General features: G+C 39.9%; 4 protein-coding genes across 6 annotated transcripts; 1 reads left to right on the top strand and 3 right to left on the bottom strand.

Moving 5' to 3' along the window:
• Nucleotides 1-17,249: 17,249 nt before the first annotated feature.
• Nucleotides 17,250-28,627, bottom strand: SERPINB11 (serpin family B member 11; the record flags this gene model as incomplete). 2 transcript variants are annotated; one of them, XM_084889080.1, is made up of 8 exons in its annotated part: nt 17,250-17,654; nt 19,198-19,353; nt 20,018-20,160; nt 21,794-21,911; nt 23,245-23,373; nt 24,434-24,493; nt 26,115-26,299; nt 28,522-28,627. In XM_084889080.1, the coding sequence occupies 8 exons, from the start codon at nt 28,625-28,627 to the stop codon at nt 17,250-17,252; spliced, it is 1,302 nt and encodes a 433-aa protein (XP_084745206.1). The 2 variants fall into 2 exon arrangements, with proteins under 2 accessions (XP_084745206.1, XP_084745207.1); XM_084889081.1 differs by lacking the exons at nt 20,018-20,160; nt 21,794-21,911; nt 28,522-28,627 and having other exon boundaries at nt 26,115-26,282.
• A 16,917-nt stretch (nt 28,628-45,544) lies between these two features.
• SERPINB3 (serpin family B member 3) lies at nt 45,545-51,865 on the top strand (the record flags this gene model as incomplete). Its single annotated transcript, XM_084889082.1, has 7 exons — nt 45,545-45,709; nt 46,294-46,350; nt 47,607-47,735; nt 48,054-48,171; nt 49,293-49,435; nt 49,747-49,902; nt 51,461-51,865. 7 exons carry the CDS (start codon nt 45,545-45,547, stop codon nt 51,863-51,865), a joined length of 1,173 nt encoding a protein of 390 aa, XP_084745208.1.
• A 16,886-nt stretch (nt 51,866-68,751) lies between these two features.
• SERPINB13 (serpin family B member 13) lies at nt 68,752-79,163 on the bottom strand (the record flags this gene model as incomplete). Its single annotated transcript, XM_084887292.1, has 7 exons — nt 68,752-69,156; nt 71,202-71,357; nt 71,563-71,705; nt 73,262-73,379; nt 73,752-73,880; nt 78,441-78,497; nt 79,005-79,163. The coding sequence occupies 7 exons, from the start codon at nt 79,161-79,163 to the stop codon at nt 68,752-68,754; spliced, it is 1,167 nt and encodes a 388-aa protein (XP_084743418.1).
• Nucleotides 79,164-93,288: 14,125 nt separating this feature from the next.
• On the bottom strand, nt 93,289-107,124 carry SERPINB12 (serpin family B member 12; the record flags this gene model as incomplete). 2 transcript variants are annotated; one of them, XM_084887286.1, is made up of 7 exons in its annotated part: nt 93,289-93,693; nt 95,514-95,681; nt 98,058-98,200; nt 101,836-101,953; nt 103,246-103,386; nt 103,998-104,132; nt 106,942-107,124. In XM_084887286.1, the coding sequence occupies 7 exons, from the start codon at nt 107,107-107,109 to the stop codon at nt 93,289-93,291; spliced, it is 1,278 nt and encodes a 425-aa protein (XP_084743412.1). The 2 variants fall into 2 exon arrangements, with proteins under 2 accessions (XP_084743412.1, XP_084743413.1); XM_084887287.1 differs by having other exon boundaries at nt 104,058-104,132; nt 106,942-107,109.
• Between the last annotated feature and the right edge of the window lie 37,055 nt (nt 107,125-144,179).

Raw genomic sequence — 144,179 nt, 5'->3', positions numbered from 1 at the left:
ATATATTATTTCTTCTGCTGCTCTTATGTTTAGAACTTCTTTTCTCTGAGATTCGGTACCCAATTATCCATGCCTTCTACTAGTTTGGTTTGTTTCATTTTTGTTTCCCTGTATAATTTTTTGCTATGAAGTGAAAATCTATATATGTAATTATAACAATAATTAATTATTCTACTATTATTTCTTTATTTTTTATATATTTTATTGATTTTTTTACAGAGAGAGAGAGAGAGAGAGAGAGAGAGAGAGAGAGAGCTAGAAACATTGATGAGAGAGAAACATCGACCAGCTGCCTCCTGCACACCCCCCACCGGAGATGTGCCCACAACTAAGATACATGCCCTTGACAGGAATCGAACCTGGGACCTTTAGTCCACAGGCCGACGCTCTATCCACTGAGCCAAACCAGTTTTGGCTATTATTATTATTTCTTTAAATTCTTTCTCCCAAATGTGTATGATTCCCATTCATCACAAGTTCAATTTTAACCATGTAAATTTCTTAGCTATGTTCTGTTCCATTAATCTGTCTACTTTTTTATTATTTAAAACTGTTTAACAATACTATATTTCAGCATTTGATAGAACAAGTCCCTCAAAATTGCTTCTTATTAAGCAGACTGTTGAACCTCAGAGGGAAAGCAGAAAGGTGAGTGGGAAGAGATTAACCAATGAACTTCATGCATATATGCATAACCAATGGAAACAGATGGTCTGAGGGCCTGGGGGTGGGGACAGGAGTGGGCTGGAAGAGGTTAATGGAGGGAAAAGAAAAACTGAAGTAATACTTCCAACAATAAAGATTTTTAAAAAACTGCTTCTTGTTTTCAAAACATTCTTGATTTTTTTAAATTTAATTTTCCACAGGAGTTTTAGACTTATTCTTCAAGAAAAACATCCCAATACAAAGTGATATTAATTTCTGTGATTTAAAAGCATACTGAGTCACATGTCACTTTAAGGAGAATAGCTTCGGTGCTCTAGTAAAACACTTCTTTGAAGCAATACTAGGATCTGATTCCTTGGAACAAGGCAATCATGGCCTGGGTGGAGCAGGAAACTATGTACAGATGTAGACACAAATAGGGGCAGCCAGACTCAAGCAAGCACAGATCTGACTTTAAGAAAGGGCCAAACCAATCACTCAAAACTTACTTGAATATGAATCAGAAAGAAGACAAATTTGGCTTTGAAACCTCAAACATAGAGGACTTGAAACATACAAGCAAGGAAAGAATAGAGATGTAGCAGCTTCTTAGATTAGGTAACCAAGGTTGTAAGTAATTGAGAAAAATTCATCTAAGCATATTCAATCAGCCAAGCCTCAGAGTTTGAGTCTTGGGAAAATGTCTTTTACGCTGAAAGTTGGGTAAGTTTCACTCTGGAACCTGCCTTCAGTTTTGTTCTAAGCATATAAATGGCATGAAGAGTTTCTGTTTTCATAACTTAGGACGTACTACTCAATTGTAATTGTATTATAACGCAATTCTCTATAGTGACCCATTTAGAAACACAGGTCAAACTTGTTCTTTTCTGGCTTCCATGGCCTGGAATATGCTCCCAAGTCATGGAATTTTCAAAGCATGGCATGGTGAGATGTTAGCATTTAAGCCATCAAACATTAATCCTTAATTTAGTATGTTAGTGAGCATATATTCAAAGGACATGATCTTTAACATAGGAAAATAGCTACAGTAATTTTTGCCTACAGTCAGTAATTTTTACTCCACTTAGCCAAACTAGCAACTCACCTACATTATGGTTCATTAGCCCTAATCTTCTTTCCTGACTTTCTGTTTTTTTAAATATTCTTCATAAATGCTTTATATTCCCAAAACACCTTAAAATCAGCTGCTTAATTTTGACTAGCAATTGTCCTTTAGGTCAAGCACTGGATGAATTTAGCTTCTGACTGTGACTGCAACTGGATTATTTTAAAACTAGAGGCCCAGTGCATGAAATTCATGTATGGGTAGGGTCCCTAGAGGCTGCAACTTAGCACCCGCCTGCCATGTACCACACTACCCCCTGGTGGTCAGTGCATGTCTAACTCCCAGTAGGTTGAACTGCCCATGGGGACAATTTGCATATTAGCCTTTTATTACATAGAATAATAAAAGCTTATTTTATTTAAAGTGGATTTTTCACAAATTTAAAGTGAATTCTTTTCCAATTTTTTAAATATTAAAAGTTAGACAAGCACAACCATAAAATCATTTTAGGTTGCAACTGTTTAAATTTTTAAGTAATAACACTATTGAACAGTTTATTCTAGTGAGAAAATTTCTTTCTGAGAGGTTTCTCAGTTTTTTCTACTTGTTAGAACACTATTTATGCTTGTTTGAAAATGAATAAGTAGCAGGAAAGTTTGAAGCACAAAGCTGAATGAAGGTGACAAATTTTCAGCAACTCTGTGAAGAATCTCAGAAAAAAATTAGGTCAACATTTTGAGAAAGAAAAGTAGAAGTTTATGCATTATTGGTTAGATTGCTCAGTCTCTTTCTAAAGCACGATTTTTACCCATAATTTCATTCCTTTTCACAAACAATTAAAAAGTGAGTCTGTGACTAACCACATTAGACCACAATTGCTGGACCCTCCCCGCTCCATTGTTTTTCTGATGCTATCTAAAAATAAGGATATGACCTAACCTCCAACAAATCTTAGCAACCTGTTAATTCACAAGTATCTGCTTATATTATAGCAAAAGTGTAATTCAATGTTTAATTAAAAATTTCCTCTTGTTGTATTTATATAACTCTTGTTTTGACCAAATACATGATAAATGAGAAATAAATATCTATCTAGAATATGTTGTGTTGAATGTAGTGAAATATGTCATCACACGAAATAACTTTTTTTTTTGCACATGAAAAGGCAAAGACTAATAAAACCCGTATTTGACATGTCTATTTAAAAAGTCTCAGTGTTCATAGCACTTAGTTGTAAAGAGGGGGGGGAAATGCTCAAAACCACAGACCAAGTGAGTGTTAGGTGTATCAACAAAACTCTGGCGTTCTGACACTTAGTTTCCTGCACTTGCCAGTGTCCACCGATGTTTTCCTCTGAAGTGGATAAAAATCAGGCAGAGCTTATACCATGTCCTCTTAGTCTCCTTGCTGGCTTTTCCTGTTCCACTTACGCTCTAAATTTTGGTCCCTTTACTCTCTTTACTATTACTCTGAGTTCTCACTCTTTCCATCACTTCTAAGACCATCCACCAAATTTGTATCTCCAAATATAATATTTCCTTTAATTTTATGTTCCAAAGCCTACTTGATATTTCAAGACCATCTCCAGCTTCTCACCTTCACCTCTGCCCTCATGATCTTTCCCTAAACCTGCTTTTTCTCTCCAGACTTCCCCATATCACTAAATGGAACTTCCATCAGCCCAATTGTCCAAGTATGCATTTTTTAAAATAGGTTTTTGTATTGATTTCAGAAAGAGGAAGGGAAAGGAAGAAAGAAATAGGAACATCAATGATGAGAGAGAATCGTTGATTTGCCTCCTGCATACACACACACACACACACACACACACGACTGAGCCCACAACTCTGGGCATGTGCCTTGACCAGGAATTGAACAGTGACCTTCTAGTTCATGGTAGATGCTCATCCTTTGAACCACACCAGCCAGGCTCTGTCCAAGTATAAAATTTGAGAGTAATCTTTGACTTCTCCATTTCCCCCATACTTATGCAATCCATTGCCAAATTCTTCTGATTCCTCCTCCAAACCACATCTCAGAACTGTCCATTTACCATCTCTCAATTGTTGCAATGATTTCCTCCCTCCTGATTCCTATAATGGGTTGAATTATACTCGCCTCAAAAATATGTATTTAACTCTTACTCTCTAGTACACATGAATATGACCTTACTTGTATCTACTTATCTATTGAATGGTTGTCTGTCCTTTACACTCTATATTTCATAAAGGCAATGCCTGTATCTTTTCATGCCACTAAGATCACCTCTATTCTGGTAGAGTAGATACTAAAAATAGTTCTTTAATAAGTGAAATTACAGAGATGAAAGGGGACAAAAGGACCTCCTTTTGTTGGTGGTATTATGAGAAGTGGCATGTCCCATGTTGAGTTATCTGAATTCCAGCAACTTTGTGTTAAAGTTAAATTTATAGAATCTTGACAAAATAAATTATATTCCATAGTTATATACTAATCCAATTAAGTCAATATGACATTTGAAATTAAAATGCCATTATAAGAAAGAAAGCCCTCCTCTTTGATATTTTATCTACTGGAGAACAAGGTGAATTTTTGCTTGCATGTGCTTACTACCAGGTGCACCGGCTGAGACAGCCACAATACGCAGTTCAAAGTCTGCCAAGGAAAATCATGCAAATCAGATCCTTGGCACATGAATGGGATCCTTAGCATATATGATTTCTTCTTAAGGAGTAGGCTACCAGGTATCCTAGACCTGATATACACACTGATGTACATAACATTCTATAAGTCAGACTCAATAATAGAGGCATATCTTGGGCAGATGAGATCTAAATCAGGATACAAAAACTATGTTCCCAGAGAGAAGCGGAAAACATCACAATCTTACTTCAGAGGAAAATTCCATGGACATTTTGGCATTGTGAACAAAGACAAAGAAGAGTGTTGACTATAATAGAACTTAATTTAATAAAGTTGTCCATTCAAATCCATCTTTTCGCCACTCATCAATTCAACATTCATCCACTCATTAATTCAACAGACTTTTACCAAGGGTAGACAAAGTGCTGGGTCCTATGCCATATTGGAAGGATACTATGGTTAAGGAAGATACAGTCTCTTCATTCAATGGGCCCCTAGTTTGAGCTAGGAGTCAGTTTATGAGCAATTACAAGGCATGGTGAAATGTGCCACAGAGGGAGCAGAGAAATTTAGACCCATCAGATAAGTTGGAACTAGTCAGCAAGAGCCACACAGACAAGCTTTCAGGGGAAAGAGAACCCGGTGGTCCTTCAAATGACCAACAGAGCTGGTGGTCAAAGGCAGGAAAAAGAGAAATCAAAAAGTCAAAATGGGGAAAAATAAGAAAAGAGAAAAGCTATGTAATAAAAAGGAAATCAGGATTTGAAAATAATCAGTTGTGGAAGAAAAAAATGAGTATTCCCAGAGAGCATAATAACTCTCATTTTATAAGAATCAGAAAATCCAGAATCTAAATTTTTAAGTTGCAGGTGACTAACTCAGTTTCCTAGGCAAGCAAGATCACTAACTCTTTTTTTTCTTAATAATTTAGTACATCTTGAATTTTATTTATTTTACTTTTTTATTAAATTTACTGGGGTAACATTGTTGGGTAGAAACTTTCAAAATAGTGATTCATACTAATGTGGGAAGAGGTAGAGAATTTGAGAAAAAGAAGGCTTGTAATTCACTAGAATGCCCGTCACAAAGAAATGAAAATCTTTGTAACTTTCTCTCTCTCTCTCTCTCTCTCTCTCTCTCTCTCTCTCTCTCTCTCTCTCTCTCTCTCTCCACACACACACACACACACACACACACACACACACACACACACATCCCCCTTGGACTCTGCCAGCAAAATCTAGAATGTAGGACAAGAGTCTGGGAGGAAAATACAGTGCCAGGCTTAACTTCCCTAAATAATTAATGCCTTCTAATCTTACAGAATGTCCTTCCCAGCTCCTCAAGAAATGTCCAGGGTGGAGGCAGGAGCCTCTCATTATCTTCCACCCTGACTCCAACTGGGACAGAGGGGAAGCTGGGCCCACTACATCATGGAAGAATGAAAGGCTGCATGGCTCGAAATACCCTTAACAGACCAGCAGATAAGCTTAGTTATAACTCAGTGATGTTACTGGATCCCTCCATGGGTTCTGCAGGTGAGTTTAGGGACAAACCACTCACAGTATGCTACACACACACACACACACACACACACACACACACACACACACAATACATTCCTGCCCTGGCTGCTGGGTGGCTCAGTTAGTTGTAGCACCCTCTGTGCAACAAAACATTGTGGCTTTGATCCCAGTCATATCACCTATGGGAGGCAGACAACCAATCAATGTTTCTCCTTTCTCTATCATTCTTTTCTCTCTAAAAATTAATTTTAACAAATATTCATTCCTAATCAGCTGGTAGAAACATCCCACTCAGTCACAGCATAATGGTTTTATGGGACCTACTACACAGTGGAGTTCATACTTGAGACTGAAGCAGGTACCAACATGTGTGAGAAAATACCTCTATCTATACTTTGCATCCCCTATGATGCACTCCCATTGCATAACATCCCTGTGCACTGATGTTTTAAAAAAAAAAGCATCCCTCTGCTTTTCAACTTCAAAGGTTCATATGTAAATCACTAACTTTTATCTTACTAAATACTGCTATTATTTGTGTCCACCTTGGGTGATAGGTAATAACATATTGATAAGCCTTATAATAACCTTATAGAGAGAACTTGAAACTTTTTTTATTTCTGAAGTGATACAATTCATTCCAATAGTTGAATAAGGATTGTAAAAGTTTTTCAAAATGCAGATCTATTGAGTATTGTTTGCCTCTCTTACTCACCTTTCAAAGTGATGTTATTGCAAGTGAGTTTTCTTAGCTCAGCTTCAAACTCCAGTGTCTGCCATTAAAACAAGCTAATTATATACCAAAGGGACCAATAGGAAGACTCTAGCATCATTCTCATTTTATCCTTAATTGTCATTTCTACTCATGCCTCCTCCAAACCAAAAATTTCTCATCACTTCTCATAGAAAAAGAAAATTGAAAACAAGTGGAAAAAATGAGAAGAAAAGAGGCAGTAAAAAAGAGGGGGGTTCTATATATGTCAGAAGAAGTAGGGGGAAAAACTGAAAGCTTCTAACTATGGGTTGAAACAGCATCTTCAATCCAACACCTTAGTTTAAACACCTAGGGCACTCAGAAATTAAGACATTTTCCCCACACCATCACCAGGAATCCATGACCTAAAAGTAAATTAGAACATTGGACTGCAATGTGATGACTGTGATGGCTTAAAGATTATCAGAAAGTACTTTAGGAAGGTGGAAGGGTTACAGAAAGCTTTTTAGTTGACATGATGCTCAAACTCCTCTGGAGGAAGGAAGGGCACAATTCAGGGAGGTAGAGTGGGCTGGAAGGAGGGCTCAGGTTAGAGATTCACAGGACTGCCATTGTCCTCACTGGGTCTCTCTCTTTTTGAAAGAAAATAGTTGTATTGATTTCAGACAGGAAGAGAGAGGGAAATAGAAATAGAAACATCTATGATGAGAGATAATTATTGATCGGCTGCCTCCTGCACGCCCCCTACTGGGGATGGAGCCCAGAACCCAGGCATGTGCCCTTGACTGGAATGGAATCTCAGACCCTTCAGTCTGAAGGCTGACATTCTATTCACAAACTTACTAGGGCACTGGTTTCTCTCTGATTGCCCAACGACAAGCATTAATCCTGACAACTGTCTTCTCTCCTCAGAGAATCATCTAAGACCACAGGGCTGGTGCCCGCAAATGTCATTTGTGAAGCTATTATCTCTTTGCTGGTTTTCTAGTCAGCATTACCTGTGGCAACACAACCAAGTTCAGACAGGAACACATAATCTGATCAGTTCTTAAAGAATAAGAGAGCAAATTCTTGTTTGCTAGACAGCAAACCCAAACGCATAGTCTTCAATCATTAATCATGAATAAAACTGTGCACTTCCCTGCGGTGAAACTTCATTTCTCATTCCACCCTACCCACATCTCTAAGGCACCTTTCAGACAAATGAGAGACTTTACACCTTTTTCTAAGAAAACCTTTTAGAGTCGTTTTTACTTAATCCCTTCAGATGAATCAATGTAATTTTTTTTTAATTTGGATAAATAGAACCTTCTCTACTCATGTGTTAGCATTGAACAGCCTGGATCAAAATCTTTCAGACAAAGCTGTGATTAAACGCAAGGTTTCCTGTTGTTACCATTTTTTCTCCTAATGACCACAGATATTAGGGCCCCACAAACAGAAATAGTCCTCCTCCCTCTCCTCTGTGTCACACCTTATGAGAGGTTCTCATTAGAAGCCCACTCTCTAGTTCACTATTATTAGTACAAAAACATAAGCAGAGATATCCAGGCTATGAATTATTGTAAAAAAAAAAAAAAAAAAAAAAAAAGACAGTTACAGCATGGAGATATTCCAAAGCTCAGCCACACACTGCTTTTCATTTTTTAGAGAACCTTTGATTCTGAATATGCTTACCAACTTCTCAAATTGCCTAATATTACTAAACAACGACAACAAACTCAGGCTTCTCACCATTGCCACTAAAGTTGCCAAATATCATTGATAATAATGGAAATATAATCAATAAGGAGTATTTCCTGCCAGCAGAATTTTGGGGGATCTATTACATTACATTGTGGTCTCTAGCTTTTGTTCTTGGCTTGGGAGTTGACATGTAACTTGTCACTAGGGTTCTAGATTGTTTACTGTAAAAAAATAGAAAATATTAGCTTGTAAATATTCATTTCATTCATTCATACATGTCTATTCAGCATTGCTGTGACTCCCTGGGATAAAAATACCAGACATAAGCATTAAATATATTCAGTGCAAGTTATTTTTTATAAGAATCAGGATTTGTTCAGCAATCAGTAGGCATATTTCACATAAGGTAAAGAATAATGCTTTCTTATCCAACATGTTGGCCAACATTATAAATGCTACCTTCCGGTGATCTCAAAGATCACTTTACAACAACTGTGTAGACAACAGAGATTGGATTCGGGAGCTTATGATACCTTCAAGGAAGTGCAGGAATCTATGGTTTTACTAAGCAAGGAGATGTCTTTCTGTCAAGATCCCAAGATCTCACCCAAGAGCTTCGAGGATAAAAAGGTGCAGAGGCTGAAGGGAAGGTGGGGGTCGTATCCATGCATTAGAGGAAAAGCTGTAATTGAAGGCAGATGAATGCTCCCTCAGACAGCTCCAGGGACTGTCCATTAATTTTAGGGATCCTGGTAATTCTTAGAAGCCTAGAATGCATAAGAATTGCCCAGCATGTGTAAGAATGCCACTTACCTCCTCCCACTGCACTTCGGAGGCCTTCACTGCTGACTCCAGTTCCTCCTGCCTCCTCTCTCCTAAGACTCCTCACCCCTCCCATCTCACCTCTGTCAAGGTTCAGGGAAAATGTCCCAGATGTCCCATTGGCTCAACCCCAAGGGAGAGGTTGGTAACAGCATCAGTGACAATAATTTATGAGAAGTCCCTCCCCTGTCCCAGACTGTACTCAGAGGGAAATCAGAGAAGAGATATCAGATGGGCTTCCTTGTCCACCTAAGGAAGGCTCATGGCATCTCCCTGCTCAGCTGGAAGCAGAGAGCAGGGCCATGGTGCATGTTATTCATCCAACTCCTCATTCATGAAGAAGCAAACCCAATAACCCACAGAAGCAAAACATTTGAAAGACTCTCCTTTCACATTCTGATCTACACTGTATGTACCTGGACATAGGGAAAATTACAAGTTAAGAGTCAGGAATCAGAGCTAGCAGCATAGAACACAGGGAAAAGGTAAACATGAGAGTGATCCAGAGTCAAGATGAGCCAAGCAGCAGGTAAAAAACTTAGCCAATCCTGTGCTCCACCCAGGACAGAGGTTTTATCCACTCCCAAGACAGTCATTATCTAGGGTTCAAATGGTGTCCCTGAAAGATTGAGTGACTCAAGTCCAGATCTCATGATAAGCTTGCCACATAGTGATAGGTTTGTCAATAACACATGGCAATGCGCAACTCTGGAGAAAGGCTGACAGCCCACATACGCAGCAGAGACCATCGACTCCGAATCAAACATCAGGATGGGTCTTCCAGAAAGTGAACTTCTGCTGGCAGAACTCAGAAGATGTGGCGTAGTTGGGAAAACTCCATCTTCTCATCTTGTACCTGGATGACTTTTGGCAAGCTGATCAGCCTCTCTATGTCTTGCTTTCCTCATTTGAAAAAATGGAGAGAATTATAATGAAGCTATGGTTGAAAGGATCATAGGTAACATGTATAATGTACTTAGTGTATACAGTTGATCCTTGAACATTGAAGGAATTAGGAGCACTGATGCAATGTACTCAAATATCCACATATAACTTTTGCCTCCCTAAAAACTTAACTACTAATAATTCACTTGCAAATATCCATCAATCACATGAGCTGTGACCTTGAGGCAGTAAGTGATGGAGTCCCTACGCTCTACACCTAGACATGAGAAAAGTGGACAAAAGTAGAGGGAAAATGATGAGGCAGCAAGACCAACCCAGAGTGGCTTTCTATTATTCTCCTCCGTCACTGCAGATTGGTGGCATCATGGAACCTAGAAATTCATTTAAATATAAGAGCAGGGAACCCCTGAAAGGGGGGATTTCCTGAGGTGGCAAGCCATCTCTTTAGAGTCAGTAGTTGCCTGACAACAAATGGTGCTGAAAACTAAAAGTACTAGAAGTTATACCAAGCTATACATCGTTGGCAACGTTTTAGAAGAGTGAATTTCCAAAGTGGTTTTGTCAAAAATGGATGGGATCCCTGGCCACCGAGTGTCCTGAACCAACCTCAAGGCTTTGGAAAACAACAAATATGACAAGACAAAAGCAAAACAAACATATCAAAACAGACATGACTGCATGGAAATGAGTTCTCCCCAATAGACCCGTCCATGATTTGAATCTCATATTCCGCCCTGACATTTGCACTGCTAACTTAGAAAATAGAATTATCGACAGTATCTATAAAGGGATCCAAAAACTAAAGTATGTGCAAGACCTCTTCATAGAAGATTGAAGAATATAATTGAGAAAAGTAAAAGAAAACTTAAATGGTAGGATATATCATGTCTATGTGTTGAAAAACTAAATGTTGTAAATATGTCAATTCCCTCAAATTTTCCATAGGTTTGCTTTTGTTATTCTAAACACAGTTCTTTTATTTGTATGTATTTGTAAAATGACAGGCTGATTCTAAAATTTACATTAAAATAAAGAGGACAATCTTGAAGTATAAAACCAAAGTTGCAACCTCACAATAGCAGGTGACAAATTTTAAAGCTACAGTAATTAAATGAATGATAGGAGTGCCAGGATAGACAAAGAGACCAATAGTACAGAAGAAAGAAGCCATGAACTTATCAACCAATTTGATCTTCACTTAAAATAAAAAATGCCATTAAATAGAGGATGAAGAGGGAGAGAGGTGTCTTTTCAACAAATGGCTCTGAACCAACTGAATATCCATACTTTTCTTTAAAAATGAAGTTTAAGGGATACTTCACAGCATGTGCAAAAACAAATTCCAGATGAATTGCAGGTATTATTGATAACTAACACCAAAATTTTTAGAAGATAGAATATATTTGCTAACTTGGCATAGACAAAAATTTCTTGAACTGCTCACAGAAAGCATGGGTTAAGAAGATCAGTAAATTGACTTAATTAAAATTAAGAACTTCTGATTATCAAAGGGACACCTTCAAGAGAGAGAAAAGACATGCCACCAAATGGTAGAAAATATTTGCAATAAGTATTTGTGACAAAGATCAGTCATCTTAAATTAATAAAGTAGTCCTACAAATCAGTAATAAGAGAAAAGACAACCCAATAGAAATATGTGCAAGAGATTTGAACAGGAAATTTTCATGCATTGCTGGTGGAAGTATACATTGGAAAACCCACTTTGGGATAATAGTTTTTGGCACTATCTACTAAAGCTGATCTTAAGTCTGTGCTGAAGCTGTTTTAGTCCTCTCAGCACATACTCCACAGAAATGTGTACCAAATTAACCACAGATTCTGCTCCTCTCATGGTTCCCACTCTGCATATTTAGTGTCACATTCTGCAAATTCAAAGAGCCTAATCTCTTTCAAATTCAGGTATATGCAAGTGAAAGTTTGACATTCAAGGATATTGTCTAGAGATTCTATTGAGAAACCTGAGCGATGTCTTTGTTTTACATGTATGGTCTTTTCTCATGAAGGCGGGTGCATAGAAAGTCTGGAAGGTGGATGTGAGGAATCAAGGGGGAAAGTACCCCCTCAACTATTAATCTTAAATTATCACCTGCCATCTAGTGATAGGATGGGGAACTACAACAATATATCTACAACCTCTAAATTAATGAGTCAGCTAAAAAAATGTTTAAGGATTACAGGATTTTAAGAGGAGCTGTAGCAGAAGCAGTCTCTAAATTGAAACTAACCTCTCCTCCAAAGTCCACAAAGGTGCTGAGTAACATATAGCAATAGCACAGAGGGAAAAGCATAGACTCAAATCTTGGCTCTACAACTAACAGTGTGACATTAGACATGTTACTGACATTCTAGGTCAGAGTGACCAGATGACATCTATACAGTTATGGGGATCAAATTTATAAAATACTTAAAATGGTTCCTGGCATGTAGTAATCCTATATAATAAAGAGGTAATATGCAAATTAACCCTCACATCCTCACAAGATGGCTGTCTATGACCAGGCCTGCAGGGGGTTAGTGAGGGATGACCAAACAACTGAACAAGCAGCTGAGTGGGGCAACCAAGCCAGCAGAGGGGGCAGTTAGAGGCAACTAGGCCAGCAGAGGAGGGCAATTGGAGGTGACATGGCTGGCAGAGGGGGCAGTTGGGGGCTATTAGGCCAGCATTGAGGGAGAAGTTGGGGGCAACCTGGCTGGCAGCAGGGGCAAGTTAGGGGCAACCAGGCCAGCGGGGGAGCAGTTAGGGGTGATCAGGCTGGCATGCAGAGTCAGTGAGGGATAATCAGGCCAGTAGGGGAAGAGGGGGTTTTCACCAGGCAGGCAGGTGAACAATTAGGAGCCAGAGGTCCAGGCTTGTGAGAGGGATGTTTCCCAAGGGGTCCTGGTTTGGAGAGGGTACAGGCTGGGCTGAGGGGATCCCCAATGCACGAATTTCATGCACCAGGCCTTTAGTACTTCAATAAATGGTAGTTGTCATTGATGTCAATCTCATGGTTTTCCCACAGCACAGATATATCTTATATACATCTCATGTTATTGTCTCACCCACTAGGAGGAGCTCATGACATACCGATTGACACATAGGTTGTAAAAGCTGCATAAAATTTAACTGAATAACTGGACAAATCAGTTACATTATTTAATACAATGAGGTTTAACTCTTGACCGTCCATACCAATTTTACTTGATTTGAATGGTGTCCTAACAAACCATCAACCATTAAAAATCTCAACTCCCTGTTATCAACTCAGACAGGCTGAAATTCCCCTGGCACTTGTGACAATTGTTGCAGTGAGTCAGCTGATCATAGTGTTCATTGACTTCCGTAAACTGTAACTTAGATGTTCTGAGGAACCCAGCTCAACACAAGGTGTACCGTAAACCATCTAAAGTATGTGGGAGTATACAGGCTCTTTCATCTCCTTTATCAGAAAAGACCATGTAGAAACAAAACATTTGTCCACAGTGCAGCCTGGGACCATTTTAATTTAATTATAGAACAATCCTATTAGAATTATCTGCTGAACTCTACTGTTGGTCAAGTTCATTGCATTATATCAAACTTATCTAATTTATTTATTTTTTAAATATATTTTTATTCATTTCAGAGAGGAATGGAGAGGGAGAGAAAGACAGAATCATCCATGATGAGAGAGAGTCATTGATCAGCTGCCTTTACACTCGCCATACTGGGGATCGAGCCCACACTGGGCATGTGCCCTGACAGGGAATTGAACTGAGAACTTCTGGTTCATAGGTCAACGCTCAACCACTGAGCCATGCTGGCCAGGCAAGCCTATTTTATTTAAACTGATGGTCTTCACTTTCAAACTCCAGAACATAATAGGCACTCAAAATATTGAAGCATTAAAGGGATGAATTCCTTAATTCATTCAACTGATATTTAATGACTATTTACTATGTTCTAGGCATTGTTTGCACTGGGTCAACAACACACAAAAAGTTTTTTTTAAAAACCCTGACCTCATCAACTTCATATAATAATGGGAAGAAATTCTCAATACACAAAATAAATAAATAAAATGTGTATATAATTAGAGCAACCAGTGCTAATGAGAAAAGTAAGACAGGGAAGAGTCATGCAAAAATTCAGGCATGCATGAAGAGGTGTTGAGGAAGCCCACAGGAGCCTATTTGCATCCTAAAAAAATTTATGCTCAGGAGGAAATTCAGAGTGTCCACGACCCAAGGACAGCGATTCACTTTTGGAGACAAAGGGCAACTGTGCAAGCAACCTACCTGGGTGCTTGAGCCTAAGTCCCAGGGTGAAAAGCCCCCATGGGACAGTTTGAGTAGCCTCTCCTTGAACAAGGCCAGAGACCTGCTTGGAAACTATGGGATGGGATAGCCAATATCCATAGATGGGAGAGTTTTCCTATTCCAGTTTCCACTTCAAGCACTGAAATGCCTCATGGGCCCTTTGGGCAGGAACAGCAGTTCTAGGAACTCAGGGAGTCCTGGCCTAATGCAGTTCTGGACGTAGTACCAACAGATGACGGCACCTTTGTGGACTTGTTGGTGAAGTCATAGGCTTTCCTACAGCTCTGTGGCACTAGAGGGAAGGGGGTAGATTCCACACTAAGCCAACCATGAACTGGGGAAAAGCGGGGAATCCCAAACAGGATTTGGGGAACCAGGGAAGTGAGGCATGAGACTTTGAAGGACCCACAATATTCAATGAGATTCAATAAAGAGACTTAGTTTCATGTAATCTGAGAGACACAGGGTATACAAAAATCATACAAAGATTTAATTAACAGAAGGCAGTATTTAAAAAAAAATAAATCTGTAGATTGCATATGGAATTTGGAAACCCTGCCAAATCCCAGTCTGGTAAATGTCAGCCAACAGCTTTATTATGTCTTAACAAAGGATCTTTTCAACATGATGCTGAAGGTGCTTGGGGACCAGACTGGGAAATTCTTGGCATAAATGTCAGAGCTGTTGTGGCTGACTCTGACTCATGTCCATATTACTGGACAATTCCATCACCCAATTAAGCATTCCAGTGGCGCCTTTCACTGTCACACCTAAATTGTCAAAGATGCTATCAACGTGTAACCAAAATAAACCATGAGCTGGCTGTGAAACTGCCTCAGTCCTACAAAAGTGATTATTGACAGGGAAAATGCTCTTTTGTGATTTAATCCATGCAGTTTATAATGCCTCTTTCCCATCACGAAGATGGCCATTTGGAAACCCAAGTGATAATTGTCCCCTTGACCAGGAGTTCAACCAGCAGGCAGGCCGGCCAACTGCCCATGTCCCCTCCCTCCCCTTGGCCAGGTTGGCTTACTTCACACATGCACAAATTCATGCACCAGGCCTCTAATATATATATATATTAGAGGATTATTATACGTTCAGAGAGCATAATAATCTGGCCACTCAGTATGTGTGTGTGTGTGTGCATGGAGGGGAAGTGTTGTGTCCCTCAGCCAAGTCTGCACCCTCTCTAATCTGGGAACCCTTGAAGGATGTCCAACTGCCCGTTTAGGCCCTATCCCTAAGTGGGATCAGGTCTAAACAGGCAGTCGGACATACCTTCACAATCCAGGACTGCTGGCTCCAAACTGCTCAACTGCCTGCCTACCTAATTGCCCTTAACCACTTATGATTTCCAGCCTGATTACCCCCTAACCATTCCCTTGCCAGTCTGATTGATGCCTACCTGCTCTCCTGCTGCCCCGATTGCCCCTAACTGCCCTCCCATGCCCACCTGGTCACCCTTAACTGCCCTCCTGGTCACCCTTAACTGCCCTCCCCTGCCAGCCTGGTTGCCTCTAACTGTCCTCCCCTGCAGGCCTGGTTGCCCCCAACTTCCTCCCCTGTTGGCCCAGTAGCCCCTAACTACCTTCCCTTGCTAGCCTGATTGCCCCTAACTGCCTTCCCCTACAGGCCTGGTCCCCCCAACTGCCCTCTCCTGCAGGCCTGGTCCCCCCAACTATCCTCCTCTGCAGGCCTGGTCACCCCTAACTGCCCTCCCTCCAGGCCTGATCACCCCCAACTGCCCACCCTTTCAGGCCTGGTCCCTCTCAACTGCCCTCCTATGCTGGCTTGATCACTCACAACTGCCATTCCCTGCCAGCCATCTTGTGGTGGCCATTTTATTGTCCACATGGGGGTGGCCATCTTGTGTGTTAGAATGATGGTAAATTTACATATTACTCTTTTATTTTATATATATATATATATATATATATATATATATATGATATAAAACATGGTGCTGGAACTTAGGAAATGAACAATGAAAGGACCAGAATCTTTTATTTATTTCTTTTTTAAATATATTTTATTGATTTTTCACAGAGAGGAAGAGAGAGGGATAGATAGTTAGAAACATCGATGCGAGAGAATCAGCGATCAGCTGCCTCTTGCACACCCCCTACTGGGGATGTGCCCGCAACCAAGGTACAGGCCCTTAACCGGAATCGAACCCGGGACCTGTCAGTCCGCAGGCTGATGCTCTATCCACTGAGCCAAACCAGTCCTGGCAGGACCAGAATCTTTTAAAGTCATCACTCTGGGGTAGCAAATCTGGTGTTTGGCTGGAGGTATATGTATCTTTTGGAGTCTGGCTATGCTGAGCTGAATGCCTCACTGAGCTCTGCTTTCTCTATTGATACAAAGAGGAAACACGTGCCATCAGCAGAAAGAGATCAAAAGAGAGTCTATTATTCAATTTAGGGTCTGACAAAAATTTGGCCAAAAGTTCCAGTAAAATGGCTTCAAATAACATAAGGCATTTCATGTATTTATTATAGTCAATATAGAAGTTTGAACTAAAATTCAGGATGTTACATTTACAAATGCAAGGAAAATGACAATATTTTAAAATCCAACCAAAATGGGAACCCTTTGATTGGTTTTCAAGAGGTGGAGTGGTCACTTATTCAAGAACTCACTGATATACACAAGTCAAGAAAATGTAATTGTTTAAAATTTCCCTCGATGACTTGATTATGTCACCAGACAGTACTAAAATGAGGCCCCAAAGAGAAGAGAGCCAGAAAGCCATTTTTCTGTAAATATACATTCTTCCATGGTTATTATAACCTTAGGGTTCAGTAACTCATGGAATAAGTTAGGAGAGATCCTAGACCCATTTTTCAGACAAGCAAACTTGGGCACAAAGGTGTGATAGGTGAGAACTGCTCTGAGTCATGGGTTTATCCCTGTACCTCCTTTGTGACTCTGAGCCTTGCTCAACCCCATTTGCTTAGGGAGAGGCAAGTTTGCCACAGAAAAGAATGGTGTCGGTGCCAGTGTGCCTTATAAAGAACAGGAAAGGATGGTTTGCCATGAACTGAACTCGGATGGGGAGTCGTTTAATGACGAAGTTGTCCCCAGTGGCTGCTGCTGCCTCTGTGCCCTCTTCATTGACATCCACATATGACTTGTGGATGACCTTTGATACATACAGCCCCTTGGCTGGTGACATTCCAGACAGATCAGCTTTACTCTGGTGGAAGACATCTGTCATCCCGAGAGATTTTAGCAGGGAATTCAGCTCATACTTGATTTCCAGTTTGAATCGGGGCAAATGGACTTCGACATCCCTTTCCTTCATGTTGGAGGAGCTGGTCCATTTGTGAAATGTCTTCACATTCAGCCTCTTCTCTATCTAAGAGAAAACATAGATGGATCCACAGGAGCCAAGCACACATCTCCACAATAATTGCTGTCTGTTTTATAATTCTCAGAGTGAATTACTCAATTCCACTGACTTCTCTTCTACCTTTAAACTGTGCTCAAGTTTTACCTGAGAAAGAAAAGAATCCTGCATTTATCCACATCTTCCATTTTCTATTGTCTACTTCTCATCGATATTTCATAATTAAACTTATCCAATGTGTGTTAATGTGCAGGCTTTACCTAAACTCTAATGCCTCTGCAATTGTGTTCTCATTTCCTGGAAGAACTCAAGTACTTCTTGGTTCTCATATCTGAAACATTTAGTAGCAATCTCCATTATGAACTCGTTTGTCACTTGGCTTCTGTGACATGGGGACCGCTTGTTCCACTCCACTTTAATCTCCTCCTGTCCCCACTCTTAAAGTTGACCTCTGGGTGCCTACACTTAACAAGTCAATTCCCACATCCCTGCTCAGATTTCCCAAAGCAGCCTCACAACTCTGACTTATTCTCCACCCAGTTCCAGACGTTTTTGTAAACTCTTTACACTTCTGACCTTGGACGTTTGAAACTCTCTACAGACCTCCCCACAGCTCTAAACTAGCATGTCAAACCCCATCATTCCTCTGCTACAAGAGTTGAAGACTTTTGGGTCACCTCACCATCCCCACAATATCAGATCAGTGGTTTCGCTTTCTATCTTTTCCTTTTGTCTTTTTGTACCCTGATCCAAGTTACCACAACTTCATGACACAAAGTCATCTCATTGCTTCATGCTTCTAAGGCCTTTGCAGGTGCTCTTTGCTCTGATTAGAACAGCACCCATGTATGTACAAGAGCTACTGCAAGGGCCCAGAAGCTCAACTGGTCTCCTAGGCAACAGTCATGCTGGCAGAGCACTGGACAGTCCCAGCAAAGCTGGGAGGAGCTGTGGTCACTCCATAGCAGTGTCTTGCCTGCTCTATGCCAGGCAACTCTGATAGCAGCGAGGAAGAGGGGTCAAACTCAACCTCGGCCCAACATCTTGACCTCTTCTCAGTGGCTGTGGCTCTCATTTCCCCTCAAAAGCAAGATGCTATACATGGTGGTCGGCCCACAAAAGCATGCAATTTTTGTATCAGCAATACTGCTCCTGAGAGGAAGATGACTTCATTAGATGTCCACAGCCTAGGAGCCCAACCTGCACTATAATTTCATTATGACGGTGTTTCTTCAGTGTCAAATGATCAATATGTGTGTGCAGCATGGCCCTTTTGCTACCAGATATATGCCTTTTTAAATATAACACCAGGTTGTTTTCCCTAAATACATTATCCTGAAGGCAGGGGCCAGGAATCCCTCCTTTCCTCTCACAGTCCTTGAGCCAATGCTGCTAAAGCAGCTCTTGGTCAAATTAGTGCTGGCCGCACTGATATTGTGGGATACACAAAGTGTGGAAGGTGTGTGTGTGTGTGTGTGTGTATTGTGTGTGTGTGTGTGTGTGGTGTATGTGCATGAGAGCTTTTTCTGCTGTCAGCATTCCTGTAACATACCTGTTCTAGAGTCACCCTGCCCGTGGGAAGCAGGATGATCATGCTTAGTTTGTCCTGCACGTAGGGCAGCTCAAGCACTTGCATCTGCGGCTCCTTTATGAAGGCCAGTTTAAACCTTCCCGCTTGATACATCATTTCCACAATTACGCTCTTGCCCTATGTTTTTGAAAGATTGTAATTAGACAATAATTAAACATGTGCGTGCACATGCATGTGCACTGATTTTCTTGCATTACAAATCTCTACACTAACATTCTAAACACATGGGTAAAATATCAACTACAAAACATACATTTATTGCTTTCCTTTGAAAAGATTATGATTTTATATTTCAATATAAGTCCTGGTGAGAGCCAAATTGTTTGAATAATGAAAATAGTAATAAAAACAATAATATAGATGTTTCCCCAAAAAAGCCAGGGTTTCCTGATAAAATGAGTTATATAGGAAAATGATATCATGGGATCATTTCCTTTTTATTTCAATTGGCTATTTTTTAGCAGAAAAATAATAGTTGTGTTGTGCTCCTAGAGCAAATAGCCATAGCATATATGGAGAGAACACTCAGGTAGGAGAACAGCCAGGAAAGAACAGGCTTTCTCTTCTTCCGGGACACCCCAATGTCCAGAGCCTCCACTCAGGTGCCTCTGAGAAAGGTTATTGTCACTTCATAGGGAAAATGAAAATAAAATTCATAGACTACACAGTTAAAAGTACTAAAGAGATCTAGACGAGTATTTCCACTAAAACTTCCTAACCTGTCCATAAAAGTTATTGCAGTCTCCAAAATGTACCATCGATCTGAAAATGAAACACGTACCTCACTTAGCTGAAAAGGGGTTTTAATTGTCTCTCTTTCCTGAAATTTATTTTGCCATTGTCCTTTGAAATATATGGCATTCACCAGGACCATCACAGAAGAAGGGTCAATTGTGTTCTTTCCAAAAAGGTTTGTGATTTTTCCTTTTAATAAGAAAAAGAATAGATAATAGATTTGGATTTAAACTTATTGATAATAGTTAGTCACAATAGCTAACATTAGTGATATATATATAAATATGCATATTATATTTTAAATTGATAAATATATAAATTAATTATTAAATAAAAGCAATACTCTAAATAAATACCCAGCATTTATTAGTGGATCCCTAATGAACACCCATGGCAGATAACACCAATCAATCTATTCATTTATTCTAAAGATATTTTAAGAGACTTCTGTGTGCCAGGCACTGTTCTAGGCACAAAACTGAGCCTAGAACACTAAACTAAACAAACAAAAATGCCTATTATCCTTAACATCCTAGTGATTCTACTGTGAGCTTTTTCAGGTAACTTTAGTTTAAGTTTCAGACTCTTTCTCACCACAGAGTTCCCAGGCAGCCACTAGCAGTGGACCAGAGCTGGCATGTGAGATAAAACATATTATCCTCTACTGTTCTAAGTAAGTTAACATGTCAAAAAAAAAATGTGTGGAGTTTTCCATGCATTTTCTAGTAGTATAAAGTCCTAAATTGATACATATTTTAATCTGGTCACCTATAACTGAATTTGAATAACATCCATCAATTGACAAGATACTTTTGAGAGTCACTGCTGTTAAATGATATAATTGACACAAATATGTTAGCAATAAAAGTCAGAGAACTCTTAAGGTCTGGGAATGGGGTGGGTGAGTTTCTGGGAGGAGACAGGAGGATGACCCTGGGAGTGTCCTTCCCAGTAACTAATATTTGCTTTCCTGACCTGGGTGGTGGTACACCAGAGTATTTATCATTGTGATAATTCATTGAGCAGCAAACACATGCATATACTTTTCTAAATATACACATATTTCAATCAAAAAGTTTATTAAAAACTCAAGCTCTAAGGTACATATTAGATAACCAATTGCAATGTGCAAACATTATTTGGATTCTGATTCAAACAAAAAAAAGAGGCAACTGGGGGAATAAGAAAATTCATTAAATATTTGTTAATACTAAATAATTTTTTTAATTTTCTAGGTGTAATAATGGTATAGTGTTCATACTTTTTAAAAGCCTATATTTTTGACAGGCACAAACTGAAACAGAGAGAGAAATAAGATATTGGGATTGGCTCCCAAACAATCTGAAAGAGGTGGGAAAAGGGCATGGCTATACTAAATAATATTGGCTTAAGTAATAAGTATTGCAGCTGAGTGATGGATGAATAAGGATTCCTTCTAGTTTCTCTTTTTTCTTTAATTTTTTCCTTACCTAGATTTTTTTAAAGAAATGAACACATCTTTGATATGAACATTCAAAAAGAAATATTTAACAAGACATATGCAAAATTGTGAAAGGTAGATTTAAATTTAATTAAACTTACTGGCAGAATGTATGACAATACTTCTCTAATGGAGAAACAGTGTTTTTTCATTCTCAGAATCACTTGGCTAGATCATTGAGGACAATGGATATAAGAGATTTTACAAAATATTCCCCCACTTCATCCACTGTTAGTTTGTTGTGTCTATTTCTGGACCTCACCCTGCTTCTTTGTTAACACTGACTCAGGGAGTTTACCAGCACAAATCAAGTTTGGAGACATACATGTGACTTATCCTCACCATTAGTTTTGCTTTCAACCCAAGCATTAATAGTTTGCCTGGTTTCTTCCGTAGACTTTTGAAAATCAACAACTTGAGGCCTGGCTTGATACAGTTTCTCAGAACAACTTAAATATTGCTGTAAAAGAAAGGATAACTGCATAAGAACACAAAAATAATGTAAGGAAAACAAATATCTCCAGTTCGATGTATTCTAAAATCATAACAGACAAAAGCATTTTGTGCATATATGTCGGAAAGGAAGCAGAATCCATACAAAGACATTTAATCAAATCAAAAAAACTTTCCCAAAGAAATGTTCAGGAATTTTTTATTGCTACTTCTGTCACCTCGTGGACATTCTTAGCTTTAAAATGTTCAAAGCAAAATGACAAATTGCAGTAGAGCGTCTATCTTTTCATTCTATCCTAATTTCCTCTTCAAAGGACACAAACAAATGGGAGTTACTGCTCTAATGTTCACATAGGAAAATTGAGAACCAGAGTAATTAAATGGTTTCCTTGTTTGAGGTTTAACAAAAGATTAGGTCTCCACATGGTACATTTCAACCTCCACATGAGCCACCACAAGTAAAATTAATAATAGTATTCTGTGGTGTAGACATTGACATTTTGTTCAACTTTATGTAAAATCACACTGGTCGAACAAAAGCTAAGACACTAAAGCCAGCAGATCACCTCAATTACAGGAGGATGACGTAGCAATGAAAAACAGGAATGTGGATTTGGACAGGGATCAAATTCTGGCTTTGTCACTTAGTTATCTCTGTGACCTTTCTCAACTTGACTTTTCATTATTTGCTTCACAATTGTGGCATTAATGACAATTTTGTATCTACATCTTAGGACTATGTAAGGACTATATAAGATAATGTTTATAATGTATGTAGTAGAGTGATTGACACATAGTAAATACTCAATAAAATTCCATATTCCAATGGTATTGAGAAATAGCATAAATAGTGTTAGAATTTTGTAGAAAAAAAAAAAAAGCTTGGTCTAATCCTCTCATTTTAAATGTAGAAGTGACTTGCTCAAAGTCATATGTCTACAGGAGAACAGAACTCAAATCTCTTGGCTCCCAGTCCAGTGTACTTTCCACTAATTCTTGATACTCTGCCTCTTAGGACTTTTGAAGAAGAGATGAGAAATGGATTTTTGATTTTTTTTATTCTGGCCCATAAGGGTTAATTCTTACCTGCTTTGTTTTGTGCTTCATCCTTAACATTGGTTCTTGGACAACTTTGGTGATATTGCAGAAGTAATTTTTTTTTATGTGATATTTCATAACCTTAAATGGGGGCTTGGTGAAACCATTTCATTGAAACTCTAACGGGTTCAAATTTAATCTCTTAAAGATAAATGTGACTCTTCTCATTTGTGATTTATCTTATGGTGTGAAATTCAGAGGATATCAAGAAAGATGTTGACCACCATCCCAAATGGACATACCTCATAGAATGGCATCGTCTGTGTCCCGTAGAGTCTGTTAGCGATGCTTAGGGTATAGTTAGAGTCTGGCTGGTTGATTTGAGATAATAGGGCTCCAAACTCTGAGTGAATCCTTCCAGTTTGGCTGCACTAAAGAATGTAGTATAAAGTTGCTAGATTAAATTGCTTGATTTATAGAAGAGTTATAAATAACATGAAAACAACAAAGAAAGTTGAAAGCATTTTTCTTCTCTAATTTCCTCTGGCACAATAATCTCAGCTCTCTATGACCCTGGTTACAGAGTGTGTGCAGAACTGTAAGCTATTGCAAAAGCACATGCACTTCCAGCCCCAATGTTTTAATTCAAAACTCAAATTATCATAAATAAAGAGATCCTAATTGGGTATTTAGGGCAATAATCTAAGTTTTCTGTGCATTTTTTTCTGCCTTTGTACCTATAGAATCATTTTTCTTTTCTCTCACACTCCTTTCAATATCTCCATATCTGTGACCACTTATTAGAATTCTTCAGCACTCCCTGAACTGACCTTCCACGCCCATCTGTCCCTCACAGGAGGAATCTGGTTAAGCATGCAGCTTTGATGCATCGGAATTCATGGACAGTAGAGGGGTTATGCCTATATTCCCTAAAGCAAAGATTCCCTAACAATAAATTAGGTTCTGTGAGAAAAGTATTTTGTGAATCTATACACATTTATATGCTTTCTGTTGGTCACAATCAACACACAACTATTGCCATGTGAGAGTTCTCTATAAATTTCATTTCTAAAGAAACCATCTTACTGGAAGGAACTAAGAGCAGGTGGGCTGGGCAGCATCAAGCCCTGTTTTCCTGGTGTATAATTATGTGACAAAGCCTCCGTGTCTTTTCTCAATCCCCTCACTAGTCTGAAAAATGAAACACTGCACATGGCAGGCTCCACATGGCACACAGTTTGTAAAAGAACAGAAAAGTTTGGGAAAGGATGACAGTAAGTCATCTGATAAAATCTGGGGTCTTTATTATTGTCATCATTATCATTATATTAACTCTGTAGACTGTAGCAATTATCGGGAAGATTGAAGGAAGATACTAAGAAGGACATTGTAAGCCTCCTTAAGGAACAAGAAGGGGCTCTGCTACTCAACCCCTGCACCGTTATCTCTTGGTGCTCTCACAAAGAGCGCTTGGCAGCTCAGCAGTCATACCTTAGCTGAGTCTTTAAACTCTGGCTTTAATGATTCTGCAATATGATTAAAGTGAAGCACCTAGAAGATGAAAGAAGAATCAATTGGCATCAAAAGCAGCATATAGTCTATAAAGGTTAACAGTTACAAGCACCTGTTTTTCCATTTCAGATAAAGGCCAATGCAATAACTAACATTTAAAGATGTTAAATTCCAAGTCCTGAACTAAGCCTTTATATATCTTTATTTAATATATATTTTAATGATTGTTTACAGAGAGGAAGAGAGAGGGTAGAGAGTTAGAAACATCGATGAGACAGAATCATTGATCAGCTGCTTCTTGCACACCCCATACTGGGATTGTGCCCTCAACCAAGGTGCATGCCCTAGACAGGAATCGAACCCGGGACCTTTCAGTCCATAAGCCGATGCTCTGTCCACTGAGCCAAACCGGTTCCGGCTAAGCCTTTACATATCTTAACTCTCACAGCAACTTTACGAGTAGATACTATTATCTCCATTTTTTACTAGAGAAATTGAGCCAAAGAGAGATTGAGTGGCGTGACTGGGACCACTGTTTGTGAGGGCCCAGGATTGAGTTGTCATTCACTAGACTCTTCTCCCCTCTCCTTCCTTTCTCACTCTATTCACTATGACAGAGCCCATCCAGGGCCACGTAAAACATTACATGGTTCTCCAGCACAATACCTATTTTAAATGCAAAAATAAGTCATGAAAGTAGTACATCAAAATATGGGAAAAAAGACAAATAATAATGGAATGTGCAAGTACCCTGGAAGTTGTTAAATGATATTCTTCTAGGCTTTTCACATCAATAAACTATATACATAATGAAAAATCACTGTATATTGGCCTGTGTAACCTGAAAAGTCACCCTTTCTCTCTTAGCCTCTGTTTCCTCAACAATGAAATAGGGATAACAATAGCTACTTGCCACACAGGGTTATTATGACATTCAAATACATTAATGAATTTTTTAAAAAAAACTCAATAATTCTTAAAGTAATATTAAATTGTACTATAAGCTGAAACCGGTTTGGCTCAGTGGATAGAGGTCGGCCTGCGGACTGACAGGTCCCGGGTTCGATTCCGGTCAAGGGCATGTACCTTGGTTGCAGGCACATCCCCAGTAAGGGGATGTGCAGGAGACAGCTGATCAATGTCTCTCTTTCATCGATGTTTCTAACTCACTCTCTCTCTCTCTCTCTCTCTCTCTCTCTCTCTCTCTCTCTCTCTCTCTTCTCTCTCTCTCTCTCTCTCTCTCTCTCTCTCTCTCTCTCTCTCTCTCTCTTTCTTCCTCTCTGTAAAAATTAATAAAATATATTTTAAAAAATTATACTATAAATTAAACTTCTAGAGAGCAAGAATAGTATTGTATATGTGCTTTCTCTGTTATGTTTAAATCATTGAAGGGAAGAACTCTAAAAGTAATTGTGGAAATGTATGTGTGAAATCACTGGTGGTGAGGAAGAGACTGTGTATACATGTATTGCATTATTGTCATTGTGATGCTTTACATTATTTAAGCTATTATCCACTTTAAAGAAATATGATTTGTCCAAGTGTGTTCTTTCACAAGATGGAAGTTTTCTTGGTATAAAGATGTAAGGAATTTGGCTGACCCCTAGGGGGCACAGGTAAAACTTCCAAACTCTGGGGACATCTTTGGTGCATTCCATACCTTTCCCATCTGTTCTGCACTGTTTCCTCTGGCACCAAGGAGTATCATACTTAGTGCATAAAGCAAACTCAGTGGGGAAAAGAAGATATTATCTTCAGCATGGTTATTGTTCAGCTCTTTGAAAACATCAAGGCAAAATTCAACATTTGTTGTGCTGAGAGAATCCATTTTAGGACCAGCACTACCTGAGAACAGAAGGGAAAACAGCTCAGAATATTATTTGGAGATATAGATAATACATTGAGTTTAGTTATTACATTTCATGAATTAAACAGCCTGAGCACATTGCTTCAGAAAGTAGAAAATGCTAGAGAGGGGAATTCACAATAGTTTTAGGTTCTAATGAATAGAAGATTTACTATTCTTTTCAACCAATGCTTCAAAGCTAGCTTTTGTTCACATCTAAAAGTGATCTGTGATTGTTCTGGTGCAAAAGAGCAGAAGGAATTCGATCTTTGTGCTCTGAATTTTCATGTTTAATGACACTCCCCACCTTGGAATTTGTACAGAAAAATTCTTGAGCTACATAGACTCAGCTAAATGAGGTGCTTTCCCACTAGACTGTCCACTGTCACAAGGAGAGAACACTTGCATCCTGGTCATTCATGAGTAAACAAGGTGAGAATCAATAAGACAAACTCAGGCAACCTTCTCTGCTCATTTCCTCCATGAAAGTAAAGCAATACTAGCAAATATGTCATGCCATAAGAAGGTACCCAAAGCCCTCAGCCCTGGGCCTCAGCCATGATATAATGAAAATGGGGGACTGGAAGAAGAAAATCTGAGAGAAATATATAATTCTGGAATATGTGTTATCTAAGGACAATGGTTTGTTAGGAAGAAAGAGTTTGCTTTATTTAATTCCATAAACACTTATTGAGCAATCCTAACTATAAGGAATTGTAGATTCAAAACTTATTGAGCACAGTTCTTGCCCTTCGGGAAATGACATTCTCCAAAAACCTCCATTGCCATCAAACACTTTCTTCCTTTAAACTCTAGGTCATTGTTTTTTCTTGGTTCACCACCTGCCTCACTGGGCCACTCCTTTATGGCCTCATTTGCATAATCTCAAATTTTAGTCTTCTCCTCCATTTACACTCAGACAGGTGATCTCACCCAATTTTAAGCATTAATTGTCACTGATATGCTTTCAGCTACCAAACTGATATTGCCCCTGAATTCTAGATTCATGTGTCTAACTACCTACTCAACATCTCTTCTTGAGTGTCTTATCTGAATCTCAAATTTAACATATCCAACAGCAAACTCGTGACTTCCTGAACCTCTCTGTAGCCTACACCCCTAGCAGCCATCTTGATCTTTGTAAATGGCAGTTCCATTTCTTCATTTGCTCAGACTAAAAACTGTGGGATCATCCTTAAAAACTTTCTCATTCACATAACATTCCATCTATCAAAAAATCCTGTTTTCTCTGTCTTCAGAAATACTCACTATCTACCAACTTCTCACACTCTCCAGCTACCACCCTAGTCAAAGCTATCATCATTTCCCTCATGGATTATTGATCTCCCAATTCATTTTCCTACTTTAATCCTGACCCTCCTCCATTATATTTTCTAAAGATAGAGTGATGTTTTTAAATAACAGTTGGTTATGTACTAACAGCAGAACTGCTTATGGCCTTTGGTCAAAAACCCTAGTGGCTTCCCTTTCTCTCAGAGCAGAGACCAGACTCCTTCATGACCTGGCCCCTACAGCTCTCAGTCTCATCTGCTACCAGCCTTCCCACCAGCTCTCTCTATTCTTTCTAGTCATAACACCACCCTGCAGTCCTTAACATACCAAGCAGATTCCACCTCAAGGCTTTTGCATGTTCTATTCCTCTGCTAGGATGCTCTTTCAAAAATTACCCAAATGGCTCATTTCAGCAGTTTCTCTCTCTGCTTAGATAACATCATCAATAAGGCTTTCACTGGCCACATTTCTCCAGTTATCTTTCAATCCATTACCATTGCCCTATATATTATATATGCATAGTGTACTTATTTGTTTGCCTTATATATTACATATATATATTTATAAAATATAAATAAACTATATATACATGCATATATTATAGTGTATGTTATATATTATACATGTATTTATTGTCTGAAACCCCCTCTCTCTAGAGTACAACCTCCATTAATACAAAGACTTTGTTTTTTTATGCTTTATTTCAGTACCTAGTTCCTGGCTAGCCACTCACTAAACATCTATGGAAGGAAGAAATTTTAATCAAATTAACACTAGGATATACAGGTATGATAAGGTGTCAACAAAGCCACACTTGATTAAAGAATAAGCTGCCCCTCATTTGGTTCACTGCAACCTGTCCAAATGCCATATTTTGCTACTCTGATCTGTTCCCCTTTGACAATAAAGCACAGCTGGAGCTCTTTACCTTTGTTGCTTTCTGGTGGTGAAGTGGACAGTTTGGTAGGAGAGATTGAAGCTGTGTCCCTGAAGAGGAAATATAAAGCCTTCACTTTTTGCCCCTCCCTTTCCATTTGTGTCCTTAGTGATTCAGCTCTACACTTGCTGGGAGGTAAGTTCAACCCTTAGAGGAAGGCTCCTTAAATGTCATCAGAGCTGCTTTGAATCCCTGAGATTCTCAGGATGGCCAGTGTTTTCTGGAGAAGCGCCCAGTTCTTGAACATTCTCTGCTCTGCTAAAGGGGAAACATTGGCAAGCTAACCTCTATTCAAGAAAATAAGCCAGCTGTCTAGGAAGTGTAACATGTACTCATTCAAGTTGGTGGTAGCATATTCCACATCCCAGGGATTGCTTATGTCCACATGCAAGCACAGAGCTACTCAAATGGGAAAGATCCTGGCCATGATGGATGCCTCCTGGCCCAAGGCACATTCGTCCCTAGGTCTTTTGTGCCCTCCTCCAAGAAGCATAGGTTTTTACTTGGAGCTTCAGCAATCTGCTGACAGGTAATTCCTGTCCCATAAAAAGAACAGAAGAATGAGCTCCAGCAGGATTTATTCTGTGGTTTCAGTTTAAAAGCTTGGTAGAAGCAACAAGCCAACCGTATTTAAAGTGAGTTCAGAAGTATGTTTCAAGCCTATGTAAAAGAGATTATAGATTAGGGTTAGGGATGAAAGCTGGAAACAAAACAAAAAAAAATGTCTGTGGTATGCAGGAGCCATAATCAGCACTATGCGACAAGCCCAGCTTACCAAAGACCATTCTTGTCCACATTACCCATAGCCTAGCCTCCTGGCTTGATTCCACTGCCCAAAGGTAAGCTCTGATGGCTGAGTGCACTGCACTTAGGTTATAAAAAAGCCTTCAGTGCCAGTGACTTCTCTCTTCATCCTCAGCATGCAAGGTGCCCTCCCTAGTCTATTAGACATGAGAACTAGAAAGGTTAGGTTTAAAATGATGACACTAATAGACACTATGCCCATAAAAATAGCTGTATGCAACCAACCACAGAACAAAAAGGAGTCCAAAATATATCCAGTCTTTCTGTGCTCAAAGCAAGGGTTTTCTGATGTGAGCCAATTCCAGCCAGAGGTTTCCTTAGCTTGGAAACCTCATATCCATGTTTAAGGCCAATCCTGCACCTCTTCATCTGTTTTCATCTCCCTTAAGGACAAATTTTTAAAAAAGATTGATTTTCTTAGCTTCTTTGCTAATTAAGAAGGGCTAATCAAAGGAGGTATTTTTCATCCTTGTTCTATACTGTACTCCTATTATTTTCCCTATCAGAGGGGAAGATCTTGGGCTCATATTTTTTATTATATTTTTATTGATTTCAGAGAGTAAGGAAGAGGGAGAGAGAAATAGAAACATCAATGATAAGAGAGTATCATTGATTGACTGCCTCCCACAACCCAGGCATGTGCCCTTGACCAGAATAGAACCCAGGACCCTTCAGTCTGCAGGCAGACACTCTATCCATTGAGCCTCACCAGCTAGGGATCTTGGGCTTATTTGGTTTTTCTTTCCAGGTGGAAGGACATTCATTATAGAGCACTGTTTGCCTCTCTTTACTCTCTTATTCACTCCTAGTGTTTTAGTCATAGACAAAGTCTTGCAGGCATGTAATTTACTTTGAAAATTATCTCAGGAAATAGAAAAAGAAGAAATAGGAAAAGTTATGCAATAGTCATTAGAAGTTGGCCACAGGTATCTGATCCCATAGACCTCCAAAAGAACCTTATAAACAGTATCTTGAAACTGCCCTCTCAGTGGAAGATTGAGGGAAGCCTTTGTCTATTGGCTTTCATCCCATTGGCTTTCATCCCGTTGACCTATCGATATGAACTCAGGTATGCGTATCAAGCATGTGCAACCCACACCAAGGAATCAGAAAAACTCTGGAGCTGGAAATGAGATGTGAGGGGAGGTGCTGTCAAGTTGAAATGCACAAAATTATTTAGAGCTTGTGCAGAACTGGTAGTCTTGCTAGCAGCTAGATTAGGAGGTGGGGTGACAGAATTTGAAGTGTCTCAGAAGAGGTGGCCAACACATCTCATCCATAGCCTGCTGATGGTTCTGGAAGAAGAGCTTCCCTTCAGTTCCTGATACGGGTGCTAGCTGTCCAATGGAAGTGCACATTCTGGTCTATTCTTTTTGCCCTAGGTTTTCCAGGGCAGCTCCCTCCGCTGACAGTCCAGTAATCTCTGTGACTAGGTTGGATGTATGTCTAACTCTAAGAACCAGAATTAGAAAACCCATTGTAGGCTCATATCTAACCTTGTTTCAACCTATCTTTATCTGTCATAAATATTTTTATCTCCATCCACCTGAATTCACTTTCTCTCATAATTTTTCAGGATTTGAGTGAGGTAACAAGTGTTCTTTGCCAAGACCGGTTTGGCTCAGTGGATAGAGCGTCGGCCTGAGGACTGAAAGGTCCCGGGTTCAATTCCGGTCAAGGGCATGTATTATACCTTGGTTGCGGGCACATCCCCAGTAGGGGGTGTACAAGAGGCTGCTGGTCGATGTTTCTCTCTCATTGACGTTTCTAACTCTCTATCCCTCTCAATTCCTCTCTGTGTAAAATCAATAAAATATATATATTTTTAAAAATAAAAAATAAGTGTTTTTTACTGTGTCTCATAGCCTAGGATAGTGAGCATGGGTTGGAGAGTGGAGTGCAAGCTGGATTTCTGCCCCCAGCTAGTCCCTAAGCTCACCCATGTCACCACTAGCACCATCTGTACTTGCTGGATTTCATCAGAAGTTAAGGTAGAAGAAAAACCTGGAGGTAACTAGGAGAACCAGGAGAGCATAAGTGAAGCCATTGCATAAATGGTGTCCTAAGACATTGTGTTAATAGTGTTCTGTATTTTATCAGGCAGCCCCACCTATTTGGCATTTTCTTGAGAGTCTGTGGTAAATATATATATTTACTGAGATTTGTTTGAATTAGATACAAAATTAAGAAAGGTCCACAGGCAGCTTGAGGTGAAGGTGAAGCTGGCTACTAAGTTTTTGCAATGAAGGGGAAAATAAAATAGCCACCAAATGGTTGTTGTTAGAGGAAAGAGAGAGAACAATTGATGGGGAAAAGTATTCAAGAGACGTAAGGGGTAAGACATATTGTGGGAGGAAAAACTAACTTTACACAATGACATATGGCCCTTCCCAAACACAAGAGCAGAGAAGGATGAATATGCATTTAAATAAATTTTCACATATAACTGTTAAAAGTTTTGTCTAGACTGTTGATTCCTCATGGACAGGGACTATGTTTTTGCTAAATTCCCAATATGTAGTAAGCACTCAATAACCACGTGTTAAACTAAACTGGCCATCTTTTTATTGAGAGGAAGGGAAAGTGATGCAGTTCAGGTTGGGGTAAGGGAAGAGATGAAGGTTTGGAATTGGCCATTTGGAAAACTGGAGGGTAGCCTGGTCAGGAACACACCAAAGGCTTCCTCACTGACTGCCAGTTGAGGAGGATCCACACATGATCAATAATATAAAGTAAGAATGATATTCCAACAAGTAATTTTGCTATGGTTTGTACCTCCTAGGCTTCCCAAATCCTAGGGATGCAATCCCCACAACCAGCTTGCAAAACATCCATTTTCTGATAGGATGTTTTCAAAAATGGTGGGACTTTTTTTCAATGAATCCCTATTTTCCATTCATTTTCCATAACAGATAGCAATTGTTTCAAAAGAAGTCATGCCATGTGAAAATCAAGAGTTTTGAAAACAACACTTAGAAAACTTTGTATTTAGTTAACACTTGACAAAGACCCAGTTGTAGCAAAATGGAGTGTGAAGAACAGAGCCAAGAAAAATAATCAGCTATATTACTGTTTTATTTTCCAGGAGGCACAGAAAGTGCCTTTTAACCATAATAAGCAACCCTAAGGATTACAAAGATGAATACTTCAAGCCTTGGATAGGTCTCAGTACTTTGGTCTGTCCACTTGGAGTATTTCCTCAAGTAAGTCAAAAGGAATTTACTGAAACTTGTCTTTGAAAAATTCTATATGTCTCATCAAAAGCCACAATTAAGAAACAAGGTGAGCCGCAGGTTAGGGAGAATATTCACAATGCACATACCTGCAAAGGTGTTTATATATAGACTACACAAAGAACTACATACAACCCTACAAGATAGAGATAAATAAATGGACAAAACCTGGCTAGTGTTGCTCAGCAGTTAAAGCATCAACCCAACCACCAGTCTCAGGTTCAATTCTCAGTCAATAGCATGTACCTGGGTTGCAGGTTAAATCCCTGGCCTCAGTTGGGGGTTGTGCTGGAGACAACCAATCAATGTGTCTCTCTCACATCAATGTTTTTCTCTCCCTCTCCTCCCCCTGTGTCCCTTCCAACCTCTCTAAAAAGCAATGGGGAAAAATATCCTCAGGTGAGGATTAAAAAATAATAATAATTAAATAAATAAATAAATGGACAAAATATTTGTACAGGCACTTCACTGAAGATTATGTATGAATGGCCAGCAAGAACATAACAAGGTGCTCAGCAGGATTAGTCATCAGAGAAATGCAAATTAAAACACAAAGACATACCACATCACATCCACTAGAATGAGTAAATAAGAAAGATTGACTACACTAAGTGTTGATCAATGTAAGGAGCAACCAGGCCTCTCCTACACTGCTGGTGGGAATATAACCACTGGGGCAAGTGCCAGCCTCTTAAAAAGTTAAATATACAATTAACCTGTGACCTAACCAGTTCTCTGAAAAGTATTTATCCAAGAGAAATGAAAACATATTTCCACAATAAGCCTTGTACAAGAATGTTGATAGTAGTTTTACACATAAGATGTCCATCAGGAGGAGAAAGTGTAAACAAACTATGATGCATCTATACATCGGAACAAGACACAGCATTAAAAATGAACAAACCTCTAATACACATGACAACACTGGGTTGATCTGCAAAGCATCATGCTGAATCAATGAAGACAGGCCAAAAAATAAATAAGACCAATAACTACACAGGCAAGTACATATGGTAACAAAAATGGAAGCAGTGGTTATTTCTCTTGGAGAAAGCAACTTTCTGGAGTGTTCCATTTCTTGATAGGTTATGGGTTAAGTGAGTACACACATTGGTAAAACTGATTAAATTGACTGATAGCATTTTGCTATATGTAAATTATACATCAATAGTATTGTTTTATTTTAAATTAAACTTTCTATTTTGAGATAATTGTAGGTTCACTCACATGCAGTTGTAAGAAGCAAAACAGATAGATCCTAAGTATCCTTTGCTGAGTTTCTTATAATGATAATAACTTGCAAAACTATAGTAACATGTCGCAGCCAGAATATCGACATTATCAAAATCAAGATTATCACCAAAAGGGTTCCTTATGTTTTTCTTTTAAAACCACACTCACTACTCCTTAGTCTCATCCTTAAACCCTGGCAATTACGCTGTTCCCCATTTTGATAGTTTTGTCATTTTAGTAGTATCATATAAACAGAATTGCATAGTACATAATCTTTTGGGATTACAATTTTTCACTCAGATTCTCTCTCTGGAGTTTCACCAAGTTTCTATGTTTATCAATAGTTCATTTCTTTTTTATTTCTGAGCAGCGCCCATGGTGTGAATGTATCACCATTATGCTTAACCATTCACCAGCTGAAGAACATCTGGGTTGTTCACAATTTGGAGATATTACAAATAAAGCTGCTATAATTATTTATGTACAAGCTTTTTTCATTTCTCTGGGTAAATGGTCAGTTTGGGTGTCATATAGTAATTTCATGTGCAGTTTACTATTTGGGGTTTTGTGTGTGTGTTTTTTAAGAAACTGACAATCTGTTTTTTTAAATGTGGTTGTACCATGCTGGACTCTACCAGCAATGCATAGTGACCTGGTTCTATTCTTATCCTCAACAGCTTTGATGGTGTCACTATTTTTTATTTTAGCCACTCTGATAGGTGTTGAGTGGCATTTTTTATTTCCCTTGCATTTAATGATACATATCGAAGCAAAATCAGCAGCAAGCATAAATGACAATAATATATTTAAAGTGTGAAACATATAAGCAAAATAAACATCTAGCAAAACAAACAGCAGCGTGAGTGTTTTGATAGGTCCGCTGAGTTGTGGCACTACGTGGGGGCCAGCTTCAGGCCTCAGAGATTGTGAGAATCTCATTTCTCAAAGTTCCCTGATACTTTTTTCATCTGCTTATTTGCTATCTATATACACTCTTCTTTGAAATGTCTCTTTATGACTTTGCCCATTTCCTACTTAGATTGCTTATTTTTTTAATGATGAGTTTTGAGAAGTCTTTATTGTCCTAGATACTAGCACCGCATTTGGTTAATGTATCTTTTCTTCTTCTTCACAAGGTGTACACAGAGCAAAAGTTCTTAATTTTGAGGAGTCAAATTTATTGAATTTTCTTTTTCTGGACTGTGTGTTTTTTGTCAAGCCTAAAAACTCTTCACCTAGATCCCAAATATTTTCTCCTGCCTTAACTGCCATCTAAGACCCAATGGCTTCAGTCTTAGAGCTACAGTCTCTCAACTCAGCTGTCCTTCTGCCTATATCTTGAAGAGAGCAGTGGAAGAGTGGGTCCAAAATATAATGGAATGCCCATGGTACCAAACCTTGGTGTCTTTGGAACCCCATTATACCCCGCCTCTGATAGCTACAAGCCTGAATTTTAGAACATTCTCACTGGTTTGGCTAACAAGCTGATCTGCTTTCTGGGTTTCTCAATCTCTCAAAAATTCTTCAGCCCTCTACCCCAGTCTGGCACCACCTTCTCAGTTTCCAGGTTCCTTGAAATCTGCATTCCAGTGTTTGTATTGGTGGGTTAGGGAGCCAAAGTTCAGTTTCCCAAAGAAAGGCTTACCCAGAGAGTACACAGGCTGACAGCTGGGAGTTACTCTACTGTTGCCTTGTTATTTTTAGATTTCCAACCTATGTACTGAGTAGTGCTGAAAGCAGGAAACAGTAAATTTTATTTGCTACTATTATCTGAGGTTTGTGTACATTATTGAGTTTCAATTGGAGAGTTAAAAAAAATTTTTTTTTTCCAGGACTGGGACCCAAGAGAGAGTGTCAGGAGTAGGAAGGAGGGGTATTCAAATCAGAGTGAATGCAGGGTCACCAAGCAGTTTAATTAATGTACTGGTTTTTAGATAGATAAATATAAAATATTTGATATATTCACTTGTAACAATTTTAAAAGATTCAAGTTAGAATAATTGATTTAATCAGTATAAGAATAGCAAAAATTTCTATAGTATACCAGACAAGAAAGGAGTGGAAAAAGAGTTAAGTTCAATGTGGAGGGATCTAAGTGGTGGAATAAAGGGATGGAGGAGGAAAAGGAAGAAGCTTTGAGAACTGGAGGAGAAGGCATTGGTTACCCCACAAGCTCCAGGAGGGTTCCGGGAGTAGGGACCATGCCCCTTAGGTCCTTCCGACTGAGGCCAAATTACTAGTCCTCTTTCCTTGGCAATCTTGAAAAAATCCGTTGGGCCCCCATTTTTTGCAGTTGTATTCAGGCAGTTGAAGCAAATGATTTTCTGGAGTCCTTTCTGGGGTCCTGGTATCTCACCCACCCCATCTCTGAGGCCTGAAGCTGGCCCCCACATAGTGCCACAGCTCAGCTGACCTATCAAAACACTCATGCTGCTGTTAGTTTTGCTAAATGTTTATTTTGCTTATATATGTTTCACACTTTAAATATATTATTGTCATTTATGCTTGCTGCTGATTTTGCTTCGAAGGTCCTTTTTAGTTTCAAGTCTAGGATTCTGGAACCAAGGCCTATTTGGTTATCTGCTTCTCCAAGATTATAGTACCAGCCCACAGCCTCAAGGAAGACAGCCCATAAAGTATTGAATTGAGATTCTATAACCATACCCCTACCCCCTACTATCAGCCCCTCACCCTCACCCTCCCACCTCCATCCCCACCCCTCACAGTAGCACTGTATGAATGTCTGGACACTGCTCTGTTGCCTAACTGGTTTTTTCACCTGAAGAGGCAAACTAGCTTTGAGTTTCCCAATTACACAGCACAATGAATAGAGATAAGGTAATAGTCCCTTAAGTTCATGTTTGCTTAATTTATTAAAGAACAAAGCTTGTAGAATCACTGGAGCTTGCTCCTGGGGTGTAGACTGTGCAAAAAGAGCTAAGGCTTTGAGGTGTGTTATGTTAAAACAATGGTCCCAGATTTCCTAGGCAGCTGCACAGAGACTTCTTGTTGCTGTCTTGCCCATTGAGTTTCATCATATTCTACAACTTAGCCTCTCAAGTTACTTATTCACTCTATTTCATGTGCATTTATTGGCAGATATTGCCAATGAGTGGCTGAGCAACATAAAGGTAGAATCTGTCTCATTTTACTTTTTCTTTTTCATAGAACCTAGGACAAAACTGGAGAAAAATAAACATAAAAACACTCTTTTTAATAACAGCAAATTTCTGACCTGAAACCATGGAGAAGCACAGGTGACACCCTTGAGCTGATCCCTTAACCTGAGGTTCTCTCTCTCTCTCTTTCTCTCTCTCCCTCTTTCTCTCTCTTCATATGTATCCCTCAGGCATGCTGGGTAAAGTTCAGGACTTCTGAGAATCTCATTTCTCAAAGTTCCCTGATACTTTTTCCTGAAGTGCACCATTCAGTAGTAATAAGAACTACAAGGGCCAGGCCAGTCACAACCTCTGGCCCCTGTACAAAAACACAGGGCAAGAAAAAGTAGATTCCTTTAGGATCTGGAATGCTGTACTAATTTTGGTCATGATTAAAGATAATTTAATTTGGTAAAGCATAGTTACTAATAAACTATTCTTAATTCTTTAATTTTTTAGTACATTGACTGACTGATTTTCGTACGTTGATCTAATCTTACATTCCAGAAATAAATCTTAATTGGTCAGGATATACAGTCCCTTTAGCACACTGCTAAATTCAGTTTGCCAGTATTTTATGAGGACTTTTGTATTAACATTTATAAGAGGCATTGGTTTGTAGTTTTCTTTTTATAGTGTCTATCTGGCTTCATAACAGGGTAATGCTGCCTTCATAGAATGAATTACAATAGAAAATGCTCCCTTCTCTTCAATTTTTTGGCAAAGTTTCATAAGGGTTGATGTTAAACTTTTAATCCAATAGAATTCACCAGTGAAGCCATTTGGGCCAGGATTCTTGTTTGTTGGTAGAAATACCACATTCTGGTTCATAATCCGATGAAATGTCATCCAGCCACGTCCTCTCTATAATGAAGTCATTCTCTCTTCCTGGATCCTCCCTCCCTTAATAACTTTCAGAACCTGGGGTGTTTACTCAGTTGGTGTGTGACAAGAAATGGTCAGCCCTTGTTTTAAAGAGAAAAGGCCAGAAATGGATTTTGTCCCTATAGAGCATGTACTAAAGAGTTGCTGTTGCAGCCATTGCCACATGATGTCACCAGAGGTTTGGCCCGGGATGTGCTGAACTTAGCACACAGCTCCACCATGGCCTGGGTCTGGGCCCTGCAAACCTTTTGCTCAAAAACAACTCATAATTTCTTACTTATTAAACCCTGACATATTTTTTATCACATCTAAATAATATAAATAGCTGAAAAGGATACAATTTATGTCCTGTTATTAACATTGCTCTTTTAAAATAAAACTGTTACATCACTCTTTTAAAAGCATCCAGTGGAGTCTGCCTATATGATATCCACTATGATCCTTTTCAAAATGTTTTTCCAGTTTTATTGAGAAATAATTAACCTACATCACTGTATACATTTAAGGCATACAGCATGATGGTTCACTTTACATATATTGTGAATGATATCATCCATTTTTAAAATACATGAACAATCCCTTTTACTTTTGAATATTTTACATCATTCTTTTTTACATGGAAATTATATTTACATTCCACTGCCTTCAAAGAATTTTATTCTAGTTAAATATTTTTAGATTTTAAAATCTCTTACTGATAACTTTGTTATCCATCTCAACATGAAAAGATTTATATAAATTTAAAATATAAAATGTTTGAATTTTTCATGAACATATTGCTCTAAATGTTTAAAAGGTCTCTTGTAGATTGAATTATTGCTACATTTATTGTTAGTATAAATTTGAAAAAATTAATACATTAAAATTTTGACACTAAGCACAAAAGCTAATGTTTTTATTGGAGCAACATCTCTTAATAAGATTAATCATTAAAAAATTTTTCTATGCTTTTCAATATAAGATTAAAATGTATACTGCTAAAAATTCATTGGTTCTTTATCTAACACAGAATCTTGGACTTTGTTTATAGAAGGTTGAACCAGTCTTCATTTTGAGAGATGAAATAAAATGAAAAGTAACTTTCATAGGAGAAAATATTCATGATGAGATTTGATGAAATCAACTTTATGTTTTAATTGATGAATGTATGGAAAATCTGAAATAAATTTCATAGGTTTTATCAAATGTATCTTGAAAATATATAACCCAGTAAAACATGCCAATTAGTATTGCATTTTCTTGTGCCTGCAATAAGTATCAGGAATGACAGAAAAAAATTTCCTCGCGTGTAAATTCATGGGTAGAAAAATCATATTTAGTGTCTAGTAGCTTTTGTAGATATTTTTCTGCTCTGTCTTCAGAAGAACATAATCTCCACAGTCATCTAAGCTTCAAAGATGCTGTGTTGTTACTGAAAATTTGTCTTTACTTTAACCACTGCTGCTTTAGTTTTTATATATTCTTATTCAGAATAAGCCAATCTGTGCTAAAATACTTTCCTCTGATATTCCATTCTTCAGTTTCCAGGATTGCTTATAAAATAAGAAAGCAGGAAGCCCTAAGGCATAGAGCATCTTGATTGACCCAATGAGATTTCCCCTGTTACTCCTGGGCATCTCACTGGTGTGAGATTTGAGGCAGGTGACAAGTTTGCCTTTCTTTTGTGAAATGTGGGAGAATTGAGAAATGTACTACTGTGAACACAGGACATTTTCAGGCAGATAAATTTTGGAGAAGAGAACACATGCCTTTGATATTTAGAAATGTTCATACTACAGAAGAGCTTCTGTGGAAACCTTTAGGATAACTCTAATTTGAAGGCCACTTTTTAGAAGGTATTTAGGTTAGAGCATGTCTCTCTGCTCCCAGATACAGTCAGTTATAGTGATTTCATGACATGCCATCCACTTCAATGGCATCATTCTCTCTTTATCTGTCTCCCTGTCTCTGTCTTCCTTCTATACTGTCTCACAGTCTCTTTTTCTCTCTGTTTCCCTCTCTCTTTCTCTCCTTATTTCCGTCTCTGTGTTTCTTTTCCTCCCTGACTCATTGTTTTTCTCCCCCACCTCCATCTTTTTCTGCCTAATCACACACACACACACACACACACACACACACACACACACACACACACCATCTGACTGGGGGGACTGGGTCAGAAGATGTCCATCATTAAGCACATCTTGCCTTTGGAACTAGTCCTCCTTTAAGGTCTTGGGAAAGGCTATATGCCAATTTCATATATTGTTCTCTTAATCTTTGCCCTTGAAACTAGGACTTTACTTCTATGGTCACTCAACTGTTGCCACCAGAAGTGAGCACCCTCTACCGCACCCTCCCAAAAAACAATGGAGAAAGTAGGGTACAGCTTCTCTGAGCTCATTTCATGAGGTCTAGAGTGGACAAACAACACAGGAGACATTACCTCAGTCACTCCATACCATGCCACAGAATGTTCCACATACTGCAAGCCTCATGGTCTGCCCATGTGCTGCCCCAGGATGATTGGCAGTGCTAACACTGACCATCTTGTCCTCATCACCCTCAATAGATAAACATGAAGAAGTACATTCTGGTGTTCATGGATCTCTCAGTGTCTAGGCTATTCAGGCTTATTCGTGATCATATGGCTACAAATATATATCTTATTTAATAATTAATAGCTGTATGGTTTCTCCTGAAACTGTTTAAAGTGATTAGATTGTCCAATGGGAATGCTGATTAGAGTGGGTGGAATAGTATCTCTCAAAAATGCAGAATCTCAAAGTGTGACCTTATTTGGAAATAAGTCATAGGCATAATTAGTTAAGATCTGGTAGCACTGGATCAGGGTGGCTCCTAATGCAATGACTATTACCCTTGTAAGAAGAGAAAAGACATGCAGAAATGCCATGTGAGATAGAGGCTAAATGCACAAGCCAAGGAACACTAAGAACCTCCAGAAGTTGGAAGACACAAGGAAGGGCTCTCCCGGAGCCTTTAGAGGTAATGTGGGCCTAACCACACCTTGACTTTAGACATCTAACTCCCAGAAGTGTGAGAGAATAAACTTCAGTCATAGTAGTTAAGCTCATCTGTGTACCTTATGACAGCAGTCCTATTTGAGAGTGGAGACAGAGTCCCTACTCACACTTTCCTATCTCTGTTTCTGAACTATCTTAACTACTATGGCAGGAATCTAGTATTTCAGAAATTGTTTTAATACTTTTTAAAAGATAAGTATCATAAGAATATTATAAATCAAAATGGGTATTGACCAAGTATTCAATTTAATGCCCTAAACTTTAAGAACATTTTTTTTTTACATAGAGTACAATTAGTTACCAAGTTTTCTCAAGTAACCCTCACAGCGTAAAGAAGACATCACTGGGACGATTTCAAAAATACAAGTTCCTCTTGTAATAACGGATCATAAATAGTATGTGTGGGAGTAGCTATTATTAGACTTGGGCCACCTGAAGACTCAAGGAAGTGATAACTTCTTCTGCAAGTCTGGGAGATGCAAATTAAGGGCAGGAAAATATAAACTGGTTTAGAGGTAATAAGATGGGAAGTATATGATGACTGAATGGACTCAGAAACTTGGCTTCCCAAAAGTTATGCAACCTTGCAAACCTCCCTTGCCAATAAGCCCCTGCTCTGGCACTGTTCTAACCAGGCTTTTTATTATTCTAAGCTTGAAGAATCTTCTCCCCTAACCAGTTGTCCTGTAAACAGGTACAACAACATTCTTGGTTTAAAAAAAATGAAAGAGAATGTCCCCTATAATTTGCAACTTAACAATGCTGTCAAATCATCATGCCCTTCACAGGGAAGTGAGGTTCAGGATAAACTAGGAAATATTTCTTAACCAACCTGTAAAGACACTAGCAATAGGAGGATGGTTCCTGAAACTTAATTTCCTCTTGAATTTCTTTGGATTCCTGGATTCCTGGAATCAATGGTGTCAGTATACATTCAGAAAATACCCAGAGACATAAGTTGACAAGTATTCATACACAAAACTTCTGAGAATTGCTGAGTCTTCAGTGACACAGGTGTCATTCATAATCTTGTCTATTAGTGGGGTGGGAGGAAAGAGAATGAAATGTCTGCTTATTTGAGTTAACCCAAACTCCATATTTAAGCAAACTGATGGTTCTTATCAATTACTGCCTTTTCCTCAAACCCAACTTCTGTGTGAGGGATCGTGGTGGCTTCGTCTCAGAATTCAGCCTCACAAGTTCCCTGGAAGGCCAATTCATCCTACCTCATCACACTATTTCTTCTTCCATATCCAGGCTGAGCTACTTGTTTCTGTCCTTTGGGAGTCAGGTCAATTTCTTTTTGAGCCCAAATAAAACCATCCTTCTCCTGCTCCAAGATATTTCTGCTCTATCTGATGACAATGGTCTATGATACAACCTTGGCTGAGAACTCTTATTTCTTTTTTATTTTTTTTATTTTTATTAAATTATTATCTGTGTACATATTTTAACATTGCCCCCCCTCCCATGCGTACCCCCCCCTCCCCAGAGTTTTGTGTCCATTGGTTGTACTTATATGCATGTATACAAGTCCTTCGGTTGATCTCTTATCTCCCCCAGATCTCCCTACTCTCCCCGATGTAATTTTACAGTCTGCTTATTGCTTTACTGTCTTTATATCTTACTTTTGGTTTGTCAGTTTATAATGTTCTTTAATATCCATAAATGAGTGAGGCCATGTGGTATTTCTCTTTCATTAACTGGCTTATTTCACTCAGCATGATTGAGAACTCTTATTTCTTATGTTTGTAATTTTTTTTTTCATCCTGAGTCTTATTTCTAGTTGTTTTCTTCTATTACTAGAGACCCAGTGCACAAATTCATGAATAGGTGGGATCTGCTGACCTACCACAATTGGGGCAGATTGGGCCAGGCCAGCTGTGGGGAGGGGCTTCAGGTAGTTGGCCGACTGGTCCTGCCCCTTGGCCAAACTCCTGGTTAAACTCCTGTTTGAACTCCCAGTGGAGGCGACAATTTGCATGTCAGCCTTTTACTATATAGAATTGGACTTATGCCTTAGTTTATCAAAACTTCATGAATATAATAGAATCAGAGGTATGGAAGGGGAGTGGACTGAAAATTCTCAGAGAAAAGGGGAGTGGTGGGTGCAGGAAGAGACTGAACAAAAACTGTGCACCTATGGATGAGGACAATGGGGGGGTGGGGAAAGGGCAGAAGGTGGGGTGGGAACCTGGTGGAGAGGAGCAATGGAGGAGGGAGAAAAAAAAAGAGGAACATTTGTAATAATCTGAACAATAAAGATTTATTTAAAAAAAAAAAAACTTTTCTATCTACAACTCCCTCTCACCCCACTCAGATTTAGGAAGAAAAGAGAACTGTGTATGGGATTTCTTTGAAAAGTGATAAAATCATTCTGGAATTACATTATGGTGGTGGTTGTACAACCTTGTGAACATACTAAAAAAACAGTGACTTGTACATATTTTAAAGATAAACCATATTGTACATGAATTATATCTCAATTAAAAAGTTGGTCCATAGGACAAATATCCCTACCCCTGTGGGATAGGAGCTAGAAGCCTGGAATGCCAGCTCTCTCTCTGGCCACTGCCATGCCTCAGGTACAGTGTACTCTGGGGAAAAGCACCTTGTTTTCAGTTTCCTTCTCTCTCCAGGTCATTCATTTCTACTGAACCCCAGCTGGACAGAGTTGTTTGAGGGATGGGAGTCTTAGGCATGATTTGATTCTCTCTCTGAGCTCAGAGGAGGTCACCCCATTCCAGTCCCCACACATTGTTCATGGTTACCTCTAGATGGAGACCTAAAAAGGTGACTGAAAGCCCTGCCTCCTCTCCTGGTGACTATCAAGCCCATATGAAAGTTCAGGGGCTTAGTATTTGACCCTTGTCTGCCCCTTTGGATTCTGTGTGAAGTTATTTCTTTATTGTGAGTGCTGAAGAAAAGAGTTCTCTTCATTGAAAGACAAGGAAATGCCTTGTTTTAACCCAGAGTCTGCCTACTATAGTGTGGATAGTGGATACACGTACAGTTCCTGAACCAGGTTATCTGTCTGGATATCTCACCTGTGCAGGTCATCACCTATAAAAACCTGGGTTTTCTGTTCAACTGCTCCATGTTTCAGTTCTGTCTTCTGTGAAGTAGGTATAACAAAGAGATCTGCCTCAATAGGTTATTAAAGTCATAAGTGAGCAAATATATATCCCAGCTCATAAACATCAACACGTTTTAATACTATTCTGCCTCAAGGAACACCATGCCCACTAAGAGACTAAGGCTCCGATTTTACCAAAATTAACCATGGCATTCAATGAACCCCATTTTCTCAGTTTTTCTTACAGGCCATTAATTCTATTCTCCAGCTCATGATCTGAAGCTGGCATACTAAAGGGCAGAGTGACAGAGAAGTGTCATGATCCTGGCTGCTCAAAGGATTTGTTTTATTTCATAGTTAGAATGCTGCCATGCAAAATACTGCCATGCAAATGGTCATTTGTATCAATTGTTGATGATTCCTGTCCTCCCCATATTGTTCAACACCTGGTCAGAAGTCAAGCTGTTTTCCTGTTTATGAGGTATAAGCATTAAGGGAAGTGGTAGGATGCACAAGCCCTTTCACAACTTCAATTTGCAAATGTAAGTTTTTGGTTGCTTGGTGTTTGAAGTGGACTGTAAAGACAATTCACTGTCAAGAGTAGAAATACTTTTTAAGTGTTAGTTATGGGTGGTTGTATCTGGAGGAATGTGAGGTATCTTGGATTTTTACTTTATTCTCATTGATATTAGTAAGGCAACTGCATGCATGACCTATGGCCCAATGATGGCTACAACTGCGGTAAAGGGGGAAAAGGTAGAGGAATATGGCAACTTTCCTGTCTTTACCAATAAATATTTTATGCCCTCTGGGGATAAGGGTTGAGAAATCAAATGTTGAATTACTTGAAGTTGCAACTATAGGAAGGCGGGGCAGGAGAGGTATATATTTAGGATCTCACCATTCACCACACATAGACTCACAGGCTCCCTGACCACCTGCTTCCTCCAGGAACACAGGTAAGTGATGCATCTGCTCCCACTTAACAACATGAATCCTTTGGGTAATAATAGCAATTATGTGTTTTCTAACATGCATGCATTGTTTTCTGTATGAGGGGATTTTACTTATTCTGTCAGGGCAAAATTCAAATACTACTTCATCTTGATTTTTCCTTTATCAAATTTATTTCCCAGTAAAGAACAACTCTCTTAGGAGCACTTGTGGAGAGAGGCAACTACATAGCCTTGAAGGAAAAGGCAGAGATGCCTCAGGAGAGCTGGCTGGATGTTATCCACATGGACCATGGTCTTGGCATCTATCATAAAGTTTTTTCTACACAGACCTAGTCCAGCCAGTTGCAAAGGAAAGATAAAGATGTCCTCTTACTTTCTCATAAAACTCTTAAAATAATAATTGTACTTGTCTTCTAATTATGAAATTAATACATGTACTTATAGAAGGCTTGAAAAGTAAAAAAACAAAACAAAACAAAAAAAAAAACAAAAAAACAAGAAACACTTGAGTTGCCAGAATCCTAAAACCCAAATACAAGTTGTTATTTTAAGAAAAATTGATTATACAGTAACCTTCTGTTTGTTAAAGTCATTATATAATGAATCTGCTGCTTTTCCAGGAGTTCCAGATCATACCAACGACACCATGAATTCACTCAGTGAAGCAAATGCCCGCTTTGCATATGATCTGTTTCAATTGTTCAGGAAATCATCAAAGGAAAATATCTTCTATTCCCCACTTAGTATCACATCAGCCTTAGCCATGACTTACTTAGGGGCCCAAAAACACACTGCATCAGAAATCCAGAAGGTAGGTGTCAGCTTTCTTTACTTTGACTAGTTTGGGCTGATCCCTTCGTTGGTGTGTATGCAGATGATCACAGCTGGCTGTCCCGGTAGGTAGCACAGGAGAAGCAAGTATCCACATGACTGGCCAAACTGCTTCCTTATGCCTACACTTCCTCTAGGAGCTGGAATGAACCCCTAACATTGCCCACCAACCAGAGGCTTAAATGGAGAATTATTGGTAGAAGTGATGCATTGACTTAAATCCATGGGAAACATTATCACATGTGTCCTCAGCAATGAATGAATAAGAATTGGTTTCTTTTATTATACAACCCAGCTTGGCTGTGTTTTCTTAAGGAGCAAACTCTTACTAAAGTGTTCTTTTTTCTTTGTTTTGCTTTGGTTTGGATTTTTGGGGGGTTTTTTTGTTTGTTTTTTGTTTTGTTTTTTTTGCTTTATTTTGTTTTGTTTGGGGGGGGGGTGTTAGGTTTACTTTTGTCCTTCCATTCTTTTTGTGTTTTGTTTTTGTTTTTGTTTTTTAATGTCCTCTGCTGTAGACAGATCTTTTGAGTAAAGTTTTCTTGTTCCACTTCCTGTCCCTTCTAGGCTCTTCACTTTAATGAGCTCATAGAGAACACAAAAGGAGGAGCCACAACAGCCCAGGTGAGTCACACAGCAAGCACTTGGGACTAGAAGGAGCATCAAAAATCCAAGAGGGTCCTTGTGAACTGAGAATTTCACATAAACTGTGAAAAGTCCATTTTTAGGAGAAATCTTAGGCAAAATAGACTAGACAAACAGTGTTGTTTTTTATTTCATATTACATACTTATTTAGTTCATATTTTTGTTTTCCTGAGAGGAGATCAGCATTGTGAGTAAGAGCATGGGTACTAGAACCAAAAACCAGCTTCAAATTTCTGCTCTTCTATTCACACATTGTAACTGTGGGCAAAATACAACTGCTCTGAGCTACAATGACCTAATCCTTATAAACTAGGGCAATAAAAGATCTGCCTCTATTCATGATTATATATTCAAAACATTGAAATAGTGCCTGGATTACTGGAACCTTGATAAAAATAATGTGTTATTACTGTTAGGATAATAATAATTCTAGTAATCATAATAACATTGCTAAATCATATAACTTTAATTAACTCACAAATGGATTACAAAAAATAAGCATACATCTAAGTATATTATGGGAAATGATTGTATGAGATATAGGATTTATAGCCTTAAAAGTCCAAAACTCTGAGCTAGCAAGTGGAAGGCTCTGATTCAGGCAAGCCTAGTTTCAAAAATTGGCTCTGTGACATTGTCTACTTAGGGGAGTTGTTTAACTCTCTGAGCCTCTTGTTTTCATTTAAATTAAACTAAAGACTTAGAGACACAGATGTAAAGCCCTGAGGAATGTACCAGGCACACACTGTTCCCACTCTTCAAGTATGATCATTATGAGTAAAAAGCATAAATCACAGCCCATGGGTCTTAGGAATAATACTGCCGAGGAGTATAACAGGGCTTTGTGTCACAGAATATTAAAACATACAAGTTCAACATACTCATGCCATTGGTGGCTGTTAGAAATGACATACAGTCTAGTCCTTAAGGAGCTTAAGTTTAGCTAGAGAGCTAAGCTTAACCACTGAACCAATCAAAAGACAGCCCAATAGTGAAATGGTGCTGCCCCTGTAGTTCACAGGAGAAAAAACTGGAGTATGTTAAAGCAGAAAGAAAAAAATTTCTGCTAGATTCAATGGAAGGATTATGAAGAATATTTGAGGTAAAAATACACCAAATATTAGAGAATAACAACAAAAGTCATCTATGGAGTTGCCAAATGTTACAGACTTAAGTACATGGTTTAGTATTTACATGACAGAGAATTCAGCGAGCTCACTTTTGATGTTTGAAGGTTGAAAAGGCGGGAAACGTGCACGAGCAATTTCAAAAGCTTCTGACTGAGCTAAATAAACCCACTGATGCCTATGAGCTAAGCCTTGCCAACCGGCTCTATGGAGAAAAGAAGTTTCAGTTTCTTCAGGTGAGTTTCACAGGTCTGCCACACCTGTCTCCTGCCTCCTGGGCCCTCTATCCTCAGTGATCAAATTGGGAAAAGTGAGTCACAAGAGATTGGCTGACCCACCTGGGGGTCATTTATTCATGGTATGTCAGTCAGGATTCCTCACCACAGTTCTGTCCACTGGAGTGTCTCTGAGCCTGACAAACCACCAGTAAAGTGTGGGTTTAGGGGTGAGCTGATGTACTATAGTTGGTCATGATAAAACACAATTTAACTTGGGAATGCATAGTTACTGATAAATCACTCCTAATTCCTCCTTTCTTCCGTCCCATATCAAAGGAATACCTGGATAATGTTAAGAAATTCTACCTAGCCAGTGTGGAATCTGCTGATTTTGTAAATGCTGCAGAAGAAAACCGAAAGATGATTAATTCCTGGGTGGAAAGCCAAACGAATGGTACAGTATGAGAGGGTCACCCATGAAAAATCACCCTGAGTCCCCACTGTGCATGAACCTGTGCTAATACTGTATGAGAAACCAGGATAAGGCAGTGAGAAGAGTCAAAAGAGAGTCTGGGGGAGGGCACTGCAGATGGTGGCATGGTCCAAGTAAATGTGGACAGAAACAAGGGGAGCCCAAGAGGAATCATGAAAACGCAGCTGGAGACTGATGTCATCTTTGTGGACCCAACTCTCTGCTCAGACCCCATCTTGGGTTCACATCTTTTACTTTAAATCAGAACCTTAACTTCTGGATTGCGATCCCTAAGAGAAAAGATGAGAAAGGGATCCCTTAACCTTGGTTAACTGGGAAACAACTTTCCTGTAAATCCCCCGTCTTGACACCTGCCTGCCCCACTTGGTCATCCCCACAGCTTCTTCCTTCACCACAGTACAAAGTTCAACAAAGTCTCCATCCTATGAGCCATCTTCTCCCTCCTCACTGCAGTCCAGACTAAACCAACAGCAACTCAAAGTGTGGAATGAAGAGGAGGACACCCCAGGGAATGTCAGCTGATGACATAGAGCTTGTGCTTCAGATTATAGAGCTCGTGACATTGGCTCTACAGAACATCAGGCCCTATTTCCCTGAGTCATGAGCCTAAATTTGAAAGAAAAGAAAACAATAAAAGAAGGAAGGAAGGAAGGAAGGAAGGAAGGAAGGAAGGAAGGAAGGAAGGAAGGAAGGAAAGGGAAGGAAAGGAAAAGAAAGGTGGAGGAAAGAACAGAGGGAGGGAAGGAGGAGAGAAAGTCAGGAGGGAGGGAGGCACAAAGGGAGGAAATGCATTTGTTGAAAGATTAAATAAAATCATTTCATCAGTATTCAGTGTGAGATGACTAAAGTCACCCTAGGAGAACCTAGGCACCTTCCTAATTATAAGAGGTGACTTTTCCATGGGGGTAACTCCATCAGGCTGGTGCTATGAGAAAGGTTGCACCTTGTCAACTATTTGGTCATGGAATCACTAAAGTTGTGACTTGTACGAATAATTAATGATCACTTTAATTTTCAAAGCATCTTCCAGACAAACCACTTGTACCTTTCATGATAGACCTTTGTTTTTCTTTTTTTTACAGAAAAAATCAAGAATCTCTTTCCCGAAGGCTCTCTTGACAGCACCACCATTCTGGTTCTGGTGAATGCTATCTATTTCAAGGGGCAGTGGAATGAAAGATTTGATCCAAAAAGAACTAAGCAGAAGGAATTTTGGCTGAATAAGGTATTGTCTATTATATTCTTATATAATGCAATGTAGCTAGACATAGAATGTTCCATTTCAACACATATTTGATTAATGTACAACTGCATGTAAAGAATAGAATTTCTCACAGCTGCACTTTCTTGTTTTAGTTTTATTTTTTAATTTATTTAGTTAGGAACCCTTAAAGAAACTCTTCTCTCTAATTCATAAATGTCCCAGATTATCTCTTAGAAAGAGAATGTGCTTGCTACTCAATAATATTATTCTTTATTATTTTTTTTTAATTTATGCCTCCGTTGGCATTTGTTTGCCACACTAATTTACTGCAGGATACAAGCAATTTTGTGCAAATGATGGAACAAAGAGATAAGTTCAAGTTCACATCACTGGAGGATATGCAAGCCAAGATGCTTGAAATACCATACAAAGGCAAAGATCTGAGCATGGTGTTGTTGCTGCCAAATGAAATTGATGGTCTTCAGCAGGTAAAACCTTGTATCTCCAATTCTTTCTATTGTCCATTTTCCTTGTAGTACAACTCTTGTGTGGGCTATTTATGGAAGCAGTGCTCACAGCCCATGGGTGATGTCTGAAGGGGTTCAAGAATAGATACTTTGTCTCTTCTCTGCATACAGCCTGAAGGAGAGGTTTTAAGGAGAACCTAGCATTCTGCCTTGTTCCAAAAAATAAATAATATCTTAAGTATCATGTGTGAGTGATATGGAAAAATATATAGAAGTTTTTAGGATCACAGGTCCCATTAACATTCTGATAAAACCATGAATGTCAGTTCAGGAAAAATACTTATACCTTGGCACACACATGGACTATTTTGCAACCATAAGAACCTCAGATATATTCCAGTTTATTCACTTGAAGACCAAAAAAACTAAGACTTTGATGTAGGTGATACATGGAAAAAATATGCAGGTTCACCTATAAACACAAACAAGCAAATTGCAGCACCGTTTTGCATACTGACTCACAGTGGGTTTGTGGACAGTAGACAAATAGATTTATTTTTATTTTTTACTTTTCAGTTTAGAAGTAGTCTATCCCTAAGAGCTCTAAGTCATTTGGACTCTCATTCCTGTGAGAGAGAAAAAAAAGAGAAAATTTCTTCTTAGTATTGTTATAATAATTAAAGATAATGTGTAAAAAATATCAGTAACAATACCTGACATATTGAGGACATTCCAAAAATGGCACCTGCAATTCCTGTATATAATAGTCAAGGATGCTGCTGGAGTTGCAGTGAGCTTACCACAATAAAAATATATACTGTGGCAACACTGGCAGGGGAAGCCCCCAGGAAAGTAGCCTGGTGGGATATGGGATAGCCTTTACTGTTTCTTTCCTCCCACACAGCAGTCCTCCTTATGAGTCTAAATGACATTAGGAGCCCCAATCCTGGAATTTATCCTCTGCTAATTAGTCTAAGCAAGGCAAAAGCTTTTGGACCAAACTGGCTAAAAATAATGAACATTTCAAAACAAGGAACTATGGCGCAGCTTTGAATTGACAGTAGTTTAGCTTAGGGGCTGACGAACAGTAAATACTTTTAAAATATTAATTATGAAAAGATATATACGTTGACTATCAATTTAATGGCAGTATATAACAATTAAAACTTGATTAAGGAAATATATAGCTATATGGAAATGTTTACAAATAGGTCAAGCAACAAAAAAAGTATAAAAATAAGTTGGATGCTATAAATTATAAAAAAATTATGTCCAAAAATCATTTACTAGAAGAGAACTATTTAAAATGTAAACATGCAGTGGACAGGCAGTTAAGAATGGAGATATATAATTCATCTTTTATAAAATAATTTTATTTAATGGTTCTATTGTTTTACATTTAATATAGAAGATTTGGTATATTATATGTAATATGTACTTATATATTACTATATATTATAAAATATATATTAACTGAATCTCCTGTATTTATATTTGCTGGAACATTTTAATTTAATGTACAATTGTTTTCAATGTCCACTGAGAATCATGTCATTTGTTATTTTTCCCATTGTTATAGCTTGAAGACAAACTCACTGCAGAGAAATTAATAGAGTGGACGAGCTCAAGGAATATGAGCATGAGACAAGTGCATGTGCAGTTACCTCAGTTCAAAATGGAAGAAAGCTATGATCTCCAGGACACACTGACAGCCCTGGGGATGGTGGACACCTTCAGTCCCCAGGATGCTGACTTCTCAGGCATGACAGGGAGCCAGGGTCTTGTGCTATCGAAAGTCCTACACAAGTCCTTTGTGGAGGTGACAGAGGAGGGTACAGAGGCTGCAGCTGCTACCGGCGCAGTAATTTCTGTCACATCAGCACCAATTTATGAAATGTTCCATTGTGATCACCCCTTCCTGTTCCTCATCAAGCACAACAAGACAAACAGCATTCTCTTCTTTGGCAGAGTCTCGTCCCCTTAGATGCAATTAGCATGCTGCTGCATTAAAGGGAGGGTGACAGAGTTGTTCCAATACTTTGATTGCAAGAAATGGGTTCTCTTTAGCTTTCCTTTCCAATCTCATAGTTATCACTAAGAATGTAATGGGCAAAAGAGCATGTTTGTCTCTCTCTTTCTACAAACACATGTAGATTATTTCCCCAAGATAATGCTACCTTTGGGATAAAATGTTCAAGGAAATGTAAGAAGATATTTCAACACTCTACCATCTAACTGTGAAATATCACATCTGCTGCTTCAAAAATTATATCTATTATTCAAATGTATTAGCCTTACACCTACATTTACTGAAATTTATTTACACCTGCTGTAACATTTCAATCCAATGTTAAATTGTGTTCATTGTCTACTAAGAATTATATCATGTGCTATTTTTTCCTTACATGTCTACATTTTTATTTTATGAAATACATTATCAATAAAATGGTTATTTGTTCATATTACTTGTTGCTTTTCCTTAGTCAAGGATGAAAGCCAAGCCTCACAAACTGCCGATGTTGAAACGAAAGGATACATACCTTCTTCCCTTATGAAATGAGATTATCCCCTTTTGGGGAAAACCCTCAATGTTTAATCTTGTCGGCTCCATCAGAATGGGGCTCTGTCAGAATTATCTGTGTTGTACACCTGGAGCGCACACAGGGGTCAGTAACTATGTGACAAATGAATGAAGGATTGACTCAATCCCTTTAAGTCACTCAGGAGCCTAATGTTTCTTCTATAAGAACTCATTTGTATTTATATTGTAAAGGACATTATAAAAATCCAAGGTTGCCTCACTGTGAGTAGTGTAGTATAAAGTCATTTAACAATTATTCTGCACCTGCTGTGTTCCATGCTGGCTAAGGCAGCAGGTTCTCAGATATGACAAAAATAAATAAACAAATCTAGCATCCTGATGACCAGAATAGAGGGACCAAATTCAGCATACAAGCAGACCAACATTTGGAACAAAATGCCCTCATGTTGATGGTCAAGAGTTTATTCAATGTCTGGAAATACAGTAACAGTATGAATGTAATAAACACATGTAAGCACCTAAAATTACTCAGAAAATAGCTAGTGGACAGTCTTAAAACTAGAAATCCATAAAATCTAAGGATCTCACAAATGAGGCAAACTCAGAAATTCAGGAAGACATTTTGTAGTAGACCCAGAAGCCAGAATTCACCAAGGTTCTGCCCTCCCAAGTGGCTGTGTGTGTGTCATTCCCCAGAGGGTAGGGCCATCCCAGAGCATAGAAACCCAGAGCCAGGCCCTAGCCTTTTAGAATATTAACATCTAAGGCTGTATAATCTCTGTTCCTGATAATTATGTACCCTAATGGTTGGAAACAAAAAAAACACTCATACTCCAAAATGTTGTCTAAGAAAATTCATGTTTCATTGGAGACTAAGAATGCATTTGTTGCCTTTCTAACAAGGATTTCTTAGCCTATATTTTATGTCTAACAATAATTTTTTAAAAGCTGGTATTTTTTTTTAATATACTCTAAGTTAGTGATCAGACTCGAATGAAGTTCATTCAAGATAAATTACACATGACAAGTAGAGAGATGTCTGCATTTCAACTCCCTGCAGTCATGTTTATTCCAGGGGTTGCATGCCAATGACCTTGAAAGCAATACTGCAGAGGAACCTGGAGCTCTGCATCCCAGGACTGATGAAGCCCATCACAGCATTGAACTCTTGATCTCCAGAGCATGTCCTGGATTGCACAAATGGTGTTGCCAGGAAAGTCATCCTTTCTATCTCAATACTTCACCCTCCAAACACACATCTGCATAAATACAGCAGTTAGACCAGTGCTCAGAGGTACTGGGGCTTTATGCTGACCCCCAGAGAAAGGCATGAAAAGGATGTTAATTTTAGAACCAGTTATTCTGCCCACACCTCTTGCAGTGAAAAGTTTTGGGTATGGCAATGAGAGAAAATTTGCCTGGAGATGCAGAACACATAACAAACACAGGATCAGATACTAAATATTGTCAAATCACAGGGATTAGTTGGAGTAAGCTTAGTGAGTCAGAACTTTTGAGTATGCTTTGTGGGATTAATAGACACATTGGTGTACAGCTTCCTGGAACACTGGCTTCCAAATACTGACATGGAAGTATAAATCAAACATTGACAAAAATGCCTCTCTCACCTGTAATCCACTAATACTTTAGAACTGCTGAAATAAGACCTCAGATTTTAATATGGTGGCTAAGGACAGGATGGCCATGATTTGGTTTCCAAGCGAAGTTAAAGGATGCTATTATTGCTGCTGGTGATGTTGATAATGATAATGAAGAGGGCAGTGAGAGTGGTGATGTGATGGTAATGGCAAGGAAAATGGCAGGCAACATCAACTGGGTGCATACCCTGTTACAGTTTCTTTAATGAGCTCATAGTCTATTTATCCTCACAACAGCTCAATAAAGTAGGAACTCTTATAAAATCAATTTTTAAAATGAAGAAATGGAAGCTCAGAAAGGTGAAATTAACTACCATACCCCATAAAACTATTTCTAAAGCCCAGATTTATATTCTTTTTGTCTGACCCTGAAGCTGGCACATAGGAGGAGGATTTAGAAATGGACATGAACAAAATTAGCTTTTGTTGCTAAAGTGGTTGATCTTAATTCCCTCTGTATGTCTGGATTATTTTCCATTAAAATTAGATATAGTGGACTATCACATAAGGAGTAGTCACCAGTGTAACGTTAGAAGTGTTAGTAGAGATCTTTTTTACAATTCTCTATATTTAAGCAATAAAATAAAAATAATTGCAACAAAATTAATTGCCATTCTTGGGATCACAGGTCAGGGCAGAGCTGGGATAGATAATATTGATTCCTGACTCCAGACTTGTCCCCTTTTTTTATATATATACATTTTATTGATTTTACAGAGAGGAAGGGAGAGATAGAAGCATCAGTGATGAGAGAGAATTATGGAACAGCTGCCTCCTGCATGCCCCACTGGGGATTGAGCCCACAACTGAGGTATGTGCCCTTGAACAGAATCTAACCCAGGACCCTTCAGTCCAAGAGCCGGTGCTCTATCCTCTGAGCCAAAATGGTTAGAGTCATACCTGTCACTCTTCATTTTGCTTCCTTCCCAGCATGGGTTGATAAACTTAATGTTACATATTGCCACTCAGACACTCATCTGTTATCCTCCAAGATCATTGATAGCACAGGCCTGGGGGTATTCATTCCCAGACACACTCACCCTTGACTGCCATCAACAAGTCAATACTAACTACACTGAAGTTCATGCCTAACAGATATGTGGGCATTAAACATTTCCACTTTCATATTCTTCATTGATAACTTGTTAGATGCTGACTCCTTGCTCCTCCAATAAGTTGGTGGATAGAACATTGCCTATAATGTGCAGGAACATTAAACTAGTCAGATTTTTTGAGCTCTTGAATTTTCAGACATTGATCTAGATGCTAAGTGTCCAAAGATTACTGCAGTGAATGGTCAAACAGAAAACATAGATACAGTAGTTAGAAGTGTGAACAAATCTCACTCTAGGAAGACTGTATTTGGTGGGATAGTTTGGGAGAGGCAGAAAATGTCACAAACCCAGAAGTGTCTAATCTACATATTTCAAATTCAGGATGTCAATGTATTGATTCATAAAAGGAATCATACCATAAATTATGTCTACTAATACCTGGGAACTCCTTCCTGTTGCTTAAGTTCACAAATCAAGTTGAACATGAAAAACCTGCTTGTTCAATGAAGGAAAAGAAAAAATTAAAATGAGATTCCCAGCATGAAAATGGCTCTATATATCAGTATCTTTCCTCTTTTCTTCCTCTATAAGCAAGAAGATGAAATAGAGGAGGAGGAGGAGGAGGAGGAAGACAAAGAGTAGGACAAGGAGGAGGAGGAGGAGGAGGAGGAGGAGGAAGAGGAGGAGGAGGAGGAGGAGGAGGAGAGGAGGAGGAGGAGGAGAAGGAGGAGGAGGAGGAGGAGGAGGAGGAGGAGGAGGAGGAGGAGGAGGAGGAGGAGGAGGAGGAGAAGGAGAAGGAGAAGGAGAAGGAGAAGGAGAAGGAGAAGGAGAAGGAGAAGGAGAAGGAGAAGGAGAAGGAGAAGGAGAAGGAGAAGGAGAAGGAGAAGGAGAAGGAGAAGGAGGAGGAGGAGGAGGAGGAGGAGGAGGAGGAGGAGGAGGAGGAGAAGGAGAAGGAGAAGGAGAAGGAGAAGGAGAAGGAGAAGGAGAAGGAGAAGGAGAAGGAGAAGGAGAAGGAGAAGGAGAAGGAGAAGGAGAAGGAGAAGGAGAAGGAGAAGGAGAAGGAGAAGGAGAAGGAGAAGGAGAAGGAGAAGGAGAGGAGAAGGAGAAGGAGAAGGAGAAGGAGAAGGAGAAGAAGAATAAGGTCTCTGTAAATTTCTTTCTCAGTTAAGTTAGAAAGTAGGTATAATTCCTGGTCTTATAATTCATATAAAAGCTGTGTGGAGGTTCAGAGATAGTCACTCCAAAATTTTCTTCTGTGATATGTGGATTGTTATGAGCTAAGGATATTAACCGCAGGCTCAGGAGAAACTTCTGCCCTCCCTTGACTACCTGGAAGAATTTGGATTAGGAGCCTTGCCCATAATGGGAGATTATCAGAGTTAGCATCTTTGACCTGTCTGTAGAACAGGACAATTTTTCTCCTTACTAAACATCTGTTTTTATCATTCTACAATGACTCTTTAAAGCCCCCAAGTCACTCCACCTCAACTCTTGCTCAAGATGTCTTACACACTCATGCTCCCTTTCTGTCTCTGAACCTCTCCTGCATGTGGGGTCTCTGATTGGCCTACAAAGGGATCCTATAGGTATGTATGTATCAAATTTGGTTATTTGCTAATCTGCCTCATGTCTATTTGATTATTAAACCAGCTATAAGAACCTTGAGGGTAGAGGAAGATTTGTTCCTCCCTGACAACTGCAAATGGTGAAAACAGCTGAGGTTGATCAGGAGGCCCTGGAGCAAGTAGGGAGCAAAGCAAAGACATTGGTAAGAGGGCTCAGGAGCAGCAGATTTCAGGGAGTATCAGCGGAAATACATTTCTCACAGGAAAGAGCCTCTCCCTCAATACAGAAAATAGCACAATTTATCCGGAAATAATTGGCATGGGGCCAGGCACTCTGGGTTAGCAGCAGGAAGCTTCCTGGGCCTGACCTGACTCAGGAGCCTAGAGGACATGAATCACCCACAATCACACAGTCTTCCAGTTTCTGCTGTGATGGAAAAAGCTGGAAAGAGTGCTGCTCCACCATGATTGGATGGGGGGTCGGGATAAAAGATAAAAATCTGGGTAATACACAAATTCTTAGGGCCATCAGAAAGTTGTAAGGCCACCAGCCAGTCTGAAATCTAAGGAAAGACAAGTATCTTCAAGAAGAGACAAGACACCAGCACTGACTTGCCTAGGGCAGAACATGGGAGGAAGACAGGGCTCCAGACAAATGCTGAAGGCTATGTCTGTGTAGCACTAGGGTATAGAACCCATGGGAGCCTCAGATACAGAGGGAATTTGTAGCCAGTCTTCACCACACAGGTTCTAGGGTGTTCAAGAGAGCCTCTTTAGGACAGCTGGCAAGAAAGCCCTTGAGCTCCCTCCCTTGGCACCTGCAGGAGGTGCAAACCAAGCAATCACAGCTTAACCAGGCACAGGAACTCTCACCCAAACTCAAATCCTAATCACAATAAAAGCCCTCCTGGGTCTCCTATGCCAGGGACCACACAGTGCTCTCCCCAAAAAGCCTCATTACATAAGTAATCATTCTCTTCATACTTTCTTGTGCATGTGTGATATTATCAGTCTCAATGTCAACCAATTTTTTGTTTGGGAATAGGGGGACTCCATTCTATCTCCATGGGATGATCACAACATGCCACTATGTAATGTCTGTTTTTAATGCAATATTCAGATGATCTATCATAAAATTGTACATTTGTAATCTATATAATCTTATTACCCAATGTCACCCCCAATCAATTTAATCTAAAAATTAAAACTCACTTTAAGTATAAAGACACATCTAAATTAAAATGGAAGATAGAAAAAAAGCATACCATGCTAATAGTAGTCATATGGAAGCCTAAGTGGTTATATTATTAGACAAATCAAATCCCAGGAAGGAATGTGTTCAGGGATGGGGAGATATTGACATATAATAAACATTTAGATCAGTAGAACAGAGGATCAGAAAAAAAAAAAAAAACACATATGAATGTGGCATAAAGTTTCCAGAGTGATTAAGTCATTGAGGTAAGGACAATCTCTTTCAACAAATGGTGCTAGAACAACTGAAAGACCACATGAGAAACAATGAGCCCCAAGCCTAACTTCACAATATTTGAAAGTAAATCAGAGGTCTAAATGTAAAGGCTAATGCCATAAAAACTCTAGAAGAAAGTCTTAGCAAACTTGAGATATACAAAAATATCTTAAATAAGACAGAAAAATAGAAACCGTAAGTGAAAAAAATTAACGAATTGGACTCCATGAAAATTTTAATTTGCTCAATTGACACCACCAATGACAGCAAAATTAAATTCATATAGCTGACAGGTTTTTTTTCCATAATATATCAAAAGCAATTACAAGTCAACAATAAGAAAACAATTTAATAAAAATGGGGAAAAAATTGAATAGTCATCTTACAAAAGAAGGCATGCATATGGCCAACATGCACATGAAAAGATTCTCAACATCATCAGCCATAAAAGAAATGCATAAATTAAAACCACAATGCGATGCCACCATCACACCCACTAGAATGGGTATAATGAAAAACGCTGACCACTCCAACCACTGGTAAGGATTCAGAGCAACTGGAATGCTCAAATATTGCTCATAAGAGAGAAAATGGTACAACCACTCTGAAAAACATTTTGGCAGTTTCTTATAAATTTATTTTTTTAATATATTTTATTGATTTTTTCAGAGAGGAGGAGAGAGGGATAGAGAGCTAGAAACGTCGATGAGAGAGAAACATCGACCAGCTACCTCTTGCACACCCCCCACTGGGGATGTGCCTGCAACCAATGTACATGCCCTTGACCGGAATCGAACCTGGGACCCTTCAGTCCGCAGACCGACACTCTACCACTGAGCCAAACCGGTTTCGGCAGTTTCTTATAAATTTAAACATATATTGTATATACCATATGTCTCAGCATTTTCACTCACAGGTGTCTACCCAAGAAAAATGAAAGTACCGGATCCAGCCGGCATCACAGGTCCTGGAGGTAGGGTTAGGAGGTTTTAAGAGAAATAAAGACAAGAGAAAGCGGGGCTTCAGGAGGACTGCTAGTCCATGATGAGACTGCAGTAACTTTATTAGTTGCAAGTGTACATTTATGCGGCTTTTCTGGGCATTTCTCCAAGTGCCCCTTTCCCAGGACAAGGCCGCCCGACAGCTCCTCAAGACATTCTTGGAAAAGATACATAGAGCAAGCATCTGGTTAGATATCATTGAGAACAGCCTAGCTGAGAACATCCAGATAAGTCGTGCATCACGCACACTCTCTACCAATGGGGCTATGGTCTGCCCTGTCCCTAGTTGACCCTAAAGGCTTAGGGGAGAGCAGGTAGGCGTTCCTACCCTGCGCTCAATCCCCTGTAGGAGAGCAGGTAGGCGTCCCTACCCTATGCTCCATCCTTGCCCTCAGGCCCCACGGAACACGGCTTCCCACAGCTCCCCCTTTTTAATTTATTACAACTTAAGCGGGATGCTGTCCTTCTCTTGATGCAGCTGAAGCAGGCGGATGTCCGTGGCTAACTTGTACATTTGCTTACAGATTAATCTTATACAGAAAGGCAACAACATGCATAAAAGTACCAGGAAACTTGCTACTGCAATTAGGCCTATTACTTCTTGAAGGAAAGCACTTATAGTTGGGAAGTTGTCCTGTAGCCGGGATACAAACTCCGAGGCTTCTCTGGCCATATCAATATCAAGCTTTGGTGTGTTCAGCAGATTTTGGATTTCTCCATGCAACATTCTCAAATCAAGGGAGGTGTTTGCATCATGCCATATACCCTGAAGATGCCTTTTGACATTTTCCCATGGAAACCTAGAATCATTATATTCTTTTGGGGTTATGCAAATCCATGAGAATGCGGCGTGGCATCTTAGAGAGCTTTTCACCTCCAAGCTTACAATCTCATCGCCTAGGATTTGTACAACATCATAGAGAGCGTTCACCCTTTGCTCTATTTTCTTGTCCCAGTTCTCTTGGGTTTGTAGTGCTTGCGTTACATTGTAAGCCAGGTTGTTTACATAGTCTGCTGTCTGAATGGAAGTTGTTAACGATATGGCAGATGCAGTGGCAGAAGCAATTAAAGTGATTAAGGCAGTGATACCTGCTATTAACAATCCTACAAATCTTTTCATTCGGCCTAAGGCCTTTTCTACTGTCTGAAGCACAGCAAGTGTCAGAGTACCACTCTTGGGTGGTGTTAACTGGCAGGAGAACAAATACAGGTTGATATAAGATTAACAAGGAAGGGGTAGTGCCATTAATGCAATTGGTTAGACTGCAATTATTACAGGCGATGCTGGTTATTCCAGTTTCATTATCTAGGCCACATGTGTCAAACACAAGGCCCGCGGGCCAAATCCAGCCCGCCAGGCCTTGCAATGTGGCCCGCACCGCGCTGTCATCACTGCACTCCGCTGTCAGTTTATGACATTGTCAGTTTATGACTGTTCAGTAAACCATTCGGCCCGCGATTTAGGCTGGATTTTAGATTTTGGCCCCTTCTCTGATTGAGTTCGACACCCCTAATCTAGGCTAATACTAAAATTACCCAGTAACAAGGCATAAGGTTCAGGTACACAAGCGGACACGCTCACATTCCAGCTGCTCCCCGAGCCACTAATGACTCCCCTTTGTGGCTGCACCGTCACATTCTCCTTCCCGACAGTGATATAGTCCACGGCAGCCACCATTTTCCACAAATCTCTTTGGTAAGTAACATTGTCCATTGTCCAAAGTCCAGTCACCAAGTTCTTTGGCCGAAGATTGCTGTTCGTCTCGGCCCAATCGCATAGGGACCTGCGGCAGACCGTTTCATTCCCATGACATGTCCGCCACATCAGCCCAAGGTTATTTTTAGATGGCCCCAAAGGCCCACAAGGTTTGACTCCCTGCGGGTATGTCCCAGGACCACGGCATGCCGTGGTGCCATTTCTAGCAATGTAATAGCTATCCATACTCCAGTGGATACCTGCAGAATGATTGGTATCGAAATCAGACAGCCTCTGGACCATGGTGCAGCCTTCTTTATCCTCAAAGGAAAAACACACTGGTGTCCCTTTGGTAACTCCTTGATAATTGTACCCTTCTGCCCAGGCTGGGGAAATGTGGCCGGAGGACATAAGCCCCATGACCTTGGTGTCATTAACATAAACAGGAATGTTCTTATCCTCCCAGGTTGCTGGATGCAGCAGTGGTGGGTTGGGTACATACACCCAATAAACAGCAGCATGCACAGCCATCAATCTCGATAGTAGCCATAGGAAGGAAACCAACTGAGCAACCACACGGATCTCTGGCAGCTTGTCACGGTGAAGGGAAACTCTCTGTCGCCGGCCCCCACGCTGCCTCTTCTTCTGACGCATCAGGCCGTTCATCTGGGCTCGCAGTCGCGCGATTTTGCTTCGAGGCATGTCGAACACACCGCTCTGGCGACCACCACGGGTTATCGTCTCCTGTAGGGAAAACACAAACATAGCCTCGACCCCACATTAGTACTGGATCCGGCCCATGCAATTCCCTAGTCAGTGGATCTCTCCAGTATACATCTGGAAAGCGTTTTGGTGTGGGCTCCCAAAACCGCTGAGCCGCTGTCCGGCCGTCTTTGTCCATTTGCAAAAAGTTTAAAATAAAGATTATATGATTAAGTAAATTCCTGGAGGTGTGGGTATAATACTCCCCCTTTTTAATTTTAAAAAGCTGATTTTTGAGTTCTTGATGAGCTTGCTCCACAATGCCTTGCCCCTGTGGGTTGTAAGGAATGCCATGTTTAAGGGAGATTCTAAAAGTTGTGCAGAACTGCTGAAATTTTTTACTGCAGTAGGCAGGTGCATTATCAGTCTTAATCTGCTGTGGAATACCCAAAATGGAAAAACAATATAATAAATGATCTATACAATGCTTGGCTCTCTCACCTGTCTGAGGTGATGCTAGGATAAAGTGAGAGAAGGTATCTAAAGTTACATGAACATATTTCTGCTTCCCAAAGGAGGGAACATGCATAACATCCATCTGCCATAACTGATTAGGCTTTAAACCGCGGGGGTTCACACCGAAATGAGGTACAGGTAACAGCTGTGGACACTGAGGACAGTCACGGATAATTTGCCTGGCGGCCTCGCGTGAGATCTTGAATTGCTGTCGAAGCCCTTGCTCTGACTGATGATGCAACGCATGAGAGTCTTTTGCTGCCTGGACTGGATCAGTGATGGCTAGGAAACAGCCCTGCGTTTGGCCATCCGCAAGCTCATTACCTTCCGCTAAAGGTCCTGCTAGCTGAGAGTGACTCCGAATATGCCCTATAAAGCAAGCTTGCTTGTGAGAGTGTAGAACTTCTTGAATCTCCTCAAACAATTGCTGTATTGTCTCATTGGCAGCGGCAATATGGGATACTGTCTCTATCAGGTTTAGAGCTAACACAGCATACTGGCTGTCTGAGTAGATATTGATAGGTTGAGGATATACGTAGTGTCAAAGCCTGCTTGATGGCGAACAATTCTACCTGCTGAGCTGAGGTATAAGTAGTACTCCAAGAGCGCTGGCAATCAAAGGTAGTGACTGCCGCAGTCCCATTTGATGACCCATCAGTGAAAACTAACAACGCCTGGGGAATGGGTTGAGCTTTTACAATTGAAGGAAAGATGAACGTTGCTCTAGAAGCAAAGTGAATAATTTTATCAGGAGGGTAGTGGTGCAATATTTTTCCCGTGTAATGAGCCAAGGCTAGAGGAAAAGAATTGGTCATGTTTAGCAACCAGTCAAGTTGTTTGGCTGTATAAGGAATAGCAATAGCAGCTGGTTCTTGTCCAAGGTGTAAGATGCTACATTTCCTTCCCTGCTGTATCCTTTCGGCCACAAGCTCATAATACGGTGCCAAAACTTTAGAAGGGGTGGCGGCTCCATGTAACCACTGAAGCACCCCGTGTTGATATAGAACACCTGTTGGAGTAAGGGCAGTTGCCAAAATTAAAAGCTGCCAAGGTTCAATGTATGAACAGTAAGTTAGCTGGGAGTTAGTAATGGCCTGTTCAACCTTTTGTAAGCTCTGCCTAACCTCCTTAGTGAGCTGCCTTAGCGAAGTGAGATTAGAATCACCTTTGAGTATGTCAAATAGTGGCTTTAGCTCTCCTGTTGTGAGTCCTAAGGTAGGACGAATCCAATTGATGTCCCCTAACAACTTTTGAAAATCATTCAAAGTCCTACAGTCTGCCATTCTAATTCTGATTCGCTGCAGCGCGAAATGTCTAGGGTATAATGTATAGCCCAAGTATCCATATGGGTGCTGTAATTGCACCTTTTCATTAGCCACTTGCAGACCATACCGCCTTAATCCTTCCTGCATATGCCCATAGGCCGCTGTCAACTCTTCATGCTGTTCATGAGCTAGTAAGATATCGTCCATATAATGGATGATATATACCTCTGGATGGCTCTGTCTAGTCTTTGCTATAGCTATTTGGACAAACTTCTGGCATAAAGTTGGACTATTGGCCATGCCCTGAGGCAACACCTTCCAATGATATCTAGTCATTGGCTCTTTCAAATTAACAGATGGTACACTAAAAGCAAATCTCTGGCAATCCTTTGGGTGCAGAGGGATGGTATAAAAGCAGTCTTTCAAATCCACAATTATTTTAAAAGTTTGAGCTGGTATGGCCATAGGTGATGGCAATCCGGGCTGTAGCGCCCCCATCATAAACATGGTTTCATTAGCTTTTCTTAGGTCCTGTAACAGTCTCCATTTCTCTGACTTCTTCTTAATGACAAATATAGGTGAGTTCCAGGGAGAATTGGAGGGCTCAATATGCCCAGAGTGTAACTGCTCCTGCACCAATTGCTGGGCTGCCTGTAGTTTCTCCTGAGTCAGAGGCCATTGATCTACCCATACTGGGTCATCAGACTTCCATTGAATCTTATCAGCATGAATAGCAGGAGAATCAATAGCCTCTGCTAGAAACGTCCCAGACCTGCTCTGTCTGGCTTCCACTTAGGGAGGATAGGTTGGGTTATACCTTGCCCTTCTTTACCAAGACCTTGATTAGAAAGCAGTCCTTGATTCATTAGCTGATTTGTCACAGTAGCATTTGGACTCCAAAGATACACACCCATTTTTTCCATAATGTCACGCCTCCACAGGTTAACAGGCAGAAACGGTACTATAATACATAAGGCTGGAAAGTACCCGACACCCCTTCCTTATCCTTCCAAGTCAGTATTCTGCTACTTTGCTGGGGTGATTGACTCTGCCCTATCCCTTGCAGGAATGTAGTGGTATCTTGTAATGGCCATGCGGCGGGCCAATGATCAGCAGAGATTCTGAAACGTCCGCACCAGTATCCAGGAGTCCAGTAAATCTTTTCCCATCTATCCATAATTCTAGCTCTGGCCTCTCCTTTGTTACCTCCCTTATCCAATAAGCATCAGAAGATCCAAACCCACTGGTACCTCTTCCTCGTCGGCTCTGAACTTCATTCTCTCCCTGAACATATGGCAGTAATAACAATTGGGCAATTCAAGTCCCTAAAGGAATGTCAAAAATGGCTTGGGTAGTTTTCGTCATCACCTTTATCTCTCCTGTATAATCTGAATCAATAACCCCGGGGGCAACAGATAGCCCTTTCATGGTATATCCACTTCTACCCAGTATCAGTCCTACGGTTCCAGATGGCAACGGGCCACAGACACTCCTGTCGGTACTGCTTGCATCCCCATTTCGGGAGTCAGTACGACGTGGGTGGAGGAACAGAGGTCCAGTCCTGCACTCCGTGCAGTTGCCCGTTGGAGGGATGAAACAGGTTGGTATTGGACAGGGCTGAGGGTTCCTGGCTCAACCCCTGGAGCGCCCCGTAACATTGTCTCGGGGCCTGGGGCTGGCCCCTCTGGAAGTTTCCCTGCTGGATAGGCTTCCCTTCCACATCAGTCTTAGACCGACACTCATTCGCCCAATGTCTCCCCTTCCTACATCTAGGACATAGGCTGGGCGCCGGGCCCTTACCCGTGGTTTGGCCAAGACTCTTCTTAGGGCAGTTTCGATTAAAATGCCCCATTTCACCACAAGAAAAGCAGCTCCCTGGAGGACCACGTTTCCTTCCCTGTTTCTGCTGCTGAAACAACATGTCCCGAACTGTTTTTCCCTGCATAGCAGCTGCCATAGACAAACCTTGCACATAGCCAGTTCCCACATCAGCGCACAGCTTAACAAGGTCACCAACCGTTGCCTTAAGTCGCCAGGGCCTCATGACTGCTTGGCAAACCGAATTTGCACTCTCAAAAGCTAATTGTCTCACTAGCAAGGTTCCTGCTTCCGGGTCCTCGACCAAACGCGAAGCAGCCTGGATCAGTCTAGACACAAAATCCTGAAACGGCTCATCTGGCCCTTGACGAATTTTAGACAATTCCTCCTTTTTAGCACCTGCTCTGGGTAACTTCCTCCATGCTGTGGTCGCAGCCATGCGAATCTGCTGATAGGCAATGGGCAAGTAATCTAGCTGCTGGTGCAGGTGCATATGTGGTCCCATACCAGCCAGCTGATTGAAATCTGCCTGTATGCCATGAGCTCGATTGTCAACAGCAAATTGATTACAGGCCTCAGCATACTCAGATTTCCATAGTAAGAAATCACCCCCAGATAGGCAAGCCTTTGCAATTGATTTCCAATCCTGGGGTGGCAAGGTTGCAGAGGCAACAGCTTCTAAAATAGCTTCAGTGAAAGGGGCTGTTGGCCCATATTGAGCACATGCAGTCTTTAGCTCCTTCAATTGTTTAAACGGCACAGCCTCATGTTCTCTCCATACCTGGTTGTCTGTTCTCTGCACAACAGGATATGCATGGAAACCTTCTAACACCTCTCCAGCCCTACGGGCCTCCCTCAAGGACAGCTGTAAAGGTGACACCACATCATCCAGGCGGGAAGCTAGCCCGCCAGAGGGTATAGTCCGCCAGTGAGGATCTACCCCAACTGTTGCTATGATGAACGATAACCTTGGTGGCATATTCGGCTCCGGCAGGGGAGGTGGCTGAGTAGCAATAGGGGCTACCTCCTCCGTGCGGGAAGCAGTGTCCTCTGTATCTTTATATTTTTCCCCCATCAGCTGGCGCATAAGGTCAGCCATCCCACTCAGGTCCTGCTGTATCTGTTTCAGCTCCGAACACACTGCTTCCTGTTTGGTGACTGCTGCTAAAAGGGGATACTCATCCTGCGGGTGAGACCTCGCAGCCTGCTCTTCTAAATCATCCCACTCCCCCGGATCCAGGCCGCTTTCCCCAGACTGTGATTTCATGGCCATGGCCCCTGCTTTAGGCACTTCAGGATATATTTTGGGGACCTGGCCTAAGGCTTGAAGAAACTGATCGTAAGTCTGAGTTGCTGCCGTCTGCACCTCTTTCAACAATTCATAAGTTTGAGTGCCCCCCTCCGCTTTTATCCCCTCAGGCTGCCCACACTTAGGAGGCTCCGCAGCCTTGGCCTCAGATGCCGCCACAGCGGGTGGAGGTAAGGGAATATCAGGTGGAGCAGTAGGCACTGGTGGAGGCGGCGCAGAAGGTGGGGACTCTAGGGATGAAAGCGACCGGGACCAGGCTCGAAAGCTCTCCCTCGTGGCCTTCTGCCATTTTACTAGCTCAGAATCAACATATAGACAATCACGAATCAAAGTCCACAACGTAAAAGCATCTATTGGTACCTTTTCTGACCCATGAGCACTAAAAAAATCCTTAATTTTCTGCCCAATTTTCAGCCATACTTCAACACTAATTGTCCCATCCTCAGGGAACCACGGACAAACTGTATGTACAAACTGTATAAATTTTACTAGCTGAGACTTCTCTACTCGCACTCCGCGAGACACAAGCATGCTGTGCAGGACCTGTATAAGAAGATCCCTGCTCTGTACTTGCCCCATTTTATTACTCCTGAATAATAAAAAAAAAACAAAAAAAAAACAAAAAAAAAAAAAAAACAATCTGCCGTTACTCACTGTTCCGTCGCGACTTTTACCCACTGCGACCTTCCTACTCGTCCCAGTGTCTCCAGGTCCCTTTTCACAGGCGCCAGTTACTGGATCCAGCCGACATCACAGGTCCTGGAGGTAGGGTTAGGAGGTTTTAAGAGAAATAAAGACAAGAGAAAGCGGGGCTTCAGGAGGACTGCTAGTCCATGATGAGACTGCAGTAACTTTATTAGTTGCAAGTGTACATTTATGCGGCTTTTCTGGGCATTTCTCCAAGTGCCCCTTTCCCAGGACAAGGCCGCCCGACAGCTCCTCAAGCCATTCTTGGAAAAGATACATAGAGCAAGCATCTGGTTAGATATCATTGAGAACAGCCTAGCTGAGAACATCCAGATAAGTCGTGCATCACGCACACTCTCTACCAATGGGGCTATGGTCTGCCCTGTCCCTAGTTGACCCTGAAGGCTTAGGGGAGAGCAGGTAGGCGTCTCTACCCTATGCTCCATCCTTGCCCTCGGGCCCCACGGAACACGGCTTCCCACATGAAAGAATATGTCCACACAAAGATTTATGCACACAAATGTGCACCTAAGCATTATGCATAGTAGCTAAACACTGGAAGCAACATAAGTGCCCAGTGGGTAAATAAGTAAGTAAAATGTGGATTTACCCATACAATGGAATACTGTTTGTCAATAAGAAGTAATGAACTGCTGATATTCCAACAACATAGATTATCTCGGTGCTCAGCAAAAGAAACCAGACACAAAAGAGAACTATGACATGAATCCACTTGAGTAAAACCCTAGAAATGACAAATATACCTTGTAATGATTTAAGACAGGCAGGCCAGGAGTTGTGTGAGCTGGGGCTGTATGGAGTGGTTGACAGGGAAACAGGACAAGGGAACCATGGGGACTGATGTAAATGCCCTGTATGTTGGGTGTGGTGGTGTTTGCACAGGTGTACACATTTATAAAACGTCAAGTTCAAGGATTAAAATGTATCTATCTTATTTTATGACCACATTGACTTTATTTACAATATCAAGATACTTATGCAATTGACAATGAGTAATATGCTCTGTTAGAATAGAGGGGGTGAAAATATGGGCATCCTCTCTGCCTGGTGTATTGCTTCATTTTATCCTGGCTTTTGAGTTTTAATTTATGTTTGGCTGATGTGTTTCTAAATTCTCTTTTCTATATGCAGTTTGCCGCACTGACTCTGAGAAAGAGAAAAGTAGCACATGAATTGAGTAAACTATTGTTTTATTTCATTTTTTATTATAATCTTTCAAAATATTGGAACTGGAGAGACTCCCAAAGTCTTTAATTCATAGTCTGTACTGACAAGGCAGTTTCTTTCATTAGTGCATAAAACTACAAGTCATTAATTTACTTTTAGAAGAAATCAACAGCATATTTATAAGCCTTTATTTAACTCACTTTATACATGACACAAAAGAACATTTCACTTTTAAAGAAAATTTTAAACATACACACCCAGTGCAGTCACTAAATCATTCATTTTGAAGGTTGGATTGAAATGCAAGCAAGAAAAATCAAATTTCTTCAAAGAATGGGCTACTACCATAGTCATATTAATACTTCAACACTGGTTTTCTGCCAAGCCAATGACTGGCCTAAGGAGATGAAAATTTGCCAAAAAAGAGGACGCTGTTGGACTCATTGTGCCGGATGAAGAACAGAAAGGGATGATTGCAGTGAAAAGTTTCATAATTGGGCACTGATGTGACCGCAAAGCCCATCCCGGTGCCTGCTGCCGCCTCCGTACCTTCCTCGGACACCACCACAAAGGACCCGTGCAGAAACTTCTGGGCATGCAGCCCTGAACGTGGGGACATGCCTGAATAGTCAGCCTCCAGCTCACTAAAGGCATTCCCCAGCCCCATGGCGCCCAGTGCCGCCTCCAGATCGTAACTATCTTCCACTTCAAAACGGGGCAAGTGCAAATCCACAGTCCTTTCCTTCATCCGCCCTGGGTTAGTCCACTCTACTAATTTCTCAGGACTTACTTCATTTACAATCTATTAAGAAAAAAATGGGGAGAGGGAAGAATGGCATGATCATCTATAAACATTTGAAACAGTTTAACATTCATTTGTTTCAGTCATAAATCGTTAATTTTAATAACAAAAGTAAAAATTTCATTTTGCTAAACTGTTGTCTTTATATAGCAGGCACTTGTCTTACATTTCTCTATTTAAATTTTTTGTGTATATATGAAAAGTCAATAGCATTTAGTGAATTTTTAAAGATGAGAAATTCAATTTCTTACCATTTCCCTAGTGTCTTTGTATGCATATATATTATATATAATTTTAAAGATAAAATACTTTTATATCCTGTCTAATAAAAAAGAAACATGCAACTTGACCATACCTCTGCTACGCCCACAAGCCAATAAGGAGCAAGTATGCAAATTAATCCAGCAAATATGGCAGCAGCCATAGAGCTGGAGAGAGCAGGAGGCTTGGGTTGCCCCCAGTGATGGAGGAAGCCAAGCTTTCCACCTGCCCTGGTCTGCCCTGGCCTCCACTCAAGACTACAAAGTTTCAATTATAGAAGATAAATAAATCCCAACAAAATGGTGGCAGCCATGGAGCTGGAGCCAGCTGGAGGCTTGGGTTTCCCCTGGTGATGGAGGAAGCCAAGCTTCCCTCCCTAGCTGGCCCTGGCCTCTACTCAAGGCTACAAATTTTCAGTTATAGAAGATAAATCCCAGATACCAGGGCCTCCACTTAGGTCGCCGGGGGGCGTGGCCAGCCTGCAAACCACCACAGGCTCTTCTCCCAGCCACCCCACACCCCAAGGGAACCCCCACCCTGATCCTGGACACCCTTCAGGGCAAACCAGCCAGCCTCCACCTGTCCACCAGGCCTCTATCCTACCTAATAAAAGAATAATATACAAATTGAACATCACTCCAATACACAAGATGGCTGTCCCCATGTGGTCAAAGATGGCTGCCCCCATGTGGACACAAGATGGCCATCACAAGATGGCCAGCAGGGGAGGGCAGCTGTGGGCAATCAGGCCAGGAGGAGAGAGCAGTTGATGGAGGCCAGGTCTGCAAGGGAGGGAAGTTGGGAGTGATCAAGCCTGCAGGGGAGGGCAGTTAGGGATGACCATGCCTGCAGGGGAGAGCAGTTAGGAATGACCAGGCCTTCAAGGGAGGGCAGCTAGCGGTGACCAGGCAGACAGGGGAGGGCAGTTAGGGGCAATTAGGCTGGCAGGGGAGCAGTTAGGCATTAATCAGACTGGCAAGGGAGTGGTTAGGGAGTGATCTGGCTGGCAGGCAGAAGCAGTTAGGGCAGTCAGGAAGGCAGGCAAGTGAGCAGTTGGGAGCCATTAGTTCTAGATTGTGAGAGGGATGTCTAACTGCCCATTTAGGCCTGACCTTGAGGGGTCCCAGATTGGAGAGGGTTCAGGCTGGGCTGAGGAACACACACACACACCCCCATGCATGAATTTAATGCACTAGGCCTCTAGTAAATTATATAATAAGCAAATTATAATTAATGCTAGAAGCCTGGTGCTCAAAATTTGTGCACTAGGATCATCCTTGATTTAAAAAAACAAAGAACCATTTTTTCTGAAAAGTGGTGTTGATTATGTGGGACAGGAGGTATGTGGAAAACCTCTGTAACTTTTTTTCAATTTATTATAAACCTAAACGTCTTTAAAAATTGAAGGTCTAAAAAAAAATTCAGAAGGTCTGAATGCATACAAAATTTGCTGGATATGTGCACATGTTTATTTTTTTTTTTTTCTGGAAAATAGGTGCCTAGATAATCAACCATTTCTCGGAATACTTGGTGATCTTTACAATCCCTTAAATGTTTATTTTAGCTCATTCCTAAATATTTTTGTGTTGGCTGTTCTCAATCAACCTGATGTCATCTATTGCTCCACATTAGACATCTTGCGCAGAAATTGAAATAGTTTCCACTGGGAACCGCCAGACCCCAGCTCCCATTCAGAAGCCCCACTTCCATGCTCACCCAGAATGAGCTCTGAGATGCAGAGCCTCCAGAAATGAGATCAAGAATGGGGAGATGCAAAGTTTTACCTTCTCCAGACCATCAATGTCATCGGGCAGCAACACAAACATACTTAGGTCACTGTTTTTATATGGAATTCCCAGAATTTGGGCCTGCAGGTCCTTCAAGAGAGTGAAGCTGAAGGAGTTGCGCTGGGTCATCATCTGCACAGGTTTACTTGTGTTCTGCAACAAATCCACAGAGTGCCCAGTGTCCAAAGAGGCATGAAATGACCAGGGGAGTTCACTGAAATGACGCTCTCAACCTAAAACAGTGCTAACGCTCAGACCCTTCAAATCATCATTGTCTGTCCACCCTGTACATTGATGGAAATATGACTTCAGAATGTACATTCCATGTGTAAGCACATCAATAGTTAAAGAACCATACCTTATCCAGCCAAAATTCCTCTTCCTTGGTATGTTCTTTCTTAAACTCCCTGTCCCATTGCCCTTTAAAATGCACGATGTTCACCAGCACCAGCTTTGTGGTGCTGCTTAGAGTGGCATCTGGAAACAGGTCCTTGACTTTTTCTGCAAACAAACAACAAACTTGGCCCATTTTTGAAATGATAAGTGATGTGCCTGGCAGATACGATGCAGGTGGACTTGACTGGTCACTAAAAACCTCAGCTAGGCCCTAGCTGGTTTGAGTCAGTGGTGAGAGCATCAGCTCACATTGGTGCACTGAAGGGGCTCAGGTTCAATTCCCAGTCAAGTGCACATACCTCAGTTGCAGGCTAAATCCCCATCCCTCTCCCCCTCAGGGCACTTGCCAGAGGCAACCAATCAATGCATCTCTCTCATTTTGGTGTTTCTCTGACTCTGTCTTTCCCCTCATCTCTCTCTAGAAAAGTAAATGGAAAAAAAAATCCTCTGATGAGGATTAACAAAAACAAACAATAAAAACCTTAGCCTGGCCACACTTGCAGGCTCTGCTGACAACAGGTTCCCCGCCTTTTATCCCATTGGATGAATAGAGGTCTGAGGTTAAAAACTTTAGGCTCTATCAATCAGACTGTCAGACCTCAGAGGGAAGGTAGAGTAGGGTGATGATAAGGGAGAGAGATCAACCAAAGGACTTGTATGCATGCATATGAGCCAGTGGTCATATACAACAGGGGGGTAGGGGCATGCGTGGGGAGTGGTTTGGGATAGGAATGGGGGGGGGGAATGAGGACAAATATGTGATACCTTAATAAAGTAATTAAAAAAAAATTTTAGATTCTGGGATCAGATTGCCTCTGTGAGCATCCAGTTTTGCCTCTTACCAGTTAAGAAATATGGGCAAGTTATTTAAGCTCTCTATGCCTCAGCTTCCAAATGAGTAAAATAGGAATTAAACCACTTCATAGGGTTGTTGAAAGGAGTAAATGATCTAATGTGTATACATTACTTAGATCACTGTCTGGCTCACAATAAGAACTCAATAAATGTTAGCTATTATTATTTTTATCCATTTGATATAGTTATCACCAGAGGATATGTTTATTGATTTTAGACAGAGAAGGGAGAGAGAGAGAGAGACATCAATCTGTTGTCTCCTCTATGTGCCCCAACCGGGAATCAAATCCACAACTTAGATATGTCCCCTGGACAAATCAAGCCCTAAACCACTTCAGTGTATGGGATGATACTCCAACCAAATGAGCCACATGGATGGAAACAAAAGCAGGTCTTAACGGAAGAGCTGAATGTTTCTCACTTGATAATGAAAAAGGAACCCCTGTATTTCCACTCAGAAAGGCTCTGATATAAAGGAAAGAATGTGAACCCAAGACAGACATGACCCAGTTTCAGGACCCTCAAAGAATTATGAACCACAACAAGGTGTAAATAATTCTCCACTAAGTGTTTCCATGAAGTTGGCTCTATGATCCCCTCTGATTCTCCTTGGCTTTCTCTTCAATTTGCAGAGCCTCCACCCACCCCTCATGCTCAGGCCTGAATTTCTAGCCCTGTAAAACCCATACCAAGCCCCTCCCAAAGCTTGTCCACCCTGGTCCCCCACAGAGTGCTAACCACAGGGCTTCACTCACAGTGGACACTCAAGGAGCATTTTTATGATGAACGACCCATCCATACTCTACCATGTGTTTGGCTTTCAACCCAGGAATTAATCTTCTCTCGACTTTCATCTGCTGCATTTACAAAATCAACAGGTTCCAAAGAAGCATGATAATATTTTTCAACATAATCTAAGTATTTCTTTAGGAGAAACAGGGGGAAAAATAGAAAGAAGTTGAAATTCAATTTATCTATTGCCAACATTTCTAAATAAGTTCAAGATCACCAATATTCTAAGCAGGGTTTGGGGGCAAATCACTTTGAGTACTTCCATGCATCTTTTATGTAAGTGCAAATAGGGTTAAAGCAAAAATCAGATTTAAACTGCCAAGATTACAAAGGAACTCTCAAGGGGCCAGGATGTCTGAGAGACAGGCAGGGGGGATGCCAAGTGATCAGGGCCAAGTCAGGCAGTCAATGAAGGCAGCATGCCACCAGGACCCACAATCCTAACAGAGCCGTTGGCCACTCATGAATACCACTCACAGAAGTAGTGGACACGGCAAAACTTACTTGAAGAAAAAGGTATGTCTTCTCTCCAAATAGCCTGTTGGCTATTTTCAGCTCATAATTATTATTGGGTTGGCTTATTTCACTCAAAAATGTTTGGAATTGATGGTGTATCTCTTCGGTCTTCTCAATCTTCAAAACAAAACAAAAACTCAATGAGCTATCTTAGCAAAATCAAGCCTAGCTTCTGCCTCAGGAGGACATGACTGCTGGGTCTCTTCCTCAGCTTGACAGCCTTGAGGATGGCCCGTGAATTTGGTGTGGCCCCTGGATGTCAGCTGGCTTTTACACAAATCACTAATGTAAATCACAACCAATCTCAGCTCCACAAAGAAGCTTGCTCTTTGGCTCAATACCACAGATCTAGCTTTTCTGGCTCAGGTTGCATTTTTCATCTCAAATGTAATTGCCCACTAAGTGGTTCATATGCTTGCTTTTAGCTTTCTAACAATATTAAGCAACTGGGGGAGGTAAATGATTCCTCAGATGATTCTTATCCACTTAAACTTGGCCATATCTGTTCCAGACAATGGATAAGAAAAGTAAATCCTGATGGTGTAAGCAGCCCTTTGTTAGTTTAGAGAAGAGGAGAGGAGAGGAGAGGAGAGGAGAGGAGAGGAGAGGAGAGGAGAGGAGAGGAGAGGAGAGGACTGAACTGATATTTTTGTTCTTAACTCTCTGGGGTGGGGGTGGGGGGGAAACTTTTCTAGGCATTTTTTGTGGAATCCATCAGTTTTCTGATTGAAGGCTGAGGAGTGAGTGCTTCATGGCAGGGCAAGGTGACAGTGTCCGTAAAACAGAGAGAAACACTGCCCCCTGCCTGTTCAGTGATGTCTGGTTACCTCTATTCACTATTAACGCTGGATTCAAGGGAGAGTCATTTTATTTTTGAACTGAAAAGCTTATCCCTGATTACACTGAGAACGGAAAGGCCTTCTTCCTCTAGAATATAAAGCCAAGGGTCTTTTGTTTGTTTGCTTGCTTCATCTTTTCATTTCATGACTGATTACTCAATGCCCAGAATAGTATCTGGCACTTAACAGACACTCAGTTAATGTTTATGCTAATAAACTCATGAACATTTGAAGACATTCAGATGGAAATACATGCTGTTTTAACAAAGTATCTGAGGCTGAATTTGACCTTTGGCTCCCTCCTTGTTACTGTGAGCCTTTAAATGTCCAGTGATCATTCATGGCTGCTCAGGTTGACTGATATGTGAGGTGAGCAGATCAAGGTATTGAACCTATGGGGAATAATGGATTGATATAAAGAGAAGGATGTAGTGAAAGTATTTCTCCAGGGGGAAAGTTGTGACTAAGTTGACCTGAAAAATGGAGAAAGGGAGTAAGGACCTACTGTCAAACAGGTTTGAGGTTTGAAATTATACTTCCTGTGTGGATGGGGAAACCCCAAACTAAGAAATTAATTTAAAGTGGCCCTGGGTTGATAACATCCCAGGATCTTATTCCAGAAAAAAAAAATTATCTGTATTAGAAAGGTAACTACATCTCAGGTTTTGCTGGACAACCTAGATTACCAAGCAAATATTCGCTCATATTCTAAAACTATAAATCATGAGAAAATAGAATTGATAAAAGAAAAAAGAAAAGCAAACAGCCATATTGAATTCTCAAGGACTTTAGGTGTTGATATTATCAGATATCACACTTAAAAATCAGTATTTTGAAAAAAGATATTGAAAATATGGTAGAGAAAACAAGAGAGTGTTATAAAGTTCCAGGTTATAATCAACTAGAATTCCTATATGCTTAATAAGCATTGAAATTTAAAAGCTCAATAGATGGGTTTAACAGCCAATTAGGCACTGCTAAATTGATAGACTAGATAGATCTGAATAATTTTCTCAGAATGAAACATAAAAACAAAAAGTGGTGAAAATATGTATGACAGATAAAGAAATCTAGAAGATAGAATATGAATTCTGGCATCCTTCCAACAGGCAATAAAGACTGGAGTACATGTATTATTCAAAATATTAATTGACTGAGACTTTTTCAAAATTGATAAAAAGTATGAATTTTCATATTGAGAAAACACAGTAAATCTGTCTTGGTAAATTAATAACTCCATGTCTAGACACATTGCAGTAAAATTCAGAAACAACAAAAACAGACAGCAAAACTTAAATGCAGTTACTAAAGATTGACAAATAAACCAACTTCTTAACAGCAACATTAGACACAAAGAGAAGACTACTATCTTCAAAGAGTTGAAAGTCTCAACCTAGAATACAACACATAGTTTAACATTCTGAACCACTGAGCCACACCGTCCAGGTAACATTAGGTAATACTTAATAAAGTGGAACATGCACCTACCCTACCACCCAAATATATGTTATACACTCATACTTTCTCATAAAAATGAAATAAAAACAACAAATGTGAGCCACATACTATCTTAAATTTTCTAGTATCTCTGTTCTTCCCCCCCCCTCCCCCCCCCCCAATTAACACAAAGATTCTATTTGGGAGTGAAAGTACTGTCAAACAACAGTGCTTCTTGACTGAGTGGACACTAGAGCAGTTATCTGCCCCAACTCTGTTATACAAAACCTGAAAGGAAGCCTGACTCTATATACACATGAGGAAACCAGACAACCTGGACATGTGGGGTGTAGAATGAATTGTCCATATCGCTGGGTGACTTGACCCCTGATTTTATAAGGGTCTGGAGCTGAGCTATGACTACTGTCAAGGTAGATGTGCCTTTCCTGAGGGCTCTAACTATCTCCAAATGCCTGCCCCACCTATGGATTTAACATCTCTCCTATGTTTGCACTCTCTGTATTTCAGGAAAGGAATATTACAACCCTACAGCTGAAAGAGACCCCAAGAAGACATTAATCCTATGCTAATATTTTTTAATAAAACATCAGAGTAGGCAATGAAGGGACTTAAAATAAAAATACAATCTATACTAATAAAAGGGCAATATACTAATTAGATCAGACATCTTCAGAACATCCTTCCTGACAAAGCCACAGTGGCAGGGGCAGAGGCAGAGGTTATTAGGGGCGATCAGGCTGGCAGGGGTTGGTAATTAGGGGGTGATCAGGCCTGCAGGGGAGATCAGTTAGGGGCATCAGGCTGGCAGGCAGAGGCAGTTAGGGTTGATCAGACAGGCAGGCAGGCAGGTGATAAGTTAGGAGCCAGTGGTCCCAGATTGCAAGAAGGATGTCCAGGCCAGCAGTCAAACATTTCCCGAGGGGTCCCAGATTAGAGAGGGTGCAGGCTGGGCTGAGTGACACACACCCCCACCCTGTGCACAAATTTTGTATAATAATATCACTTACTACTACCATGACCATCACTAGGCAGGCCACCAGTGTCCCAGACAGTCTACTAGATTTATAAAGGCCCAAAGAAGAGGAATAACTTGCCCAAAGTAGCACAGCTGCTAACTGACTAGCCCAGGATTTGAACCTAAATCTGTTTCATTCCAAACCCATCCACTCTGCTATAAGGACTTCTCAGTCTGTTAGTCTTTACCAGGCTCTATCATAGTGGTTAGTGTGCATACCAGTTAAGTTCTCTTAACACTAATGGTGCACAAAATTTGTGCATGGGGGTGGGGGTGTCCCTCAGCCCAGCATTCACCTTCTCCAATCTGGATCCCCTCAGGAAGTGTCCAATGGCCTAAACTGGTAGTTGGACATCCCTCTCTGCTGGAAACCAAATCAGTTTCACTAAAAAAGAAATGTTGACAGGTAGCCAGGAAGGCTGGTCAACAACCTTAATTGCTCTAACCTCTAGTTGAAATATTGTTAGCTGAAGCAGAATCTACCTTGTTTGTCCCATGTAAGTTTCTGTTATTTCCTACCTAGGGGCTACATGTAAATTTCTGTTTATGTTGCCTAAGATGTTTTCCCCCAAAGCTTCAATAAAAGGGGATGGCAGGGCCAGAGCAGGGATAGTTCTCCCACTAGAGTTGGACTGCCGCCTGGCCTCCCGTATAACCAAATTGAATTTCTTCAAGTCTCTTTTAATTTGTGTGTGGCCCTTCTCCAGAAGCTGAACCCTGAATTGGAACTCTTTCTACGCGGGCTGTGAAAGAGAGACCTACACCTCTCACAATCCAGGACTACTGGCTCCTAACTGCTCACCTGCTGTCTGCCTGATCACCCCTAACCACCTCTGCCAGCCAGCCTGATGCCCCTACTGCTCTCCCCTGCAGGCCTGATCACCCCCTAACTGCCCTCCCCTGCCAGCCTGATTGCCCCTAATTACCTCTGCCTTGGCCCCTGCCACCATGGCTTTATCTGGAAGGAGGTACTGAATATATCCAGTCTAATTAGCATATTACCCTTTTATTAGTATAGATAACCCTAGTAACACTATTGCACTGCTGTGATTATTTCTGCTATAGAAGCATGGAACAAACTGTCGAATATCAGAGGGGAGGTTGAGGTGGGTGAGTGGAAGGGAAGAGATCAACCAACAAACTTGTTTGCATACATGCATAACCTATGAATACAGAAATAGGGTGGTGGAGATCTGGGGTGGGGTTGGGATTGGGGATGGACTAGAAGGGGACATGAGTAATACTTTCAACAATAAAGATTTTTTTTTTTTAATAAGCATGAAGTAGTACCTCTTCTACACATTTCCCTAGTGAGCCCACATCTACTAAGCCACCTTAATGAAGTTGGTAAGACATGTCTCCCACCTCTTTTTCTTCAGCTTTGATTCTTGAGCTATCTGTGTCTTTTTCAGAGAGAGGCACCTAGAAAAGACAGAAAATATCATGGTGGGAATTAGAGCAGAGGAAACTCCACACAGAATCAACCAGGGAATTGGACATTTGCTAAAGACTCCTCAGTGTCACACAGGAAGATTTGTCTCCTTGCAAAATCATGAAAAGCTCTGGCTCTCTTCAAAGGAGCTTAAATTGGTTCACCCTTGCATGTATTCATCTTTGATGTGTCGTTTATACCCCAGTGGGGATTATGCAACTTTTCCCAGTCAGCCTAGTTCTGTCTTTAATTATCAGGATAATGTCTTTGGACATGGCCTCACCCAGCCCTCACCTGGAGGAACTTCATGCACCAGGAGCAGATAGCAGGGTGGAATTTGGAGAGGAAAGAGATAAGCCTAAAACTACTTCACGTCCTCACACGCTTAATTTGTATCCTGGCTCATGGGTCAAAAAGTTCATGTTCTCGAGGCAATTTCCAAAGGCTCATCCCAGCAAAGAGGCTGCCTGAAAAGCCATGGCTGCCACCCTACCTACCTTTTGCAGCTGGGCAGCGGGGGCTCCCCAGGTTCGCAAGAGGAGCATGCCAACAGCTGCTAAGATGCTCGCAGGGGAAAAGAAGATGTTGCCATTATTTTCTCTATTCAGTTCTTTGAAAAGATTAAACCCAAAGGTCAGTGCGCCAAGTGATTCCATGATGATTCTAGTGAGATCTAGAATAGCAACAAGAAGCAACACTAATACAAAATAATACTGAATGTGAACTGTAATTGAAAAATAATTTTTTGAAAAGAAAAACCAAATAAGCACTTGTTGGAATTGCTTAAGAAGGGAACCCTTCTTGCTTTTCTTCCTGCATTGATCCAGAAAGAGGCGCTATGGAATATGTCAATAAACAAATTAAATTCAGATACTGAGATAGGCCTGGATTTGAGCTGCAGAGCTCTCAGAGAGTATTTCAGACAGTATTTCCTCTGATAACGATAATAGCTACAAACCCTTCTGAAGGTGATGCATATGCTTATGGTCTTGTTCACAGTGATTAAGTTGTATACATTAAATATGTAAGCTTTTGGCATATCAATTATACCTCAGTACAGTGTTTTCTTTAAAGAGAAAAAAAAAGATAGAAATGTCCCTGTGGCCTGCTTCTCACCCCTTAGCGTAGCCTTCTCTTGACTGGAGATGTGCATCAGCTGGGCACCACCTGGTGCTTCTCAATTCTCATTTCTGAAGGGAGCTAGATGATGGCCTTGGTTTGAGTCTCTCTTAATCTCTGTCAGACCTGCCTGTATCTGCCTGCTTGCCACCTCCTCCCTGAGGTAAGCTCCCAGCAGGTCCAGTGCCTGCCCTCCTTGTCTGGCTTGTCCAGATGCTGCACCCACAACCAGGCAAGGGGAAGCCAGAGGAAACTCCCGAGGCCTTGGATCCAAGCTGTGTTCTCTGGCCCAGACATAACAACGATAAAGCCAAGAGTGTATCCTTCTCTAACACTTTCTCAATTGATTCAAAATCCTGTGCAGAGATGATACAAGAATTCTCTTAAACTCCAACCCCGAATTGCATGAAAACTTGATTCTGGGCTCAAGTTTTCCTCAACGGTAATGACATATCTCTAGCCATGGATTATTAAGTGGAAGTGAAAGAGTTTCCTTTTTATATTTTTCTTTTATTTTAATTTTCTACAGTTTTTCAAGTTTATATAGTGAATTCACATTGCTTTTATCTCATCAAACAAAATTTTAAGAACAATTAATATTTACCACAAATAAAATACATTTTATATTTTCTCTTTTTTCTTTTTATATTTTCTTCATTTCCAGCTAGGTATGTTATAATTAGTTAATAAAAGCTTTAAGAAAAAAAAATCCTAAAACAAGAGTGAGATTAAGGCAGAATAAATTATTTTGACAGCCTACAGACTTTGGAAGGTTCTTTGCAAACAAGGACCCACACTGCTAGCTGAGACATCTGACATCTGCTGTTCAAACTTCCATTTCACCCCTGGACTTCCTCACAGGGACTCCTTGCAGGTGAACCCAGAAATATAATGAATTAACCTGCTATCAAACAACATGAAGAAGAAACTGTCTCAAGGCTATGTAGACACTGAAGTAAATAAAACCACCCCAAGGAAAGTTACCCACTATAAAAATTCTTCTTTCAAATCAACAAACATTCTCAAAACACAAAATGTCTTCAGTGGGAGCTGGAGAGAGAACTTACCTGGCTTCTGGGGAGACAGAGGTGTCTGAGCATGGACCTGGGAAGCACGTGTAACATGAGTAATTTACATCTTTAATTTATATCTCTCTCCCTCTGCCTCTCCCTAGTCATTACCATTTTTGCATTTCCAGTGAAACAACCTTTGGTTTCTCAATGATGATGCCCTTCATAAAATTAGCATGCAAGGTTTATGACAAAATTGAGGATTGCGTTTTCTATTTCCTTCAAGGCCATGAAGTTATGGCACTTGAAGTTGTCAGTAATTGCATTGTGAACTATAGCTCAGATATGATACACATTAAACTTAGAGGAAGAGAGCTGCAATTTCTCACTTCTCCAAAATCTCTTAGAAATTCTTTTGAGGATCCAAGTATAAAGAGATCTAAATTAACCAGAAAACAAAATTAAACCAAACACAGGAGCTCAACCCAGGACCGCACACAGCATTAGAACAGCCAAGTTAAATGAATTATTTCCCAACCAGGGGGATACTTTGAGAGGGCCTTCAACCCTAATGATATCAGGGATTCCTCTGAGAAGAACTGGTTCCCACCTTGGTGCTCATTAAAATCTCCTGGGGAACTAAAACGGGAAAAAAGATCTATGCCCAAACCCCACGCAACTGAGTCAGCATCGCTGGGGTGGGAGCCACGCATCAGAGTTTTTATCACCCCAGGTGACTTAATGTGCAGCTGAGGTTGGGAATCAGTGGTTTATGGCCACAGGAAGCTCTGAATCAATGCATACTTATTTACCACAGATGTACAGAGCTATGTCCTGACAAGCCCAGACTCTGTAATTAAGTTAAATTTGTGGTTCATTATGTGGGGGATGCCAAATGCAAAGAAAAAAATGGGGGGGGGGGACTATCTTGCCAGAAATGTAGTGAGAAAAAGTCATGAGAAAAGTTTGGCAGTCAGCCAAACACACACACATACATACAGACACACACAGACACACACACACACACACACACACACACACACACACTAGCTCTTGTTCTCAAGTATTCTGTTTATTAATTATGATGTCTCTCATTTTAATTCATTAAATAAACATTTATTGAGAATCTATTGTGTAGCAAACATTGGGCTAAGCATCAATAATTCATAAACACCCAACAAGCTCACTGATCTCAGGAAAACAACACTACTAAAGAAAAAAAAAAAAAAACCCTCAATAGGAAGTTCTACCTCCAAATTCCACTTTTTCCTACACCCTTACTGGCTCCACAAGTTCATTAAAGGACACAGTGCTTGGACTGAGGGCATGGAGGTTCATCACATTACCAAGCAGCAAATCTAGAACAATATCTAAGCTCTTCCCTCTCATGTGAATGTCTACTTAAGGAAGCAACTTATCTCAGTGATACAGCTTCTAAGGGCTGGCTGATGCCTGTGCCAATCTCAATACTCATTGTTTGCTTTTTAAAAAATTATTTTGATTACACCTCTTTAAGCAAATTCAAAGCTGTATATAATTAACTTTGTTTTCTAATTCTCTCTGATAAATGTGCAAACTCAGGAAGGTTTAGAAAGAATTAGCACTTAGTTGTGGAGTCAACCCTGGATGCCAAAGAAATAAAAAAATAAACAAAAACTCATAGACACATTACCAAAAGGAAGTTGTGTAGTAAAGGGGTCAGACAAATGGTGACAGAAGATTTGACTTTGGGTGGTTAACATGCAATGCACTATACAGATGATGTATCATAGAATTGTATTCCTGAAATATATATAATTTTATTAATCATTGTCACCCCCAATAAATAAACTCTTTTTAAAAATGGTATGGAGTCCTTGGGTTGGCAATTATGTTTTATGTTTTAACTAGAGGCCTGGTGCATGAAATTGGTGCACAGGGGCAGGAGGTACCCTCAGCCCAACCTGCACTCTCTTTAATTTAGAACCCCTCTGGATCAGGCCTAAATGGGCAGCCGGACATCCCTCTCACAATCCAGGACTGCTGGCTCCCAACAGATCGTCTGCCTGCCTGTCTGATTGCCCCTAACCACATCAGTCTGCCAGGCTAATCACCCCTAATAACTCCCCTGCCAGCCTGATAAATGCCTAACTGCTCCCCTGTCAGCCCAATTGCCCCTAATTGCCCTCCCCTGCCAGCCTGGTCACCCCTAACTGCCCTCCCCTGCAGGCCTAGTTACCCCTAACTGCTCTCCCCTGCAGGCCTGGTTGCCCCCAACTGCCCTCCCCTCCTGGCCTAGTCACCCCTAACTTCCCTCCCTTGCCAGCCTTGAAGCCCCAACTGCCCTCCTCTGCTGGTCCAGTCACCACTAACTGCCATCCCTTGCATGACTGATCACCCACGACTGCCCTTCCCTGCTGGCTATCTTGTGGTGGCCATCTTGTATCCACATGTGGGTGGCCATCTTGACCACATTGGGGCAGCCATCTTATGTGTTGGCATGATGGTCAATTTGCATATTAGGCTTTTATTATATAGGATAGTCCTATCCGTATGCCTTCTAATTCCCTAGAATCCCTGTTCCAATGTTCCAATCTCTGTTCCAATCCCTGTTCTATTTCCATTTGCTCTCTGCTTCTTCCTAAAGCATTTTCTCTATCATCTGGCTCTCACAGGGATGCCTGGCTTTCCCTGAGACCACCACAACCCACAAAGTCTTCACTGGCGGACATCACTCAAATCTTGAGATCAGAAAGCCAGGCTCTCTGCTCTTGCTTCTTCCAAGCCGTTCTTCCTTCACTTCCAATGAGCCCTTTTCAGACTTACATCTCCTTGTGCCACCCTGTCCCCAACCATAGCCCTGCACCCTGATGCTTGGCACATGGATCCCTCTGTACACCTTCACATTCCAGGTCAGCAGCTATCTCTCACTTCCCTGACACTCGCCTCCCCTCTCTTCTGGAAACCCATGCACATGGCCATGCTGTGGGTGTTGCCACCACCAGGGACTACTGCTGTAACCAAAATTTAATTGGACACCAAAATTTCTCCATCTGGTTACAGATGCCTGTCCTTGATCTTTCTAACCATAATTTTCAATGTCATCAAAATCTTCAAGCATTGGATTCTTTCCCCTTCTAATATCAAAAGTGTACTAAAGGTAGATATGTTAATAATTAGAAACTATAAGAATGGTTTCTATGCTTAGAAATGAGGAAAGAAGGTAATTAAGCCTTGAATCAGAGTGCTGATGAGTTCCCCATCCCATCCCAAGTTTGACACAACGTCTACATGTCTGTTATTAATACTGACTTATAATATTTTTGTCTCTAAGCCATGGATGTTGCTGGGGTCCCACCCTGATTCTCTTAACTAGCCAGTGTTTCTATCACCCAATTACTGGTTTGACTGATAATTTACAGCTGCCCTTCTGTCAAATGACTCTTAGTTAAATGGAAACCACCTGCCGGAAAATACACAGCATCCCACCCCCGCCAGGACACACCTCAGGAGTGAGTCATTGGCATAAGGATATTAAAGGACAGGACAATCCCCTTACATCAAAATAGGACTCATTTTGTAAATGCAATTTGTCATCCAGAGCTTCTCCCATAGGATCAGACTGTAGATAAACTCTTGCTGAGGCCATATGACTGATTAACATGTTTCCCTTATCTAGTCCTGCTTCTCTCAAAGACACACACCCCCTCCAAATACCCGAACAAGAATCCCTGTCTTCAGCTTTGCTTCTAGGGTAGCTGACCTAAGACAAATGTGTTTTAATATCTAGCCCAAATCCTCTCACTGTTTTTGCTCTCCAAAAAATTCCTTGGCAATTCTTGCATACATACATTCTCCTTTAAATATTTTTAATCAGTTTATCAAGGCCTATAAAATAGACTCTGAGGATTTCAAATGGGACTCTCTAGAACTGATACATGAATGAAGCAGAGAATTTGTCATATTAAGCCAGGAATATGCTCATCTTATAAGCTTTTCAATAGCATTTACAAAGAGAAAGAAATGGAGAAAAAGACTTCTCTTTGTGCTGAAGAACAAAATAAGCATGCCCACTCTCACTGCCTCCTTCAGATTGAACCAGAAATCTAATTAATTCATTACTTAATTAATTAAAAGTTTCAAGACTCAAAATGAAAGTAAAATAATCATTGAAGAAGGAATTGCGACATACATTATAAGAATTAAAAAGTGAGTTTACCACGATTGAGGAATACAAGGTCAACATTTTAAAAATTAAGTATTTTTATATGTTAGCAACGTAGTTAGACAATAAAATTTTTAATATGTGATTTTTCTTAAAGTGTCAAAGAGAATCATGTGCCTAGTAAGAATGAAAGATGTGCAAGCCTTTATCTAGAAAAAGATCAAACATAGTACAGAGAAATTAAGAAGATCTAAGAAAATGGAGAGTTTATTTGTGGTTTAAATCCCAAGAGGTTTCTTTTTCTTTTCCTTTTTCTTTTTTTTTTAATTGACCGTCTGGTACCAGAATTATATAAAATAGCAGAGGTTCTAGAATAGCCAAAACATTCATGAAGATGGGAGAAGAGATTCTATCAAATAGTAAGACTTGTCATTAAAGAAGTAAGTGTCATTTGGACAAAGGAGAAGCCAGAACATACATCTGCACAGACAGGCACAATGGAATGCTTTGTGGGGTTTTTTTTTTCATATGGTTTTATTGATTTTATAGAGAGGGGAAAGGAGAATGCTAGAGAGAGAGAAATATTGATGAGAAAGAAACATTGATCTGCTGCCTCCTGCATGGCCCCCACTGGGAATTGAGCCTGCTACTTTTATCAAAGTGAAATATTTACCTTTTTCTCTATTTCTCTTTTGGACTTTGATTTCATTTTTTAGCTGATATTATTGTGATTCTCACTTCCCTCCTGTTAATATTTCTCTTGTACCTCAATTTCTCTATAATTATTTTAATTTTCCTATTGTCATTGTTGTCTCCTATAAATATAATGTAAAATTATAAATTTAAAAAGACAAGTTGAAAATTTTTCTTGTTAATTCATTTGTTTGTTTTTTCTTCTTTTCTACTTATCTTTGAATTGAACACGAGTTTTTTATTCTTTTTCCCCTAACCTTTTGAATTATGCATTCTCTCTCCGTTCTTCAACTGGTTTTCCTTAGGTTAACACAAATATCCAGACATAATTTTCCATTAATGTGAAGGGTTACTCCATTCTCCCTTGCATCCCCTGAAATATAACAATGGCTTTTATTTCTATCTAATTCCCTCTTCACTCCTCAACCCCATTATCACCCACCTCTCATGTTGAAATCATCTGAGTCTTAATTTTTAAATTATTTATTCTAATTTAAACTTAAATCATGTCTTAATCTTTTTTATGTTGGAGGCATCACTGTTACACATAGCCCATGTTTTCTTCTTCAATTCATCTTTTAAATTCTTTTAGAGTAGAACTTTAAGGCACTCTTTCAGGTTGAAATGTGCAGATGGTACACTTAGAGTCCTTGCTCATGCATTTTGCTCTCACAGTTGAGTAATACCCTGTTTCCCCGAAAATAAGACAGTGTCTTATATTAATTTTTGCTCCCAAAGATGCGCTAGGTCTTATTTTCAGGGGATGTCTTATTTTTCCATGAAGAAGAATGCGGTACACATTTATTGTTAAATGAAAATAAAGGAAATTTATTACCTGTATACGGTACGGTAGTTGTCAACACAAACCAGACAAACTGTGAATCCTACAGAATCAAGAATTTACTCATTTATTCAATGATAATCATGTCATCATCTTCTGGAACATCATCATAACAATCCAATTCCTGAATTTCCTGGTGAATTTCTTGTGACTCCATTTCTTTCAGAATCAGTGGACCAAATCTCTCATGGTTAGTCTAGGGGGGCCTTATTTTCGAGGGATGCCTTATATTTTACTCAGAAGGAAACCTGTAAGTAGGTCTTATTTTCGGAGGATGTCTTATTTTCGGGAAAACACGGTAGTTTGTATGGATACAAGTTTTAGTTTCTTTTCCTCTCTCAGAACTGCAAATATTGTTATGTGTCTTCTTGTTGGATCAAAGAAAAGTCTGATAACAATCTGATCCTCATTCCATTGTATGAATTATATTTCTCTTCCTCACAAAGCTTTGAGAACACTTTTTTCCATTGATCAATAATTTTGTGTGGCCGAAACCGGTTTGGCTCAGTGGTAGAGCGTCAGTCTGCGGACTGAAAGGTCCCGGGTTCGATTCCGGTCAAGGGCATGTACCTTGGTTGCGGGCACATCCCCAGTAGGGGATGTGCAAGAGGCAGCTGGTCGATGTTTCTCTCTCATCGACGTTTCTAGCTCTCTATCCCCCTCTTTTTCTCTCTGTAAAAAATCAATAAAATATATTTAAAAATTAAAAAAAATTAAAAAAATAATTTTGTGTGGAAGTGTTAAGTTCTTAATGACCCTCTCAATCTGTATGACCATATTTTCAATTCTGTACATTTTTTTCCTTATATATTTGAGTACTTCCTCTCTAAAGTTCTCTCAGAACTTTGTTCCTGAAATCTTCCTTGGTAAATGTTGGGACTTCTTAAACTACTTTGCATACTTCTTAACATTTTAAGTACTTTCTATTTATTTTTTCCTAGGTTTTCTAGGGCCCATGTTCAATCTTCCAGCTGACTTTTCAGCCACTTTAGTCAATTTATTGACCTTTTTGTAAAAATTAAGATTATTTCCAAGAATTTTAAATAAATATTTAATAATTCTCTGTTCTTATTTTATACTAGAAGCCCAATGCATGAAATTCATGCAAGAGTAGGCCTTCCTTCCCCTGGATGCCAGCACTGGCTTCCCTCTGGCACCGGATCCAGGCTTCCTCTCGCAGCCCTGGCTTTATCCAGAAGGGTGTCCAGTCTAATTAGCATATTATGCTTTTATTATTATAGATTTTTAATGCCTCTTATTAACTCTGTTGAGATTGACTTCTTTCTTTCAAGTGTTGTTTCCTTTAAATATTTGGTAATGTAGGTTATATGCTTATCTCTATATCTGATATTAGCCTGTATGAAGGCTATTTTGGGGTTACCACAACCTACCTTGGAAATTTAGGAGGGGCCCATGTGCTTCCAGGCAAGGGAACCAGTAGCTTATAACCATTAAGTGGGAACTGTCCTCTTTGTCAATGGGAGACACCGGGGGCTCCACTGTGCCTCTATGACTCAAGTAGATACACCTACTGCTGCAGCCTGGGGACAAAGGCCTCTGTCTGTCACTCACCACTTGGCTAAGGCAGGAAAAGGAAGATGCACACCTACCAGGCTGCTCCTACTGAACCTGTCCCCAGGATGGTTGCCTGCCTCATAACTCCTCCTCCTACCTGAATTTTTCACCTTCAAACAAAGAATACTGGCACTCTCAACTCTAATGGCCACCTAAAACTTGATCTGGAGGAACACTTGACTCTCAAAGCTCACATGTGCAAAATAAAGAAATGGATATAAATGACCACTTGTATTCTTTATTTCTACTTGGAAGGGTAGATAGAGCTGTGTTTAGAAATCCACTGTATAATATCCAGCCAGAAAGCCTGTTCAAATCCTTGTTCAACTATACACAAAGAACTTCATCTCTCTGTGCCTCAGTTTCCTCATCTGTTAAAGTGGCTAATAATAATAACTAACGTTTCAGGAAGATTAAGAAGATTAAATGGCTGACACATATCAAGGTCTTTGATCAATACCAGTTCACAATAAGTATTCAATAAATATTAGGTATTATTGTTGTTCCAATTCAGCGATTCTGCGGCTACAATCTTATTCTGGATGTTGAAACTCACACCCTGCCTGTTCCCAACGTAAAAAAAATAAGCTAAAGAGAAAAGTCACACAATTTGGAGAAATCATTAAAACTCAAAATTAATAACTTTTCCTCTTCCTTTGATGGTCAATTGAAATCATATTTTCACTGAAGAAATTCCTTTAATAACTTTTGGAATCTTTGATTGCATTGGCTTCTGTTCAAAACAAGAATTTCATTTCAGTTCTTATGATGTTTACAGCACAGGTGCTGAGGGCTAAACACATTACACTCACAAGTGCAAAAATGGAGCAAAGAAAATTTTTCTTACCACATGACTCAGCATGAAATTCTTTAATCATATATTTACACCCTCAAACTTGTACACTAAGGCTTTATTTTCTCCAGAAATTTTACACAAACATCAGAGTCACATCTGATTGTTTATCCTTTTTAAAGGATTTTATTTATTTTTAAAATATTTTTATTGATTTCAAAGAAGAAAGGAGAGGGGAGAGAGAGAGATAGAAACATCAATGATGAGAGATTATTGATTGGCTGCTTCCCTACACACCCCACACTGGAGATAAAGCCTGAAACCCTAGTATGTGCCCTAACTTGGAATTGAACCAGCAACCTCTTGGTATATGGGATGATGCACAACCAACTGAGCCACCCAGCTGGGTTAATTATTTAACTCTTTAAGTAAATTTTCGTTTTGCTCAAATGTTAATAGAATTTTTTTTTCAATCTTTTATTTTTTAAAGTTTCTAGGATGTCTATTTTTGCTTATATTACTTAGAAATCAGTGTAATCAGGTGACTAGCTAAGTTAAGGATTTTTTAAATTGTATCTTTGATTATTGATTTCATGCCAATTAATCTGCTTCCTTTCTCAAAAACACCATAATTCTTGGATTTACTTTGTGTTTTCTCTTTTTATCTATAATTACCCTCCTATTATTCCCTATACATTTTAAGAGAAACCGTAAAAGACACCCTGCTCAGCAATAACTAAATTTCCCAGTACATCAGTTTGGCTGCTTTATTGCTTCTAAAATCTATTTAAATTTTGCTGTTGCATTTTAAATCTTATTTACCTTCTAATTCTTGCCATAAACCTTTTCCTGAAATCTCACTTTTTTCTATGCCATTATGTATCCCTTCCTTATTTGACACCATTTTTTTTTAACAACCCTAAAGTTTTTACCCATTTCTTTAACCTTGGATATGCGTTAATGTGTTCAAAAACTATGTGTGTCAACAAAGGTTGTGTGTGAGTTCCTGTCAGCCCCACTGTTGTGTATTTACTTTACAAAGAGAGTGGATAAGATATATAAATCCAAACACCGCTCCAGGTTTCTTTCTGTCCTTGCTTCTTAAATCCTCCTCACCCATCTGTGGCTAAAACATTGTTTGATACATATCATGAATAACATCATTTAGAATGGAAATGGGTATTAGAGTATGAAGATATTTAAATTATATAATGAGTATAGTGAATACATTGGTGAACAGTGTGCATATGTGGGATAAATTTGGTGGTGTTTTTATTGAATAAAAGAAAAGTATAGGATAGTGGATTGGGGAAAACAAGAATGCAACATGAGTAATGTGGATGAAGTTAGCATTCAACTGTGGAACAAAGGAACCTGGTGAGGCGACTCCACATCTTCCTCATCTTGTTGCCCCATTTACAGGACCTCTGCACAGGTTAATGACAATGTAATAAAACAATACTGGACATGCAAAAGAAGTAAATAGCATCAGGGATGATGCAACAAGTGTTCTGGCTTCTCCCAGCTCCAAGACAAACTGGGGAGGAGTAGGAAAGGGAGACAGGCATGCATTAGATGAAATCATAAGGAGGACTTGGGTTAAAATAAAACAGAATGTCCTGGGCCTATGAAGTAAAGAGTAGTAGAGAACCTGTTGGCTAGTTGGCATAAATTATTGTTTGAACTCTACGTTGCCTGGCTTGTCCTACAACATTGCTGGATAGAAGGAACTTTGCAGTAGTCATGGAGGAGTTCACTCCCCGGAGTTTCATTCTCCAGTTGGTTTTCTTGCAATTATGCTAGCCTACTGATTTGTGTGATCTCCTGCTTCTACCTGCCTTACTGGAGTGTCAATCTCGGTGTGAAAAGATTGAAGAGTCATTTTGAGTATAATTTCCACAGTCCCATGGACTCCCATCTGGAGTAGTTCTGTTGAACTGCTAGAATGCATGTATGCCCTGACCCTGACATTCCAAACAAAGAGAGTGGATGAAATATACAAACCCAAATATTACCTCCAGAGTTCTTTCTGTTTTTAGCCCACAAAAAAAAAAAAAAAAAAAAAAAAAAAAGATATTGCTTGTGATGACTAAAGTGCCTAGAGTGGAAAGTACCAATGATTGTCCTCACCTTCCTCTGAGTCATACTTGAAAGAAAGAAAAAAAAAACTGCTAAGAAAGACAGAAGCTAGGATATAGCAGCAAATGCAAAGCAGAGAGATGGATTCCAGAATTTTGATGGGCAGAGTTCTTGTGTTTCTGAATGTGGGAAGGCAGTCGTGGTAGGAACACAAGATAGTCACACAGGTAGCCCCTCAATTAGACCTTTTCATCCACCCCATTAATATGTAGTCAGCAAAAAATTCTTTCATATTTTGATCGTTCATTGATTTTCTATTTTTATTTTTAAAAATTTTTATTGATTTGAGAGGGAGAGGAAGTGGGAGGGAGAAAGTATTAGGATGTTTAAATTAAATAGTAAGTATAGAGAATACACTGGTGAAAGATGTGCATCCTGTGCACCCACACTGGGGATCTAGCCCATCACCTGATTGGGAATCAACTATTGGCCTCTTAGTGGATGGGACAGCAACACTCAACTACCTGAGCCATGCTGGTTAGGGCCATCTCTTAGGTTTCAGAAGTGTGAGTTTTCATCTGTTTTTGTATGCTTCCATGTGTAATTGTGGTATAAAGTTGTAAGAATCTGTATGGAACAAAATATATCTTTCCTACATAATAGATGAATTGTTAGTTTTAAAGATTATGTATTTCTATATTTTTAATGAAAAAATTTTAAATTAGATTTATATCCCTAAAAAGTCAGTTGGTAATACACTGTACATATTGTAATGACAAAAGTGCTTTTATTCATTTCAGAAGAAACATTTTAATCAATCAAAGTTGCACAAAGAATGCGTTTACTGATTCACAGAAAGATTTAAGAGTCTCACTCTTTCTCATTTTTGTAAACAGATATATTTCCCCTTAGGATTAAAATTTTGAGAAGTCACAATACAAATAGGAAGATTTTTTTCACCAAAGAAGATAAGAATGTAAACAATGCCAGACAATTCCAATCCTGTGTATAGGTTATTATTATCCAGCTCAGTGTCCAGCGCTGATGCAAGGTCAGTGTGGAATCAGCCCTCAAGATCATCAGCCCCAAAAGGAACCACAGGAGACACTAAGTATTTGATTATCTGAGATAAATTTGATCCATGGGATATGAATTATGGGTAAAGAACTTGCAAGAGCTCTGCAGCCTGCATGAAAAACATGGAACTTGACCCTCACAGCCCAAAGAAATTGCCAATGGAAGAAAATTTGGGTGGGTGGGGCAGTATGAAAGCATGTGAAGTTAACCTACCTTCTCCTGCAAAAGCTGCTACCACCACACGTAACCAACACGGTGGCAACTGGGAAGAAGATGGATATAAGGCAAGGCAGGGAAGTGGGGCCACACCAAGACCAGAAGTCCACCTTCACAGAAAAAAAAGACTGAGGCATGTCAGGGTCATTCCAGAGCATTCAGCTAAGGCAGAGATCAATAACTCAAACTGACACATCAGAGAACAAAAGTCCCGGGTCCTGTAGTCAAACACTCAGGCAATGGGCTTTCAGTAGATTGGAGCTGGATATGGAGCCAGTGGCCTTCCTGACAGGAGATTTCACATGCATCGTGCCCAGGCCCAGGCCTGAGACTTTTGGGGGGACAAATAAGTTCATGTGAGCAGAGTATGGAGAGGGGGTTGAGGAGCCCAGCTTTCCACGGTGAAAAGTGCTCCCCTCCCCCACCTCAGGATAGCTAGTAGGAGAATGCTGTCTAAGTAAGGGAAGAGGGTACAGAAGAGACAAAGAGCAGTGCTTCGTGATGATAGCCTCAGAGACTCAATGAGGGAAACTGAGATTAATGTCTTTTAAATTCACTTGTCACTCTCCTGGCTCAATGTCAAATTCACAAGACAAATTCTCTGTGCAAAATGAATGCTGGTTGATATACTTTTACAACTTTAAACTCTCGCTGAAATCCACCCCAAGCTCTGTTTCCTCCTAAGTGAGAAGCCCCTTACAGGACATTTTGGTCAATAGAAGATGGAAGAGGAAGATGCATCTTGCCCACTGCACTGAAATTTTAACTCCCATAGAAACGAGCTGAGTTTCCAAAATACATTCCATATAAACATTTTCTCTTGTCACCCATATTAAAGTGGTTTCTAAGTTTGTCATTTCCTAAAAGTGGTCTAATGATTTGAATTTTCATAATTCCCTCAAAAGGAAGTAGGTAACTTAAAGTCAATATCATCCTCAATGATGTTGACCTTCAGGTCCAGAGGTTGAATCTTTTTATATGCTTGAAAACTCAGGGTGATGAGAGGTGAGAGAGGGAGCAAGAGTCCTTCAATACTAAAGGACTTCAACGAAAATCAACTACAGATTGAGAAAAAGAGCAGGACAAGCCCAGGCCAAAAGCTGGAAGAAGGGGACATGACACTGTGATGAAATTCCATCGGCTTTAGATATTAGCAAAAATGCCCACGTTATGCTATGGGAAGATTACATTGCTGTTTTCGTCCAGCTCCCATGTACTAGACACTGTGCCCTTTTCAGGGAGAGCAGACTCTGCCATAGAAGAAAATGGTCTGGTTTTTGTTGTGTCTGATGAAAAAGAGAAAAGGGTGATCAGCATTAAAGGTCTCCCAGGATGGTGCAGACATTACACTGCCCACAGCCCCACTGGCTCCAACTGCCTGGGTGCCATCTTCATCCACCTCCACAAAGGTTTTATGGACAACTTTCGACAAATACAAACTGGGATGTGGAGAGATTCCAGTAAGATCAGCCTTCTTTTCATCGAAGACATCCGTGATGCCCATGTCTTGGAGAATAGAGTTGAGATCATAGCTGTCTTCCAGGGTGAATTGGGGAAAGGAGACAGCTACTCTTTTTTCTGACATATATTCTGGACTGCTCCAGGCCACTATTTTTTCATAAGTGATGTTTCTTTCAAGCTGCAAAATGAAAAAGAAAAATATTAAGGGTCAGATTATGAGCCTGCAAAGAATACCCCAATTACTTCTCAGGGCCTGAGTCTACTCAACGATAGTAACAATCTTTAAGTTCTTTTCCTATACCTCAAAATACTCTGATTTCATTTAAAACTCCTCCAAGCAAATCTTTTTTCTCTTTAGACCTGTCATAGTAATATATAGAAATGTTTAAAAATGCTTTTTAAATGTCTTAAAAATATTAAGAAGGTTTTAATATGTTTAAATTAACTTTACTTGAAACTTAAAGAGTGATTGTAAGAACACATTCCTCACTGCCCTGAAGCAAGTGTACCTCATAGAAAGAATTTGAACTTCAGTAAATAACTCAGAGTAACTTGTCAAGATAACCTCTTGAGTGAGTGATGTACTCTCCCTAGATAATCACATGTAACCCCTCGTTCTGTTTGAGATAATGTGTGCATTGACGCAGTTCATTGATAGCCATCTGGACTACTGCAAATGGGGTGCAGACTTTACAAATGGGGATCCTGACCAGCCCAGTGCTCGCCTGTCAAGACAGCCACAAAGGCACGTCCTTTTGTCAGTCTGGCAAGTGATTCCACTCCATGCTCCTCTTCCTACCAGCTGACAGAAGAGCGGCTAGCAACTCCTGATTGAAACGTGACTGAGCTCTCGGGTGAGGAACACTGGCCCCCTGCATCTGGACAAGACCAGCCCAGCTGCTGCACCCCAGAGGAGACAGCACCACCGGGATCCCATTTAAGCCTGTACCCATAGCACCAGGAATTGTGTGAGTAATAAAGTGCTGTGTGATTTGCAACTGCATAAATTTCATGTGGTGTAATTCCTCTGGTAGTCAATTGAATTATTTTGCATACACTTAAAATTTAAGGTAAAGCTTCTGGTCTTTTTTGGTCATAAGCCTGCCCCTTGGTCTTGCTTGCATAGAGTAGCCTCTTTGCTAGCAACTACTTGAATGTCCCATACCTGCATGGTTAAAGTTTATCTCAAGGGACACCTTAGATAAACATCCCAGATCCTTTCCCGGGATCTACTTGGGACAAGAAATTACAAAACAACTTGAGTTCCAGTGTTTTTTTTTTACAGTCTAACAGACAAGTACTCAAAACTCAGTTGATTAAGTTGGGTGAGCATTACCAAGTCTTGACATTGGAAGTTCAATCTCTTCTATAAAACAGAGATAATACCATTAGGCTCCTCAAAGATTAAACAAAATAATGTATTTAAAATACTTAACATAGTGCAGATACATAATACATTTTGAATAATGGTCGTTATTATAATTACTAACCAGTGTTTCTCTCTTCCTCTGTATCTCTTTACCCTACAGGATGTGTAGTTGAGCTCCCAGGCTTTTATTAATTCCCACCTCACACACTATCTGTTCCAGTATCAGCATCCCCACTGCTGTCCAAGCACAGGCATCTTGAAGCAGGATTCAGCTATAATGTCTTTGACTGAGCTATAGCAAAATAGTCTGAGTGAGAGGCCAGCAGTCAGGATGTTCAGGGAAAAGAAAACGCTATCTTATCTGTAGCAATTCTCAAGTTACTCCCCATCCAGATTTGGCGATCTGGAAAAATACGATTCCAGAGAGCAAAATGGGATTTGAAAGGAAAGCCCTAGCCTAAATGTTTGGCATTTGTTCTTTTCTAAACAGGTGAGGAATAAACAGTTCAGCAAATTCAGATTCAAACAGCTCAGATACCACCCTGCCTCAGGATGTAAGTGGTAGATGGTGCTGCTCTCCAAAGATCTATAATGAAACATTTTGGAGAGACAGGAAAATGAAGCTTTACCTCCTGTAGGCCCTTCACGTTATCTGCAGAGGGAGATGGCAGGAGGACGAACATGCTGAGCTTGCCCTTGGTATACGGCATTTCAAGGATCTGTGCATTCACCTCCTCTATGAAGCCCATTTTAAACATACCCTTTTGATTCATCATCTTCACAGTCTTCTTCTCATTCTGCAGTGAATGAACAAGGTAGAAGGTCAGGACTGCCATGATAAGCTTACAAACTCACAGGGTCCCCAACTTCTCTAAAAACAGGGGGCCATTAAGTTGAGCAAGGTCTTCCCCAGAAGTACTGAGCCATACCAGTGACCCAACCTAAGAGTCATCTGCCCACAGGCCCTTACTTTGCCAACACGTTTTCCTTCTGTGGTTTTAATGGATTATTCAACTCCTAAAACTATTGGGTCGGCAGCTAAGTAATTGCGGGTTTCACACATATATGGCTTCAGTTGAATTTTTAGGTTTGCAGACGTAGTACAAATGTAAAACACATTTTGTTATTTGATAGTTGGCTATTCAGCTGTTAATCAGTAAAAAAAGTTTTTTGATCTGTTTTGTAGTTTTCGTTTGGCGTTCGTTGAAAAATGGAAAATCAAAAGGAACATTTTCGTCATATTTTGCTTTTTTATTTCCTCAAAGGGAAAAATGCATCGCAAGCTCATAAAAAGTTATGTGCTGTTTATGGTGACGAAGCCTTAAAAGAATGGCAGTGTCAAAATTGGTTTGCCAAATTTCGTTCTGGTGATTTTTCACTCAAAGATGAAAAACGCTCTGGTAGTCCAGTTGAAGTTGATGATGCCCTAATCAAAGCAATAATCAATTCGGACTGTCACAGTACAACACGTGAGATTGCAGAGAAGCTTCATGTATCACATATATGCATTGAAAATCACTTAAAACAACTTGGCTATGTTCAAAAACTCGATACATGGGTTCCTCACGAACTGAAAGAATCACAGTTAACGCAACGCATTAGCAGCTGCGATTTGCTAAAGAAACGTAATGAAAATGATCCATTTTTAAAACGACTGATAACTGGCGATGAAAAATGGGTTGTTTACAACAATGTCAAGCGGAAAAGATCGTGGAGCAGGGCAGGTGAACCAACTCAAACAACATCAAAAGCTGATATTCATCAAAAGAAGGTTTTGTTATCAGTTTGGTGGGATTACAAAGGAATTGTCTACTTTGAACTATTACCACCCAACCGAACGATCAATTCTGATGTCTACATTGAACAACTAATGAAATTAAACAATGCAGTTGAAGAAAAGCGGCCCGAATTGACAAATCGAAAAGGTGTTGTATTCCATCATGACAATGCAAGGCCACACACATCTTTGGTCACTCGGCAAAAATTAATGGAGCTTGGTTGGGATGTTTTGCCACATCCACCATATAGTCCTGACCTTGCACCATCTGATTACTTTTTGTTTCGATCTTTACAAAACTCCTTGAATGGTAAAAATTTCAATAATGATGATGATGTCAAATCGTACCTGATTCAGTTTTTTGCTAATAAAAACCAGAAGTTTTTTGAACGTGGGATTATGATGCTGCCTGAAAGATGGCAAAAGGTCATTGATCAAAATGGGCAATACATTACAGAATAAAGTTATTTAGTTCCATGAAAAAATTGTCTTTGATTTTCTTTAAAAAATCCGCAATTACTTAGTTGCCGACCCAATAGTTATTGGTAGCTTGTCTATTCAGGTACCTACTCACAGCTCAGCCAGCAGAAACAATCCCTGCAGCTCTCTCTAACTTTTATATCTCAGCTACCCCAGCCTCATGGCCTCACTAAGACCCCCTATCTGAGCTGGACTGAATTACCCCACTGCAGGGCCAGTGGGAACCTTGGTTAAATGATAGTCACCTACGTAGTAAATAACAATAGCTGTTCCAAGTACTTCCATCAGAGGCAAGGGCACAGCCCCAGACACCTCAAACTTCAGATAAGCTCACAGTATGGGAGTGGGAGGATTAGCAATCTACAGATGAGGACATGAAGCCCTTGACAGTGGTCCAGCCAACTGGATCTGACTTTTCCCTTTCCTCCTATTCTACAGCTTAGTGGTTTAAAACATGGGTTTTTCAGGCAAACACAGATTTGAATCCTAATGCATGGATTTGGCTATGTAACTTAACCTTTGTGATTTTTTTCCCCTCTGCTCCTTAGTGGGAATAATAATAATATCACCTGTTTTCATAAGGTGATTTTAGGAAACAAATGAAATAACAAATGGAAAATGCTCAGTCTGACACTAAAGATAGGGAGAGACAGAGACAGAGAGAGGGGGAGAAGGAAGGAAGGAAGGAAGGAAGGAAGGAAGGAAGGAAGGAAGGAAGGAAGGAAGGAAGGAAGAAAGAAAGAAAAAGGATAACTACAGATACTGATTTTTGTTAACAGCAAATGTGTTCTTATTATAAATGCAAGCTATAACCCAGGGTCTAAGCTTTAGATTTGAGTATACATATTACAAACCATTCTTAGTGGAAACTGTGAGTGGAATCATTAGAAACCACACACATGCTCTAATGTAGTACCTCGCTTAAAGAGAAAGGTGCATCAACCGTGTTTCCAACTTCAAAGTATTTTTCCCATTTGGCCTTGAAGTAAACAGCATTCACCAGCACCAGGACAGTCCCATTGTTAATGGAATTCTTGCTGAAGAGTTCCTTGATTTTACCTAAAAAAAAAAAAATTAAAAAGAATAAAATACTTTTGATACAATTCATATCTTAAATATGAATTGCATCAAAAATATTCATAGACAGATTTGTTTCTTAATGCAGCTGAACATGCCCAGGGCTGGAGAGTGTCTCATTCAAGAACTAATCCAAGAAAATTAAAGCACTCAGAGTCCTGTGTAGGGAAGGAGTAGAGGTAAGGTTGGGAGCGGTGGGAGGAGCATCTATATAATTCAGAGCCCTGTAACTGAGGGCGATTTTCTGGTTCTGTCACTGTGGTGGGAACTTGGCATCAGATATCTTACACCCTGATTTCTCCTTCAGAGTAGAGATCCTGCTGCCTGATTATATTATCACATCCTTGAGAAAAAAGGGCTCTTGCATAAACTTCCTGTCTCAAGCACTCATCACAGCAGCATACATATGCTTATGCATAAACAAAAATGCACATAAATGTACGCATCAATGATATAAAACCTATCTTTTAGAGACTCTCACATGCCCTCCCTCATTCCATCCTACATCACCCTTGAGAAGTAGATATTGTTATCCCTTCTCTTTAGGATAATAAACAATAGCTCATGAGGACTAAGGCCACACAGCCCAAAAGCAGGGAAGCTGACTGAGATCAATCCCCAGGTCCTTCCAATGCTTGGTTCAGTGCTGGGCCTCCTTCCAGAAAAGCACAGCCCTAAGGCAGACCGGAAAAGCCCATGCTATTAGGCAATAGTTCATTTTCAGTACACATCCTTTTCTACCTCAAAATAGCAACTCAACAGTATTACAGGAATGTATGCCGAGGCTTGAGCACCTTAAGATTTCCACTTAAATATCATAATAATACATTATTTTTGTCACCATATATATATTTAAAATACTCTGGGAGAGCCGAAACCGGTTTGGCTCCGTGGTAGAGCGTCAGTCTGCGGACTGAAAGGTCCCAGGTTCGATTCTGATCAAGGACATGTACATTGGTTGCGGGCACATCCCCAGTAGGGGGTGTGCAAGAGGCAGCTGGTCGATGTTTCTCTCTCATTGACGTTTCTAGCTCTCTATCCCGCTCTCTTCCTCTCTGTAAAAAATCAATAAAATATATTAAAAAAAGAAAATACTCTGGGAGAGTTAAGTAACTAAAGAGAAACTAGATATTTATACCTTAATCTAAAGATTTTCCTCTTGGCAACTAAATGGGACTTTAAAGGCACGGGAAATTTTTTATGGCATGTGAAAGAAGTGAAGAGAAATAATTTTGGAGTTTGGTTATTCCCCTCAAGGAAAGGCCAGGCAGGAGCACCCCAGCCCTAAGCCAATGTGAGGAAGACTGGAGATAGGAAGAGAACAGGGCATATTCCCAGGTAGGAAAATCTTTACTTGAAAAAGTAAATTAAAATATATGACATCTGTTATAAGGTGACATGAATGACATGTCAGAATGGTGATCTCTTTATTTGGGCTCATAGACTCTGCTTTTCATTTTGAGAAATTAAGATTTCATGTTAGTGTTAAGGGTCATTCCTGATGACTCTAACTCTCATTAAACAATCCATCATTTATCCAAGTGTTTGGTAAAATCTTTCTGATCTATATCTTTTTTTAATATATTTTATTAATTGTTTACAGAGAGGAAGAGAGAGGGATAGTTAGAAACATCAATGAGAGAGAATCATTGATCAGCTGCCTCCTGGACACCCCCACTAGGGATGTGCCCGCAACCAAGATACATGCCCTTGACTGGAATCAAACCCGGGACCCCTCAGTTCGCAGGCTGACGCTCTATCCACTGAACCAAACTGGTTTTGGCTGACCTATATCTTAATATCTCTCAAATTCATCCACCTCTCACCATCTCTACCCTTGTCTACTTCTGAATTGTTCTCCAGCCTATAATTAGATGTCTTTTAAAAGATGCATTCCCTGCCCTGACTCGTATGGCTCAGTTGGTTGAACATCCTTTTATTCTTGGGAATCAGTTTGATACCCAGTCAGGGCACATGACCAGGTTTTGGGTTCAATCCCCAGGGTGGGGCATGCTGGAGACAATCAATTGACGTTTCTCTCTCACATTGATGTTTCTCTCTCTCCCTTTCCCTTCCTCTCTCTAAAATAAATAAAAATATTTTTTAAAAAATAAAAAATAAAAAACACACTCTCTGCCTTAAACCTTCTCTAGCTTTCTTTTGTTCTTAGTTCATTATGTAAATGAATTCTGAAAATTTCTACACTTGAGAGGGTTCTTATTAAGGCAATGTTACTTTGTATATTAATTATAAATAAATATAACACACTAAAATGCTATTGCAGATTTGAAACTCCCTACAGCTCAATTAAAGGATAGTTTTTAAATTATTTTGTTGTAAACTAGGTATTGTAATGGGTCCCAAATATTCCTAATATGACAGACAAACTCCAGTATCAGTGGATATTTTAGAGGGAAGATGAGTTTTGATTCTATGGGCAAATGAACATTTAGTGCTAAAAACACTGGTGTGGTTCAAAAAATTAGTATCAACAGTATCAAAGAAAACACTATATTATAATGAAAGCATTTACAGCATTATAAATATTGAAACAAGAAACTGAACCTATGAGGAGAAACTATTTAGAGTATGAAATTGTGGGTTCCATTTACTAAAGAAAATACAAATTATGAAATTTTATGGAGGTAAGACATCTCCTCATTCCTACTCCATTATTTTACAAATGTGGCTACTGAGAACTAGAAAGGTCATCAACACCAAGGTCATTTGAGCAATTAAACTGCTATCAGTCCCAGTTTTGTGCAGTTTCTGTTTTGCTTTAATGCAAACATCACAGCAGTGAAGAACCCTGTACTTTGCCAAGTTAAGCACAAGTGTGAGAGACGAGCAATACACAATGGCTGATATTATTCCAAAGTAGTACAATTTATGTGTTTTGGAACAGCCATAGAAATGGCTTACATTGAAGAAAACATTAGAAGGAGGACAATAAAGAGTAGAGGGTAGATGGAGATCAATGCTCAGAGGGGTCATGGCTGAGGATTATGGTTTGATGACTGGGCTGCCAGCAAGCAAGGCAGGGAGGCCGGTTGTATTTAAATTTGATGGGGGGGGGGGGTTGTGGGGGCGCTGCTTTGAGAGCCCCACCATGTTTATACAGTCCATTTAGAAATTTCCATTTTACTAGGAGCTGATGAAGTTAAAAAGGGAGTTTCATATTAAAAAATAATGCCATCTATGTTGAACTCAAATGTTCACCACTCATCACTATCCGAAAATCCCCTTTCACTCAGAACACTTATTTCTAGTGAAAAGTTGATAAGAAGAAGGATTCTATTATTTCCATGTCCTTATGAATAACTAGATTCTCTTCCCAATCTTTTTACTGACCTTTTAAAAGAAATGGAAAGAGTTAATGTCCTGCTGACCCTGTGCTTGGCTAAAAGGCACATCACCTTTATGACAGAGGAGAGAAGGGACAGTCACGATAGCACCTGCGCATTTTAACTGTTTGACACACGCGAAAGCAGCTTTGGGCCCAGGCCACACCTGTAAGCATCTGGTCCCTGGCAGATGAGCAATGTGAAAAGCTGGGCTGAAGTGTTGGCTTTTAAATGGGAAGGGATACCAGCTAAAACAAGTTTGGTTTTTCTTACCTTGGGATTGAGATTCAACCCAGAAGTTAATCTTTTGTCTAGACTTTTCAGTGTCTTTCCGGAAGTCTATACTTTCAATCGTTGTGTGATAAAATTGAATCACACCATCTAGGTATGCCTGTTAAATTAGAACAAATGGAAATCATATCATTATGCTAATAGTAAGGAGTGAAGCAGTTGTGGGCCTTGTCACTCAAACTGGATGTGTGTCAGTCTCTGTCTACCCCCAGTCTTGATAAGCCAGACATTTCAGCTGCTGCAGTGACAGTTTCATTGCAGTGACAGTTTCACCTAGAATGCTTGGTTATGGGGCAGTCCACAGTTATAATGGCACAAGGCTTTCTACCAAATAGCCTTGTATTTGAACATTCCATTTGTGAAGACATCACAAGATAAATATCAACTATCTTGAGCAACTTAGCTGTAAAATGCTTCTATTTCAAAAAAAATTAAACTGCTAAATCGTTACAGAGTTTCTGTTTAAAATGATAACAAAAAGTTTTAGAAATAGGGTGATGTTATGCAACATTGTGAATATAATTAATGCCGTTGAATTGTATATTTAAAATGATTAAAGTGGAAATTTTTGTTACAGATATACAATTTTTAAACTTTATAATATAATATACCAAAATCATCAATTTGTACATTTTTATTATATAGTAATTGTATGATATATGAATTTATGTCTCAATAAAGCCAGGTTTTTAATGAAAGAGCATGTAGAGTTTTCTCTCATTTCCATTGTGAGAAACTACTTATTTTAGGCTGCCTCTCCCTTTCTAGGACAACCCTAGGTTGTGTGGCACATTTGCCTTTGGTCACTCCCCTCATGTCTAGTGCCATGTATATGGCTCCTTCTAGTGGTGACAGAGGAAACTGAAGCTCTAGGGACAAAGCAGTGTAGCCAGAGACAAGACAGGTGCCTTTTGACTCCAAATACAGTCTCCTTCTGCTACCCTACTCTGCTCCTTAAGTGAGTACAATTTCTCGGGGCAGGGGGTCGGAGGGGAAGCAGGGTAGCTTGATGGTGGCACCAAAGGTGATTTTAGGGAAGTGCCTTGGAAGGCAGGGGTAGGAAGGACAATAGGAAGAGGAGCTACCAGGCACCTTGATTGGGAAAGAGGTCACAAGAGAAAACAGCATTATCAAACTCGCACATGCTCTGAAGGCTTTTAGTCCTATAACCCTCTTTCCATCCACTCTAGCCCACTCACAAGAAGCCTCATAAACTGCTCAAGTTGAAAATTGGGAGGAGGGCCATAGATGCCATAGGAGAGGAAGTGGGCCTTTGACATCCCACCAGTCCGCAGTGCACAACCTGTCAATGAGGTCTGTGTTCCAGATGGCGGTTGATTTGTAAATAGTATGTTCCATGAGAGCTCTAAACACCGTTCTTGCCCAACTCACCGGACAGATTGGAAATTCCTGCTCTCCATAAAGCCTGTTAGCAATACTCAGGGTGTAATCAGATTTGATCCTATCTAGTTTGGAGAGAAGCTGCCCAAAGTAGCAACTGAGAAGTTCATTCCCATCCTTTGAAGACTCCACCTAACAAAAGAAACAAAATGTGGTCTTAGCCAGTTCAAAACAAATTGGCTTTGTTAGCATGTAAGGGAGCAATTTGAGATGAAGAGAGGAAGGAGAAGAGCAGAGAGGTCCCAGTGGAAAATTATCCATGAAAAACACATCTGGAGACAATCTTCTTTGCACCTGCCTCTTAATCTTTTTAAGGTGGAGGAATATGTAATCCTTGCTCCTGATTATGGGACGACCAATAAAAATTGTGTGTGTTAGTACAGATTTTAGCTGGAAATAAAACAGGCAAAAGGGGGAGGGGAAGAGTAAAATCCCACAGCTCATCCCTCCTCCCCTTACTCCAGGCTCCATCCTGGGGAGCTGTGGTCTGTAAAAGTAGGTGAGTAGAATGGCTTTGAACAGACGATACCAGATTCTACTCTTTAGGAAAGTGGCTTTGAGCCAAGAATGTTTAAGACACATAAACAGACAGGAATTGTGGGTCATGTGGAGTTATTACTGTTATTGGAGCTGTGGATGATGGCCAGAACCTCATGTGTGAGGATAAGCAACCATCAGCACCACCGGACTGCCAGCATGAATTGTTTGTAAAGATGCGGAGCAAGAGTTTACAGGTGGCTCACCTGTGAAGTTGGAGTTTTGGTCGCTCCTTTCTGCCCTTCCGGAGGGCTGTCAGCCCGTGCCTCCTGCTCCTTGTATTTCAGACAGGGATCCGGTGCTTTGGTTTTCTCCTGGGAAAGTTCATCAAAGTGGAGTACCTGCGTGATGATGGCATGGGGCCTTTCAGACAAGAGGAACAGCTCAAAGTCTGAAGAGCTTCAGAAACATTTTAATGATGTGACTATGACAATGATTACATAGTCCAACAAAACAACCAACAACAATTTAAAGAAATGTAAACATTTCTTTTGATTTGGGATGTGAGGTGGGATAAAGGGGGAGGTCAACTGAATGCTGCCCACACCCCCTTAGGACATGTAGGAATAAAAGTGACTAAATTAAGAGTATCAGGTATTCCTGAGACTATCACCTGTAGCTATTGACTAATCTGAATTAACTTTGAAAATACACAACGGATTTTGAAGACTTGGTATGAAAAAAATAAAAAGGTAAAATATCTCATTTAAATATTTAATTGATTACATATTGATATAATATTTTGAATGTATTGGGTTAAATAAAATGTAGTATTAAGATTAGTCTCACCTGTTTCCTTTTACTTTTTTAGTATGGATACTAAAGATTTTTAAATTACATAGTATATGGCTCAAATTCTATCTGAGTTAGATGGTGCTGATCTACAGTTTCAAATCAATCAAGTGAGGGAGGACAGGAGAAGACATGTTGTCCAGAACATCACAGACAGTTAGTAGGCCAGGTTTGATGACAGGTGACACCCAAGTGCCTGGAGAAAAAACACCTGAAACCTGAGCTGGATGATGCCAACCACACTCTAAGGTTAAGTTTTGCTAAAGAAACAATACCAAATCAAAGTAAGTGAATAAAATAGAGTGACCCTAAATGCATTCTGCCTTAATCCAAGAATTCACTCCTGTGTATTAGGGACCACAGTGGGGTTCAGATCCAGGGAAGTGTAAGACCAACCTCAGGAGCCTATTGTTTATTTGGGGAGTTGTTCTTTTTTTTTTTTTTTTTTTTTTTTTTTTTACTTTTTATACTAAGTATTTTATTTGTATGCTGCTGCCAGTGTATATAAAATAATCATTCTTATGAAGTAGAAATTCATGAAAATTCAGAGAGATAGGTGTTAAGGGCTGACAAAAGCAGAAGTTTGTATGGTGTGGCACATGTTATAGGCTAAGCTTTTTGTACAGGCTTCAGATTTAGCTCTCTTTGGATATTCACTGGTTCAAGAAAAGTGATTTAGAACACTTTCAAATTTCATTTTACTACAAAAAGGAACAAACTTTCTGGGGTCTGAAGGGATTGGTACTTGAAGATACTCCAGTCAGCAGAGGGTCATGTTGAGCATTCTACAGACAGAATTATCTCCAATCTACAGCTGCCTGGGAAACCTTCACGCGGGTGAGCCCGGCCTCCAGCCAGAGCTGTTAAACCACTTTCTTCATAGCAGTGACCTGGAGGAAGCTGACTTGGTTCACTTGAGTGCCAGGCAGAATGGTCGGTAGAGGTCGCTGGTCTCCGGTCCGCGGGGGCGAGAAGGTGGGGCAGCTACCTAAGAAGTTGTTCTTGCCGCTTTCATTCATTCATTCTACATATCAGTATTGGGTGGCTACCATAAGCCAAGCGTTGTTCTAGGTTCTGGGTCTCCCTATGACATTATGTTGTAGTGGGGAAGACATTCCAAAACCAATGCAGTCCTAGCAAGTTTGGCTCAGTGGATAGAGCGTCAGCCTGCAGACTGGAGGATCCCGGGTTTGGGATTCCGGTCAAGGGCACGTGCTTGGGTTGCGGGCTCGATTCCCAATAGGGGTATGCAGGAGGCAGCCAATCAATGATTCTCATCATTGATGTTTCTATCTCTTTCTCCCTCTCTCTTCCTCTCTGAAATCAATAAAAATATATTTTTTAAAGCAATATGTAGTGAGTAGTTACTGTATGCAATATGTTAGAAATGAAAATGTCATGCAGGAATGGCAAAGCCATAAGAGGGAATCTTTAGGGATTGGGGCCAGGATGCAATGTTAGATTGAGAGATCAAAATAGGTAAACACTGCTCAAAGTCCTGAAGGAAAAAGGTTATAGATAAGTTATCTGTGGCAAGCAAAGGGAATGCATCAGGCCCTAGGCAGCAGAGGGTTGGGCTTTCCAAGAAGTCGGAAGACCAGCATGGCTGGAGAGAGTAAAAGGGGGCATGGGGAGAAATGGTATCACCAGTTACCTGAAATTGACATCCCCAGACCTTCGTGGGCCATTGTAAGGACTCTGGCTTCTATCATTAGTGAAATTAAAAAAGGGGGGGGCGGGAGGTTAAGCAGATAAGAAATCAGGTCTGACTTGGGTGTTCAAAATACCTTTCTGGAAGCTGAGTGGAGAATACTGTCAGTGGAAGCGGGAAATTCCTGAGGAAATTGTAACCAGGTTAGAAGAGACCTCAGGGAGGTGGTGGGAGGTACCTGGTTCTGGGTAGATCTCCAAAGAAAAGCCTGTCTTTTCTGACAAATTTGATGTGAATGAGAAAGAGAGAGAGTCAAGAAGGACTCTAGGATGTTTAGCACTGGACATGAAACTGGTGCCTACTAAATATTTACTTAATAAAATGAATGAAAGAGAAAACACATACACATTAAAAATTACTAGCAATATTGGTATCAGTAATTACAGAGAGAAAGAGCATCAGACATGCAGACAGATAGACATAGAGAAGATGAATCAGAAAAGCTGTCAGACTGGGAAGGTTGGAGAGATACCATAGAGAGTGAAGATTCATTTAGTCTCCAAGAATAAAAGAGAAGAGAAGAGAAAGCAAGGCAAGGATATAAATGAAGACTCTGAGCAAGCCCAGAGTTCAATGAGCAGCTTGATTTGCCAAAATGGGATTAAGGTCTGGCATTGAGAGTGGACCCAGAGTTACTGCATCCGTACCCGGTCGATCTGATGTGCACTATCACTTCTGGCCCCCAGACGGACCATGCCAAGGGCGGCTGAGAGGCTCAGAGGACAGAAGAAAATGTTCTTAGCACCATCATTTTTGCTTATCTCTTGAAAAAGATCAAAGCAAAATTTGGAGTTTGCTGCAATGAGAGAATCCATCGTGAAACTGATGACAGCCTAAAACAAACAAAAACAAATTACAAGAGAGAGAAAATATTTAACAGAGAAAAATAAGTAGACAGTTCTCATGTTAAATACTCAAGACATAATCATATACAGTTATTCAGTAAGCTATTAAAAACTGGAAGATAGCCGAAACCGGTTTGGTTCAGTGGATTGAGCATCAGCCTGAGGAATGAAAGGTCCCGGGTTTGATCCCGGTCAAGGGCATGTACATTGGTTGCAGGCACATCCCCAGTAGGGGGTGTGCAAGAGGCAACTGGTAGATGTTTCTCTCTCATCGACGTTTCTAGCTCTCTATCTCTCTCCCTTCCTCTCTGTAAAAAATCAATAAAATATATTTTTAAAAATGAATAAATAAATAAATAAATAAAAAACTGAAAGATAGTCACCATCCTCTGGTCTATAGATAGTGATGTTAATATTTATAATAATACAGATAGACATCTATTTTTATTCAGTGATATGGATTCTTTTGCTAAGGCTGCCATAACAAAATACCACAAATCAGGTGGCTTAAACAACAGGAACTTGTTCTTCCTCAGTTCTGGAGGACAGATGTCCGTAATCAAGGTGCTGGCAGGATTGGTTCATTCTAGAGGCTCTCAGAGAAAATCTGCTTCATGCCTCTCCCTAAGCTGCTGGTGGTTTCTAGCAATCCTTGGCATGCCTTGGTTTGTAGAGCCGTCATATCTGCCTCTATCTTCACATATGTCTTTCCCTGTGTCTTCTGTGTACACCCAAATACCCCTTTTCCTATAAGTCATTGGATTAAGGCCCACCTTAACCCAGTAGTTTGACTTAATCTTAAATTGACCACTTCTGCTAAGACCCTATTTCCAAATAAGATCACATTCACTATTACTGAGGATTGGGACTTAAAGACATCTTTTGGAGGGCAAAATTCTACCCACCTCATGGTGGAACTTCCTTTATTCAGGTAAAATCAAGTCAAAGGCTACTATGTCCCCATGGTCAAATTAGCAACCAAGAAAGCTTCAATCCACCCCCTTCTCTTGGTTCTGCTTAAGACATTTGTCTGGACTGTCCCTGAATTTTCTATGGCAGAATATATGCCCCCAAAATTGTCATGGGTCATGTCCTTTATTAACATTCTCACCTCATTTTGATTCATTATATATGAAACCTATAGGACTTGAAGCACTTTAATCAGTCCTTGATATTGTCCCAGAGGTAATAGAGGGTTGAAAGATGCTGAGGGTTTAGAAGTCATTTGGTTTCTCTTGATAATGTAGAACCATAAGTAATGGAACCAAAGTAAGGGAATTACTTCCCTTAGGATAGCCCTTGATCCAGCCCTACCCCAGTAATCTATTTCATAAGAATCAAGACAACTTTACATACTACCATGTTTCCCCGAAAATAAGACATCCTCCGAAAATAAGACCTAGTGCATGGAAAAATAAGACATCCCCTGAAAATAAGATCTAGCACATCTTTGGGAGCAAAAATTAATATAAGACACTGTCTTATTTTGGGGGAAACAGGGTAGTAGATCTCACTTTGGACTTATCCCCTCAAATAAAAAGTCTTTTGTCTTTTGCATATGGATATTGTATATTTCCAAGATGGAAATGTAAGCCCCTTTATTTTAGTTTTTATCATCAGACATATGATATATAATAAGCATTAAGAAATAGTTATTGCATTGGCCCTGGTCAGGTAGTTCAATTGGTTACAGTATTGTCTCGATACACCAGGGTTGTTGGTTCAATCCCCGGTCAGGGCACATACAAGAAGTAACTAATGAATGCATAAATAAGTGGAACAACAACTCTTTCTCTCTCTCTCTCTCTCTCTCTCTCTCTCTATCTATCTATCTATCTATCTCTATCTCTTTTTTTCTCTCTTTCTCCCTCTCTCACTCTCTCAAGAAGAAAAATAGTTATTGCTTTAAATTCAACAGTATACTATTACAGTGGTTTTAACATTTTTCCACTTTAATCGATTTTTAGTCTATTAAACTTAATTCAAAAAAATAACAGTAGGTATCTTTTTAGAAAATGTGCCACATGTGTCTTTAATGTACACTGGAAAATATCCTCCAAACAAAGAAGTCACTCTTCGCTAAGACTAAATTCTGATTATTGAGGGATGCTGTCTCTTAATAAGCTACAGCCTGAAAAACGTGTATACAATGGACTCCAGTAATCATTATTTTCCAACAGACTTGAAATAATATTTCAAAACAGTAAAGTCCCTCAAAAATCTATTCAACTCAAGAAATCAATAAAACCCAATTATAAATACCTTTATAATAATATCTACCAATTAATTTGAGCCTACAATGTGCCTGGCATTTCACACATATTATCTCTAATTCTTGAACAATCCCATGAGTCAGAAACTATCTTTATTTTATATCCCACTCTGACGTGGGGTAGCTGATGTGCAAATCATTCCATTCAGTCTGACTGCCAAGACACCCTTCCCCCTCTTACAGCATGCTGCCATCTGGAGCAGATAAAGCATTCACAGTCCCCAATGCCACCTCCTACCGACCATACTATGCAGAAAGATGTTAAGGAACAATTTCATTCAGAAAAAAAGAAGTGAAAAATCACATTAATATTAAGAAAAATGTTATATTTTTTACGGTACTGCTTCCCAAGTGATTTATTATTTAAACTCTAGTAAGGTACAAGAAGGATTTTGATTCTCAAATGCAAATTTATTGTACAGGTGGCAAAATATCAGTAATGAGGTCGGCCACCTGAACAATAAATTTGAATTTTGCTCTCACAATATTGACAAGTCCATTGCCTTCATTTTTCCGTGTGCTTTCTCATCTTGCAATCATAGTATCTATATTCATATGTATGTTCATTTGTCTGTATATGAAAGACAAATGTTCATATTTCTATTTCCCTTATGATTCTGTCTATAAGGTGATTGTTTTTAACATTTCTGTCTTTCCTTCCAAACCATAATTCTTTTGAGGAAAAGTTCCATGGTTTTTATTCATCTTTACATCCCATTAGTAAAGAATAAACAGTGGTGCATAAAAACATTTAATATTTTTGGATTTATTTACTATCATCTGCCCCTTTTACAGTATAAAGAATTCTAATATTTGAAACAGTAGGTGATAATTCATATTTCACATTGACTCTATACATTTTGCAGGTAGCTGTGATTAATAGAAATATTCATAGTGGGATCAAATTTAGATTGATTTTCTACTCTATTAGAAACAGTTTAGTTACTAAAATATGATTTCCTTTATTGTAACAATATAAAAGGTTAGACTAGGTAGATTTTCTAACAGCCCAAACTATTCTAACTGTGAATTTCATATCCCAAAAATATTTCATGTCTAAGAATTTCCACCATTTTTACAAAGCTATTAATAAGCTCAGATTAAAATTTCAACTTTACACAGATAGACACAATTCTGCTGGAAATAATTTTCAAACCTAATTATAACTAACTAAAGGATAAGCAGTATCTAATAACAAAGAAATACTTGTGAAAGATTTAATCAAAGCATTTCCATCTCAGATTGCCAAAAAGAAATGTAAACTCATATTATCTAAAATACAGATATTCTAAATATTATGCCATTTTATATTTCAGAAATTAGTGTAAACATAGTATACAATCTGCCAAGTATGTAAAGATTTTTTTAAATTATTCAAACATCCTCATTTTTAAGAAATCAACCAGACATATCTGACATGTGACCAGGTGTTGGGGGACTGAGGGAGTTTACAGATGATGGCTAATGTTTCCTAATACGTATTGCCACATTTACCATAACTTCAAAACATCATAAAACAAATTACTCATTTTTAAAAGACAGTTGCCTAACTAAAAACAGCACATCTTTTAGTTTCAATCCAATCTACTCTGGGTTTCTATTACTTAAAACAATTTTCCTATGCAATGGTTTATTGTTAAAAATAATACTAGGCAACGCTAGCATTTACCTCTTGCCTTCAGAGTTGCTGCTAACAGCTGGCCAGGTAAGTTTCAATCTGTACCCTGTCAGGAATGGAAATATATGAACTTGGCCCCTCCCACAGTGGCACTTTCCCAACTGCCATTTTGGAAGTCAGAATCAAATTATTATTGATTGATTAAAGGCCAGAGGGGTGGGAGGAGGGGGAAACAATGTATGGCATATATATATTTTAAACAAATACACTCTATGCTTTCAACTAAATTAAATAACTTACTATATTTATATCTTCTTTTTTCTTTCTAATTGGGTCTCTTTATAGAGCCCTCATAATAACATTGAGCCATACCCTTCAACCCAATTCCCCATGCTAGATAAATAGAGAAGCATAGGATTGTTTGCCCATTGTCTTGGGCGTTCTCTTATACTTGAATTTCTATATTATTCTAAACTTTTTAAAATTAGCTTTAAGCCCATTTCAATAGCCTGGGATGTGAGTAGGGATTAGTATTTAATTTAACAAATTAGTATTTAAATTAACAACTAGAATAGCTGAATACCAATCACAAAATTAAAGTTATTAAGAGAGACAGAGAAGAGGAGGGAGGGAATTTCTGGAAGAAAACTACTTTGCTAGGAGCTAGAAAACTAATCAACTCTGTCCAATGCCTCCAGAAAGTTTGCCTAATTTAGCTTTCTTGCTGTGACCTGCTCACCTGTTTATCTCCTAAAAGAATTTTTTAGAGCCCTAGATACCCTCAAGTCTTCCATTTTTGTTCGTTCTTCCTTCCTTTCTCTTCCCTCTCCCTTTCTACCTTCCTTCCTCTTTTTCTTTCTTATCAAGCATCTGATAAAAATGTCATGGAACAAATATATTTCACAACTGAAAAGAAAATAAATTTTAAAACTGAGCCAAGTAACTTCTGATGTTCCTTTTAGCTTTAACAGACTATGGTCCTGATTTGTTTACAAGGATAAGCATGGGGATGAGTGAATAGGCACAGAAGTTGTAACTGGAAGAGTGAAAACATTGGAATCGACATGATTTAGGGACAAAATGAGAATCCTCTCTGCCTGCTTCCCTTTTTTTACTCCTTTTCCTTTCCTTACTTGTCTGACAGCCATATAATCTCAGCTTCATCCCCATAGATATGATTATGTTAGACATAGAGAAATTCCCAAGAAAACTTTGTAAAGTTTTGCCTTTATGGAGCATATAATTTGTTCATATATAGTCTATTATATGGATAATATAAGCTATTTATGCAGCTAGTGTAGAAATGAAACAAGTAATATCATTTTTATAAGGTAAGATATTTACCAGCAGAAATTAATAAATGAGTATGAGAGGGGGGTCTTTCAATACTTAACAGTAAACATAGAAAATAAATGTGCTGTTAATTTATCTCACTTTTTCATTTGAAAAATGCTTATGGGATGTTGTTTTTTTTTCTCTAAATGCCTCCACAAAATTCTAAAAGCCATCATTTTTTGGTTGAGTCTGATCATTGCTTATGATTTACAAGAGGTGGGAAAATTTTAACATTTGAGTCAATTAGCACTTCATTCCACTTGATCGATAACTACTTCGAACAGTTACCATGCATCACCACCTTTCAGAAAGGATACTGTGTACATTTAGAACAGGATAAATTTCCCCCTGGCTTCCTGGGTTTCTGTCTGTCATGTTTGTTCATTGTTGGCTGGTGATATTCACATTGCCTTGGGCTCTGGGTGCCTGAGCAGATCCAAAGCTTGTTTGGATATCTTTAATCTAGGATTGCATCTGTTTAGCCTGTCAAGTAATTCAACAAGGATATGACAAAGCATGGCTGTGCCTTATAAGCCTAAAACTCTCGTGTGGTGTGGTTGTTCAATCAGTAATGATGAAATCCACCACTAAGTGTAGGTAAACATTAAAGGAACCAGATAGACCATAAGAGGGCATGAGAATTCATGGAGCACCTTGTACTATGTATTGAACACCATTTGGGACTTTGCGTACTTAATCTCATCACCTCATCTGAGGGGCTGAAAAAAAAAGTCAGTCTAATATCAAAGACTTAAAGCATCAGAGAATTACACTAGAGTTGCAAGGAATTCTGTAAGTCGCTAACCTGACAGTGCTCTTCAAGGTTTTTCTCTCAACAGGCTGTAAAAATAGGGTTTCATCAAGTGCAGAATTAGATGACCCCTCGTAGGCATGTTACAACTCACCCTGAGTTATGAGCCAAACATTTAGCCTGTTAGCAACCAGTCTATTTTCTTGCTGGAATGAAAATTCAGGATACTAGAGTGTGATGCAAAGTCTTTGCTAGCTGGTGAAGCTAAACAGTGTGATTAAAATTCTCCTGCATGATAAAGGCAGTATTTTTGAGGTACTATTAGGTTCTTTTTCAGTTAGTTTTAAATCACAATAATGAGGGAACAAAATGTTTGTGGGGGAAATATCCTCAGGGAGACTTTTGATCTATTGATCTTTTGATCTATTGATCTTCTAAAGGAGACAGTTAGCCTGATATTTACCATTTATCCTCCAAATTTAAAAGCCTGAGTAACAATACATGAAACCCAAGAAAATAAAAAATTCCATTAAAATAACAAAAAACAATAATAAAGACTAAGCACAATAAACTTTTTTTAAAACTTCCAATCACCCTTAAGATAGCAATTACCCTTTCCATAAAAGCCCTCAGTTCTCTCAGATCCAAAACTGAAGCCTTCAGGATTAGAAAGGAAGCCAACTGCCTATCCCAGTGTGACTGAGGCACAGGGACCAAGATGGGCATAGCTAGGAGGTGGCCAAGAACACATCGCAGAAAAAGCAGTGCACTTGCAATCAGAGGACCCGATCCTGGCATGAATCTTACTAGCCTGGGATTATTCCTGCATTCATGACACCTAGTATAGTAGGATCTTGCCCAGCATCCAGATATAATAAACATATATGGTGGGCATAATATGTAACAGTATTCTTCCACACCCATTATTTCATCCAGTCCCTCCAACAAGTCAGGGAGGAACGCATTAGTAACCCAACGTGACAAATGAGAAAACTAGGACTCAGACAGCTCAGTTGCTCAGTCACGATGCTACAGAGCATCAGGAGGATCACATCACAGCTCCCAAGAAAAAGACCTGCAAAACAGAGAGCTTCATGCCAGCACAACTGGCCCCCAAAGGCACCTCGACCAACAGCAGCCTGTCCACCTCCCCACACATACCTGAAAGCCGATGAGGACTGTCCCCAGCTAAGATCTGTGCTCTGATGAAGTCAATTCAATATCATGTAGAGAAGGGAACAGCTGAGTCTTATATACTAGTATAGCCTGTGGAAACTGGTAAGGATAGATATTGAGCAAGAAATTCTGTGGCTTTTCAAATAATGACCATGAATCAGAAAATTAACCAATAAGATAGGGGGAAAGAGATATATTTATGGTCATTAACTCAAATTTTAAGTTAATTGTCTCTAAGTCTGGGTTATCTCTTTTAGACTAGATACAGCCTCTCTTTAGAAGCTGTTCCACAGCAGGTCATAGAGTAGGCTTTTATAAAGGGACTGCTAGAAAGGCCTGATTTCCTTTCTCTGTTCGTGATTCCCCCTAAACAACAACTCTGTGAAAGCCCATGAGTCATAGTTTGTAAGTGAAATACACAAAACCCAAGAGGAATTCTTTTCAGTGTGTCCCAATCCACTCCCAGCAAATGGATTAAGTGCTCTAGGGTCAGAGCCAAGTGCAAAACACAATGTAGCCGAGAGAAGATAGCAGGTATTGCAACCTATTGTCTCTACGCCTCTATTATCCACTGACTCAATGGGAACTACATCTCCAAGGCTATTAGGACAGTTCACTCAATGTTCTCACCAGTTACTATTTTTTCTTCTGGCATCTCATACAAAACCTAACAAATGAACAAATTATCTCCCCTCTTGCCCTTTCTCCCTGGTTCTTCTCTTTATCTCTGTCTTCTCATCTCCTCGTTTCCTATCATGTCATTCCACCCCACTCATTTCCCCCTCTCTTCTCTTTCTCTCTCTCTCAAAGCTATTTCAGAGAAATTAATTCACCTGTAAAACTCATAAGATTTGCCTTATCATAGAACAACATATATGCTTCATATTTTGTTAAGGAAAATAACACATCCTTGAGAATTTTTGAGATATGTAAAAGTCGTTTCATTCATTAACTAAACCTCTCTCCGAAAAAACAGGAATGAAAAAGATCAGTATTCTTTACAATTCCTCCAACATATATCACTACTTTGCACAACTTAAACTGTCTATGTTTTTTTTTTCCAGTCAGGTTTTGGACATCCTTCAACTAGTCTCTCACCACAGGGTGGGGACAGGGTGTGACCCCCTAATTCTATTAGTTTTCTTAAGGGAACACCAAGGACAAGTTGCAGCCTACCTTTCTTGTATTTTTCCCTGTGGCTCTCTCATCCTGATGCAATTCTCTACATCCCAGCATGGAGTTTCTCCAGTGGCACCCAGCAACGACTTATGTAGGATATGCCATTGCAAAACTTAGAAGCCAAGCCTCGGAAAGTTCTTTTATCTGTCATACAAATTAGACTAAAATAAAACAGTGCACACGGAGGTCACCTGTGTGGCAAGTTCCTCTTGGCTAATGCCCAGCTGATTGTCCCTTCAACCATGAGGGTTCCTGGAACAGCAATCACTCCACCATCATCTGTGTACCGGTGTGCTTGGGGTATATAATGAACTTTAGAAAAACTTTACACCAGGCATCAGTGTGAGTACCTAAATATAATGATAAGTTTTGACTGGTGACTTTTTGGAAAGTGGAGGAAGGAGGACCTTGTGAGGGGAGGGAAAGATGGAGAGGACAGAGTAGCTCCTTGACACAGTCAGGCAAGAAAAAAAGAGTCTCTTGGTCCTTACACATCTTCCTGTAAACCTCTGTTCTCCCACAGCCCAGACCACCTCTCACCCTACTTCTGGAAATGTTAGTGATAAATAGACTGTGACAGGTAGCACTTCCTAGTGCTTACTCAGCTTGTATGAACATTTTGTGCATCCTTTGTTTTCTCTTCCTCTTTTAATAGATTTTACCTTTTTAGAGCATTTTTATGTTTATTGGAAAATGGCATAAGAAGTAAGAGAACTTGAGTTCTTGTCTCTACCCTTCTTATCAACTCTGATTGGGCCTTTAGAATGGCTTTGACAATGGCTGCTGATGACAATGACTGGAGTCTTTGAGAAAGGCCATGCTTATAAAGAGGAAATAAAGCTAGGATTGAGAAAAAATGATTGGTAGGTGTGGAACCTTGGTTCTCTTTTTCCTACAAAGAGAACTGGTAGCCCCAGTCATCCCAGGTGGGTATCCGTAGTTTAAACACTGGCCAAAAATAAAGGAAAAAATTTCAAGGAGAAGCAATTCTTAAGAAATTTAATTCAGCTACCCAGGACTATTGAGGAAAGAATAAAGAACTGTGTGCCAAGTCAGTGGATTTGCCTAATTTTATTTGTCTCCAGTGAATATCCTTATTTCTGATAGTGTGAGAACCACAAGCAATATCTCATTAATGATTGGCATACAAGCTGTACATGTTTATGTGAACAACTTATTGAAATAAGTTGCATGGAGATAAGTGCACACTCACCAAACCATCACCACAGTCTATTCTACCAATATCTCTATCACTTCCAAAAGTATCCTCCCACTTCTTTATATATTAGGGAGTTGTTAGAAAACTGGTGACTCAAGGGCCCACTGTTTTGTTCTTAGAAAACTGATGACTCAATGACCCACTGCTTTCTTTCCTAAAGGCACACAAACTACCTTATAATTTTTCTGTACTTTTTGTGGGAATGCACCTCAGTTTCATTCTAAGGCAGGCGTCTTCAAACTATGGCCCGCAGGCCACATGCAGCCCCCAGGGGAGTCTGATCCTGCCCGCCAGGTTTTTTGGGCAGTGAGCACAGCCAAGGTGTTACAGTAGGGATTAGTAGTTCATATAGTCCGGCCCTCCAGTTCTCTGAGGGACCGTGATCTGGCCCCCACTTTAAAAAGTTTGAAGACCCCTGTTCTAAGGCATATACTTCAATAGTTTTTGCAATTCTCACCTTTGAACTCTAACTTTTGTCCTCAAATTTTATGGCTTCCATTGTACCAATTAGATCATTATTATTAGTTAAAATTACACCCAGAGTATTAATTCTCCTTCTTTTACCCATTTATTTATTACATTAACATTAACTCGTTTCTATATCCTAAGAAATAATAACATTAAGATTTGTCCCTTACAGAGTTTACCTACCTAAAATGTTAATGTATCCTCAAGGAAATAAAAAATATATCAGTTGTCCCAGCACTCTTCGTTAATAAACTATTCTTTTCCTATTGAATTTTCTTGATACCTCATCAGAAATCAATTGACCATAAATATGAGTTTATTCTGGGGTCTTAATTTTACTTCATTGATCTATCTACCTATTGTGATGTCAGTACCTCACTGTCTTTATTACACTAACAAAAAAAAATAAAGTTGAGCATGCCTATCACCATACATGAAAATAAACTCAAAATTTATCAATGACCTAAATGTAAGAGCTAAAAAGAGTATTCTTATAAGAAAACATAGAAATAAATATTTGTGACCTTGAGTTAAGCAATGGTTTCATAGATATGACACTGAAATACAGCACCAAAAAAAATAGCTAATTTGAAATTCATCAAAATTAAAAAAACTTTTGTGCAGCAAAGGACACCATTAAGAAATTGAAGACAACCCACAAAGTAGGAGAAGACACTTCCAAGTCATTTATATAAAAGGTGTTTGTATTCAGAATACATATTACTACTCAACCATAAAAAGAAAAATAGCCCAATTTTAAAGAGGGAAAATTATTTCAATAGAAAGTTCTATAAGAGATACAGTTGATCAATGATCACATTAAAATATACTCAACATAACTAGTCATTAGGGAAATGCAAATCAAAATCACAATGACTAAATAATTACAAACACCACTTCACACCCACTAGGATGGCTATAATCAAAATCAGAGACACTAACAAGTGTTGGAAAAATTGAACCCGCATACATAGTAGGTAGACATATAAATTGATACAGCTTCTTTGGAAGTATTCTGGCAGTTCCCCAAAATGCTAAGCATAGAGTTACCATATGACCAGCAATTTCACTCCTAGGAATATGCTCAAGAAAAATGAAAACATGCTCACACAAAACCTTGTATAAGAGTATCTATAGAGGTATTATTCCTAATAGCCAAAAAGTATAAGCAATCCAGGTTATTAGCCAATAATTAGACAGCAAAATATAGTTTATTCATATAATGAAGTCCCTACAAGTCCCCACAGATAGTTCTTAAAGAAATATCTATCCATATTACAACATGTATGAAAACATTGTGCTAAGTGAAAGAAGCAAGTCGCAAAAGGTTACATATTGTATCAGTCCACTTACATGAAATTCTGGAATAGATAAATTCATAGGGACAGAGGGTAGATTAGTGGATGACAAGATAAGGGGGTGGGGGAGAATGGGATTGATTGCCAAAGTGTAGTTTCTTTTAAGGATGATAAAAAAAAATGTTCTAAATTGATCATGATGATGGTTGCACAACTCTGTGAGTAGATTTAAAAAAATAAAAAATAAAAACACTAAATCATAAACTTTAAAAGGGCAAATTTTATTTCATGTGATTTTTATCCCAATGAAGGTGGATTTTTATTTTTTATTTTTTTTTAAAGAATTAGAGACAATGCTTTCAAGACAAACTCAAGTACAGAGGTTGCTGAACTGACATCCCACCTAACTCATTGCTAATGCCTGGTGCTGTTTTTTCCCCACTAACAGTTGGGTGGTGACCTCCAGGTTTATCCATTGTTAAGATATTTTGAGACTCTAAATATTCTTGCCTTTATCAAGCATTTTCAAATTTAGCACCAATTAATGATTCTTGCTTGGATCATTATTTCAATAACAGTTTCAAAACCATGATTTTTCTAATCAGTATCCTATTTATATTTATTAGTTGATATTCTCAAAAGCCATTCTTAAAACTGGTAACCATGAGGAGAAAAACATGATTGAGCATACATTATCTCTATTTTTCTTTCAACCTCAGATCTGAATTTTTTTAAGAAAAATATGGTCATTTTCTGAGACATTGGCTCTGTTCAAATCTTAGAGTGTCCCATGTACCAGGAGAAGCCATTAAGAACAAAGTGCTGTTGCAAACTCTTACCACCACTGGAAAAGCGATTCAAAAGCAGGTACTGAAGACTAATATACAGAGACATTATATTAAAATACAAATGAGTACAAACTAACTGGGGATTTTTCTTGGCTGAATTTCTTATAAACATCTATTCTATTCCACAGGGAAAAAATAGAACAAAAAAATTTTAAAAACTTGTGTGAAGGTTAATTTTCTAAAGTACAAATTTTTTAGATGTAATTTGCTCACAGGATATTTTTCCTTACATGATATTCTTCCACTGTCACCCCCTTTTTTAATTTAAAAATAGAAGGCTTTTGGAAATTTTATAATGTAGTCTTGATAGCTTTTACATTTCAATTATTTGTACTAAACTATGACTGCTTTAGGCTCATTACATGTTATGCAATTTTACCATAAGACGCTCTACCAATAAGAATTTTTATTAACACTTTAGGAACAGCTTTTTGTAGAGTACAATCAGTTTTTCTAGAATATTTGCTTATTTCCATTAGCCAATTTAATTTCCTCTGAGAAATTGGCTACTATTCAACTGTCAAACTCAACACTCTAACAACAATCTTATTTACAATGTGTGTATTAGTGGAAAGAATTATTTGCCTTCTTGAGAAGGGCCTGAGTATTCCTGCTACTAGGCTGGACTTGGTTATTAAAAACCCATTTGCCCACACCATGGGTACAAGACCTCTCAAACAAATCTTGTTGCAGTGAGAGGGCAGCTGCTGTCAGCCAAGTCTCTGTCTGTTACCTGGGTCCCAATTTGAGCTGTGCATGGGAAGCGAAGCAGCCATGGGGGCAGGAGACCTCCCTCAGAATGGGAGAAGGTTCAGGCGTCTGCCAAGTTGCGGAGGGTGGGTGAGGGGAGTATGGGTCTGTGCTCCATCTCTGTTGGCCCCCAAGTACTCTCCTGATGGCCTCTCTGCAACTGTGCCTGCCTTAGGTTGTTCCTTCCCTGAGGAATCTTACCCATCTCTGGCTAACCAGCCATCCTCCGGGGCCAAGCAGGGTGATGTGAGGTTTAGTTCTGTCTCCTTGGTAGCCTATGCCTCCATGACCTCCAAGCCCAGCACCTGCAGCAGGAACCCCTCACCTGCTGGCGAGGCCCGGGCACTGATCTCATATTTTGGGGAACCCATATTTCTTCTCCAGAAAGGGCCCAACTCACCCCACTGGGCGGGAGAGAAATCCATATTACCAGCCACCATGATGCTTCAGCCTCGGCATGAACTGAAAGCTCAGGCAACAGCTGTGGGCAACTGGACCACAGGAAGAGGGTCACTCTTGGCCAAAAGGGAAAGAAGGGCCAATATAGAATGCTCAGGTGCCTTCCCAGGGGGCCCTCTACCCAGTGGAAGGGATTAAATCCTTTCATGTCATTTTTAAATTGCTGCCATTCAAAGGATTGGTTTGTAAGTTTGTTTGGGATAATTGTACATTTTGCTGTGGTAATTCTAAAATATCTAGAGATGTGTTACCTTTGTCTCCAAGTACAAAAAAAAAAAAATGATTTTTTATTGATACCCAAGGGTGGGAGGTACTGTTATAGGTAATAGAGATAACCCAAATCTGGGAATAATTATAATGACCTTGTAGAATAATACAATGTAAGGATATTATTTGCTCTAAGACAGAGCACTAAGTTAACTATACAATTTTACCTATATGTTCTCAAAAATTCTAGTTTAGCACTTCTTAGTTGGGATTCAGGAATTTGTATTTTAACAACTCTACCAGGTGATTCTCATCATGAGAGAAGTTTGGGAAACACTGCTCTAGGCCATGGCAATTCCATTTCAAACTGGCTGTCAATTTTTTTTGTATGGACAAGATCTTTGTTACATTTTCTGCACCTCTCCCAGGAGGAAGTAGTGATGGTCCCTTCCTTTGGTGTCCTCACAAACCAGAAACCTCTCTTTAATTTTACACACAAAGGAGCAGTGGTTTGATTTTGTGTCATACAGAAGGGAAGCTGGGTGGTGACCCCTATGTAATTATACTTCCTTGCCCCACCTATGGTCCTCCTGGATGACCAAAGTGTTTGGTATCATCAGTGATTACTTTGGGCGGGGGGAATCAGCCCACGTAAGGGGTCCCACCCGTGAAGGATTAGGGACATAAGTCCAGAAATGCTTACCCAATAGCCCCAGGTTATATTACCATACAACTGATGACTGCTAGCATGGCAGTAAAGACGTTCTCAGGTGTTCTTGGGGTTCTGGTTACCTCATACTTTCTACAGCAAGATACCCATGAAAATACACACACGGTTTCAAAACAAGCCAGAGGAAAATCATTGGCGGGGGGGGGGGGGGGGGGGGGTGTGTGTGTGGATCCCAAGTCAAATTTATAGAAAATATCCCTTTATTAACTTTTGGTTGAGAATATGTTTATATATTTTTAGAAAACAACTCTGAGACCATCTGGATTCCTGTAACAGAGAGGAATAGACAGAAGTGCTCCAGCCATGAAGACAGAAGAGAAACAGTTCAGAGATGGAAGACGCTGATGATGCCTCGCCATACTTGCAGACAGCAGCTGCATGTCACTAAAGGATGCCCAGGACCAAACCAGAGACGGTCGGACCTGCATCACTACCATTTGTCCAACAACTAGATCTGAAATATCATGGCTGACATGTACACATAAGGAACTGTTTGACATTGAAATTGGGACTCAAAAGAACCGTTGGCCCAGAAAGGAACTCACTATAGACTGATTCATTTGCCTCTCAGCATAACCATTATGGCTTGTCTCAGTTTCGGTTCTTACCAGGGTATTTCTTGGATCACATGATCTCACACATCTAGAGAAAATAATGAATAACATAAACTGATGAACAAAAACAGACCCAGAGAAAGAGAAGCAACTATCAGACTCTCAAACCTCAGAGGGAAGGTAGGGGAGGATGGAGGTAAGGAGGAGAGATCAACCAAAGGACTTGTGTGCATGCATATAAGCCTAACCAGTGGCCATGGACAACAGGGGGGTGGAGGTATATGTGAGGAGGAGTTTGGGATGGGAATGGGGGGATGAGGACAATTATGTGATACCATAATCAATTAAAAAAAAAAACTTGTGTGAATTCCAAGATCTGTCCATGCTCCATTTGATTTAATCTGCAGAACACAAGTATGGAATCAAAATCATCCCAGTCTAGCTTTAATGTGCTAGCTAACTCATTGCTTGCTCATGAAGGCTCACAGAACAAAGAATGTTGTGAGTAGTAAATACTTTGAAAAATCCAATCCTTTTATGAAATTGATATTACTATATAAAGGAAGGACATAGTATACAAAAGCAAGGACTTTTCCCTTCAATAAGTCCCTACAGGTCTCCACAGATAGTTCTGGATTTTGTTCTTTTTTTTTTGTGAGTTGTCTCTTTCAAAAGTAGAGTATCAATTACTATTAATTTTAAGTTGCTTTTATTGACACCAAAAATCATAAACTCCTATAAATCAGTTCATCTTTCCACCAAAATATTGTTCTATCAAATGGGTCTTTAGTTTAATATCTCTTCCTTCTACAGTGAGTTTCTCAAATATAGCAAAATATTTTTTAAAAACATAATTTTTGCAACTTTAGCATCATTTTTCAAATAGATTTTGGAAACAAAATGCTTTGGTATTTAAAATTTTGAATAAGTATTTAGAAATGGTTAAGACACGCAAGTTTAAAGCAAAAGCTTAACATAAAACAGAAGCTCTGAATGTGTAAAAACACAACTCAAAGAATGTAAAAGTTATGGGCAGTTATGGTTGATAGGTTGCAGTCTCTGGTGTTCTCTACACCAAACTTGACAACAAGCAGAGGAGAGGAAAGCAGAGTGGTAAATCTGAAGCTATACTTAAAAGTTTATCTTTAAAAATAAGTTTTCATTATATAAATGCAAGTAATCTTGAAACTTGTTCCTATTGTGAAAAAAACAAACAAATATGTCAGAAAATGCATAAATGTGCTTTAAGTGCTGAAAACCATCAGTCTACAAAGACATTTAAAATTTAGTCATCTCATTTCAAAGGAAAGTCTTTAGAGTTTTTCTAATTAACTTGAATCTTAACTTTAATTTTTAATATAAATACTATTGAATAAGTAATAAAAGACTGCTTAGAGATTTCATAGAGGTCAGTTTCAAAATCAATTGTTAGGTGAAACTCACATAATAGAAAAAACTGTGGTAAGCCATAAGCTGAAGATATGGCCAAATCCATTTGAGTATCAAAAAGGGGCTGGAAAAGTATCTCCATCAGAAAACACATTTTAACATCTTCAGTATATAAACACATTTTAACATGTTCAGTAAGCCCATTTTCTAAGCTAACAGCTGGATAAAGCATAATTGGTCCATTTTATTTTATTTTTTTATATATATATTTTATTGATTTTTACAGAGAGGAAGGGAGAGAGACAGAGAACAAGAAACATCGATGAGAGAGAAACATCGACCAGCTGCCTCTTGCTACCAGGGATGTGCCCACAACCAATGTACATGCCCCTGACCGGAATCGAACTTGGGACCTTTCAGTCTGCAGACCGACGCTCTACCTCTGAGCCAAACCGGTTTCGGCTAATTGGTCCATTTTATTGGTTATTGTTCACCAGTTAGATATTGAAAATGTGGGTGAAGACACATTAAGATACTGGTGAAGACTTTTTCAAGAAGGCATGTGAGTTTAGTGAGCAGAGATAAAATTAAAATATGCAGTAAAGTGAAAATGGAATCCAGCCCATGACAAGCAAGACTAGAAGCCATAATCTGTGTCAATGTGATTCCAAACTCTGAACACAACACTCTCCCTCTGCATCCCACCACAACCTCAGCCCACAGACTTTTTCTCTGGAGGTGATCTACAGGGGAGAAATTGTTGAGGACTTGAATCCATTCTCATTCAGGCTGTAGAACTCTTTTTATGTAAGCCTAATCCATAGCCCCAAAATTTCAAAAAGCCATAAAAGTTTAGACCTAGAAATATATCAGAAACCCCTCTTCCACATGTGTATATTTCCCACAGGCCTGTATAGATTTCTATAATTCTACCCTTTTAGATATATTTGTTTATCCATGAAAATTCAAAAGTTGGGAGGATTCACTAAAAGGGGTAGTGGGAGACTACCAAAGTTACAAATGCACCATTATAGATGCATTTGTGCAAACTAATCCCTAAAACACTAGCTCTAGGTCAGCAGTGAAGATCATCACCTATTCATTAAAGTCAAGAGGGAATCTGGATTAACATGTGATTGAATGGGATAATTGTTCACATGATAATTGAGTGGGAGGACAATTGAATTGACCAGTGACTTAGATGTCAAGATTGAAAGACCTCATTAAATGCCGTATTCATGATGCAACCTTACACACCCTCCAACCATAAGGATTTAGATTTTAATTCATTCAGTTAATTTGCATGCACTAAGTGCTTATTATATTCCAAGGGTTTATGTTATAAGGAAGTCCTATTATTCCCAAGGTCTGCTCAAGAAGATTTATGAAAAGACTACAAATATAAACCTGGTCCCTAGCAAGCAAAAAGGGTGATGGGTTTACTGTTGCTTCTGTTGTTGCCATTGTGATTTTCCTGATTTTTTTTTTTTTCAATCATTCTCATTTTCAAACATCACATAGAAGCCAACATTTGTACCACCTGGTTTGCAGACACACCCTTTTTGGTACACAGTGTACTGGGCTTAAGATCATTTCCATTTACTGTGGAGACAATCTTTTTCATCTCAAACAACCCTAATCTCCAGGATGAGTACAGGGAGGGGTAAAAGAAAAAAAACTGTACAATAGGCAAACTTCATCCAAGGCTTTTCCTTTCCACCTCCCAAATCGCTGCTGCTCCTGGGACACACAGCCCAGGACTCTCTCTACCTGGTAATACCACATTTCTTAATCAGCATTCTCTTACTGATGAACGCCCAACATTCAGGTCCCAAAGAGAAATGAACCTTTTTATCATTTCTTTTTGTTTTCATCATTCCTTTTGAAGTGAAAGGTACCTCAGCTGGTTCAAATGATAAAGCTGTGGCAAGTGGAATCTTTCCTACAGTATATGTGGGCCTTCTCTAGATACCCCCTTTCCTCACACCCCCACACTCCCAAGCCCACCTTGATGATGAGTGCATTAACATATCAATGGGGAATATTTTCAAATCTGTGAAAGGGGCAGTCAAGGCTTTAGCAAATTTATAAGTAAAGCCTGGAAATAAGCAGCCCCTGAGTCTAAAAGGCATGATTTTTTTTAAAAAAAAAATCTGCTTGTCAATTTCTGCAAAAATCTTGCTGGGATTTTTATCAGATTTGCATTGAATAGTACTGTGTTTATAGTATTTCTATTTTTTTGTTGGTTGTTTCTAGTACCGTGGTCGGCAAACTGAGGCTCTCAATCCACATGTGGCTCTTGAACCACATGCGGCTCTTTGGCCCCTTGAGTGTGGCTCTTCCACAAAATACCACAAACTGGGCGAGTCTATTTTTGAAGAACTATCATTAGAAGAAGTTTAAGTTTAAAAAATTTGGCTCTCAAAAGAAATTTCAATTCTTGTACTATTGATATTTGGCTCTGTTGACTAATGAGTTTACGGACCACTGTGCTAGTATATAGGCATACAATTGATCTTTGTATATTGTCCTTCAATCCTGTGATCTTTCTACATACCTTCTTAGTTCTAATAGCTTTTTAAATAAAGATTCTCTTGGATTTTCCACCTAGACAACAATGCCACCTGAAAATAAAGATAATTTTACTTAAAAAGATAAAAAAAATAAAAGGTATGGTGGAGTCCTATATCTGTTTAGGTTATTTTCTGTCTTACCCAGAGAAATAAAAGGAATAAAAGGGTAAAGGTATGTGCTAAAGTCCCATTGGCCTTGAGAACTATATGATGAACTTGTACTAATTACAATGATACCATTCCCAAGATCTCGAAAATAGCCTATGACATCAATGGGAGTGAAGAGATTACATGGCAACTATGTCATCTGGAACAGTATCATTCCTAACTGCAGGTTCTCAATGTCCTGGGTGCCACATTTGGATCAAAATGCTCAACTACAATTAAATAACATTTCTCTGAGCCCCAGAAATGAAATAGTCACAGATAGGATTGTTTCAACTTAAATAATTTCTTAACCTTTGACTTTTGTTCCAAGTTATTTATATTAGGAAAATAGGTATAAGATGTAGGAGAATGAAAAAAGCATAAGGAATACATATGTGTTAAATAAGGCGTTAAACTGGGTATTTTAGTGCCGTATTTTCCGGCGTATAAGACGACACTGTGTTCTAGTAAAAAGACTGCTCAGATTGGCCAGAGTCAGAGAGGCGGTCTATTAAAAAAAGAACTGGTGTTGCCTCGGAAGTGGGGGGGGTAGTCTTATACAGCGAATATAGGCCTAAACCTATGTTTTAACTGTAAAATTAGGGGGTTGTCGTATACGCCGGAAAATACGGTAGTTTATCTCACCTGGTGCTCAATTTGAGATAAGGAACATTATACCTATGCTACAGGTTAGTGACTTGCCCTAAACTACTGAACTCTAAATGTGATCAAACCCATATCTTTCTAACTCTGAAATCTGTGTTGCCTCCAAAACTATATGTCTTTGTTTTGTGACCAAAAACAAACAAAATTATTTTATTTTTTTATATGTTTTATTGATTTTTACAGAGAGGAAGAGAGAGGGATAGAGCTAGAAATATCAATGAGAGAGAAACATCAATCAGATGCCTCCTGCATACCCCCTACTGAGGATGTGCTCACAACCAAGGTACATGCCCTTGACCGGAATCAAACAGGGACCCTTCAGGCTGCAGGCCAACGCTCTATCTACTGAGCCAAACCAGTTAGGCAAAATTATTTGATTTTAATTGTGAAAACTGTATGGTGGTCCATTCCTGAACAAGTTGGAAAACCACAATCTTGGCCTGTATCTCTGGCAGGTTTGTCTTCCCTCCTGTGAAGTTGGCCCAAATTATTAACCCATGTGTTGACTAGAATTTAAGAAACTCTTCAGGAATTTGAGCTTAAAGATCCCAGAATTTGAGAGGAGGCCAGGAGAAAATTAAAAGCCTCAAGGAAACACTCTTAAACTCTTTGTGTGAATAGATTTATTATCAACAATCACTGGTAGAACTCTCTGAAAAATAGGGGTTTGGCAAACTCCAGCTGCCACTCTGGCAGACCTTCCCACATTGGGGCAATCATTTATGCTCTTTAGGCTACAATTTTGTAGTGGAAAACTCAGGTTTATAGTACCTGGGCGAACTTTATTGATTTTAAAGAATTGTTTCTCCCTGCCATGCAGCATGTATCTAAGTATGAATTCTGTTTCTTACAACAAAAATAATGTATGGGGAAGTGACAGGCTCTTAGCAGTAAATGTTTATTAAATACTAGAGGCCCGGTGCACAAATCCATGCACAGGTGGGGTCCCTCTGTGTGATCTGCAGGGATCGGAGTGGGCCAAAACCTGCAGTCCAATGCCGCCTGCAGCTCCTACTTGCTGCTCCTGCTCATCCCAGCCACAAAGTGCCTGCTGTGAGCTGGAGCCCAACCAGCCTCAATCCGGAGAGACTTGTGCTGCCACAGCATCAGCACTTACCAGCCATGAGCCCTGCATCTGGCACCCTCCCAAGGGGAATGGCCTGCGGGATTGGGCTGAAACCAGTTCTCTGACATCCCCTGAGGGGTCCTGGATTGCAAGAGGGTGCAGGACAAGCTGAAGGACCCTACTGGTGCACAATCGGGCCAGGGAGGGACTGTGGGAGAGCTCCAGGGTGTGTCTTGCCCATCTCAGTCCTGATGGGCCGGATCTCAGCAGCAAGCTAACCTACCAGTTGGAGCATCTGCCCTCTGGTGGTCAGTGCACATCATAGTGAGCAGTTGAGCAACCTTAGCATATCATTAGCATACTATGCTTTGATTGGTTGTTTGGTTGTTCTGCCATTTGGTCTATTTGCATGTTATCCTTTTATTATATAGGATGATCTGAATTTCTGAGTTGTTCAGAAACTACCTCCTCATTAAGGTTTTACCAACTCATTCACCCTCTCTCTAACCCACTCCTCCCATTTAAAAAATATGATCCTAATTATTGTCCTTCTGAGGACATTCTTCACTTAATTACACACCTGTCCCCCATGAATCCTTGCAGGTGGGTGGGCCTGAGTCCCTGAGCACCAGGGATTACATAATCTGTAGCCAGATAAGTACTTGCTGACTGGTTATGTCAACTGATAGAACTCAGCACCAAGCACTGAGGGCAACTCTTTGGAGGGAAGACATATTTTAAGGGCTGCAGTATGCCAGCAATTTCTTGATTTTCACCAGCATTGTTTGGATTGATGTCTGACAACTTGAATGGAGACATGAAACAAAACCAAGCCCTAAATTCAATGGAAGAATGGTCATCCTCTGCTTCAAAGGCTTAGACATGGAAGTTTGAGAGAAAGGGCAGGTCCAGACGTGACTATCCTGTGGCATCCCTTAGAAAAATGGCTGTGGGGTGTATGTAAATTGACAAACACCAACAATGGCCACAGAACAGCAGTATAACTGAAGAGAGTCAAGACCTGTGCTGGTGTGGTCAACACAACTGAGAAGAATAATGGGGCAAAGATATCTGCCCAACCCCCAAAACCCTGTCACACACAGTGATAGCTGCAGGTAGGTCACCAAAGATCTTTGCTTCAGTGGACAGGGATAGCCTATTCTGCAGAATAACCTGGCTGGTGTTTTCTTTTTCTTTTTCTTCCTTTTCAAAAATATATTTTATTGATTTCTTACAGAGAGGAAGGGAAAGGGATAGAGAGTTTGAAACACTGATGAGAAACATTGACCAGCTGCCTCCTGCACACCCCCCACTGGGAATATGCCCGCAACCAAGATACATGCCCTTGACGGGAATCCAACCTGGAACCTCTCAGGTCACAGGCCGACATGCTATCCACTGAGCCAAATAGGTCATGGCCTGGCGGGTGTGTTCCAACCTCAGGTCACCTGTAGCATTAGGCAGCCAAGACATCTGTATTCCCAAAGGGCCAATGGTCATAGAGATAGAATGGGGCTCCTCTACAGGCTTAGCTGCCTTTTTCCTTTTTCCCCTTAATAGTACAGTAATCAGCAATGATTCCTAAACATCCTGCACGTTTTTTAAATTATCATGAGAGGGAGTGCTTGAAGAAGGGAAGAAAGACACCCAACTAATCAGTAAGCTGACAACAACAAAGTCCTTTAATTTATATAGAGAAAGAAAAAAGTATCCTAATTGTGTGCCCCACGCTGATGAAAAAGAGCCAAGTTTCAGAATGATACAATATTTTACATTTTAATGTCTAACTGTACCTTCACTGATTTGGACTTCACCTTCCAGCCCAAGCCTCCTCCACATGCACAGCACTTGCTTGTTTATGCCATTGTATTTACCGATTGTTTACTCTTTTGAAAAAATGTTTCCCTATATAATTGCATGTTACAGAGTTGACATCTGGCCAGAAGACAACTGTCTACATTCAAAACTTAATTCAAGGATTTCCTCCACACTGGTTTTCCTTCCACACTGCTCTGATCTGAGCCTTACCATCTTCCTTCTGTACTATTGCAACAGCACTTCTGTGTCTTACTGGGTCTCCCCCAACCCCATGTCAGTCTATCTCCCCCTTTTTCTCAACATGCTGATCTTCACAAGCACCTCCCTTGCCAGCCAATGGTCGTCAGGACCACCCCTGGTCTGTGATCTCATCCCACACCCTTCCACACACGTGATTCCCTGTGTCCCAGACACATCTGGCCCTTTCACTAGTCTTGCTTTCCTGAGCCTGAGCCAGAAATACCTTCCACCCCACCATGATGCTGCCTGAGAAACCCCAGTCATCTGCAGGAGCTAGAAGGGAGTGCCCTTCTGTCCCTATTGTCCCATCCTGGTGACTCTGATGTCATTGCTCCACGATGAAGGCTTTGCCACTCCAGAGCCTGCACTGCAGGTGAGGCTGAGCCCTCCCCCACCTGCAAGGGTGGGTCTCACCTGAGAGGTGAGGGTATCGTAGCATTGCTCTCTGAGGAGGAGCTAGAGCCTGGAGATTGAAAGCAGAGCTGAAGTGGACAGACGTTGATCTAGATGACAGAAGGTCCACAGGGGCTAAGAGACAGCCTCCTGGTGGTGGGCTTGGTGTGGAGTACCTCTCTTAGAGATGGGCAAGGAGCAGGGAAGCTGAGGGCCTACACAACAGGTCTGTGAAGATGCACTGCCATGTGGGGCTAACACAGCTTCTCAATGTGGGAGCCTAGAAAACTGCTTCAGAATCACCTGAGGTGCTTGTTTCAAAATGCTCATTCTTGAGCCCCGCCTTAGATAATAAATCAGAACTTAGAGAGATGGGGCCTCAGAATATGATTTTAACAAGGCTCTCGGGAGATTCTCATGTACAATAGGCATCTAGAATTCTTAGAATGAGTGATAAGGCATCTCGTGATAGCAAATTAAGACAAGACAACCCTTATCCATCTTTTCTCGGGATTCTGCTCAGGCCATGCAGTTCATAAAAGACTTACGATTTTCATCAGTGAGTTATGATAATGTGGCAAATCGTGCTGAAACCTGGGGCACAAAGCTAGGAAAGCAGTCATTTGGTATGACAAACGGAAAGGGATAGCAAGGATGGGGTTGAGGAGGAAGCAAAGAGCAATTAAATTAGCAAAAGTCCAAGAAGCAAAGTGAGGATCAAGGTACTAGTCCCTACCTGATAATCCTTATCTGTGCTTCAGATAAACACAGAAGGAGGCACTGACACACACCTGGTAAACAGGATAAACAGTAGATTCTGAACAGGTGTCAAGTGTCTTAGGATTGTGTCCACTGAGTTTTCCTTTCATGTGCATTTTGCTGAGCCTGGAGAAGGTTCTAAGGAAGCTCCATCAAGATGGGCACCATCCCAACCCACACATCTGGTATTGAAAATGCTATGTCAGGTAAGTGGGTGGAGCTCACTGGTCTCACCTGTAGAAGATGCTCATGCAGATGGGAGCGCTCTTGGGCAGAGCATTGCTCCTACTTGCTAAAACCCAGTGCGCTGGCTGTTGCAAGCCACTCTACCAAATATTATTGTGTCCACACCCGGAACTATGGGGGGAAATCAGAGTAACAGAATGCAACATGAAGTCTAGAAATACTAAAAAAGATGAACCTATGAAATCCAAGATGAATATACTTACAAGCAAGAGACGATGGTGTTCATCATGGGATGAGTCCTGGAGCTGTCTCCCACTTTCCTCAGTTCCAAGGGATTTAAATGTCACAGGAGGAGTCAGAGTAGGTTTTCACTCCCCTCCTCATCTGCACTCCTTGGTGGCTGGGGCTCCCTTTGGCTCAGCACAGACTGACCTGTAGGTCTTTCTAGGTGGTCCAAGAGCACCTCAACCACCACCATGCGAGACTGAGCACCTTGAATACAAAATGTCCCAACCTGAGCTCATCTTCTCCCCTAAATTTGTTCCTTCCACAAAGGTGCCTTCTCTGATTAATGGCATCACCATCTGGCTACTGACTCAATCAGAAACTTGACTCATCTTCCACTCTCCTCTTCCTCTTTTTCTTCTATCCCAAATATCCTCAAAATGGGAACCCTCATTTAAATATTATGGTTCTTTTCTGCTCCCCATCTCCATTCTCACTGACTGAGTTCAAGTCTTCAGCATTTCTTACCGAGAACACTGCAATACTCTCCTGGCTGTATTTCCTGCTTCTAATCTTCCTCTTCTCTGATATATTTACTCTGGTGCTATCTTAATAATTCTTTTTAATAAGCAGGATGACCATACCCAACTCCAATTTAAAAGCCCTACTGTGGTCCTAACTGGTTTGGCTCAATGGATAGAGCCTCGGCATGCGGACTGAAGGGTCCCAGGTTCAATCTGGTCAAGGGCACATGCCCAGGTTTCAGGCTTGATCCCCAGTGGGGGACATGCAAGAGGCAGCCAACCAATGATTCACTGTCATCATTAATGTTTCTATCTCTCTCTCCCTCTCCCTTCCTCTTTGAAATCAATAAAAATATATTTTAAATTTTTTTTTAAAAAGGTGACATTCAAGAGCAGCATTGTTCAACAGAAATGTCTGCAGTGATGATAACATTCTACATCTCTGCTGCTCAATGCAGTTGCCACTAGATACAAGCTGGGCCCTGAAAATGCTTAATTTCACTAAGTGCATATGGCTGGTGGCTATCATACTGGACAACACAGTTTCAGAATCTATTTTTAAAAATAACTTGTGAGCTGAAATATGAGCTTTAAAGGTTAATCAAACTCAAAATGTGGAAAATCTCATTCCTAGGCGTTCACCTAAAGCTCTGGGCTCTGAGAGAATTGTGGACCAATTACAGATCAGTAGCACCCCCTGGCTCTCACCAAAGGAAAATGCAAATCATTTGAGGATAAATGTCTCCAGTATTCTCCCAGATTATTATCAACCAACTAAAAATTATCACTAGACATACAAGGAAATGAACCATCATGCAAAAAGGCCTGCAGAAACCAAAACAACAGATTTAGAACCCAAGACTCTAAACCCATGATTTCAGCTATTGGAATCATGATATACAGCATATCAAATAATCATGTGTGAAATGTTTATTTTTTTTTTAAGTTTGAGTCCCAAAAATGAACAAGTAGTAAGACAATCATATATGACCAGGCATTCTTGAAAAGGAACCAAACCAAAATTTTAGAGATTAAACACATAAGTATTGAAATTAAAAAATTAAATAGAAGGTTAAACAAATTAGACACCGTGAAAGAAAGAATTAGTTAGATAAAAGATAAATACAAAAAGTAGCTGAAAAAAAAGTAGCTTAGAATGAGGTATAGGGATATAAGGAAATAGAAAGATTAATAGATATGAAAGATAGAATAAGAAGCTCTATGTCTATTTTAAGTCTCAAAAGCAGAAAATGAATGAGAGAAAAGAAACAGTAGCTGAGAAATTCCTAGAAATGATAAAATGCATAAATCCACAGATTTTGAAAGCATTATTTTATGAACAGAAACAACCCAATCAAAATATAAGGTTTTCTTCTCTGCGCCGTCTATTCTTAGAAATTACTTTCATATTTCAAGGATCTGACAAATTTCCAAATGCCAGCTTTCCCACACTGTCCCCAGCCTATTCAAGTTCATTATACACACACCCTCATTCAAACCAGCATCTTCAAGACATCATAGAATGTTAATGAAATGATCAGATAAACTAGCTAATGGGTTGCCTCTCATTAGAAGCTTTAAAATAACTTGCCAGCAGTGCCATGAGGAGTGGTACAATTATTGGAATGCAAGGCACAGTGCCAGAAAAATAAAAAGATTTGGAAGATAAAAAAGACTGAGTCCTCAATTCACCTGTTAGATCACTCCTGGATGAATGCCCAACTCACCCACGTATAACATTAGCCCAGAAAACAGATCTCACATTTGTTATCAAAGTGAGGAGAGTGCTAAGTAACATTTGATGATGTCTCTCAGAGCACCCTCAAACCCCTTTAAGTAACATAAACAACCAATATCTAGGATAACCTCTATACACTATTCCTCCAGCCACCATTATTAGTCCAGCAGTGAATCACCCCTTCCACAAATACTTACTGAGCGCTATGCTTCAGGTGCTGTTGAGGGCCCTAGAGATTCCGCAAACAACAGAAGGGACAGGACCTCTGTCTGCATGGACCTTACAATGGGGTGAGGAGCAGACAGTATATAAACAAGTATATCTACACTGAGTGACCAGATTATTATGACCACCCCATCAGTACTTCATTGGGCCACCTTCTGCCTTCAGTACTGTGGCAATTCTTCTTGGCATTGACTCCAGGAGTTGTTGAAAGGTGATGCGAGGAGTCTGACACCATGCCTGATGAATAGCACTGTCCAGTTCTGTGAGTCATGATGGTTGTGGAACCAGCTGCCTGATGGCTCTTTTAACTTCGTCCCACAAATGCTCAATTGGATTGAGATCTGGTGATTGTGGGGGCCACCTAAGCAAGGTTAAGTCTCCATCATGTTCTTGAAACCACTCCTACACAATACGAGTATGGTGGCATGGCACATTGTCTTGTGGGAAGAAGCCATCTCCATTGGTATACGCCATCAACATGATAGGATGAACTTGATCAGCAACGATACTTAGATATGTTGTGCTATTCAGACATTGTTCCACATGAATTAAAGGACCCAAATCATACCAGGAAAACATGCCCCAAACCATAACACTGTCCCCACCAGCTTGAAGGGTTGTACTCATGCATGTGGGATGTATGCTTTCATGCTGTTTCCGTGAAATTCTCACTCTGCCATCTGCATGATGCAACTGGAAACATGATTCATCGGACCACATGACTTTTTTTCCAATGCTCAACTCTCCAATCCCTGTGTTCCTGTGCAAATTGGAAATACTTTTATCTTGGTAACTGCAGACAGCAAAGGTGTTCAAACAGGCCTTCAGCTTCCATATCCTATATGATGCAGTGTACGGCTAATTTGCCTACAAATGTCAGATGGTCATAATAATCTGGCCACTCAGTGTATATACATTAGAGGCCCAAGTGCATCAATTCGTGCATGGGTGGGGTATGGCCTGCCTGCTGGTCAAACTCCTGGCCGAGGGGACAATTTGCATATAAGCCTCTTATTATCTAGGATATACACTGAGTGACCAGATTATGCATTCAGAGATCATAATAATCTCAGTATATATTATATATACTTTCCTTATAAATATCTCTTCATACAAGAATATATGTATGTGTATATATATATATATATATATATATATATATATATACACACACAAAAATATGCACATGTGTATGCATATCATGTGCATGTGTGTCTCCAATGTGAGGCAATTTGGGAGTCTGTTTTCATTGTCCAGAAAAGAGACCATGGAGTTTGGATCAGGATAGTAGCACAGAGAAGTGGGTGACTTTGAGGGACATCAGTTTATTGTGTGGAATGAAGAAGGGAAACTGTTGTGGGAAATTATGTGAATCTAGTTTGGACCTCTGGGCAGATGGTGTGGCCATATACAATGAATGAGAACAGGAAAAGAGGAGCAGGTGAGTTCAGCTTAAGGTGTCTGTGTCGTACATAGGTGTCCACTGGGCAGTTGGCTATGTGGCTGGAACACAGAAGGGAGACTTGGGACATAAAAATTTGAGAAAGGTCAACATCGAGCTAGCAGTCATTGAAACCAGGGAATTGTATCTATCAATCACAAAAGGGGCCCCAGAGTAGAACTTTAAGGAATGTTAAAATTTAAAGGGCAGGCAGAGGGAGAGTTGCAGAATGTTGTGTCTTGGCAGCAGGGGACAAAAGCACTTTAACAACGACTTCAGAAAAGCAGGGTTAAGAGATCTAGGGCACTGCTGAATTTTGTGTCTTAAAAGTTGGGGACCTGGAGCCCCACTGTTGTAGTGTGATGAATAGCGCCACCTAGTGGACAATAGATGGATAGACAAGAGAAGACCGATATTCCTGATTGGTAATCACCTTGAGTTGGATGGAGGGAGGTGAACCTCAGAGAGAATATTTTGCAGAAGTAGCATAGGCCACTAAGACTAAGTCTGATTTCCCCATTATGTCTAAGTCATGTCAGTTCTCTACTAAAAGAGCTAGACTAGTACCTGGCTAATAAGCTTCCAAGCCTCATTATGCTGTACTGCCCGCTCAGGGGACTGTAGGTCATAGAAAGCACTCAGACCCTAAGGAACTTATAACCGACGCGTCCCTGGGGTCTCCCTGCTCTTTTTGGGTAAATCCCTGTTCCCTGTCCTGAGGGTGTCCACACCTCCCGGAGGCCTCTCTTAACTCCCAGACACCTCTGGTTCCTGAATTTCCCTCCAGTGAATCCTCATCCACAATTCTATTTTTTAATGCAGGTTTTTATCTCAGCCTTGGCGTCAACCCAAACATGGAACAAACCTCTGTGGTTCCAGGGTTGAGATCACCAAGAACATTTCACCTGAGGCCGACCTGGAGGTGAAGGAGAACTGGATATTACCAAGTTCTTTTCCCAACAGTGTTTTAACTATTCCATCATATCACGTGGGTTTCTCTTCTCTTCCCCTTCTTCTCTAACAATTTCAGAAAGAAAAACATTTTTTCACATTGTCTTTTATAAGGAGTGTGACCATATAATTAATCTTCCTAACCAGGACACTTTTAAAAATGAAAAGGGCACCAAAAATAATTAAATGTGTAGATATAGAAGATATAAATGGATATAGATATAGATATGGATGATATAGTTATATGAAATCTTTACTTGACTAATAAATTGGTTTTATTTTATTGAGAGACCTTTAAAATAGTCCTATACAAAAGCTATTTTCAAAAATAAAATTCTCTTAAAAATAGCATGTATCTGTGCACACTAAGTAAAATGTAAGAAAGGAAAAAACTTCCTTGAATTGATTAAACATTAAAAATATAACAGACATGAGCAGAATAATTATAGTTGGGTAATTTAAACAGTTCTAGTACTCGTCTCTAAATCTGTGTCACTAGCATTTTTCTGAAGAATGTAGTTTTGCAATATGATGTATTATTATTTTTTTATTTCTTTAAATGTGTTTTTACTTATTTTAAAGAGGAAGGAAGAGGAAGAAAGAGATAGAAACATCCATGAGAGAAACGATCAGCTGCCTCCTATATACCCCTTACTGGGGATCAAGCCAGCAACCCTGGCATGTGGCCTGTCCAGAAATTGAACCTGTGACCTTTTGGTGCATGGAATAAAGCTCAATCTTCTGAGGCACATCAGTCGGGCATGATGTATTGATTCTAATTCTTTTATAAAACTGCCAGAGATTGTCTTCAAAGTTGCATTTTATGATTAATGAAGCTGAAATTATTAAGAAAATATTCTTTCTAGAAGTGCTGAAATACCGGGTGAAGCTCGGGGTAAATTCTGCTGCATGAGGATTATTCTTGATTCAAAATTCCTATATTTCAATACTTAAAGAATCCAGTTTCAACAGTGTCATGGGTACAGTCTCTTTACCTCTATTTAGAGACCATTTCTTTAAGCCACATCTTGTTAAATAGTTCTCTCTATTCATGAAACTGGGACATTTCACCATATTTATATTATGCAAAAAGGAAGGCCTCAGAATTGTTCTATTCTGGGCAAGAAATATAAATGCATCCAATTTAAAAAAGCAATTTCAATCAGAAGATTCTTTCCACAAGTTGAGATATTCTAAAGTGCAGTTATAGAATTTCAAGTTTAAATCTTGTGCACATTTAAGCAACTCTCATTCTTAAATTTGTTCTGTTTTCCCCTTTCTTTTTCAGTAATCAATTTAAAATGTCTTTCTGTCTATGAGTCTTGTTTTCAATAGTTGTACAAGCTAAAAGCTAAGGTTTTATGGTGCTCTGTTCCTTAAATGCTTTGATTGGGGACTCTCAATTGATAGTGAACAAAATGTAACTGAAAGGTAAAGGATTCATCTACCCAAAACAAGAACAGAACTCTTTTTCTTTAAATTAACTTGATTGGGGTGACATTGTTCAACATGAACATAAAGGTTTCAGGTGTGGTTTTCTATGTTACAAGATCTGTATATTGCACTGTGTGACCATCACCCAAAGTCAAATCTTCTCCTGTCACCTTAAAACAGAACCTTAAGACTATTGTAGGATATGAGTGGGTTTACAACATACTGTAATTATTTGAAGATTCAAGCATTTCTAAAATCCAACGTATGATGGCCTCACAAATGGTTACTCTGTGTGTACATTTAAAAATGTATAAATTTTTGCAACTGCAACTTTGATTTTGGTAGAGTAACACAATATATTTGGACACAATTATAAGTTTTATGGATACCACCATCTTTTCAAAGTCTATTATTTTTTCATAAGTTTTTATTTAGCAAAGAAAATTATTTTCATTATAACAATGAAGTCACTAAAGTTTCTATTTATGTTATCACTATAAAAATTAATAGTTTTATTTTTAATGTTGAACCTTTTAACTAAATTTACTATTGAATTCATAATAATGCCAGATGTTTTTCATTTGATGGACTAAAATTCCAAAAGCTTATGAACCAAACAAACAAACAAAAAAGGAACCATTATTAAAATTAACATAAACTATTTTCCATTTGAAACAGTTCATGACAGTGATATATAGCTGACATTCTCAACTGTTCTAGGCATTCTTCTTCTATTGGAGCAACATATCTATAGCTATTGCTCTGCTTGACCTCTGTGCATGATAAACTTAGAATTGAAAACAAGTTAATTAATTTAGAAAAACAGTCACATGATATCTGAATGAAAAATGACACTTTCCAGAGTGCTGCATAACAGTCTTTTTCAATGTGGTATATATATCAGCCATGAATACCGTGAAATATTATTCAGCCATTGAAAAAAAGGAAATCTTACCAAATCTTACCGACATGGATGGACTTGGAGGGCATTCGTTAAGTGAAATAAGCAGCTTCCATTCTCACAAATCCTTCATACATATTCCACCTAGCAATGAGACCTAGCATAAGCTTCTCCGCTTTGCCTATACTGTGCTCTCCTTGTTTCTTCATTAATTAGTGTCCGCCCTCCTTTAAGATTCAGTCCAAATCCTGGAGTATCCCTCTGAGTGAGCTAAGGACCCTCCCTCCGTGCACTCTAATTACCTCCTCACACCTCATTTCTGCTCATTTGCTGAGTGACCATAACCTCTGTGTCTAACTCATGTTTTCCATTCCCCACATTTTAGCCAGTGTCTAACACAATTAATGTTTATCCAATGAATTAATGAATAAATGAAAGATTAAGTTAATGAAAATTGTCTTGGCAACTTTGTGGACAAGATGGAGACAGGAAATAATAGTCTAGTTGGCCGTTTCATAGTTAGGAAAGCTAACAGCTGTGCCTGTAGGGCGTCCTATATAATTTTATTTAATAAAGAAATAATCCTTTATTGAACCTGAAGTGCTTAAGATGATTGAAAACTCCATTACTGGTGCTTGTGTTCCCACTTGGAGGAGTGTTAGGGCAAAGAGAATCATGCTTGGAATGGGCTCACATTTGCCATCTCAGAAAGGCTGACTCTAGCCAGCAAGTTGGAAACGGCGCCTCCCCAAGGATGGGGAAACCTGTTCTCCACCTGGAAAGCCATTGACCTAATTACCCTGCCCATTTAGTTCCTGCTTTCCCCTAAGTCAGCAGAGAAGAAGAATTAAGGGCAGAGGAAAACAGGTCATCCCAGTGCCCTGCAACCTGCCTTCATGTTTGATCAAACTTTGCAATCAACACCAGCCTCTTGAAAAAGGAAAGAATGCCTCTTCATTCAGGTGCACGTTGCAAAGTGTCCAGCTCCCATCATGTCCAAGCTTTGGTCCTTAGGCATAAAACTCCCTTCATCCATGTGCCCTCCTTACGAAGTGATAGAGTCCCAACGGGTTTGGCACAGTGGATAGAGCGTTGGCCTTCGGACTGAAGTATCCTGGGTTTGATTCTAGTCAGGGGCACATGCCCAGGTTGCAGGCTTGATCCCCAGTAGGGGGTGTGCAGGAGGCAGTCAATCAATGATTCCCTCTTATCATTGATGTTTCTATCTCCCTTCCTCCCTCTTTGAACTCAATAAAAGTATTTTTTTAAAAATAATAAGTGATAGAACTAGAGATGGTGTGGGAATAACCCCTTTTAGACTATGAGTTGACTAGAAGGAGGCAAGGGTTAAACTAAAGAATCAAGTTAGGCTCAGCTTGACATCACAGCAAGCATGATGCTCACTGCAACAGTCCCAGCTGTTACAGGTGCTCAGCATACTTACAGAGATTTCCCTGCACCCTAGCCCACTCCCTAGGTAGTTATGTATTCATAAGCATGACTATTTCTTATTTGCCCCCACCCCATACACACACACCAGGGCCAAGGATCAAACCTGCAAGCCAAGTACATGCCCTTGAGAGTGGAAGGGAGTGGGGAAAAGAGAGACTGAGAAACACTGACATGAGAAAGACACATCAATTGGTTGGTTGCCTTCTTCATGAGCCCTGACTGGGAAGGGGAATGAACCTGAAACCCAAATGCCTTTGTCTGGTGCAGATGTTCTAACCATTGAACAACCAACCAGGACTATCTACTTCATATATATATATATATATATATATATATATATATATATATATATATATATGTATATATATGATTTCAGAAAGGAAGGGAGAGGAAAAGAGAGATGGAAACATCAATGTTGAAAGTGAATCATTGATCAGCTGTCTCCTGCACGCCCCCTACTGGGGATCAAGCCAATAACCTAGGCATGTGCCCGGATCACAAATTGAACTGTGACCTCCTGGATCATACACAGGTCAATGCTCAACCACTGAGCCACACCAGCCAAGCTGTATTTCTTTTTTAACTGTGGTAAGAAATCTTAATGTAAAATCTATGCTCTTCACAAATTTTTCAATGCACAATACCATCTTATTAAGAAGAGGCACAATGTTGTATTTTGACACCGTACTCATCTTGTATAACTGAAACTTTATACCCATTGAACAATTCCCCATTTCTTCCACCTCCCTGCCCCTGGCAACTGTCATTCATGGGACAAATGAGGAGGCTCCGTCCAGGCTACACAGGTATGGCAAGGGACATGCCCACTAGAATCTTATCCCTAGCAAGAATGAGGCCATCTAATTTTTCTGTTCTAGGACTTGGGTTAAGAACAGTGGTTTACTGTCAGTAGGACACTTTGATCTCCTCACTTGAAAGCCCTCACAAATTGGGGCAGCTGCTGTTGTCCGGGTGGAGGACAGAGACAGGGAGGAAGCCATTGAACAGGGAAATGCCCATCTATTCCATCTTTCACATCAGTGGGGTGGGTGGAAGGCAAGAATGTTGTAGAAACCAGTTCAAAGACCTAAAACTAAAAAAGGAAGCCTTTCAAATCTGGTGGGAATAGAAAATGCCATACAGTTGACTGAATATGATCCCTGAGGGGAAAAGCTCAGAATTGCAGAAAGCGTATTAGACTGAACCAGAAATGTTTGAAAAGTAAACACTCCTCGAAAGTTTGTTTTTCTATAAATATTTAGCTGAGCTTTATCTTTATCTACATTCATTGTCTTGTATTTAACCTAATATTTCATTTTTAACATAAACAGAAGTAAATCTGCCCCTGGAGGTAAATGGTTTAATTCACCAAGTAAAAAGTTTTAATGTAATCATATACATGGAGATTAAACGTGGGACCTCTGGAATCAGAGTCAGAGGTTAAATCCTAACCACACAACTCAGCCATGTGTGCTTAGCAAATTTTTTCCTTGTCTCTCCTCTCAGTACCCTCCACCTCAAACAGGTCCTCATGGGCCTGTTGTGGAAGCTGAACTTTAACATGTCATGCTGGCAGTAGGGTTGAGAAGATTCCTAGTTGGAAAAGCAATCATTAATAATAATTATTTTAATATTATTTTTAATCAATTATTATTTACTAATAATAAAAGATAAAACAATAAATAACAATCCATGAAAATAGAAATAATGGTAACCATTGATAATAATAATCAAGGAAAACCACTTTGGAAAACTCTTTGGCAGTTTCTACCAAAATTGAATGTTTGTACCATGTATGACTCAGTAATCCCATTCTGAAGTAGGTGTGTGTGTGTGTGTGTGTGTGTGTGTGTGTGTGTGTGTTTAGATAGAAAGATAGATAGATAGATAGATAGATAGATAGATAGATAGATAGATAGATAGATATAATATAATATTTTTATAGCGCCAGTTTTGTTAGGATCATTGAAAGGCAGCTCTGTTGTAACACCTCAGCCTTGGCCACTGCCATCATCAGACCACCTGGCCACCAGTGCCCATCCCACAGCCACAATTTCAATTTGAACTCCTGCTTTTTCCTTCAGATTTCACAACCACTCTGAGCCTCATGTGCATCATTTTGTTTTCTTTCCATAACCAATGAGTACACATCTCTCCTTTGTGGACTCCCTTCCCTCTCTCTGTCCGTCCACATGGGACTGAGGCTCCAGGCCCTTCCAAAATCCCACTTCCTCCTCAGTGCTTTCTGGGCCCAGCCAGCTGAGGCAGAAGTCCACTATCTGTCAGTGGCTGCCAGGTAGCCTTGGGCTCTCAGGGAAGGAAAGAGGACCCACTGCTCCTGATGTCCTGCTGGGGAGGAGCACAGGGCCAAGGTGTTTGTCTTCTATATTTTTTCCTGAAGGACAGGGACAGACTGATTACTTTGGCAACAATGGGTAGACTGGGGGCCCATGTGATACAAGACTTTAAGCAAAGCCATCCAGAGGAGCCTGCCCCAATGTGTGATCCAAAGGCCATAAGTCATAGTTCAAATGAGTGTGGACTTTGGGGTCAGAGCTGCAGCTCAATCCTGCTGCTTACCAATTTGGTTCTTTATCAACTCCTTTGAGGCCATATTTTCTCATGAAATAGATTAATAGATGAACTAGCCCCTAACAAGATATTGTGAAAATGAGCAAACAGAGTAAAGTCCATAAAGCACCTTCAAGTACAACACCTGGCTCTCAAAAGAGTCTCTACAAATAGACCTACTCAGGCAGTTACACCTGTAGATGTTTTGGTTGACAGAAAAGGACTACCAGGATGAGATGGATCTTTGAGAATTCCAAATTAGAGAAGACATAGAGGAGAGAGGAATTTTTCCAGGTACATTCAGTGGCCATCTGTCAAGGGTGGGTGCCGGTTGGAAAATGGGGGCATCAAATACAGAGGTCAAGCTACAGCTCTGGGCTCAGTCGGCTAGACATCAAACCTAGCAATCAACTTCCATTGGCTCTATGACCTTGAGCTGATTTTACAGCTCTTCTGTGTCTTAGTATCCTCACTTCTAAGGGTCAGGGTTTCCTCCTCATATATGTGTTGTGATGAGTAAATAAGACAATGTACTTGCAGCCAGTTTGTTGGTAGACTGGACTGGCAGAGTGCTTGGGAAATGCAGCTAAAGTCTTTGTTTCCGGGGCCTTCCAGACCCATTCTGCTGCATTCCCTTCCCATCTCCTAGACCAAATCCCCTTAACTAAATGCCATCCAGTCACTTTCATATATCAACAAAGACATTTTCAGAAGTGAAAAAGCCGAGAATTTTTTTAAATCAGAACGACATTCTTTTTTTTTTTTTTTTTTCAGAAAGGGAAGGAGCGGGAGAGAGAGATAGAAACATCAATGATGAGGGAGAATTATTGATTGGCTGCCTCCTGCATGCCCCCTACTAGGGATAGAGACCACAACCTGGGCATGTGCCCTGATCTTGAACTGAACCATGACCTCCTGGTTCATAGGTCAACACAGCCCCTGAGCCACTCAGTCGGAAAAAAATGTTCTTTTGATTGAGAGCGTCTCCATCCACCACAGCTGGTTTGGGCTCACTGCCTCACAGGGGAACAGAAGTGGAAGCGGTTTCCTCACCATTTATGCACCTTGCTCTTACTCTCCTCCTTCCACAGGGCTCAACTTGTGGAGCCAGGGAAGGAAAAAGAGGTGAGGGGTAAGGACCTTCCTTAACTGTTGTTCTTGTGGGGGCCTTGGAGACCCCACACATTTCAGAATCACCAAGCCTGGCTGCCTCCACATCTCAGTGTAGTGAAGCAAGCAGGGACCTGCTTCCACTCCCTCTCCAGGCTGTTCTTGCTCTGTTTTAGAGTCCCCTTCAGCCAGCATCTGTCCTTTAGGTCAGTAGAGACCTAGGTCTCTCAGCTGCCCACTATTGGTGTTGTGTGATTATCTCTGTTCCAGGTATTGTAGGATGTTTAGCAAAATTCTTGACTTCTACCCACTAGATGCCTGTAGCACCCTCCCCTTAGCTGTTACAAAAATGTCCCTGGACATTGCC

This window comes from Pipistrellus hanaki, assembly GCF_964339955.1.
Source record: "Pipistrellus hanaki genome assembly, chromosome: 6".
In the NCBI taxonomy this organism is placed as follows: Eukaryota; Metazoa; Chordata; class Mammalia; order Chiroptera; family Vespertilionidae; genus Pipistrellus; species Pipistrellus hanaki.
Note: the sequence above shows the minus strand (reverse complement) of the source record. Positions and strands in the feature narration are given on the sequence as shown.